The sequence below is a fragment of the Culex pipiens genome, chromosome 1 (assembly GCF_016801865.2).
Source record: "Culex pipiens pallens isolate TS chromosome 1, TS_CPP_V2, whole genome shotgun sequence".
Taxonomy (NCBI): Eukaryota; Metazoa; Arthropoda; class Insecta; order Diptera; family Culicidae; genus Culex; species Culex pipiens.
The window spans coordinates 84,995,487-85,139,665 of NC_068937.1; the positions used below are offsets into that span (position 1 = coordinate 84,995,487).

The 144,179-nt window shown below is 39.7% G+C and overlaps 8 protein-coding genes across 18 annotated transcripts; 5 read left to right on the forward strand and 3 right to left on the reverse strand.

Annotated features, from left to right (window-relative positions):
* Window positions 1-1,928: 1,928 nt before the first annotated feature.
* Window positions 1,929-3,051, forward strand: LOC120427462 (probable helicase with zinc finger domain; the record flags this gene model as incomplete). The annotated part of the gene is made up of 3 exons (XM_039592332.2): window positions 1,929-2,303; window positions 2,360-2,628; window positions 2,687-3,051. Coding segments are annotated over 3 exons (753 nt in total), but the record flags the coding sequence as incomplete, so codon positions are not given.
* Window positions 3,052-16,954: 13,903 nt separating this feature from the next.
* On the reverse strand, window positions 16,955-20,532 carry LOC120427450 (isocitrate dehydrogenase [NADP], mitochondrial-like). The gene is made up of 4 exons (XM_039592318.2): window positions 20,215-20,532; window positions 17,731-18,427; window positions 17,421-17,672; window positions 16,955-17,345 (listed from the first exon to the last, which is right to left on the reverse strand). Exons 1-4 carry the CDS (start codon window positions 20,312-20,314, stop codon window positions 17,060-17,062), a joined length of 1,335 nt encoding a protein of 444 aa, XP_039448252.1. The 5' UTR covers window positions 20,315-20,532; the 3' UTR covers window positions 16,955-17,059.
* A 9,337-nt stretch (window positions 20,533-29,869) lies between these two features.
* LOC120427446 (NAD(P) transhydrogenase, mitochondrial-like) lies at window positions 29,870-37,583 on the forward strand. Its single transcript, XM_039592314.2, has 8 exons — window positions 29,870-30,070; window positions 32,512-32,691; window positions 32,760-32,871; window positions 34,225-34,379; window positions 34,439-34,579; window positions 34,642-35,095; window positions 35,158-37,258; window positions 37,317-37,583. The coding sequence occupies exons 2-8, from the start codon at window positions 32,601-32,603 to the stop codon at window positions 37,458-37,460; spliced, it is 3,198 nt and encodes a 1,065-aa protein (XP_039448248.1). The 5' UTR covers window positions 29,870-30,070; window positions 32,512-32,600; the 3' UTR covers window positions 37,461-37,583.
* Window positions 37,525-45,250, reverse strand: LOC120427445 (cilia- and flagella-associated protein 43). Its single transcript, XM_039592313.2, has 12 exons — window positions 45,130-45,250; window positions 44,798-45,066; window positions 44,360-44,733; window positions 42,826-44,012; window positions 42,387-42,768; window positions 42,204-42,328; window positions 41,363-42,143; window positions 40,432-40,934; window positions 40,134-40,377; window positions 38,515-38,643; window positions 38,040-38,455; window positions 37,525-37,981 (listed from the first exon to the last, which is right to left on the reverse strand). The coding sequence occupies exons 1-12, from the start codon at window positions 45,162-45,164 to the stop codon at window positions 37,651-37,653; spliced, it is 4,776 nt and encodes a 1,591-aa protein (XP_039448247.1). The 5' UTR covers window positions 45,165-45,250; the 3' UTR covers window positions 37,525-37,650.
* A 2,404-nt stretch (window positions 45,251-47,654) lies between these two features.
* Window positions 47,655-93,023, forward strand: LOC120427444 (protein unc-13 homolog 4B). Of its 11 annotated transcripts, XM_039592305.2 has the most exons (13): window positions 47,655-47,809; window positions 49,539-50,010; window positions 53,871-54,564; window positions 57,926-58,590; window positions 79,698-79,959; window positions 86,580-86,917; window positions 87,000-87,207; window positions 87,267-88,084; window positions 88,140-88,638; window positions 91,364-91,897; window positions 91,958-92,400; window positions 92,469-92,662; window positions 92,726-93,023. In XM_039592305.2, the coding sequence occupies exons 2-13, from the start codon at window positions 49,676-49,678 to the stop codon at window positions 92,815-92,817; spliced, it is 5,082 nt and encodes a 1,693-aa protein (XP_039448239.1). In that variant the 5' UTR covers window positions 47,655-47,809; window positions 49,539-49,675; the 3' UTR covers window positions 92,818-93,023. The 11 variants fall into 11 exon arrangements, with proteins under 11 accessions (XP_039448239.1, XP_052562190.1, XP_039448240.1 ...); XM_052706230.1 differs by lacking the exons at window positions 47,655-47,809; window positions 49,539-50,010; window positions 53,871-54,564; window positions 57,926-58,590 and adding exons at window positions 62,333-62,584; window positions 69,446-69,669; XM_039592306.2 differs by lacking the exons at window positions 47,655-47,809; window positions 49,539-50,010; window positions 53,871-54,564; window positions 57,926-58,590 and adding exons at window positions 62,333-62,584; window positions 69,460-69,669.
* On the forward strand, window positions 71,150-74,115 carry LOC120427447 (glutarate-semialdehyde dehydrogenase). Its single transcript, XM_039592315.2, has 3 exons — window positions 71,150-71,455; window positions 71,514-71,835; window positions 72,573-74,115. Exons 2-3 carry the CDS (start codon window positions 71,536-71,538, stop codon window positions 73,806-73,808), a joined length of 1,536 nt encoding a protein of 511 aa, XP_039448249.1. The 5' UTR covers window positions 71,150-71,455; window positions 71,514-71,535; the 3' UTR covers window positions 73,809-74,115.
* Window positions 93,024-98,624: 5,601 nt separating the features above from the next.
* On the forward strand, window positions 98,625-130,612 carry LOC120427448 (protein unc-13 homolog 4B-like). The gene is made up of 10 exons (XM_039592316.2): window positions 98,625-99,326; window positions 107,628-107,889; window positions 113,351-113,688; window positions 113,760-113,931; window positions 114,150-114,742; window positions 117,152-117,878; window positions 128,878-129,372; window positions 129,432-129,877; window positions 129,953-130,152; window positions 130,217-130,612. Exons 1-10 carry the CDS (start codon window positions 99,229-99,231, stop codon window positions 130,339-130,341), a joined length of 3,456 nt encoding a protein of 1,151 aa, XP_039448250.1. The 5' UTR covers window positions 98,625-99,228; the 3' UTR covers window positions 130,342-130,612.
* On the reverse strand, window positions 130,364-136,919 carry LOC120427449 (uncharacterized). The gene is made up of 4 exons (XM_039592317.2): window positions 136,495-136,919; window positions 133,418-133,852; window positions 133,166-133,316; window positions 130,364-130,987 (listed from the first exon to the last, which is right to left on the reverse strand). The coding sequence occupies exons 1-4, from the start codon at window positions 136,646-136,648 to the stop codon at window positions 130,819-130,821; spliced, it is 909 nt and encodes a 302-aa protein (XP_039448251.1). The 5' UTR covers window positions 136,649-136,919; the 3' UTR covers window positions 130,364-130,818.
* Window positions 136,920-144,179: the final 7,260 nt, after the last annotated feature.

The following is a 144,179-nucleotide window of genomic DNA, read 5'->3' on the forward strand; positions in this document are numbered from 1 at the left end:
TCTTGGACCAACGTATGGTTGCGTCCGAGCTTCAGCGAAGGACCTTGGCCATGGTCCTTCATCATGGCCGACTCGTTGGTCTATCGCAATCCAACAGTTTTCTGTAGCTGCTCTGCCACAAAAAGCCCATCTCACGAGATGCACGATCTTGGTCCATGTAAGATCATCACTTAATCAACCTCAAGTTTTAATTATAAACCATTCTTCCATCTTCCAGTTGACGTCACAATCAACAATGTCAAGGAGTAATGCAACTTGACGATCAACTTCTGCCTGCAGGAGGGCATTGGCAAGCAGCTGACCGCGTTCCACTGCAGCTTATGTGAGGTGTCCTCGCTGAACAAGCTGGCGGCGTTTCCTCCAGAGGAGATCCGGAACATGCTGTGCGGCGATCTATTTCGCCGATTCCGGTCCTGTCACGCTAAAGCATCCGGCAGCCCACTTTGCGTCCGGAACGACAGCCCCTAAGGTCGCGAATACCGTCACCAGCGAAGATAGGGAAAAGGGCACCCGGCACCAAGTACGCCCAGTAAGATCTCTACATTTTTTTTTTTTAGTAAACTGTTCTAATCCTTTCCTGCTTGCAGATATCAACGCCAAAAACGTTCTGGAAGTGTTAGAGAAGGTCATGGGTCTCGGTCACATTTCCGTACCTGCAAGCAAACCGGGCAAAGAAGCAAGAACGGAAGCCACAGTGGTTCGGGTCGTTCGGGTAGAGAAGCGGTCCAATTAACTCCGCCGGGCCATCCCAATCGTTACATGTAAGTTTAAGTGGAGTTGAAAGCGATGTTGAAAGAATAGACAATTTTTAACCAGTTTCTTTTCCAGTATTCTGATGGAGCACCGAATCGGGCTTATTGCAGATTTTTTCATGCGAACCGATTGTATGGCAGCGCGCCGTCACTCTGAGTGTCGTGAACGGCGTATTGAAGAAAAGGAACCGGAACAGCAGAAGCAAGAACAACACCGCAAGAGAAGAGAAACAAGTGAGCGACGACAATGGTCAAGAACATGGCCGGGATCGTTCTGGAAGTCACTGGTCGTGTTCTAGAAGCCGCATCTGATCGGACAGTCGTGTGAGTTCAGTAAGCCCCATCAAAAAGTTTAGAAATCAACCTCTCATCTTTATATCGGGAAATTAAAAGTGCAGCATGGAGTTAAACTTTCTGTCAAGCTTCTGTGAAGTTTTCCATGACAGCTGGAAAAGTTTCACTCCATGTTACCGGCTCGCATATCTCTTTTTAATTTCTCAATTGTTCATAGCGCCGCAGCAGTTCCGTAAATCGCTCACGTTCCGTCACGAGTGTTTCTGTGTCCCCGTCATTTTCATCCGATCAATTTGAACAACCGGCAGCTTCCGATCCGGGGAAAAGAAAGTCCGGCTACAGTACGCCCACGTCCGGCGGAGCGACTTCAAAGTTTATTAGCAGTCGCGAGCCAATCCTCATCCCATGGGCGACCAACCCAAGCTCAGCAATCGAACAACGACAAGGCGACAGCTCGCAGAAGCCACGCTGGTATCAGATTCCCCCAAGAGACACGTGGCTCTACGAAGTCAGCATGGTATTATCGGCACTCCTCGGGTGGAGTACAAATCGAAAAGGAGGTGAGATTACCTGAGTTAAGATGCTGAAAGATTTTTTTAGTATTTGCGTTTACTTCCAGCTATTTTTCAATCTCTCTCCGTCCTCTGGACTTGGATACGTGCTGCCAGACCGACCTGTAACCTTGCAAATCTTCCGGTCGTCACCGGAATAGGTAAGAACCCGCTTCCCCCAAACCGGATCTTGAAATCTTGATTGTTCTGGGGGAAAAAAGAATTCTACCGTCCGGCGAGAACACTTTCAAATCTGCCGGATACGCCCCAAAACAGGAGTTGCTCCTTCCTGCGGGATTTTCAGACCTACAACTAACCTTAAATTATCTTTCTTTTTTCATATTGCGCGATCGAGAAAATCGCCGACTTCCGGATTCCGTGGACTCCGCAGCGCCGATGGGACGGGTCACTCGATCCAAAGCTCAACTCGAAACAAAAGGATGCGGTCGTCGCCATCACGACGCCAATTTCGGTCACGCTGTCTCCGATCCTGCTGGTTGGGCCCTTTGGCACCGGGAAGACGTACACGCTGGCGCAGGCCATCAAAAAGCTGCTGCTGCAGCCGGAGTCGAATTCGGCCGCCGATTTGTATATCAAGGACTACCTGCACCCGTGGGTCGAGGAGGGTGGTGGGGAGGAGGCCAAACCATTGCGCGTTTACTATTACAAGCGCTGGGTCGCCACCGTCAACAGCATCGTCCAGAAGGTAGGGGGTTTTGAGTTGTTTGTTTGTTACGATATTAACTGAACTTTATCTCTTAGTACTGTCTGATCGACCTGAACATCAACGTGCGCATCTTTCGGCGGCCAACCGTCGAAAACATTCTCAAGTATCGCATCGTGGTGGTATCGCTGAACATTTCGATGGAGCTGGCCTGGTCGATCTGCCCAAGGGACACTTTACACACATCTTCCTGGACTAAGCGGCCCAGGCCATGGAGTGCGAGGCGATCATGTCGTTGGTGCTGGCGACGCAGAAGATACGCATCGTGCTGGCCAGTGACCACATGTAAATGTCCCGGAGGCGAAAGGTTGGTTTGAAATGGTTATTTTCGTATTTTTTTCCAAACTCAATCTTGCCTCTTCCAGAATCCGCCAGCAGATTCGTCCCCAGACAGCACAGCACCTGACGGCCAGCGGCCGACCGTTGATTCCACCGCCGATGAGGAGTCCGGTCCAGCAGCAGCAGCAACAGTGACAACAACAGCAGCTGTCTGCGCCGCAAATGCCTTGTCTCCAGCAGCCGAAGCCAGCCCTTCCGAACTACGGCCCATTCCCAGCCCCAACATCCACGCCATCAGCAACACCAGAACCACATTCGCCCGGTGATGGGCGGCGGCGGTGGCGGAGGCGGTCCCATCAGCCCAAGTTCGTATCGTTCGGACTGTCTATCGACTTGATGGCATCGATTACGGCCTTGCCGCTTCGCAAATGCAAATGCCCCCTCAGCAGCAACAGCACCCAGTTAACTCAATCCGAATTCTGAAACGGAATCTAATTAGAATCGTATACAAATTCCGTTTCAAACGCAACAACCGGTTCGAACACGGAACCGGTTGTTGCGTTTTAAACGGAATTTGTATACGATTCTAATTAGATTCCGTTTCAGAATTCGTATTGATTTGACTGGGCAGCAGCAGAGTTGTAGCGGCGTTGATGACGGACGGCAGCAGCACGGTGGGCTCTTCGACAAGCCAGGTCAGGCCGCAGCATGTGCACCATTCCAACCCGGCCGAGTTCCAGTATCAGTGGTTCATCAAGCTCGGATATTTTGCGCCACACCCGCATCAACGGCAGCAGCCGCAACTATCGTGTAACGAGAGGCGTCGCCCTGACCGGTGTCCGCGAGGACTTTAGCAGTGGAGAAGAAGGTCGTGCGAGGTGTTCCCGCTGAACAAGCTGGCGGCGTTTCCGCGGGAGGAGATCCGGAGCATGCTGTGCGGCGAGCAGATCCCCGAGTGGACCCGGGAGAACATGGCCTACACGTAATCGAAGCAATGGCCTCGAAGCACTCCACTTTATTGTAATTATTTTCATATTGTGAAAGCAGTCTTTTTCATTAATATTGTACAGAATTTCAATAAATAAACACGTTCAATCTAATACTTTAATTTAATTTTAATATCCCTTAATAAGAATCCCAAAGAAAATCCAAAAACGCCCAAATGTAGGCAATGTGCAATTTTCACCCGGTGAAACATTTCAATTTCGATTTTACACGAAATCCAGTTCGACCCCTGTTACACGAAAGTATGTAATCGTACCTGAACTGAATTTCGTGTAATCGAACTCGATTTCGTGTAATGCCGATCCTCCGTGCACGGGTTTTGGGAATGGGACATTCATATCCTACACTGTAACTGAAAATCGCACTTTGCTGAGTTCGTCTTCACCCTTTTTTCATACGATTTTTTCAATTCGACTACGATTTAAAAAAAAAAGTGTAGTCGTAGTTGAACTGAAAAAAATCGTATGGGGCGGTGCGAAAACAAACTCAGCAAAGTGCGATTTTCAGTTACAGTGTACGCTAAATCTGGTGAGATGGAATTTAAAGTAATTGAGTGAATTTAGAAAATTTAGCTATTATTTCAATCTTTTTTAGGGGCAAGCGTGACTAAATGGTTCTGCTGTTGCTTTGTAAGCGGATGCTCATGTGTTCGATTCCCATCTGCTCCTGCCTTCCTTCAATTTTGGTGGGTATTCTAGTATTCTAGAATGGGGATTTAAAAGTAAGCAAAAAAATTGATATATTTTTTTTTGAGGATTTTTTTAAATGTTGAGTGTCAATATTTTGTAAAAGTCAAACATCTCGTATATTTGAAGTCAAAATATTTTTTGCCACAAAACCATCCCGGACCTTCTTTGAACGCATATTTGTAGCGTAAGATATTAAACTAAGTTTAAAATATGAAAAACCACAAAAAGTAATGGACTTCATTCATAAAGTACGTGACGCAAAAATTTCCCAAACATCGCGTCGAATTTTTCAGACACCCTTCAATGTTTCTAAAATTGGATTTTTACTTTGATTATTTATTTTATTTTGTTTCTTAAAACATGATGTTGGTGGCTATTAGCGGCAATTTGTTTCAAATAAAAAATACCCCATTTTTTTTTAATTTTTTAAATAATCACAAAAACATGGGAAGCCCAAATACTAAAAATCGATGTAGAAACAAATTAATCGACTACACAAAAATAATCCTTCAACAGTAGTTGCTAAATTATTAAGAGGTAATTAGACATAGCACGGGAAAATAAAAGAAAATATCTAGAGTTTTTTTAAAGGTCCTATACATTTTTTTTTTTGGTTTTTGGGTGTTCTTAGAACCGCCTTGGATCAGAAGTATTCAAACACACCTAAAAAGCAAAAAAAAAAGAGATCAAAATTTTGTTTTCGGACCTTTTAAGAAAAAAAAAACTGAACGCTCCATTGTTCCCGGTTCGAGTGGTAGAGAGGACAGTTCTCCCATAAGGACTACATTATAGAAAAAAGCAAAATCTGCTCGAATGGAAATGCTCCATTTGGTTCTAACATTGGCATCAAAGAAATGGACAAATACCCGAACAATGGAGCACCCGATTCGAGTGGTAGAAAAGACAGTTCCCACAAGAACTGCTCGAATGGAAATATTCCATTCTACAAAATATAAATATTTGTTACCCGTTTCCATTTTCTACGCTTTTTGTTTTGAATTGTTAATAGTGGGTGAAATTTGCCAATTTGAACAATTTAAACAACTAATTTTGCAAAACTTTTGATAGAAACTTGCTTGCTCACTTCTTATTAAACACTCGATTTCAGTTGAAAAAGCTGTAATTGAATGTCAAAGTGCTGATATGGCAACGTTAGAGGCACGCTGGAATTAGAGGCTGTTCCCCTGCTTAATGGCGATTTGCGTACGCACTTTCCCATTCAACTCAATCGGAATTCAATTCGAATCGTTTACGAATTCCGTTTCAGAATTCCGATAGAGTCGACTGGGATTTGTTTTGGATACGATAGTGTTATCGCAGCTGAACATTAATTAAATTCACCACTAAAAGTATCATGTCAAACTGACGTTTAACCGAAGAAAAAAAAAAGCTCAGCATAAACAAATAACATCACTTCGAAAATTTAAAAATTTCGCCTTGTGATGAAGAAAAGTGAATTGTATGAACAAAACAGAACGAAATTCAATCAAGCGCTTTTGCAATTTCATAGGTACGGAAATCAATTTTGTCAATGGAACAGCACAAGCAAATGGTAAGAATTTCATTTGAAAAGGCCCTGTAAACATAAGGAATCTCATGGCTTATAGGACTTTAAAAAACTCTAGATATTTACAAAAAATCAAAAATTAAAACAATGACTGGTAATCCTTGCTAACGTTTTACACTAAAATAAGTGTAGCTGTGTGCAAAGTGCATTGCTTTTTTTTAGAATACCGACATCAGGGGTGACTTTGCGTCTGGGGGGTAAGATCGGGACGTACAAAAATGCCGAAATTTGTATGAATCTCTTGACTTGACTTGACTTGATTTTTTATTCGTTTTAGATTCTCAACCAAACCAAAAACAGCATTATACTGGATTGGTCAACAATCGTCGCGGAGGCTGTGAATGGGGTATGGCAAGGGGAAAACCACTCTGATCATTGCCCTGAGCAGGCTGTGCCCTGAAGTTGCCCAAAGGGTGCCCGAACTTGCCCGAATGTGCCCTGTAGCAAAACAAATAATTTTGTACGATGCTAAGCAACCCTGTTACTTTATTTTCATTTTTTTGGAGAGCTGTCGGTTTGTGTTATGAATTTTTCCCGGAGGTACACAGCCGCTCGAGGAATCATACCTTTTGGAAGCGCCACCTCCCAAGCGAAGGAAGGGACCACCGAAAGCGCTATAAGTCGCGGCGTCGTGTCCACCCGCGATCCTGAGATCATCGCAACCTTCCCACATTAGGAATCACGCGCGTTAAAGCCTGTCGGCGGTGCCGATCCCAATGGACCGCTGGTGAGGTTGTAACAACAGCACGAATGTAATCAAAAATTGAATTTAAATGAATTCAATTATTTAAATGACTTTTGCTTAATTTTAGGGCATGTCAACTACGTGTCGGTACCGGAGCAGCAGGTTTTCCGAAGAGCCAAAGCCGGCTGGTCTTCAAGTTTGAGTTTCGCGATCAGCACATTGGCATCATGGGCGCATGTTGTATCCGGCTTAAGTTCCAACACTACCCGGACAGGCCCAGATTTTTGCCTCGGGAAGTTCAACAGGACCTGGAGGAAGTTTTTCACAGCCACCACTCAGTTCGAGACAGTCCCGGCCTCTACGCAGGTTGCGGTACGAAGACAAGAAGCCGTTTGTCAAATGCAGCACAATTTGTACTTTCAAGACATATTCATCAAGCCAGTTTTATTGTTATACAAAACAAAATTTATTTATATTTCTTTTTAAATACAATAAAGAACCCGTGACCAGAAAAAAATATTTTACTGGAAACAATTTTGAAAAACCCGATGATGAATTCTATAATTTTCACTAATCTGATAAAGAACCCGGAGCAATCAACAGGATTACATATATTTCAATAACCACATTCAAAACTTTCGAAAATCGACGTTATCCAAGTTAAAACATTTAATTCGACACGTGCCCAAACCCTAAATATTGAAACGATTTACAGCGACAAAACTAATTTCTAGACCATAAACCTCGTTCTGTTGTTTTGTTTTCAAAAAAAAAAAAAAATGGTACGCCAGAAGCATATAGCAACTCGTAAAACACTGCTTTTATTTCTGTATATTGCATTTTTTTTTTTCAAATTTTAAAAATAGTCTCTTCCAAGCCGAATTTGAAAATCTTGAAATTCATCTTCAATTGATTTATCCTAAGGAACGAGTTTTTTCGTGCATCTAGAAAAGAAAAACGGGTTAAATTTTTATGAAGTCCTTATTTGAAAATTACTTTCCTTCCTTAATCAATGTCACCAAAGGATTTCACGACAAAATACAATTGTTTAGCTAACAAGTTATTTAAATTGAAAAAAAATGCACTTGCAACAAGAAACAGTACTTCTGACAACTTAAAATGTTTGGGATAGAACTCTGATTACTTTGATTTTCCAATTGTCAAAGTCAGAATGAAAGGTTCCCGAGCATGTGCCTGAAAGAGCCTGAAGGTGCCTGAAAGTGCCTGAAGGTGCCTGAGAACGTGCCCGATGGTGCCCAGGGCTCTTTGATGAGAGTGGTTTTCCCCTTGGGGTATGGTGTGACCTTATAAGACCAATGATAGGAATTAATTCAACTAAAGCAATACGGGCCAACATTCCAGCCAAAGATGCCCTCCAAATCCCAATGTCGGTTTTCACCACGCCCGGTGAGGTGGACCAGGAAGAAACCCCAACGCAGTCCAAGGTCTGTGACATCACGTCAGCTGATGACAGCATTACATGAATTAATAATCAAGTAAGTTAAGCTTCTCCTCATAAAGATATTTATATAAAAATATCTGTAAAGCCAGGAAAATATGTTTGTTAACTTGTTTACAGCTAAGTATTATAACTCAATCTAATTGTGAATTTAATCAATACTTTTTTTTAATGTAGCGAAGCAAGCTTTGAGAAAGCTGAGGTGCGATCGACAGGCCAGCTTCTAGTTCATTAAGTCTTGAACACTCAAGCGAGCAAGACGTGCCAATAAAGATTCCTTACGAAAAACCCCAAACCGAGTCAAGAATTCTTTTAGGTTATGGGCACTACGAAGGAAGGAATCCCGCTGCTGACCAGCGAAAACTTCGAGAACTGGAGCTACCGCGTGAAGCTACATTTTGAAGGCGCGGAGTTAGCTGATGTTTTCACGGCGGAAGTACCTGCCGGAAATGAAGATCGCGTGAAGTTCTTGAAGCTGGATCGCAAGGCCAAGACGCAGCTGGTTGGATTCATTTCCGAGGACTGCCTTGGGATTGTCAAGGGTAAGGAGACGACGAAGCTGATGTGGCAAGCGTTGGAAGGCCACTTCTTGAAGAAGTCCGTGGCTAGTCAGACCATCATCCGGATGCAGCTGGCCAGATTGCGGATGAAAGAAGGGACCGGGATGCGGAGACACTTCCAGAGCTTCGATGACCTCGTTCGGCAGCTCAAGTCCGTTGGAGCAAAGTTGGAGGAGGGTGACCTAATTGCCCAGTTATTCCTGTCACTGCCGGAGAGTTTCGACCCTCTGGTAACTGCGTTGGAGAACCTGGACGAGAAGGAAATCTCCCTGGATTTGTGTAAACAACGGTTGCTTGCTGAGGAGGCCAAGCGGATCAACCGTATGGAAGAGTCGCCGGAAGTCACGACTGCGGCGTTTGTTGGACAGAAGAGGAAGTTCAACGGTAAGTGCCATCGGTGCGGCACGAAGGGCCATATGGTCAAGGACTGCCGGGTGAAGTTGCCTGAAGGCGAAGCGAACGCGGTTATCAATGGGACACCTGTGTCGTTCGTTGCAAACCATGCCAAATCGGGAGCAGACTCAACCAAGGTGGTGTTCTACGTGGATTCCGGGTGCAGTGACCACCTGGTGAACAACCTGGTCTGTTTGAAGGCCGTCCACAAGTTGAAGCAGCCGTTTGTTGTGGAAGTCGCCAAGGACGGCGTCTCGTTGACCGGATCTTACGAAGGTGTGCTGGAGGGCGTCACTATGGCGGGAGTTCCTGTGGAGATGAAACACGTCGTTTTCCTGCCGGAGCTACGTGGGAACCTGCTGTCTGTGAAGAAGCTGTCGAAGGCTGGCGTTGACGTTCTGTTTACCGGCAGCCATGGACGTGAGAAAGCGGTCATGAAGTTCAACGGTGTTGTGATTGCAGAGGCATATCTACGAAACAACCTCTACGAACTGGAGCTCGAGGTAAATATGTTGGGAGGTACAGCGAACCTGTGTACTGCCGTGATGAGCAAGCAAACCCGTGAGTCGTTCAAGGGCCGACCTGAACCTGTTGTTCGGCTAGAGGAACGCGTGCACCCGCATGTGGATGGGTTGCTTGAGCTGTCAGTCTGGGACAGATCAAGTCAGCAGAGGAAGCAGCTGGACCTTAAAAGCCAAGAATCATCGATGACCGGGAATATCCTCAAAAAGCATGGAGACGCCCAATCCGAACCCCCGTTGTTGGTGAAAGCTCACTACGGTGAGCCAGAGGGGGATCAGTACGAAGCAGATGATGTTCCGGTGAGTCTGGATGCGGCTGAGGTTGAAATACCTCCGATCGAGGACAGCACGGATGGAGATGGACTCTGTGACGTAGGACCTGTGGATGGCGACGCGGACGACGTCGGCCAGTTGGGTGCGGAACAGGACAATCCTGTGGCGCTCCCATCGCAACAAAGAGGTGACGGCTGTTTAGAGTCAAACACTAGGCGCAGCGATAGGGAGCGCAGACTCCCAGGTAAGTTCCTGGATGTTTCGACCTTTGGAGCACACTGCGCTGTTCAGAAATTCTACCTTGCAGATCCACCTGGTAGCGATAACGAAACTCGTAACGCTACAGAAACGGACGAACTCAACTTCCTTGGTGCCAATGTTGTCTGGAAGCTGAAGAAGAGTCTGGTTCGTGTCAAGCCAAAGAAGTCGAAATGGGTAGTCCGAGTTGATGAGTACGAAGGCGGTGCTCCTGTACGCTGCAAGGCAAAGCTCGTTGTGGAACAATTCCAGCGGGAGACCGGCCTGGACTATCGCGAGACGGTCAAACGGGTAGCGAAGCTGGACTTTTTTCGGACGAAGCTGGCTGTTGGCGGTCAACAGAGTGGCTTGCGCGGGAAGCTGCACCAGACTATTTTCGAGGTCGTTCCGGACGGCGTGCAAGCAGAACGATGGATAGCATGTCAACTTCTTAAGTCGTTGTACGAGTTCAAGCTGTCTTCAAGGCACTGGAAAGATGATCGGTTCAACGAGAGGGGGAATGATGCTGTCCTTGTGCTGTACGTTGATGATCTGCTGATTATAGGTGACCAGGAAACGATGATCCACACATTGAAGTTGGCAGGTTGCGGTGGAGTCCATTCCTACCTGGACATGAAGATCAATAAACGTTGGCAGCGAAGAAAGGTGATGCTGACCCTCGGAACCGGGTTGTCCACATCTACCTGCGAAGCCGAGGCACTCTGGCTGACTGTTCGTCGAGGAGATCTTGGAGAGCGTTTACATATCCGGGACCATGTGGCTGACGGGAAGCTTGCTGGATCCTGGACGAACGTGGAGACCTTCACGGACAATTAGGGTTGCACGATCGAGAGGGGGTGTAGCGAAGCAAGCTTTGAGAAAGCTGAGGTGCGATCGACAGGCCAGCTTCTAGTTCATTAAGTCTTGAACACTCAAGCGAGCAAGACGTGCCAATAAAGATTCCTTACGAAAAACCCCAAACCGAGTCAAGAAATCTTTTATTTAATATATCTCCGTTGTATCTAGATTTTGGTGTAAATTTTAACACTTTTTCTGCTTTTAATGACTTGCTTTTAATTTGTTTTTCGGTCAGATTTGATTTTCAACCATATTAGTGTCGAAACACACAAATTTGATCAAAAAGCATTTTAAGAGCATATCGTTCTAAGCAATGGCCTACGAAAACATTAAAATTTACATCGGATTCTAGATTCAACGGAGTAAAAAATTTTTTCCGCTTTGGTAAATTTACGTGAGTTTCATCGGAAATTTACACGACTTCGAAGCAAAATTTGTTCGGTAAGTTTACGTTGGATGGCACGTAAATTTCAAATGAAGTTCATGTAAATTCGCATCATTAATGACGTGCACTTTTGGTACATCATAAATGATGTAAATTTACCGAAATTTTTTTTTCTGTGTACTTGACCGAAATGTCAAGCTCATATATACGTTTATCCTCTCCATTTTACATCGGTCTAATGGCCGAGCGGGCTAAGGCGCCAGTCCTCACTGATGGTACTGGGTTTGAATCCCGTCGGTTGCAACTTTTTTTTGTGTTTGCAAAAATTGTACATGCAGTGTGTAATATTCAGTGTTTATTTTGACGAAGGTGATGTGCATGCTTTTGCATGCGATTTTACCATCGGATTTTTTGCTGTGTGGGCTTCGGCCTGAAGATAGAAAAGTGCGCCGTAAAGTGTGTTTGTGAAGTGTGCCTGAAGGGGAAAATAAGTCGTGACAGTTTTCCGAAGCAGTCGCAGAGCAAATCCAGCGCCGTTGGGGATCTGATTCACACCGATGTGGGTGGCCCCATGGAGGAGGCCACGCCAAGTGGCAACAGGTTCTACGTGTGCTGTGCCTGTTGAAGAAGAAGTCGGAAGTGGAAGCGAAGATCCGGGAGTACTGCAGCCTGATGAAAAATCAGTTCGGGTACTACTCAAAAGTGATCCGTTCGGACGGCGGAGGGGAATATTCAAGTGCAACGCTGAAGAAGTACCTGGCCGAGAATGGTGTTGTGCTGCAACAGACGGCGCCGTATTCGCCGCAACAGAACGGCAAGGTGGAGCGAAAGAACCGCTACGTGGTGGAGATGGCGCGCTGTCTGCTGGTGGAGTCGAACTTGGGGAAGAAGTACTGGGGCGAGGCGATCAGCACTGCCAACTACCTGCAGAATCGCTTGCCTACTTCGACCATAGAGAGAACACCTTACGAGCTGTGGCACGGAAAGAAGCCATCCTACACCCATCTGCGTGTGTTCGGTTCGGAAGCCTACGTCCACGTACCCAAGGAGAAACGTCGTAAACTGGACGCCAAGGTCGTGAAGATGACTTTCGTCGGCTACGCGGAGGGGCGTAAAGCCTACCTTTTTCTTGCATCCGGATGCCGACTGGATAGTCATTAGCCGCGATGCCAAGTTTCTGGAAAGCACCGGTGAGGAGGCAGTACAAGACAGCGGCGACCTGTTCACGGACGAGACAGAGCCTGATGCGGCCAAGAAACCGGAAACGTTTGACGTGCCGATCAGCGGCGGAGAGCAGCGCAATCGCGAACCCGCGGTTGCTGGCCCAAGTGCAGAAACGACCGAAGACGACGTGGAGCAACTAGAGCCAGACGTGGAGCAGATAGAGCTGGATGGGAACACGACCGACGAAATAGGAAGTTCGGAACTGGAGACGTCCGTGTACGAAAACGCGTCGGAGGGAGATTTGTCTTTCCACGGGTTCCCTCTCGACGAGATTGCGCGGCGCTCGCTGCGGTCGACAAAGGGTGTGCCACCAGTCCGTTTTGACGAAGCTTTCGTGGTTGCTGCGTCTCCCGCGAACGACGAAGCGGAACCAACCAGTCTGCGGGAGGCGTTGCGGTGTGACCAAAGTGTTGAGTGGAAAAGTTCCATGGAAGAAGAGCTGCAGTCACACGCCGAAAACGGAACCTGGGAGCTGGTGCCGCTGCCGCCTGGCCGCAAACCCGTCGGCTGTCGCTGGGTGTACAAGATCAAGAGGAACGCCGCGGGCGAGGCCATCAAGTACAAAGCTCGTCTGGTAGCCAGTGGTGTCACGGTTCGCTTATGAGCGTATAATAACCACTCAATCGACGAACCTATCGGGTGAGCGCTTATCGAACGCTCAGAGCGGCGGGTTTGGACGGTTCGCGAACCAAAATTTCGATCATCATTTCTCTGCTCGCTTGCCGCTCCGCTCTGAACGGAGTAAAGAGAGCGTTCTGCGAACGGTTCGCCAACGGAGAATGTAGGCACTGATAGAAAAAATTATTTGTTTTTATTCTTCACTCCCACAAAATTGTTCAAATTTGTTAACGATAAAGTTATCAAGGGACCATCCATAAACTACGTGGACACCTTAGGGTGAGGGGGGGGGCTATGGCGATTAACCACGTTCCATAGAAAAAATATTTAATTTGAATGGAAATTGTCCACGATGGGGGGGGAGGGAGGTTGAGATTTCCACAAAAGTGTCCACGTTTGTGGATGGTCCCCAAGGAACCAGGGAGTCCTCTGTTGACCCAGGACATAACAACATAATATAAAAAAGTCTACCATACTCACTGGAGCTATGCGGGTATGATCTGCAGTCATAAACCGCAGACCTCTTGCTTGTTACGGCGGTGGACCCACCGATAATAAATCCAGGGAGTCATTGGAAGACCCAGGACATCCCAATGAGTTGTTGCAGCCATGCTCTGTAGCCCTCCATAGTCACTTAAGCCGTCTGCCTTAGCCTTCTGTTGTCAAAATCATGAAATGTTTTTCTCTGAGTGCTGTTTTTTAGCTCTTCTTGCGAACCGCTCATTGATGGTCCCTCTCACTCTCATTCGCGATGAGAGAGCAAGGGTTCAGCGAACCACGGCAGGCGTTCGGATCGTGGTTCGCTCGTGCTTGGTTCGCAATCATGAGCGAACCATACTTGAGCGTCATGACGTATCGTTTGAACCACGATTCGAGTGAGCGAACCGTGACACCACTGCTGGTAGCCCAGGGCTACTGCCAAAAGTTCGGACAGGACTACGATGAAGTGTTTGCGCCAGTTATCAAGCAAACAACGCTGCGGATGCTACTGGCCGTCGCGAGCAAACACAACTTGCAGCTGCGACACTTCGACGTCAAGACGGCGTACTTAAACGGAGTGCTGCAAGAGAAACTGTACATGAGGCAGCCTGCCGGATTCGAAGAGCAAGGCAAGGAGGACCTGGTGTCAACTTGAGAACAGCACGGAGTACCGGAGTCTCGTCGGCGCGCTCCTCTATGTGGCGGTTTGTGCCAGACCGGACATAGCAGTCAGTGCCTCGATACTCGGACGGAGTGTCACGGCGCCCACACAGGCGGACATGGCGGCGGCCAAGCGAGTGGTCCGCTACCTCAAAGCCACGAAATCCTGGCAGCTCCGCTACGACGATCCAGACGGAGAATTGGTCGGCTACTCCGACGCGGATTGGGCCGGCGATTTGAAGACCAGAAAATCTACGACCGGATCCGTCTTTCTCTACTCCGGAGGAGCTGTTTCCTGGGCGAGCCGTCTTTAGCAGTGCGTGACTCTGTCGTCCATGGAATCGGAGTTCGTCGCTCTTTGCGACACATCCCAAGAAGCAGTCTGGCTGCTGACCCTGATGGAAGACTTCGGCGAACCGGAGCAGAAACCGTTGACCATCAAGGAGGACAACCAAAGTTGCATCAAATTTGTTGCAGCAGAAAGAACAACGCGGCGTTCTAAGCACGTAGACACCAAACACTGCTACGTAAAGGAACTCTGTGAACGGAAGGTGCTACAGCTGGAGTACTGTCCGACCGAGGACATGATTGCGGACGTGCTCACCAAACCCGTAGGAGCCGTGAAGCACCGGAAGCTGTGTTCGCTGCTTGGACTTGCAGCGCACGGCAGTGGTCGTTGAGGAAGAGTATTAGAGTGTAAACAACGACTGTCCTATCCCTCGACCGTTGTCGCCACTTTGACAGTTGTGCTTCCTTTCTTGCTTGCGAGCAACAACGCCTTCTGCGTTTTGCCACTTCCGTTTCTCACACGGAAATAAATTGCATGATAGAATCTGTATGCAAACTGCATATAAACGATTTTTAAATTTGCATTATAATATCCATGGCATAGCCTCTTAAACCTCATATGCCAACATATAATTATTAACAAAAATCTCAATACATTTTATATGCGTATTGCTTATAACCATGCTTGCCTTCTGCTTGATAAAAAGCATTGTGCTCGCCAGTACACTTTGTGAGCATTGCATATAAACTGTATGTGCATGATATGATAGATATTTGCAGAATGCTTTTTCACATGGAATTTATATGCAAGCTTCACAACATTTATGATTGTGTCCCGAAATGTGTTTGTTAATCGTTTGCGCGTGTGAAACAGAAACAGAAGCGCTTCATTTTCAAAACGTGCTTAACTGTGAGCAGATCGTTCCGACACGAAGGTGGCCTCGGGTGCTGATTGAGATGATCGCAAACGGGACGATGGTTCCGGGAAAATCGACGGACCGTGCAGATTGCCGCATCGCCGGAAGTTCTGAACCAGGTTTGTATTGGAGAAGTGTTTGGTGTGGTGAGAAAGATGCCAATTTTTTTCCATTCACAGATCGCAAACTGGACCAGAACAATATTCCGGTGTCTCCGCCGCTGAAGGTCAACTTCGAACATTGACGCAAAATAGCTCGAGGAGTCACGTCGCACTTTGCTCGTGCTGGACGTCAAGACGGAGTTCAAGTCGTCAAGTCGGAGTTGTGCTTGGAGGATCAAAGAAAAAATTCCTTCGTACTGTGACTGCTGCGACTGCTTGAGGTGGAGTGAACGAGGCTGCGGGATTTGCTACGCGAACGTCGCCGCGATTACGATTACGGCGGTCACTCGAACGGGAGCGATTCCTTAAGTGGGAACTCGTGCAATGAACGTGGGAATGTGAACGGGACTTAAAACGGGAGCGGCTTCATTTGTTTCGCTTCGATTGCAACCATTTCCGTGAGGAGTGACTCCACGAGCGGCTGCGTGACTTCCTACATGATCTGCTTGGAGAGGATCGAAATCTTGATGATGTTTAGAAGACGTTCCTTCGACAAATAAAACAAAAAGTTTAATAAAAGTAAACAAGGATATTTTTTTTATTATCTAGAATGAAAATTAAACCACAGTTCAAGTCGTCGGTTCAACATAAGAAGTAATGCATAATAAAAAAAAAACATAGCTCTTAAAAAACAATTGAAAATTCATTAAAAATCATGAGTGTTTCACTTACATGCTATATGCGAGTGCATATCCCCAAATAATTCAATCTGTGAGCATTGCATATACTTTTCATGTGCTGTGAGCATTAATTATATGTGCGGTAGCATATTTCTATTCCTTATCCATTTATATGCAGTGCTCACACAACTTATGTGCAGCGCATATACCGGTCAAATGTAGAGGCATTCTGCAAAAATCCATATGCGAAACTTATAGCAGCAATCATGATATTTATTTCAGTGCACTCTCAAAGTTGATCTCGAACTGTAAACCTCGCGCTCGAATCGAAATACATTAATTCGTTTGTAAAACTCATTTCTCGCGTTTGTTTCCGTTGAACTGTGCAACCCGAATACAGGTTACACCGTTTTTAGTGCGGGCACTTTTTGCAGTTCGCATTTTACACTTTTTCCAGTTCGAGGGTTGAAACTAGTCGGCGGTGTAAAATCGAACTGCAAAAAGTGTAATGCTGATTCTCCGTGCGTGATGGAAACAAGGTCGTCTAAGCGAAGTAGCGAAGTGTTCAAATACCCGCTACAAATTTCCAGCGCTTGGGGAGGGAAGAAGGATACCATGTTGTTGTATGCGCCGGTAATTGTAGCATTTGAAATTTTATGCACGGGGGTGTACAGATTACGGAGTAATAAATGATCAAACTGTTCACCTAGCCTTCATCCTGGAGTTCAGTGATAGAAATCAAGAAACGAATTACTATACGGCAGTTTCTGTTTATTTTACCAATCTATCTAGCTTAACAATTAAGTATCTGTCGAAAGTATCCCCAAGCCAATGCATCTTGCATCCCCCATTCCTTCATCTACTTCTTCCACGATCGCTCCAGCTGTTCCGAAATGGCTTCCAAAAAGTCTTGCGTGTTCAGGTACATTCCCTCCTTGGTGTTTTTCGCGCCATGGATGCAGATCGCGAGATCCTTCGTCATCTTGCCCGACTCGATACAGTCGACACAGGCCTTTTCCAGGGCAGCAGCGAACCGGCCCAAATCTGGCGTGTTGTCTAGCTTGGCACGATGCTCCAGTCCCCGCGTCCAGGCGAAGATCGATGCCACCGGGTTGGTGGACGTTGGTCGACCCTTCTGGTGTTCTCTGGAAGAAGAAAAAAAAGGGTGTTTGGTTAAGTGCTGAGACTCGTTGATGAATTGGGTTTTGGTTGCGCGTTACCTGTAATGGCGGGTGACGGTTCCGTGGGCAGCCTCCGATTCGATAGTTTTGCCATCTGGACAAATCAGGACGGAAGTCATGAGGCCGAGCGAACCGTAGCCTTGCGCAACAATGTCCGACTGCACGTCACCGTCGTAGTTTTTGCATGACCAAACGAACGCACCATCAGATTTGAGTGCTTGGGCGACCATGTCGTCAATGAGACGGTGCTCATACCAGATCTTGGCCTCTTCGAACTGAGACTTGTAGTTCCTGAAAACGATCCAAGTATTAGTTTATAGTTAGTCAAAACTCGATATGTTTCAAATACTTTTCGTAAATCTCCTGGAAAATGTCCTTGAAGCGACCATCGTAACGCTTGAGGATGGTGTTCTTGGTGGACAGATACAGCGGCCACTTTTTGTTCAAGGCGATCTGGAACGACGAGTGGGCAAAGGCTGCGATCGATTCATCAGTGTTGTACATTCCCATGGCCACACCGCCACCGTTGTACTTGAACAGCTGGTACTCCTGTGTAGTTCCGTCGTCAGCAGTGTAAACCATTTTCACCGTTCCGGGTTTTGTAACGACAAAGTCCTGTGCCTTGTACTGATCCCCGTGGGCATGGCGACCAATGATGATGGGCCGGGTCCAGCCGGGCACCAGACGCGGAATGTTGCTGCAAAGGATCGGCTCGCGGAAGACTGTTCCCCCGAGAATGTTACGGATGGTTCCGTTCGGGCTGAGCCACATCTTCTTCAACTTGAACTCCTCCACTCGCTGCTCATCGGGCGTGATAGTGGCGCACTTGATACCCACATTGTGCTTGAGGATCGCGTGCGCAGCATCCACCGTTACCTGGTCATTTGTCTGGTCCCGGTAGGGAAGACCCAAGTCGTAGTACAGACATTCAACTTTGACGTATGGGAAAATCAGCTTTTCCTTAATGAATTGCCAGATGATTCTGGTCATCTCATCTCCGTCCATCTCCACGACGGGCTTGACAGCTTGAATACGCGCATCAGAGCCTGCAAAACAAAGTATTGTTTTGAATATGTGTCAGGGAGATAGTTAGAAGCTAGATATAAAAAAATGTCCTGGTTCGAACCATGATTTAAAAATAGAGGGTTATTGGTTCAATTACATTTTCTAGAAAGAGTAATCTTACTTCCTAGCAAAGTCGCCCAAGAATTTTTGGCGAACCAAAGTCTACAATAATCGCAAAAATAATTAACCTTCCAGAAATGGTGTCATGAGTGAATTTGTTTTGCTTAGATCATGTGCCGGCCCCAGAACTGCGCTTTCATCTAGCAAGTTGAAATTTTCCAGATTGAATGTTCAAAGTACAAACCTCTGACGAGTAATATCAAAACACCGTTATCAACTTATCAGCGACCAGCTTGGGCGATGAAAATGTTTTAGAGAGTATTAAAAATGGATGCAGCAATCGGCGGTTACACACATTATATGACAGTTTAATGGATACACTAATTTAATATTAGAAACATTTTTTTTAACTATGTTGCTTCCTAAAAACTAATCCAAACTGATTTTAGCCAAGTTGATTTTAATTAATCTGCATGGTAAACTGTCCGCTTTGTAAGTGGATGATCATGAGTTCGATTCCCATCTGCTCCAACCTTCCATCGGATGGGGAAGTAAAACGTTGTTGATAGGCCGTTAAGTCATCCCAGGTCGTCTCGCTTGTATAAATACATACCACACACCAAACCTGCTCCGGTGGCATCTCTGGCGGCGGTTGGACTCGTAATCCAAAGGTCGCCAGTTCGAACACAGGGTGGAAAGGTTCCTTGGAGTAGAAAGAGGTTCTCCTTAGGGACCTACATAGGGAAATGAAATGTTCTGGGAGAAATTTCGAACACTCAAAGTCATTCAAATATAAGGTTGTAAAACTTGTAGTTTTTCTTTGGTGCTGGCACTTTTCTTGTACCGAACAAGCACAAACATAACAAAAACTACCAGATTATTATCAACGACAGTTTTACAATACTTGTGATTGCTATAAGTCTCGTTTTTCTGCCAAAATTATTTCAAATTGATTCCAACCTTGTTCTTGCATGATCTTGTTGCTCGATTGGAACCCCGATTTGACAGTTCGATTGGAACCCTGAGAGTGACATTTCGCCTCTCCATATAGGCTCTCTAGTTCTCCTAGGTTCGAACAGAAACTTGATTAACACAAGTTACCCCACATTGTCAAGCATACGAACGACGACACAAAGCGAGGAACAAAAGAGGCTGCGCTTCCCCACTTCGAGACGGATGCGTGCGTGATTGAGTGAGTGATTGTGAAATACGGGAATGTTCCGGACCCTAGGAGTAAATAATGCTCAATATTCGGCATTAGAGGAATTGAACATTTTTAACACCCCCCCCCCCAATAAAACTAATTATAGCTTTGAAGTACCATGCGTCTCCACTTAGTCTCCACACACGTCTTCACACCTTACCATATGAGTACACTAAACACCCGGTAGTTTGTCACTTTTAACATTGCACCTCGTTGGAAAGCACATTATCAAAGCAAACGCGTGTCGTTTAAAAACTTGAAAAGGACCCTGTTAATTTGACAACAATCGGTAACAAACCATCGGCGTTTTATTCATCAAGACAAACACTCTCAGATGAATGTAAATAAACAATTAAAACTTCAGTATTGTAGCATGATATGTTTAAACTTTTACTGTTTGATAAATTTTATCGTATTATGTATTTAATGCAATCGGGAATGGAAACAAAATAATTTTGGCAACACTGGTGTATGTAACATACGTGAAACAAGAAAGATACTCACTCCTGTTCCTCACGGAGATTGATGGAACCGCGGCGACAGCAGCCGGAAGGTTGTTGTTGGGGCCAAGGAACTTTCCCAGTCTCATCAGCGAGCGAGCCATCCTGTTAAATGCTGTTTCTTCACTTAAATGCAAACAATTGTTACAAAACACCAGCGAAAAGCTGACAATGTTAAATGCACTCTAATTTCAGCTGATAAGACGCACAGGTTCGGAGAGATACGAAGTGGTTTCAGCACCGGTTCCACCACCACAGAGAATGAGCAAGAGAGAACGAAGCGGAGAAGTGACCCAATGCAGCGTCGGAAAGAGACTAAACCTGTGGCTTCAGTGGTGACTCGGAGCTCCCCTTTTTAGCTGAATCAAGCCTCCATTTCAAATGTGTTCGTGATATCGCGTATTAGGGTGGTTTTAGGATTTAATGTGTTGCTATGACAAAATATTACATTTAAAACACTTATTTTGACTTTTAGATGGGGAAGCATGGTGGTGTTTTTCTATTCAAGTTGGGAACTCTTAGCGTTAAATTATCAAACCATTTTAGAAATATGACACACCCTAATATTGCACACATGGCTGCGGCAATGTGCAAGTGTGCCGGCTTTTCTCGCCGGAGAGAAACAACACAACATTAAAATGCAGAAAAGCCGGTGTGTGTTTTGTATAAACTTATAAGGATCCTCATGAGGGAGGTATAAAAATATTGCCAGCAAGCAAATGTGTGGGCCGCCGGGTCGAGCTTATTTACCTTCGTGTGCTGTTATCGTTTGTGTAGCAAATTTGATGGATTATTGACGGGGGAGTAATTCGAGCTGGGAGCGATTAAAAGGCAAACCATATTCAGCAATATGCAAAACGTTGCAGTTTAATAAACTGACTCGTTGTTTTGTGAGAGCAACGATTTGCATATAATGTGGTTTCCAATTATACTCAACACACCTAGGTACATGTAGGGACAGCAGGGTTTTACATCTCTTTCCGTTCTTTATCTTGTCGCAGTTTTTTTTTTATATTGGAGGATAGCATCACCACGTTGAACTTGAGTATAGTGCCTCCCGGTTGACGCGCATATTTATAATCTCTTATTCTCGTCTGGCTTTTAATTTTTGCACCCTCGCGAATATATTTACTCGCTCATTTATAATACTCTACTTTGAGCATTGCAGACGAAAACAGAAATATGTTGCAAATTTGAACGTTTAGCCTAGCTCCAAAACATTAACTATTCCACTAATTTTAAATATATGATGAAAAAAATCCACAATTTCACAATTGTTTTTTGCGCTTGACGATGACTTTTTGCAACTAAAATTAGTTTCATAATGAACTATGTTTGGGCAATTCAAAATAGGCAGTTTCGTTACCTCTAGAGGACAGGAAAAGTAAGTAGTCCTTAAAATAATTGTCACAATTCGACCCATGCGTTTTGATCACCAACAAATTGAATAATCAAGCGTCTCCATTCCTTTCAAATAAATGGACTAGCGATGAAAAATGTATGCTGCACAGTGTGCAACTCTAAAGAACAGTGCTTTGTGTGAAAGTAACAAAATAGCCATACTTTTCCCATTCCTTTTTTTTAAAAACCCTCGTTTTGCGTTATGAATGAGCTGCATCGGCCATTGAACTTTACGCGACACAAGGTTAAGTTCAACCATCGTATACGTTTGCGCAGCATCGATCATAACTATTCTATCCAGCGCAGAGTCCCCACTTGTTGAACGCCACGTGACAGACATGTTGAGCGTCAGGATGCGCATCAGAGCACGTTTTCGATTAAAATCATGCAACGTGTTGCATTCGCGCTTGCCACAGTCACCGCGACGCAGAATTTTTGTGACTTTCTTTGCTTCCTGAGAACTCGTTTGGTGGGTTGAGTCGCAGCAAGCATTGGATGGATTTTGTCTGTACAAAATGTGGTGCTTTCGCATCTGGTTTATTTTTAACCCAAAACCGGCTTGCCGCGATCGCATCCCGTGGCGGAGCGAGGGAATGATGAACGGCGGCCAATAACGGCGTCACCGCCTCCTTGGGTCATGGAACCATACGCATAATTTTCGCGGATAACAACCCTCTTGAGCGCTGGGCGTGTGGACTGGAAGACGTTTCGATGCCTCTGTGCTCTCTTATGCTAACTAGATTGGAATCCCAGCTAGCTTAGTAAAAGAGAGCACAAAGGCATCAGTTTCTACCCTGACTTTTCTGTAAAAACGTTGTTTTTGTTTGTAGTTTGAATGAATTGAATTTTGCTTTCACAAATGGGATGATGAATAAACTCTAGAGTTTTTTTAATAGGTCCTATAAACATATGAAGACAATAGCTTTTAGAGCCATCTCGAAAAAAAAAACCTGGAACTGCAAACATAAAAGAATCATCGCCAAAAACTGTACGAAATGTTGGTATGGGACGATAAGCTACGAAATACTTGAAAGAAGCCATATCAAAGATCGTAATTAGTTTTAGTTTCACAGTATATAGCTCGTACAATCAGTAATTAAACGTCATGATGATCATCGTATTACTGAGTTCAGACATATAATAAGCATGCATAAATATGTTGGTTACAAACGAGGTTACAAATATAGGGCAATGATTTTGTTTTTTACAAACTTTAGTTTGTATTCGAAAGATGTTTTATTTATTCAGTGTGTTGCAAGGGAGACTTAGGTAAGTTAAACCCAGCAATTTTTTTTTTTTCAAGAGGATCTAAACATGTTCGCAACGTTGCCAGATTATTTTATGGGAAATCTGTATTTTCTCTTTAAAAAATCTGTATTTTATCTGTATCATGCCCAATTCGAAGCCATAGAAGATTTTTTTAGATTTTCACAACAGATTTAAGCTTTTTAATCATATCAAAGCATAATTCAATTACTAAATTATTGAAATTTTCAAATTAAATCATTTTTAAAAAATCTGTATATACAGATTTTTGTGATTTTTGGGATCAAAAAATCTGTATAATACAGATTTATCTGTATATCTGGCATGGCTGCATGTTCGTCTATTATAAAAAACAGATTGTAATCTCGGGTCATGTGCTGTTTGTGCGGGTTTTTTTGAAACCCATATTTACGTTTTGGGTGCTGTTTTGGTCAACACAATGGCCAAAGTGATAAAGCCATGAACCATTACGTAACGCCTCAAGTCGGGTCATTACGGAATGCGCTTGTCGCCCATATCTCTTACTTTCTTTATCACCGTCAAAGCACTCGGAAAGTGCGCCGAAAAAAATGCTATCTACCTCTTTTTATTGGTCTTTCTTATCAATCGTCACTGTAATAACCTGCAGTTCACAACAAGTTCATGTTCAATGTTGTTATTAGTTCGCTAGATTCAAGTTCTTTCCTTTCTCAAAATAAGCTCCTGTTTATTTTTCTAATTTAACAATATTTTTTGCGAAACAATATAATTTTCTTTAATAATCGATCTACGTCTGATAATGTTTTGATAAGACAACATAAATCGAATTTTGATAAAGTGCTATAGAAAAAAATTGTGTTGTCTTTTAAGTCAATATACAAAATACAATATCCTCAATTATTTTAACTCGAAACTGAGCATTTACCCTTCAAAAATCTTTGACCAAATTATAATCTGCAAATCGTTTGCTCCAAAATCCACGGGGGTTCAGCTAGCGTTATCTAAAGAATAATTAATTGCAATAAAAGTCCCATAAATCAATTTCAGACTTTTCGTGAAGCTGATAAGATATCTCGTAGAAATAAAAATAGAAAGATTTTCCCGGCTCAATTCCAGACCAAAACAAAACAATGCATTTTGATATCAGTCTGCACCAAGCTTGACTTAATTGTTTGTATACAGTATACTGCTATCAACTGTGTTTAAAAAAAGATTAGTGGACATCAAGCAGGTCTCTATGACAAGTTGAGAGCTATAGCTATAGTACTAGACATTGTGTCAATCAAGATGCAATGGGAATAATTTACCTTTAAAATTTTTCTTCTCGGGAAAAAGATATTCCATCGCTTAAAAGTTTATAAAATCAATTCTTGAACCAATGCTTCAATGCTCAAAAATAAATGAAAATTTCTTATATAGACATGACCAAAACAGCTGGTTAACGTATGGACAGCCAGTGATGACATGTCATTGAGCGATGGATGTGTTATCTAACAAGCATTTTCAAATTTGGACTTGTTGTTTTCCCAAAAGTATGTGCGTCAACGTGTGCGGGTCAACAGAAGAAAGTATAATGCGTCAGTTGCAGTGAGTTGGTCTTATTTTTACTGTCTCTTTAGATTTTGTTTGGGAAAGTTGTTATGTAAACATATAAGTCCCATTTTTATGAAACACATTTGAAGAAAGTCATTGACCTTTAACTTTTAACAATATTTTCATCATATTTAATTATAACATCTTTATTTTAGGAAGAAAAATACTATGTAGAATTGTTTCGGTTGAGACTTAAACAAAAAAAAACAGTTGATTTTGTCTTCTTTTCGTTCATACACATATTTGTAAACAAACGCCGCCTGATACGCAATTGCGTGCTGCGTAATTTACGCAATATTTCGCGACTAGGTTATTTCTCAAGGTTGTTGGAAGAAAACGACCGGCGTTTGCACTGGGAGGTGTGTTCAGGAACATTCAGCGTGTTTGATTTTATTTTTAGCAAAATGGGTGTTTTTGATGCTTTCTTCGCCGGCGTTTTTTTTCGGCGCGTTTTTGCTTTATTTTGAAAATATTCACGACTTGTGCGTCATACAGTTTCACTTTTGATTCGGCGTTGTTTACGGTTTGCCAAATACACTGCATCTTTTTTATACACTGTTACACCGACGACGTTCCTATTATAACTTAGTTTGAGATGCGTTAAAATGAAGGGAATTCTCATATGTTTAGAAGGTTACGGATTCGGTTCTACTTCCATCCAACTTGCAGATTTTCAAAATTCAAACTTTTTTTCGCAAGCTTCTGATAGAAACAAGCTTACTTACTTCGTAATGAGCTACTTATTACTCGATTTTAGTTGAAAACGATTTATAGAAGCTTCAATTCAACACAAACAAGCAAGGGGTCTTATTCGCCCCAGATGTTGAAACTTTCAATGAATGTTTGGAACAATCTGGACTTAAATTCATTGGGGAAAAACACAAGTAATACATGTTTTGCTATCGAAGAAACTAACAAAAAAATGACTTTTGCACTTGAGAAATAATCTTTTTTTATTGTTTCTCTCCTTATGTTTGTCATTCTTTTTATAAATTTGCTTTGTTTAAATATATGGTGGAAATGCATTGTGGAAAAGTATAAAACAAAAATATAGCTTGAATCTGCACTTATTTGCAAGTTTTTATTACACTGAGCAGTAATTTTGAACATTTTCGACCGACCGACCGACGTTACGCTTTCGAAGTGTAAAATTGATCTGAGGATTTTGCCTTAGACTGAATGTAGTCTTCATTCTCGTTCTGGCAAATAAAAAAAAAACAAACTTTAGCAATCTTATCACATGGTTTCGGCATGTGTAGGAATTGCATACATGGACGTTGTGTATGCCTCCTAATTTTTTTCAATATGCAGTTTTTTGTTTCTTAATTATACACTAAAAAATGATCCTGTTATAAAAACAAAAAAATACATTGTATGATATGAGCGTACCTATAAATGAATGAAATTTACTCCATAGAATCTAAAAAGATTCTTTTAAATCATCCAATAGTAATAGTAGCGGAGATACAGAAGAGCCCCAGCATATCCCTAAATTGAGCATACTTTAATCCTAAATATAATCCCAATCGATCATTCTTTGTCGATGTGCCAGTTCCCGAGATCAAAATTAAATTATTCGCTCTACAGCATTGCCTTGGCGATCTCGATTGCGAGATTCCTACTCGAAACTAGGTGTCCGAAGGCCAGTGGTGTCACGGTTCGCTTTTGAGCGTATCATAACCACTCAATCGACGAACCTATCGGGTGAGCGCTTATCGAACGCTCAGAGCGGCGGGTTTGAACGGTTCGCGAACCAAGATTTCGATCATCATTTCTCTGCTCGCTTGCCGCTCCGCTCTGAACGGAATAAAGAGAGCGTTCAGCGAACGGTTCGCCAACGGAGAATGTAGGCACTGATAGAAAAACTTATTTGTTTTTATTTTTTACTCCCACAACATTGTTCAAATTTGTTAACGATAAAGTTATCAAGGGACCATCCATAAACTACGTGGACACCTTAGGGTGAGGGGGGGGGGGGGGGCTATGGCGATTAACCACGTTCCATTGAAAAAATATTTAATTTGAATGGAAATTGTCCACGATGGGGGGGGAGGGAGGTTGAGATTTCCACAAAAGTGTCCACGTTTGTGGATGGTCCCCAAGGAACCAGGGAGTCCTCTGTTGACCCAGGACATAACAACATAATATAAAAAAGTCTACCATACTCACTGGAGCTATGCGGGTATGATCTGCAGTCATAAACCGCAGACCTCTTGCTTGTTACGGCGGTGGACCCACCGATAATAAATCCAGGGAGTCATTGGAAGACCCAGGACATCCCAATGAGTTGTTGCAGCCATGCTCTGTAGCCCTCCATAGTCACTTAAGCCGTCTGCCTTAGCCTTCTGTTGTCAAAATCATGAAATGTTTTTCTCTGAGTGCTGTTTTTTAGCTCTTCTTGCGAACCGCTCATTGATGGTCCCTCTCACTCTCATTCGCGATGAGAGAGCAAGGGTTCAGCGAACCACGGCAGGCGTTCGGATCGTGGTTCGCTCGTGCTTGGTTCGCAATCATGAGCGAACCACACTTGAGCGTCATGACGTATCGTTTGAACCACGATTCGAGTGAGCGAACCGTGACACCACTGCCGAAGGCTTGATTGTTGAGGCAATTGCAAACCTCTTTTTACACCTTAGCTTCCATCCGAGCCGGGATTCGAACTGACGACCTTTGGATTGTTAGTCCAACTGCCTACCAGCGACTCCACCGAGACAGGACCCAGGGAGACGACTCCTACACCTGGACTGAGCTAACGACCTAACCTTTTTTTTTTAGGTTAGTCCGGGCCAACATTTACTTCCCTTCCGACGGAAGGCGTGATCAGGCAAATCTCGTCTCGAAAAATGCCACCGGGACCGTCTGGGATCGAACCCAGGCCGACTGGGTGAGAGGCAATCACGCTTACCCCTACACCACGGTCCCGGCACTTCCCGAGATAAGAGTACCAGTTTATTAATCAGTAGTCTCACAGCAAAAGGCTGTCTCGGGCACAATTTCAGTCCTCCCGATTAATGGCATGCACGGGAAACTGGTTATCAAGAGTTCTTGCTGCCACTAGAAAGGTCAAAAATCGAGGCCAACAACCAAGTAATATCCGCCAAGGTCCGGTTAGTGATGCATGCATGATTGATGCGTTTTTCGATCAATTTCTGTAAAATAATAAAAATGCATTTCTGGAGTTTTTTTTAATAGGTTCAAGGAACAGAATTTTATTTTAATGAAGTTTGGAAGTTTTGGCATACTTCTTACTAAAGGTTGATTCAAAAACGTAAAAAAAATAAGGAGGCAAAAAAAGTCGATAACCGAACTGCTCATGTTCGCATAAATGCCCCATGTGCAAAAACAGCAAGCTGAGCGAAGCTGAGAAAAACGCATTTGAAGTTTGTCCCTCACATAAGGCTACGTGTTAAGTTTTCGCGTAAAAAATCCCTTTCCCTCTGATTTCTAGCACAAATTACTGGATGTTGTAGGCTTTTCTGAAAGATCACACGATTTGGACCAAACTGCATTAACGAGTCAAAAGCGATGAATATGCATATGGGACATTTATGCGATCAGGGGCAGCGAAATTTCAGCGAAATCAATTTTTTATTCTAGTCCTCAATAGTCAATCAGATCCATTTTTTATTCTAGTCCTCAATTTTCAATCAGAGTAAGCGTAGGAATTTCCAAAAAATGTCTATGTAGTTTGTGGATTGCATTTGAGCCTAATTTATAAACAGAAACCCCCTTACAAAAATTGTATTTTAAATTTTTCAAAGTTCAATCATGAACTTGTTGCAAAAAGAACCCTGCATATTCTACATTTAAATGGGCATTAATAAACCACATAGATACTTTTTTTTAATTGAAGACTCCCCTCCCCTGTGCCACCTCTGGACGACAATTTTTTTACATTTTTTTGTTTAGAGTGTGGAAACATATATTTTTGTTTATTCCAATTATTTTTTAAACATTTGCACTACAATTTTTTTCTGTGAATTTAAGAGTGAATCGCGAGTAAGAATTTTATTACCGTAAACTAAGGTGACTTTGATAGCCCGGGGTGACATTGATAGAAATTTGATACATCCAATGTAACAGTCACATGTTTGCATATATGTTCGATAATAAGCTATCTCTTAAAGCTTACATACTCAAAAATGTTTAGATATTAATTTAATGGGCATTTGAAAAACCTATCAAAGTCACCCTGGGCTATCAAAGTCACCCCAGTTTACGGTACTTCTCAATTGGTTTTTGTGTTTTTGTGGCAAACCTCAAAATGGGAATATCTGCTTATTTTTTTTGTAGAACCTGTTGAATTGAGTCACAAAACTTTTTTTTCTTTAAAAACAAAGTTTAACCCAATCAAGAGTATTCAACATTTAACAGAAAGTAATTTCCTTAGGATCAATCTCATCCTGTGATCAACTTATGATTAGTGAGACCAACATTAAGAGAAAATACTCGTTCACAATGGTTTTATATTACATTCTTAAAACTAGTTTACCGTATCTTTGAATTTAAAAAAAATGTTAAAAAATGTCTAGTCAACTTATCATGTTTACTTTTTTCTAATCATCTATTTTTTTCGATTGCTTAACAGATAAACAGACCATGCAACTCCATTAGAGTTGCTCTCAAACAACCGTGCGTCTACATTGAAATTTTGTTTTAACAAATTTTGTCAATAAACAGAATTCTTCGGGCGATTAGCTCTAAGTGTTTACGGAAGAAGAATCACCCTTAAAACAGTCCAAATTACATTTGCAAATATTATTCTTCCAGACGTCCAGATTCCTTTCCGAATTGCGCATTAGTGCCCAGCTCTCCACTTGAGTTTGGGTTCACCAATCCACCTTATATAGAAGATGTGCGGTGTTTGATACATGCTATGTACTTTCGATGCGTTTGTATTTTACTCAGAAAGACTCGTCAAAAAACAGAAAGATGTGTTTAGAAAAGACTCGCCGGTAAACATTCCGGACGTATTGGTGAAGCCAAAGCCGGGAAGGTTATCATGCACTCGGCGCGACAAACTCCCGCGGGAGCGAACCAAACCGCCGCGGCGCGAGAATCCTCCAAAGTTTGTTGGGTTGATGAGTGGGATATTCGAAAATGGTGTAGTTTTTGTTTAAGAGTTGAATTTATTTTCTGCTAAGCTTCAGATGTTTTTTTATTTAGGATTTTATTGTATTCGAGCTAGGCACACAGATACTGCTCGAGCAAAAAACTTCCGAATGTTGCTACGTTGCTGCCGATCATGAAAATTATTGATTGTAATTTTGGTATTCTATTAAATTTTGTCAATAAGACATTAAATCACGTTATTTTCGTAGATCCCGCAGATGCACAAACACTTTCGCAGCAGCGTCGCGGTTACACACATCAGGCGGAGCTCGAGCGCTTGTCGCGTTCGAATCTTTCTATTTTCCTCATGCTGCTCAGTCGAGTACAGTGACTCCGAGGAGACACTTGCGCCGGTTGCATTTATTTGGCACACTCTGGTACAGAGAATCGCGCTTGGTTGCATATTTTTTTGCTTTTTTTGTTAATCGTCTAGTTTCCGTTTTTTGAGTTGAGTCCAAGAAATAAAGAGCAACGAAACGCATTTTACGGCCGTTTTGCATTATTCGAAGGTATGCATTTTTTATTTCCTCAGGTATGGACAATTACTATCTAAGATTATTGCTCGTACAGAAGACGGATTATGCGCCGGTTTAATGTGAATTCAGAATAAGTGAGACATTACTGATGCGTTAGGCGATAAAAATAACTTTTTCTTGTATCGAAGTTTAAAACGATGTGATGGTGTGATTTCTGAGAAAAAAATTGATGTTGATTTTTGTTTAGGTTTTAAATGTTTCGATAAGACGAGTTTAAATGAGCAGTTGGCAATTAAACAGTTTCAAAAGTAATGCAAACATTACAATATTTGTGTTGTTATTGCCATTCAAGATTGTGATAACGCAACAAACATATTGTCATAACACATGCATTATCATCAGTTTATGCATTAGAGCAATTCCAGCTCAAATCAGGAATTTTTCTGGTACTTTTGTACCCGACCCTCTCCGATTTCAATGAAACTTTTTAGACATGTTATCCTAAGCCTATATAAGCCATTTTTGTGTATATGGAGCCAATAGTACTCGAAAATAACATTTGAGAAGGGCGTAAGGTATTTAAATATTTTTGTATTTTACAATTTAAAAATTACTGTATCTCGATGCCATTGCGTCGTATCAAAAAGTGGTCAAAGACAAACTTGTAGGAAATTGGACGGGCTTTCTGAAAAAAATACACTGAAACAAAAATACACGCCACATCTATGAGATTTTTTGATTTTTAAGTCTAAAACTTAAATTTAAAGGTGTTGTCACGATTTTTTTTCGTTCAAAATTTTAGAGGAAATAGCCTAAGATGTTACCAAAAGACTGACGAAAAATGCAGGATGGTATGTCTCTCCTAAAAAAATAGAAAAATCATTTACTAAAACTGTTTTTTTGAAAAGTGGTCTAAACGTCAAAATTTTGAAAAACCCATAGTGGGAATCGATTTCCCAGACAATTTTACATAAAAGTCTTCATATTGACTATTGTCCTATGTCCAATCCTTGGGAAGATACAGCGGTTTTAAAAATAAAAATGATGAAAAAATGGGTTTTTTGTGGTTTTTGGCAATTTCTATATGACAGACTTGGTTTTTCAGTCTCGTAAATATTTTTACCGGAAAGCTCGTCCAATTTCCCATAAGTTTGCCTTTGACAGCATTTCAATTGGATGTAAGGGCTTACAGTTATAAGCTTAAATACATTGTTAATAACTGAAAAGGGAATATTTTTTTCAGTGTGGTAGAAACCTGGATAGTAAATTAGCTTACGTAAATATCAAAACGAGTCAAATCAAAAAGCTGTCAAAGGCAAACTTATGAGAAATTGGACGAGCTTTCCGGTAAAAATATTTACGAGACTGAAAAACCAAGTCTGTCATATAGAAATTGCCAAAAACCACCAAAAAACCCATTTTTTCATCATTTTTATTTTTAAAACCGCTGTATCTTCCCAAGGATTGGACATAGGACAATGGTCAATATAAAGACTTTTATGTAAAATTGTCTGGGGAATCGATTCCCACTATGGGTTTTTCAAAATTTTGACGTTTAGACCACTTTTCAAAAAAACAGTTTTAGTAAATGATTTTTCTATTTTTTTAGGAGAGACATACCATCCTGCATTTTTCGTCAGTCTTTTGGTAACATCTTAGGCTATTTCCTCAAAAATTTTGAACGAAAAAAAATCGTGACAACACCTTTAAATTTAAGTTTTAGACTTAAAAATCAATAAATCTCATAGATGTGGCGTGTATTTTTGTTTCAGTGTATTTTTTTCAGAAAGCCCGTCCAATTTCCTACAAGTTTGTCTTTGACCACTTTTTGATACGACGCAATGGCATCGAGATACAGTAATTTTTAAATTGTAAAATACAAAAATATTTAAATACCTTACACCCTTCTCAAATGTTATTTTCGAGTACTATTGGCTCCATATACACAAAAATGGCTTATATAGGCTTAGGATAACATGTCTAAAAAGTTTCATTGAAATCGGAGAGGGTCGGGTACAAAAGTACCAGAAAAATTCCTGATTTGAGCTGGAATTGCTCATTAGCTAGTTCAACAATATAACACATTTTTGCTGGTACCTCTGTAGAAAATAACATTTATACGCAGAGAACAATTTAACTCGTTTTTGGTATTTAAAAATTATAGATTTTTTTTACTGAATTACCTTTTCCAGAACATGAAAAATTATTCAGTTATATAACAACCAAGCTTCAAAAGACCTCAAATGAATAGATCTTGAGTTTTTTTTGATAAGGTCCTATAAACAAATGTAAACATTGAGTGTATCCCGCTTACTCCGATGGACTTTGACATAAGGTGTGAAAGGGATACACTCACTGTTTACATTTGTTTACAGGACCTTATCAAAAAAAAGTCAAGAGATGAACTCAGGGAATTCATTCTTTTATCAGCCATATGGTGGCTTTAACAAATATGTATTCTTCTTTTCTTGCAGACTTCGTAGTCACCTTTAATCGGTTCTCTCATTCATTCGCTTTTTGTGCATCAAGCAAACGTTGATAACAAACCAGCTGATTGGAAGAAATGCCGCGTGGCATGCTGCGTCTGTGTGCCTATGGAGGTGACGTTATCCTGCAGATCCCCAAGCCGTACCATCCGCTGCGTCTGTTTTCAGGTACGAATGGCAATGAATTTCTACTGTAAATTTAATAAATCTTTGTTTATATTGAATACATTTTACAGGCAGCGTTAAACTACTGCAAAAAGATGGAAAACCGGCAACAGCCGTTACGGGTATCCCGTATAAAAATTTGGTGATTGGCGTTCCCAAGGAAAGATGGGTTAATGAGCGACGGTATGTATTGTCTGATTGTTGTTAGTAGAGGCCATCCATAAATTACTTGGACCTTTTTTGGAGAATCTAGACTCCATCACCATGTGTACAATTGCCATACAAAAAAAAAATCCCCTCCCTCCTAAAGTGACCACATGGCTTCTGAAAGGTCCCGAGTGCAAACCAGCTATTTCGGGCAGTAGCGTATCCAGGCTCTGACAGACGGATTTTTTTAATTACGGAGTTTATCAACAGGTTATGCAAGCAAATTCCTGTAGGGGCAGAAGGGCGTATTTAATGCACGATTTTGTAAGGTTTTTAGATTTTTTACCTAAGGTGACCCATTCTGAATTAGAAATCTAATGTTTACATTTCGACCCTTTTGTTCGTCGATTTCCGAACTCGTGTTTTCGTGCTTTTGACAGCTGTCAGTGGTTCCAATAAGCGAATTCAGAATCGCTAATTCGAATGCAGTTTTAATCGAATTAACGAATCCGCGCTGTACTTGCAGACATCATCAATGTTCTGTTCTCGAGGAACACCTAAGTTGCATTGCTAAACTTACAATTTTAGTGGATTTCTGAAAATATTTCATCAAGTTTAATGACACATGTCAGGCTGAAACCGAGTCACGTAGCCCAGTGGTAACGCTTCCGCCTCGTAAGCGGTAGATCGGGGTTCAAATCCCAGCTCGGACCAACACAACTGGTGATCGTTTCTCTTCTGGATTCGATTGCTTAGTTAAGGGAAGGTAGTGCATCGTCACAAGCTGCACCTTACCAACGATACCTTAGGAAGGCGACCTATGGAATGTTAACATCAACCTTAAAATGTTAACATTAGTTGAGTTAAAAACTTCCACTGAATCCGCTTTGTAAATGAGGCCCCGATACTTTTCCAGGGTGTTCCCTTCAGGAACAGTGAAAATGTCAGGCTGAAGCTTGGCGATGAAGTGTCAATCCTCGCCAAACTTTTTACCGACATGACACGAAAAACCTTACCGATGAAACTCTTAAAAAAAATCCACCAACATTGTAGGTTTAACAACACGGCTCTAGTCTGTTTTGAATTCACAATGCTTTTTATGGAATGACAAACGAAATACCATGCGTCTCCTTTAAGTTAAAAAAGAAACAAAATGGACATAAGGCTAGTTTAAAATTTTGTATCTCTTTAAAAAAAATCTAGATTTATGTTAAACTATCTAAAATAATACTGTTATTATTTTGGTGAATTTAGTTAAACTTGTTTAAAAAAAGTCAATATTCACTAACTTAAAAATTAGGACAAAATCTGAAAACTGAAAGCTGATCTGAAAATCTGAAATTTGGCGTTCTAGGGCATCCTATTGATTTTTTATTGCATCGATTCCAGTGTTGCTGTCACGCCTGCCGTTACGGCCACTCTGGTTAAAAAAGGCTTCAAGGTGAACGTTGAAGCCGGTGCCGGAATGGAGGCCAAGTTCCGCGATTCCGAGTATGTTGCTTCCGGTGCTAACATTGTCGACAAAACACAAGCATTCCAATCTGGTCAGTGCTTTAAGTTTCAAAAAAATCTCCTGGCAGTGTGCTAATGTAATCTCTTTCAGATATTGTACTTAAAGTTAGACAGCCAACGGATAATGAGATCGCAGGGATTAGGGAGAACTCAACGCTCATCTCCTTTCTCTACCCAACCCAGAACAAGGAGCTGATCGATAAGCTGGCCCAAAAGAAGTTGACTGCATTTGGTAAGGATAGCTTTAACGAGTTCCATAGAGAAGAATTAATGTACGATTTTTCTTCTCAACAGCCATGGATTCCATTCCACGTATTTCCCGCGCTCAGGTCTTCGATGCGCTTTCGTCGATGGCCAACATCTCAGGCTATCGAGCGGTCATTGAGGCTGCCAATCATTTCCCGCGTTTCTTTACGGGACAAATTACAGCTGCTGGTAAGGTGCCCCCGGCAAAGATTCTTGTTATTGGCGGTGGTGTGGCTGGACTGGCGGCCATCGGTCAGGCTCGTGGAATGGGTGCCATTGTAAGGGCGTTCGATACCCGTCCTGTAGTGAAAGAGCAGGTCGAGAGCATGGGCGCGGAGTTCTTGACTATCAACATTGAGGAGGATGGCTCCACTGCTGGTGGATACAGTAAGGAAATGAGCAAAGAGTTCATTGAAGCAGAAATGACACTGTTTGCGAAGCAGTGCAAGGAGGTTGATGTGATCATTACCACTGCATTGATTCCGGGAAGGAAGGCTCCCACGTAAGTTTGATCGGGGTTATGAGTTTTAACACTGAGTTACAATACAAGTTATTCTCTTACAGGTTGATTACCGAAGAGATGGTAAAGTCCATGAAACCTGGCAGCGTGATTGTAGATCTGGCAGCTGAAGCGGGTGGAAATGTTGCAACGACTGTTCCTGGAGAAATCAAAGTTGTGCATGATGTTGTCCATGTTGGTTTGACCGATTTCCCAAGTCGCTTACCAACGCAAAGCTCGACCTTGTATGCAAACAACATCTCTAAATTTTTGCTATCTATAGGCGAGAAAGATCACTTTGAAGTTAAACTCGAAGATGAAGTGGTACGCGGTAGCATTGTTCTGCAAGACGGTACCTTGATGTGGCCACCACCAGTGATTTCGGTGTCGGCCAAACCTCCACCATCCGTTGCTGCTGCACCGGCTGTAAAAGCGGAAGTTATTCCACCGAATCCATTCAATGAAACATTGAAAAGCAGTATGATTTACACTTCCGGATTGGGAGGATTGTTGGGTTTGGGAGCTATTTCACCAAATCCGGCGTTCACTACCATGATGACAACTTTTGCAATGTCCGGAATCGTTGGTTATCATACCGTGTGGGGAGTGACTCCAGCTCTCCACTCGCCGCTGATGTCTGTGACTAATGCCATTTCCGGAATCACAGCCGTAGGAGGTCTCCTCATGATGGGTGGTGGTGTTACCCCAACCAATGCGATTGAAACCCTTGCGGCGAGTGCAGCACTGATTTCGTTCATCAACATTTTCGGAGGATTCCTCGTCACCCAGCGAATGCTGGATATGTTCAAGAGACCAACTGACCCTCCAGAGCACAACTACCTGTACGGTATTCCGGCGGCAGTGTTCCTCGGAGGTTACGGTCTGGCTGCCCTCCAACAAATGCCCGAAATTCATCAAATGGCTTATCTCGCCTCAAGCTTGTGCTGCATTGGAGCTTTGGTTGGTCTTTCCTCGCAGAAGACTTCTCGACTGGGCAATTCGCTCGGTATTATGGGTGTTACTGGAGGAATCGCTGCCACCTTGGGTCACATGGCTCCGAGTACGGAAGTTCTTATGCAGATGGGTGGGGTAGCTGGTATTGGGGGTCTTATCGGTTCCATTATCGCTAAGAGGATTCAGATCACGGATCTTCCTCAGCTTGTTGCTGCGTTCCACAGTTTGGTCGGTGCTGCTGCCGTACTTACGTGCGTTGCCACTTACATGCACGACTTCCCCACGTTGGCAACTGATCCTGCGGCGAATGTCCTTAGGACCGCTCTGTTTTTGGGCACCTATATCGGTGGAGTTACCTTCAGTGGATCACTGGTTGCGTACGGTAAGCTGCAAGGAATCTTAAGCTCAGCGCCATTGCTGCTCCCCGGTCGTCATATGATTAATGCAGGTCTTTTGGCCGGAAACATTGGTGCAATGGGTATGTTCTACATGGAACCAACGATGGCTGGTGGATTGGGTTTGCTGGGAACGACGGCTGCTTTGTCGACTGCGATGGGGGTCACATTAACGGCAGCTATTGGCGGTGCTGACATGCCAGTGGTCATCACTGTACTGAACTCCTACTCTGGATGGGCACTGTGTGCCGAAGGGTTCATGTTGAACAACAATCTCATGACTATTGTTGGTGCTTTGATTGGTTCTTCCGGTGCCATTCTGTCCTATATCATGTGCAAAGCCATGAACCGCTCCCTGCCGAATGTAATTCTGGGTGGATACGGAACCACGTCGACTGGAGGTGGCAAACCGGCTGAAATTGTTGGAACTCACACCGAAGTAAACGTCGAAGGTTGCGTAGACCTGATTAAGAACTCGAAGAACATCATCATCACCCCCGGCTACGGATTGTGTGTAGCTAAAGCGCAGTACCCAATTGCAGAAATGGTCAACATTCTAAAGTCCAAGGGTAAGAATGTCCGGTTTGGAATTCATCCAGTTGCAGGCCGCATGCCCGGACAGCTGAATGTGCTGCTTGCGGAAGCTGGAGTTCCGTACGACGATGTGCTCGAAATGGAGGAAATTAACGACGACTTCAAGGAAACTGATTTGGTGCTGGTTATTGGTGCTAACGATACAGTGAACAGTGCTGCGGAAGACGACCCCAACTCGATCATTGCCGGTATGCCGGTGTTGAAAGTTTGGAAGGCTGATCAGGTAACATGAACCCAACACTAAAAGATAAAATTTATACTGACAGAACGTTAAATTTCAGGTCGTTGTGATGAAACGTTCCCTCGGTGTGGGTTACGCTGCCGTGGATAATCCAATCTTCTACAAACCAAACACTTCCATGCTGTTGGGTGATGCCAAGAAAACGTGCGATGCTTTGCTGGCCAAGATCAAGGAAGACGTTTAAACAATTCGATATATGCATGTGTTCAGAAGCTAAGGGTTTTGTTTCTAAGAGTACAATTGTCCAATTCTATGTGAGATGTGCCATCGAGGTTGATTGAATGTGTAAATATATGAAAGAACTGTGGATGGTTAAGTTTATTTCACCCGAAATTGTTCATGAAGAAACCACAAATCAAAAAGCGATAGTAAATCTACGTCTTTGCATGGCGTGCATTAATCTCAACGAGCACGGGTGGAGCAGTGAGGGTTGGGTATGTTTTAAGACGTTGCAATTCCAGCATGGTTCCCAACTCCAAAATTTGCGAGTGTTGAGTCTGAACTAGCCGAACTAGCCTAGCCCGGTCAACGATTGCGCCCATTCTAATCTCCGCGTCCTTTTTATCCGATTCTTCCAGTTCGGTATCCTTTTGCAGATGTTGCTCCGTGACATCAACGTTCAGTTCTTGAGTTTGCTTGTCCAACGTTTTGTTTTCTTTTCTCTTGTTGGCAATCCTCGATTCTAGATCTTCGACAGATTTTTTGCTGAAATAGAAATAAACTTGTAAGAATGTCATGCATATTAATTAAACCAAACACAAACATTTCAATTAGCATCTTCTCCTCGGTGTAAATGGTATTTTCAATTTCTCTTTCAAGGGCCAACTGTCCTAGATCTTCCATCGTTCCCATGGACTTGCGCTTCAACCAGTCTTGGACTTCCTTCGTGATCTTGCACTTCTCGATCATCTTTATCTGATCCCTCAGGTCGCGTATTTTTAGTCGCAGCGCTTTGTGGTCCCACTCCTGGGCGATAATCTTCCGCCGAAACTGGGCAGCGTTGACCATGGCTTTGAGCTTTTTGGCGCCAGCGCGCTTTATGATCACGTTGATATCGTCCACATCGGTCCGGTGGATCAGAATGCAACTGTCGAAGTCGACCGTTTTGCCGGACATGGGAACCTCAATCAAGCCGCGTTTCATTATGATCTGCACAGTACGGTTGGTGGAGTCGTTGAACTGAGAAAGGCAAAGAAGTTGTAAGTGAGTTGAAACCCGGTGGAAACAATAAAGAATACCTTTTCATTTAGCAGATCTTGCAGTTTGTTCTCGAGCGCAGAAAGCGAATTTTTCTTCAATGAAACTTCCTTCTGGAAAGCGTTCAAAGCGGCTTCCGAATCAGCCAACTGTATTTCGCAGCTTTTTAACTGAGGGGTTAAACAATAATGGATTTTTGTAATTTTGGTTCGAAATTACAACAAAAAAAAAAATAATAAAAAAATTATGTACGCAAAGACACTTAACGAATCATGCATCTCCATTATGAACAATACATACAAAGATGATTTTTAAACTCAGTTGATTCTCATTGAAACACATGTTTTTTTCCGTGGCAAAAATAATATGTACAGTATTATTTTTGCCTTCCTCAATGAGGAAAGGCTATGAAATCACTCGAAAAATGAACTTCACGGATACCTATCGACTCAGAATCAAATTCTGAACAAATGTCTGTGCGTGTGTATGTCTGTAAGTCCGTGCACCGAAAAATATGCACCCGATTATCTCCGGACTGGCTGAACCGATTTGGACCGTTTTGGTCTCATTCTATCCGTCTTGGGGTCCCACAAGACCCTAGTTAATATTATGATGTTTAGAAAAGTACTTCAAAAGTTATGCTAAAAATACGATTTTAACAAAAGTCCGGAAGATTGTAAAAGGGTGGTTTTTGTAAGAAACCACCATGTCATACATTTTTAGAAAGGTATTCAAAATACCTTTCTAACGAGTTCAAAAGATTGAAAATCTGACAACCCTATCAAAAGCTATTTGCACTTAAGTGTTATTTATACACTTTTTAGAGGCCGCATCTCAGATATTTTGATGAAAACATTGTCCGGATCTATCGTGTGACCCTTAATTAGATTGGTAATCAAAACACATTTCCAAAGAGTCTAAAATATTGAAAAGTTATGAGCACTTAAGTGTTGTTTATTCACTCTTTTGAAGCTGGATCTCAGATATTTCGATGGAAACGATGTCCGGATTAGTCATGCGACCTATCGTTGGATGCGTAATCTAAATACCTATCCAACGAGCCTAAAAGATTAAAGATCTGACAACCCTATCTAGTAATAAGTATATGAAGCTTTATTTAGAGAACATTTGTAGGTAGACATTTTTATTTAACCAGAAAAAAAAAACTATACTATTGTGAGGGAGACATCAATCACCTTACGGTGGATTAAGCAACGTTTTTATTAAATAGAGATCTAAAATCTGAAACATGTGAACAATTATTTGATACTGTTGAACTTTTGCTTCATAAGCAAGTTGTGAAATTAGATAAGAAAACAGTAAATCGTAAAAAATATTGATAAATATATTATCCTTGGCAAGATATTTTAACATTCTGCGGTTCTAGAGAGCGTCAGTCAACGTAAAATGCGCAACGCATTTTACGACCACGTGTCACTTGAAGGTACCAAAAACCAGCATGGCACCCGAGCATGCTTTGCCTTTTTCAGATTTTTTGCAGCCACGTGACTTATTCAGATATGAAATCAAGCATGTTGATCGAGCATGTCAACAATTGAGCCTACTAAGGGACCTCTGCGATTTCCGCAACGGCGGGATACGATCGCAGCGGAATGATAATTAATCCTGATACCCGCAATACTATGTATGCTTAATTTACCCTGAATTCGCTCTCCAGCTTAATGCGCCGCATTTTGCACAGCGTTTGCCACATGTTGTTGTCCATGCCGGCGGGACAGTTGGACATTTGATCCAAACCATCACAGGAGGCCAGAAATTCGTTACATTCCGGTGGCAGCAGAATGTTACTCTGCTGATTCATTTTCTTGGCGGTGATACGTTTTGCCAGATCCTGAAAGATCGAAACAGTGACCACGGCCCTCAGTTGGGCTTTCGGGCGTCGCCTGTAAATAAAATTTGATAACTTTTTGTAAATGAACCTTTTTGTTAACGCTTACTTGAAAATTTTATACGCGTGGTCCACGATTGCAGATTGTGCTGTATCGGAAAAGTTGATCTTAAATTGCTTATCAAGCAGCTTGTCTTTTGTATTCAGTGTCTCGTAATTGTTCTTGTAATCGTTCACTTTATCCTGCAGTTCACTGGTAATTTCTGTTAGCTCATCAATACACTTATTAACTTCATTGATAGAATCCCTCAAGAGTTTCGCATCGTTGTCGTAAATCAATCGCTGGTGATTGTAAAAAGTGTTCCTTATAATACGGATCTCTTCCTCGCGAATGGCACTCTCTATGCGTATTTTATCCAGCAAACACTGTCCAACGGTCGTGTTAAACTTTTGAATTTGATCTTCCAAGTTTTCGGCGATTTCAAGCCTTTCCGATTCAAGCATCTTCTTGTAGCGTGTTCGTTCATTATGGAGAAGTTCAATCTGCTCTTCGTAGTCTTTTACCTCACGAATGTCGGTTTCATTGAAATATTGTGGATCCTTTCCGGTTTCCTAAAAACAATATCACTGTTTGTAAAAGGAATCCCAATTATGAGCTCAATTGGACGAAAATTCAAGCATAATAATAATTAATTGTGGTTTGGTTGAGCGTTATATCAGAATGCATTATTATATCTTTTCCCATACAACATACTGTGGAGATTTTATATTAATGTCTTTTTTTGTGCATACAAGCTTTTTTGAGATTCTTTTTGACGTCATAAGCGCTTAGGCCAAACTCTTTCGATAAGTTGGTTTTAAATGGCTATTTTCATCTTCAATCATCTGTACCAGGCCACCAGAAATCAATTTTAAAAAGTTAACATTATTACAATAAAATGGCCTGCTTGACATTAACAAAAAAAACGCCAAATGTGCTCAACAATCGAAATAACTGAAAAAAATATTTTCTCGGTTACAATTTTACAAAATAGTCTTACCAAGCAGTGCGGAATGGGAGGAGTTTTCTTGATTTCATCCTCCCATCGATGCTCCAAAACTCCATCCATCATCATCATGAGAGCGCGATCCTTGAAGTCATCTGCCATCAGCTCCCGTTGCCGTTGTTCTCTCTCGGCCTTTTGCTGGGCCAACAAGTTTTCCATGCTGGGCGTTAAGTACGGTGTAACGGATATTTCATGGTTTTCGGTTTTGAGCGTAGATTCGGGATGTTCATCAGGTTTGAGGCATGGGTCCGAAATTAATTCCTTTTCAAAATCACGAGTTCCAAGCAACTTCGATATTATCGACAGTTCACTTTGTATAACTCGTAGTCTGTTGTTTCGCTTCAGAACAACGGCCATTTCTGCGTCTTTCATCGCTTTTAAAGCGTCAAACTTTTTATTGAACAAATCACGTAACCTCATCATTTCCACATTTCCGTAAACTTGTTCGAAATACAGTTGCTGAAAAGTTACAACCTCTAGTTGTTCGAAACGTAACGAAATGGGCTCCATGTAAAGATGCGTTGTAGTTCCGTTGAGCGTGTAATACTTTTTCGTTGCAGCACGAGATAGGACATCGATCACGTTACCATAGTCCGGATCACGATTTAAAATTGATTCCAGTTGGTAAGTAGGCGTTGGCTTCCACGGCAGTAAAGCGTCGTGGCTGGCCATGAGTTCGGTTTCGCGATAAACGGTCATTCTCTGCATAAACTGATCATCTCGTTCGTTTGGAAGGGAAGCGTAGTTTTCCACCGCCAACTTCGTGAAGAATGATCTGTTGGATTTTTGTTTTAAGTATGAAGTGTAAATTAATTACCATTTTGGGCAATATTACCTGACTTTTAAAGGTTTACGATCCATGGTGTTCCAGCAGTATTGAATGATTTTTTCATTGATAGCCTCCTGCATGACTATGTAATCAAGAAGTCGTTGATGTTCAGCTTCACGATCTTGTTTCGCCTGTAAAACATAACATATTGTAAGATTATAATTTTAGTTTGCATAAAAATCGATAAACCATTTCTTTAAGATGTTCCGTAACTGTGGCATTTAGGTTGAAAGCTTGAATGGGCAACTGTTCCTCCTCGGTTGCAATCTCGTTAGCATCCAGCAGATCCCTCAGCATGGTCCGTACCACTTTGAAGTCTTTGGTGATCTCCAGTTTGACGGGTTCACAGTCCAACTTTTCACTCTCGAGCCGGCTGATCTTCTCCATATCTATCCACCGGGTGAAGGTAAACCCTTTCGGAGTGAAGCCTTTTGTGGGATTCATGAAAATTGATGCCACGTCATCCGTCTCTAGACTGAGCTTGAGTTCAGTGTAACGTTGAGCGTTGGTGGAACTCCGATGCATTTTGAAGCAAACCAAGGAATTATTGTGTCCCAGTGAGAAGATGTACCTTAAAATTATGTGATTTATTAAAATCTGCTAAATTACTATAGAGTTGATTACTTACTGATGCATCAGATCACATCGCATGAGTTTGGCGCCCATTTTGTTGCGATCGTGCGCGATAAAGTACGCCAACAGTTTATCAGACCTTGTTTCGTAGATGGTCACGAGGCCGTCGATGCTCCACGTGGTCATATGGAACTGATCTACGCTGATTTTAAAGTTGTGCACCTGGTGTTTCACTTTGATTGTCGAGCAAATCTTTGCAGTTAGTTTATTGTCACTGCCATTGTTCAGTTCTAGAACATCAATTTCACTCGACAGCTTTCTGATGGCATAAAACTTTGAATGGCATGAAGGTTTCTTTTCTAGTTGTGTGTATTGATGAAGAGATATGCATGAATTAACTTGGCGGCTACCATCGGCCAATGAAATGGTCAACTGCATGATTGTTTTTTGAACAATATTTGATTGATCTTCTTGAACGAGGCTTACGATCTGCATGTACTCTTCACACACGTGGAATAATGGTGATATGAGATTTGCTGTTGTTTCAAAATGGTGAATTATGTCCATTGAGCTTCCAGGAAGTCCTTTAATAAAGAAAATGTTCCCATCGACGTCGAAAACAGCCATGTATCCACCATCTTCCGAAAATTGTATGTTTGAGATTGATGCGTGACTTAGATGAAACTCGGTTAAGGGTTTTAATTCCGTTGGATTGTACACGGACAACAAATGAACAATTCCAGTATGCGTTCCAACAGCGACGAAAGGAAGTGCAGTATTTTCTTTAATACAACTCATCTGGTCAACGGAGTGCGAGACTAGTCTTGCTCCAGTCTTAACTTCAATCACCATCAATTCATCGAAGAAATTCATTGCCACAAGATACTCTACCAAAGGATTTACCGGAACGAAATTTGTCAGCTGGCAATCGAGGGCTTTAATCGTGACAAATTCAACATTTCGAGCATCATTATCAACCACAGTTCGTACAAGCCGGCCTTCGACAGTCGTTCCATACAAACCATCACTGGCAGAGTAATACAATAGCAGGGAGAATGTTTCCGGTGCCCGCATGTTCCACAGCTGATTCCAGACGCCCTTCTGGCGTTTATGGAAGCTAATACTGCCATCCGTGTCGCTGAGGAACAGCCCACCTTTGCAGTAGAATAGCCGCGGAAGAAACGGGCCTGGTTCGTCGGCTGGTTTAATAATCTGATTGGCTTGGCCGGATGTAGCTGAAAACTACGCAGAAAATAGGATAGAACGAAAACATTGCTGACTTTTTAGGAACTAGTGATTGATGCAATCTGAATCATGATTTTAATGTTTTTCTAAAACAAACATGGCCGAAAAATGATTTTGAAATTTGTTGTACAAATTTTGCAACCTCAGCCTGTAAATAAGCTCTAGCACTCTTCTTAATACTACTAGAACTTCATAGAGAAGCACCTTATAAACATAAAGATACAGAATATTGAAAATTTATAAATATGTGTATGGATAATCAATAGAAAACCAAAAATATTACAATTTTAGTTTAAAAAAATGGTTTTAAAAATACTTGGTGAAACAATTGCGTATATACTTACACTATACACACTTCCGAGACGGTTAATGACCATTAATGTGCCATCAATTAGAAATGTTCCGTCCAAGGGTGTTTCCTCCTTCGCGAAGCGAAGTTTCAACGGCTTTTCAATCAATCGGCACAAACGCACATTACCGTGCACTTCCCACAGTGTTATCTGGGCTTGACTGTAGGCTAGCTGACAAACCGTCAGCATAGATGCTGGACTGCACAAGATTGACTGTTTATCGGTTTGCATTTCCGTTTTGCGTCTTATTAGCAATTCCTTGTTTCTCCAAACGTACACTTCGATGCAGTAATCCGGTAAACCGGTCAGCGCCACGAGGTACTCACTCTCCGAAAAGCATAGCGAGATATAGCTGAGCGTTTTATCATCTTAAATATAATTTTCAAGGTTGAGAATTGAGCTTCATTCATGCTTTAAAAACGTGAATTTTACCTCCTTCCAAAACAAACAGCACCGAGTTGTCCGGATAGGCCACGATGAATATCCTCGGCTGGGGACAACTTTCGGCGAATGCGTAAATGTTGAAACTCTTGTGTCCATTCAAGCAGGACACGCCCTCACCGCTAGCCCGATCGGTCGCACGATAAAAGCTTTCCACCTGGGTATTGACGTTGACCAGCAGGATGTGGCAGCCGGTTCCGATAGCGATCGCTTCCTTCCCCACGAAACAGGCCGTGTGGACATCGTGGACTTTGATCCAACTATAATAATGAATCAGAGTATAGTTTATGAACTGTTAAATTGATTTAGAACAAATTTTATACTTGGTTTTAACGTTTGTAATATGTTTCAACGACATTGTTCCAGGTTCTTCATATCTTCAATTGAAGTTTACGATTTACCAATCAACAAGAAAACGTTACCATGGTGTGCTTGATTTTGAAATACAAGCATATCTAACATCGAACAACATGCTGTAACGTGTGCCTTATCCAGATAAACATTCCAGATCCAGGTCGAGATAAACACTCTGAACTTTAAAAAAATAATATTTCATTGAATGTTGATGAATATTTCGAAAAAACGGAGAGCATAAATAAGGAGTGGCAAACGTCCGATCAGAATTACCATTGTATTATTTTCTATAGATTAGTTAATTGATAGAAATTATTTACTAGAATTATTTTACATAATTCGTACCAAAATTCCATGTAACATGAAGATTTAATGATTTTTGCAAAAAAAACAACCATAAAGCATTTTTAAAGTTGTTGATGGTTTCAAAAGACTGTAATTTTATCAGAAAACTTTCTAGACACCTCAATTGATGAAATTAAAAAGGTTCTTTGACCCACTTGACTAGAATGCTGTACATGATTTCACAAGAAGTGCAATATTTCTCTCCTTGCTGATTAATTATATGCCCATTATTATTCCTACGAGGTCGCGCAACAACGCCTAATAACACACCGTGAACCGTCACCCTGTCACGCGTGATTTTGGCTTCTAACTAACGGCAAAACGGTTGTTTCCGCGTGACTGTCGGAGGGGTCTCTCTTTATTTTTTTCCGCGTCTCTTACCCTCGTATAACAATTTCAACGATGTGAAAATGCCTTTTTACACCAGGTGGCTTACCAGCGGATACCATTCTTTACGATAAAAAGACAAGTTCATTTGCCCCACCCAACTTAACCATAAGTAGCCATAAGACAACGTGGAAAATAAATAAGTCTGAAGCGAGGTCTGAAGGTTGACATTGAAAATTTCTTGAGTGGGTGGTTGAGTGATGTAATGGATTGATGGAAAACTTTTTTATATTGTTGCACTTTTTGTAGATCTAAACAACTTACTGTCAGTTTCCAACTTGCGTTCCACCAGCATTGCCAGAGTAATGAGTCACCTGCAACGAACTGGCGGGCGGCTAGCGGGATTTCGAGCAACACGTGAAAATAAAAATTTGCATAAACGTGGTAGTATTAGTTGGCCGCGCATTGGTTGCATGTGTGCACGTTCTAGCAAGTGCGGCACCAAGGGACAATCTATTATTTGTTGTTTAGGAGCATTTCTATGGTGACCACGGAACCATAACGTCACGGCTGGCTGATACAACGAAGATGTTAGAATGTCGGGTTCACTCAACCGTGCACTCCCCATCGTACGGACGGACCGTAAGTAGGGGTGATTCCTTCTAGAGTTGCATACACCCTATCAAAAGTTATGAGCACGAGACCGAACCAGAATCGACTCGAGGCTTGAGCCCAGATTCTCACTTGGTATGAAGTTAAATTTAGAGACATCATATTTTAGATAAATTTAATTACATTATTGTTAGGAAGGCACCAAAAACTTTTAGGTGGATTGAATAACTTTTTTTACTGAGCCACATAGCTTAGTGGTCATGTTTGGGTAACGTTTCCCCCTAGTAAACGGTAGAGGGTTCTAATCCCGGCTCGGACCAACAAACTGGTGCTCGTTTCCCTTCTGGATTCGATTGCTTTGAGGGAAGGTACACTGAAATAAAAAAGTGCCAAATTCCTAAATGCTAGGAATTTTGCCTTCTTTTCTTATTTCCATGACACTCAATTATTAAATAAGGAAAGGTTGCAAAATTCCTAGAATTTAGGAATTTGGTACATTTTTTTTTTTATTTCAGTGTAATGTATCATCACAAGCTGGACCTTACCACGATACCTTTGGGGAGACAACCTATGGAATGTTAGCATTAACCTTAACATGTTAACATTTGGTGATCAAATAAATTGCCACTGAATCCGCTTTGTAAATGCGGCCCGTAGCTTTTTATAAGTTATCGGAAAACTGTACCTTAAAAAATGTTCGTAAATTAATTTCAGGAACCAACAAATCCCAAAAGAAAGATTATTATTTTGAATTTTGGGTAGGTTATAAGGAAATATCAATAAAAAACAAATACAGGTACAAAACGATTAAAAGAAACTTAAACTAACCTCTCTGCATGGTAACCGCGATGACCGACCGACGTCGACGATGCTCTACTCTTTGGGTCGCGTCACGCGTCGTCCAATAGTGTTATGGGCATTTTTCTCGTATGTTTACGCTATGCGGGTGCGCGGGACACCATTGTGTCCAGAAACGACCCCACGATCGTCCAACCAACACTGGCACGACGCTCCCCCCGAAACAATCGCATAAGGCATTCACTGTTGGGTCCCCTTCGGTGAAATGGAAAAAGTAAATTAACATTATTCCAACTAGAGCAGCGATCCCACCAAATACAAGTACGCGCGCGCTTTGACCGCGGTTATTCCGATGAGGTTACGACGACGACGACGACGGCTATGTCGGAGACCGGAGAAGGCAGTTCTATTCGGGCATAGAACGCGCTAGTCCAGTGGAACAGGTGCCTCAAAACGATGGGTTGTTGCGCGTCAAGAATAGTGGATTATAAAGTGATTGTGTGCATCTAGGTTGTGTGTATGTTTAATTTTCGTAATCAGGAGATGATAAGACTGATCTGTGTGCAGGTAGTGTGTACGAAAGAGTGATCTCGGTCACGGCAGTGGTGTCATTTTGCACTGAATTAGTTGGGTTAGCTTCATTCTTGTGTCAATCAACATTCAACAAATAAATTCTCAGTCCGTGGAAAGATGAGCAACGTTTTAGTATATTTTTTAATTGAGCAATTGAAAGTGGCAAAGTGACAGTGTCGAGTTGTGATACATATCTGGATCTCAATTAAGGAAATGAAAATTTTGAAATTTCACGCAGACAACGGAAATTTGAGCAAAGTGTCTAGAATATAAAAATGTGTTGAATATTGAATAGTATTGGTTTAATTATGAAAATTCAAAAAATAAGTGCTTTGCATGATTATTGAACAAATGAATAAAATATTTATTTAGCATTTTACAAAACAGAATTGTGATTATGATTTCAAAGAGACAGAAATATTATCATTTTAATCAATCATATCACCTCATAAAAATGCACAATTGTAAAGATGTGGAATTTCCATTGTAAGGCTTAATTGTAAGCCTGAAGTCTAAGTATGAGCTCGACTGGACGAAAACTCGAGTAGCCTAAGTCAACTACATTTTGTATGTAATTTTGTATAGGGGTAATTCTCCGCCAACTCACACAGCAGTTTCCCCGACCCCTCTTCGATTTGCGTGAAACTTTGTCCTAATGAGTAACTTTTGTCTCTGATCACGAATCCGAGGTCCGTTTTTTTTGTATCTCGTGACGGAGAGATGGTACGACCCCTTCCATTTTTGAACATGCGAAAAAATAGGTGTTTTTCAATAATTTACAGCCTAAAACGGTGATGAGATAGAAAATTGGTGTCAAAGAGACTTTTGTGTAAAATTAGGCGCCCGATTTGATGGCGTACTCATAATTCCGGAAAAACGTATTTTTCATCGAAAAAACACTAAAAAAGTTTTAAAAACTCTGCCATTTTCCGTTACTCGACTGTAAAAAAATTGGAATATGTCATTTTAAGAGAAATTTAATGTACTTTTCGTATCTACATTGACCCAGAAGGGTATTTTTTTCATTTAGAAGAAATTTTTTCATTTCAACATTTCGTGTTTTTTTCTAACTTTGCAGGGTTTATTTTTTAGAGTGTAATAATGTTCTAATATTGTACAAAATTACAATTACAAAAAAATGATATATACACAAAAGAAAAAGGTTTGCTTATAAACGTCACGAGTTATCGCGATTTTAAGAAAAATAGTTTTAACCTCTTTTATAATTTGATCTGAATAGACTTGATTTTTTTTTTATAAATTCGACAACATACAGCAATATAAAACAAAAAGCACAAAGAACCTCCTTCCACATACCTGTGTTGTTGCTAATTGCAATTGAAATAGGGGAAATTTAATTCGTCAACACTTCCGCCATTCAAAACAACCGATGTAGTAGATTATATTTACTTTTAGATCTTATCACTTGAATGTGTATGATTCAAAGGTCATAAGCCTTATCGATTGACTTGTCTTTTCGCGAACTATTTCAGCAGAGGGGTTTGAATTTTTTAAATGTATGAACTTGTGCCATCATCGTTTTGTCTGACTGACTGTATATCTTCCCAGTGAGTCAGACACGTTATATAGCTATAGGGATAGATCTATATAGATTTTCCAATTTCTTCATGCTCTTGACTATGCACCATGTTGCTTCCTCCTTTACATGGTAGAAGAATTTCACTCTGATAGGACGTATTTTTCTTGCTGGCTTTCATTTCAGGTGCGTGATGAAAGGTGGTAAATAAACGAAAGAAAAGATTATTGATTAAACTAACTATAGTAATGGTTCGTGAAAATAATGAAGAAAGTTTGAAAATGTGTGACGGAAGAAGGCAGAAGTGAGATTATAGGATAATTATGAAAAAGTTCAATCACAGCAATAAGGATGAAAGTAGCGAGCATTGCAACGATGAGGCCAGCTCTGTGCTATCATCGGCGACATCGGTGGATTTGTCGGCTTTGGCCCGCGACACCAAACGCAGCAAATTTAAGGCTCGGCTGCCAATGATACAATGGGCAACGAAAAAAGGACTACGACGCAACGAAAAGACTAAGGGAAAGGATAAGAGTTCTATCGCCGTGCCACCTTGTTGTGGCTCAAGCACTGCCAATGATAAAGATATTCAGACGGAAAAGCAATTTTCCGACAAATCTGTGCAATGTGATGATGCTGCTTTTGATTATTTTTATAGGTGAGTATGTTTCAAATATTATTTTATAAAATTATGTATAGCAAAGAATAATTTATATAAAAAACGATACCGTCAGTAGGCTTGACATTGGGTCTGGGGGTGAGATTGGGTCAATTTTCAAACGATTGGCATTTAAGAGCAAGTTTTTCACCAATGTGTAACAGGTCGTATCGAGGTGCTCCGATTTGGATGAAACTTTCAGCGTTTGTTTGTCTATACATGAGATGAACTCATGCCAAATATGGGCCCTCTAATTCCAACTCTCTTAGATGCATTCGAAAGGTCTTGTGAAGCACTTCAAAATGAGCCATAGACATCCAGGATTGGTTCAACTTTTTCTCATAGCTTTTGCAAATTACTGTTAAAAATGGATTTTTTAAAACCTTAATAACTTTTTGCAACAGCCTCCAACACCCATACTCCCATAGGTCAAAAGATAGGTAATTACATGGACTATAAGCCTACGGTATTAACTTTTTGGCCAATCGCAGATTTTCTCATAGTTTTTCGATTTTTCTAGAACAAACATTTTACAACGTTAGTTTTTTCCCTGTGGGCCGCCATAGCGGCACTTTTTGGTCTCAATTTTGTCATATTCGGAATCCTCGGAAAATTTCACGTAAGTTAGAAGTATTGGAGTTGTAAATTTGATTGGAAAAAATGCCATTTAGAATGAATTAAAATATTTTTTAACAATTTGTTGGATTAGGGGTAAAACAGGTTTTCGCCTACTTGATACAGCATTTCTAGATTAAATTTTCAAAACAACCTATCCCTCATGGGTTTCCTATGCAGATAGGGCCTTTTGAAAATTTAATCGAGATTTGACGTTTTGATAATAGGGTAAATAAGATCTATTTCTTTTTTCAAAAATGTTTTATTTAATTATTTTTTAAATGAAATTTACAACTAGAATACTTCTAACTTACGTGAAATTTTCCAAGGATTCCGAATATGAAAAAATTGAGACCAAAAAGTGCCGCTATGGAAGGTTACATAAGCATAAGCATAAGCATAAGCATAGGTGCCCACCCGCAGTTGCTACTCCGTTATTGACCAGGACCTCCAGAAGTTACATCCACGAGCCGTGGAAGATGAGTGGGTGCTATCTTTCCTCGCTTCGCAACTTCTCAAAGGCCCCTATCATGCTGATCAATACCGGCGCCGGCCACGACCAGTGGTAGAGTCACGGGGAAGTGGATGGGAATGTTAGTCCGATACTTGAGTGATAGAGACCGCCCAATCGACTGCTTCTCCGACAAAGTATCACATGAGTTTTGAGGGGGTTAGTAGATGGGTATGAGGTCAGGATTCACGAGTGGCAGTGATGTGACCTTGAGCATTTTGTTTATCGGTTCAAATTTTTTAAATCTTAGGCAGCCGGCTGCGGAAAGATAGATAATTGATTATTTAAAATGGTTTATTTTTATCGAACGCGTGCCAGCCGAGCAGTAGTGCTATGGGCTGGACTTATCAGTATAATTTTACTGTTTTTACAATTTAGATAACGCGAGCAAATTTCAAAAATAGTAAAAAAATGACGCATTACTCTTCATAAAATCGATGGTTTGATGAGTTAATACTAAAACTGAAAGTTGGAATAAATTTTTACGATCATTTACGACGAAAATTATCGCGAAAAAACAGGACTGCGCGTCCCCAGAAGCACTGCACTTATGAAGGCATTATTCAATTATAATGACCAATCACCCCATGCACACAAATAGCGACACAAAAGAGACGAAAATTATCGAGAAAAAAACAGGACTGCGCGTCCCCAGAAGCACTGCACTTATGAAGGCATTATTCAATTATTATGACCAATCACCCCATGCACACAAATAGCGACAAAAAAGAGACGAAAATTATCGCGAAAAAAACACTGCGCGTCCCCAGAAGCACTGCACTTATGAAGGCATTATTCAATTATTATGACCAATCACCCCATGCACACAAATAGCGACACAAAAGAGACGAAAATTATCGAGAAAAAAACAGGACTGCGCGTCCCCAGAAGCACTGCACTTATGAAGGCATTATTCAATTATTATGACCAATCACCCCATGCACACAAATAGCGACAAAAAAGAGACGAAAATTATCGAGAAAAAACAGGACTGCGCGTCCCCAGAAGCACTGCACTTATGAAGGCATTATTCAATTATTATGACCAATCACCCCATGCACACAAATAGCGACACAAAAGAGACGAAAATTATCGAGAAAAAAACAGGACTGCGCGTCTCCAGAAGCACTGCACTTATCAGTGCCGCTATGGAAGGTTACAAGGCAAAAACTAACGTTGTAAAATGTTTGTTGTAGAAAAATTGAAAAACTATGAGAAAAATTGCGATTGGCCAAAAAGTTATTACCGTAGGCTTATAGTCCATGAAATTCCCTAAATTTTGACCTATAGGAGTATGGGTGTTGGATGCTGTTGGAAAAAGTTATTAAGGTTTTAAAAAAGTCAATTTTTAACAGTAATTTGCAAAAGCTATGAGAAAAAGTTGAACCAATCCTGGATGTCTATGGCTCATTTTGAAGTGCTTCAAAAGACCTTTCGAATGCATCTAAGAGAGTTGGAATTGATGAAGTTTTACTGAAATGCGAGATTTTTTATGTTTTTTGGACCTCAAACTTCAATGCCCGTTTTACCCCACTTCCCTTTGTCGTAGAAGGCCCATATTTGGCATGAGTTCATCTCATGTATAGACAAACAAACACTGAAAGTTTCATCCAAATCGGAGCACCTCGATACGACCTCTAGAACAAACCGAGCAATATTTACAAAAACTGCCTCTTAAGTAGAGTTTTGGTAGAGTTCACCAAATTCCACCATATTTTGGGAAAATATTAGTAAACTATCTAAGAACAATTCTACGTTAAAAGATTTCCGATGTTATTATCGCGGGCGTTAATAATTAGAGTTCACGCGCGGTGATACGACCGCAAGATAATGGTCGCATGACAACTGCAGAACAAATTTGTGGCTGTTGTCAAAGGTTGCCTTGAGTTTTCAGCTGACTTTTTGGAAAATATTCAAAACAATCCAAGTTGACAGCCAAATCAACGCAGAATTTCAGTTCAACTTGCTAATTTTTACACTGCGGTAGTTAGGCGGCAATAATCTCCTGTCACTCCCAGCGATAGAGAAACGTGATTTTATCTCGCAATAAGCAATATTTAATTTGTTTTTGTTATTAGGAAATTACGAGAAGTGTAGTCACCCCCACTGACGGTAAGGTAAAAATGTGTGCCACGTTTAATGTTTTCCTGTCAGCCTGAGATCTTAATTACACACCGGTTTATGGTTTGTTATGTTAAGTTAAGGTAGTGCAAAACTTTTTCAAACTGATGCAATATATCTCGTTGCATTACATGTTAAATTCTGGAATACCACGTCGCTTTGCAGAACATTCATACCACACCTGATTTTAACTACGTCCTTAGCTAACGAATGACTGATAACACCGCCAAGACGGAAGTTCAAATGCTTTATGGCAATTAAGCAGCCATTTTCAAAGAACACGCCAACTTCAACGACTGAACTTGGTGGTATTGTAGTCTGTACCACCCACCGCCAATTGTTCTGGCACTTCTCGAGCAGTTGTGGTTGAAACGTGCCCGAAGTGAATGCCTCTATTCATTGTAAATGTGCAAACTTTTCGCGATTTTTAAGCAAATTGTGCAAAATTGTTTGAACGATGCCGCAACTTTAGTTTCCCTTTGGTTTGATACAAAAATAGCTAAGGTGCGGTCTAAAACACATGGAATAGCTCAAACTGACGATATATTGCTAGTACAGTTTAAAAATTCAAACGGAGCACATGTTTCTAACCTCTCTGATTAATTCTTTCCAGATCTCATCCCTCATCGTCTCATCGAGGGACAACAATCGCATCCATTAATGAACGACTGGACATAATTAATACAGGTCACCATCTTGTGCATGAGGGTCTCGGATGCAGCTGCTGCTGTGTCCACCATTACGGATTGCCGACAATGTCAAGTGTCGATACTCAACCCTGGCCACGGACGCCACTACACGACGCCCGGCGAAGGAGTCTTGAGCAAAGCAATGTGGTTAGTGTTTTTCCGTACGGTGATGAATTTTCATGTGAACCGGTACGGTTATTCCGGAAGAATAATCTGAATTCCCGCTCTAGTGATAGTGGTCGGGGATCGTGGAGGGAAGATCGGCACAATCAAATCATGTGCAATAAGGTAGTGCTAAGATCGGAAAATCGTTTCGGATCATCTCCAATTTTGAATAGTGTTCCAGAAAAGTCTGAAGATCGGACGAAGACGAATGCGTATCGGAAAATTGGCCGCGTAACTCCATTTATAGCACACAAAGAAGAAAAAGAAGTTGAAAATGGCCTTGATGGTGGGAAGGAAAATCGAAAATTTCAAGTGGAAAATGGACTGTCTGCCGAACTTGAGCAGCAAGCTTATTTAGTGTTGGGTTTACACAATCAAACTAAGATACCATTTCGAAGAAAAATCTGCACACCTTTCAATAAACGGATAACGTTACCTCCTGAGCACTTTAAGGTAAGTTAGATTTGCAACTGAATAAATTATTACAGTTAAAGAACAATAAAAAATAATGCAAAAATAGGAAATGTTCATTGAAAACTTGTACAATTGATTGTAGACTAATAAGGAGATATTGAACAACATTTATTTTACAAATAGGGGAAATCTACCCTTTCCAATCAAACACCTATCTTCGTCATATGGAGAGTTTGATGCTCGATTAAAGCTCCAAAAATACTATTTGGGCTATAAACTTACCAGCAACAGCACCGCCTTGAGTAAGCACGCAAATGTATGCCACTTACTGGCCAAAAAGATCACATTTAATGCACTTTTGATCATAATTTGTATTTTGCGAGACCACTGCTCATCATTTTGTTGGCACACACAGTGACACACACGAGAATCCCTCAAACGCTTAATGAATATCGCCAAAATTACCTTTTCACTTTCGCTTACTTTTTCACGGCGCTTAAGATATGAAATTGCTTCCAACTACCGGCAACATGTTCTTTTGATCATTAGTAAGGCACTCACTTGAAGAATAATCCCGAAAAATGTAATAAATTAGCAAGCGCCATCAAAAAAACAAACGCGTCAAGTCGTTTGACGTTTCAATTTTCACTTTGCATTCAAATCGAAGGCTGAAGAAAACCGAGCGAGAGACGAAGGCAAAAAAAGAACAAAGGCTGGCCGTCAACACCACCAGCAGCACTGCCAGCGATGCCAGGAAACTTTCCCTATAAATGCCACTTTTCGTGAGTGTTCGTTTGAACTGTCAGCGCAAATGGCAACACTCGACAGAGTGTTGGAAGAAAAAAGAACTAAGCCGATATTAGAAAAATGGGCGTGGCCCAATGCATTCGCCTCGATTAGAATACCCTTGGGAATTTTTTTTGTTAAATGCTTGGTAAAGAAATAGAATAACTTTTAGTGAAAGTGAAAATAAACAGAAATGTTCACAAAAACTTGCTCTACTCGTTGGTGTACTTGGTTTTAGTAAAATTCAAGGGAGACTCTAGATTATCCAGCATCATTCAAACACGACCGCTTATTAGGATTAAAATGGGTAGATTTCCCCTACACAAAAACAAACAAAAAATATTTTTCTTTTTTTATTTTCTTGTTTTGAACATCAAATTCGAGTTCTGCGACCTCTTTTTAGTCAAATTTGAGTTGAGGCCTTTTAACATACCAAATACATTTTTTCATTATTTCAACACTGCTGTTTTGGCCGCCATCTCGGATTTAAAACTTCTAAATCACTTCAGAGCAGGGCTAGGGTAATTTCCTAGCTCAAGAATATTTTTTTCGTGATTCGAATATCTGAAGTAAAAATTTTTCGAGGACTTCGGATAATCGAGTCTGGACTGTAGCACAGTCAAAAAATAGACGCAACACTTTAAGAAAAACAATCTTTTGAAGATTTTGTTGACATTTTGTTTTTTTACTGTGTATGACTTTTACAATGTATAAAGCATTGTGTGGCTCTTTTTATTAAAAAAATAGCTTAAAAATTTGTAATTTTATCTTTTTTTGAACTCCCCTCCCATCGACTTCAACCAGAGCCGAGTGATATCACACACACATACAAAGATTCGATTAGTTCAAGGGAATTTTTGAACTTCTGAGAACTTGATTCGTAACGTTTTGATGATTTTTTTTTCGAAAAGTTTTTAATTCTTTACTTTTTACCTTCCTCACTTTACTGTGGAAAGGCTATAAAATCACTCGAAAAACGAACTTCTTAATGTGACCTCCTAGACCCACCTTCACGTATACATATCGACTCAGAATCAAATTCTGAGCAAATGTCTCTGTGTGTGTGTGTGTAGGGATGTGGGTCTGTGCACCAAAAAATATGCACTCGATTATCTCGGCGCTGGCTGAACCGATTTGGACCGTTTTGGTCTCATTCGATCCGTCTTGGGGTCCCATAAGTCGCTATTGAGAATTATAAAGTTTAGTTAAGTACTTCAAAAGTTATGCTAAAAAAACGATTTTGACAAAAGTCCGGAAGATTGTAAAAAGGGTGGTTTTTGTTAAAAAAAAAACCCGCCATGCTATACATTTTTAGAAAGGTAATAAAGAGACCTTTCCAACGCGTCAAAAACATCTAAGATCTGACAACCCTATCAAAAGTTATAAGCACTTAAGTGTTATTGATGCACTTTTTGGACGCCGGATCTCAGATATTTTGATAAAACGTTGTCCGGATCTCTCATGCGACCTATCGTTGGATAGGTAATCAAAAGACCTTTCCAACGCGTTCAAGACATTGAAGATCTGACAACCCTATCAAAAGTTATAAGCATTTAAGTGTTATTTATGAACCTTTTATAGGCCGGATCTCATATATTTTGATGAAGCGTTGTCCGGATCTACCATGCGACTGGTCGTTGGATAGGTAATCGAAAGACCTTTCCAACGAGTTCAATAGATTGCAGATCTGACAACCCTATCAAAAGTTATAGGCACTTAAGTGTTATTTATGATTTTTTAAGAGGCCGGATCTCAGATATTTTGATGAAAACGTTGTCCGGATTTATCATGCGACTTGTCGTTGGATAGGTAATCAAAAGACCTTTTCAATGAGTTCAATAGATTGCAGATCTGACAACCCTATCAAAAGTTATAAGCACATAAGAGCCCTGAATTATGATGATCTTACTACCCAATCTGATGGTATGAATCAAGTTGATAGAACACTGAAAGGTCCGTCCTTTTGTATCTATTTTGGATAGCATTACTCTCTAAATGTGAGGAAGGCACCAACCACCTAAGGGTGGATTAAGTAACGTTTTGAATAATAAATTGAAAGTTGTTATACTTGAAAATAATTTGCAACGTGTATAAATAAAATTCAGAATGTGACTGTTGATTTCTGAACTTTTTTAAGGTGAAGCCGTTGATCATTTTCGAGGAAAATTGATCATCACTATAAAATATTCTGTATTAAATTCAATTTAACGAATTTCCATGTGCCGGTTGTTGCCTTCTTGAAGACACTGAAGGAATATTTGATCCAAGTCAATTGTGCTCCAAAATTTATAAAATTTTGTGGTACAATCATTGACATCCTAGTTGACAATAATTGATTAATGGCGATTTCCATAGCTTTACAAGGAATGGAATAATCGTTACCAAAAGGAATCAGCATGTGTAGGGCACTATTCTAAACAACTTGTTGAAAGAATTTTGTCAAAATATTGAAAGTGACGCAAAATTTATATCTTTGAACGAAAAATCATGACAATGATGGAAGTCTTCACGGTACTTTAACTTTTTGTTTTTTTGGGTAGTTTCGATAACACCCAGTTTTGTTTACAGCAGTTTTCTAATCCGCATCTTTTGCTCTCTATTTGCTTCTCTTCAGCAAATTCAGCCTTTGGAATCTAAATTCGAGGGCAATAACGACAGCTATCGTCACAGTTTGCCGAGCAATGATGCAAACCGGTTCGATGGATCCCAATCAACGGCCGCCGCGTTACATCCGGTGTCATCGCACACATATCCAATTTCGAGCGCAGTTGATAGCAATTCGATTATGTTTCGCAGCAACGCGGATGATCTTCACGAGCTAGGTCGATTAGCAAATTACAGTTTTAGCAGTTCAAATGCCGCTGAATCGGGTGTGAATCGCGATTCAGATCGACTTCGGGCTACGCCGAGTCTGTATAGCAGACTGAGCGGCAGCATCCAGAACTTGTTTGTCGGCGGTCGCGGTCAGTCTGGTGTGACAGTAGGCGGCGCGCGGTCAGATTTCAGCAAGAGTGAGAACAACCTCAGCGAACTCAGCAGGCGACGGGGACCGGCAGCAGCAGGGCCACGCAAGGATCGGCTGTTTTTCTTTGGATCACGCGGAAAAGAGCGCCAACGAAGGTCGAACAATTTCAACACCAGCGGAGGCGGAAGTTTCTTCACGTACAACTACGACGACGAGGAGGAAAGTCGATGGAAGAAGTACTTAAACTTTAAAATGAACCTGCTGCGGAAACACAACAAAGGCAAGGTGGACAGCGGCAGCGAAGCTTCCAAAAGGTAGGTTCGAATGAATGTTGTTGCTATTTTGGGCTTTGTTTATGGGTTCTTAAAATGTTGATAGTCTACAATCAGAACGTCTTTCGTTGAGGTTGTTGACCATTTGCCATTCTGGAAAGAAGGAAGATTTAAGCCAGATTTAATTTTTTAAGGGGTTTTTTATGTAGGCAATTTATTCTAAATGAGAGATTCTTAGCGAAGTTACATAAAATTTTCACTTCTTCAATTTTAAGTGTGATTTTCTTAATGAATAATTCAATAATTTAAATATTATTTGAATGCGTTTTCTAACCTTAATTCGCTAACATTTCGGAAATCGAAATAAACATAGCATTTTCACCAATGTGTGCACTGTGCACCTCAAGAAGCACAAGGTTCGGTTTTCAATTCATGATAATGTGTAGAAGAGCCTTTAAATTTGACATTATTTAATGGCAAAATTTAATGGCAACTATCGATTTCAATAAAAATATAAGAGTAGCCAATCTAACAGCGTTTGAAATTGGAAAGAAAATGGAAAAAATGTGTTATTATCTTTGATTTCCTTTACACAGTCCAGACTCGATTATCCGAAGGCCTTAAAAAAATCACTTCTGATAATCGAAACACAAATAAATTGTTTCTACGCTAAAGTGATCAAGATGACAGGTAAAATGGTGGCGATGAAATAATGAAAAAAATGCCTTTGGTAATTCAATATGCAATCAACTATTCAAATTTGACCAGAATGGGGTCACAGAACTCGAATTTGATGTTAAAAATAAGAAAATCAAAAAATACGATTTTTTTTGTTCATGATTCTATTATCCGAAGTCCCATACGAACCTTCGGATAATCGAAACTTCAGATAATCGAGGCTTCGGATAATCAAGTTTGGAGTGCATTTCTTTAAATTTTAACACACATATCGTCGCCGTCGTGCTAACTTGTCGCACGTGCATTTTGGGCCAAATTGAGTTAAGAACGCCATTTTGTGCAGCTAACAATGCCTCACCTTATGACCTTCACAGATCCCCAAAATTCGACTTCAATCCTGAGATAATCAATAAAAACTGAAAAAACTCCGTGCATTTTTGTCTCTTTTCATATGAAAGAAGTTTCAATCTTGTCACAGCCTGTTGATTGATGTAAGGGCCACAATTGGCTAAAGGAATTTCAGGTCAGAACGCGTTTGACGCACGTATAAGTTAGACTACCGTAAACTAGTGTAATTATAACTCGGGACTTCAACCAACTTCAACCAAACTTCGGGACAATGCATAGAATGGTCAGCCAAACAAAACATGTTTGTAAATTTCGCCACTTTTATGGCCCTGTTGTGTTGCATTTAGTTTTCGAAAAGTCCTAAGCACCAGATCATGATTAATTTACAAATTATCAAATTCAAAAATGCTTTGAATTGTTCATCTACACGTATTTCAAGTGCTCTATCCTGAAATACAGTGAAATTCAGTGACATCGCCGAGGTCATGATGGCTACTACGATGTATTACAAACCAGAGTATTTAACAATCAAGATATGAAAAAGGAGCACCTTTGGCGTCATCCATAAAGTATGTCACGCTAAAATCGGCCAAAATTAACCCCCCTCCCCCCTATGTCACACTTTGTCACGCTGGCTTTGAATCCCCCTCGAAAAGTACGTCACGTTTTGTCGGACCCCCCCTCCACTATCTTGTTTTTTTTGTACAATTTTAGCATGATTTCGAATCGAGAAAGTTTTAAATTTTTACAGGTTGCGTTTGGATTTTTTTATTTTGTTCAATGTTGTAGTGGTAGAAATCACCATCACCATCACAGTTTTTTGAAGCATATTAAATCTATCATCAATAACTCTGTTTCTTAAAGCCTTGAATAGTGTTTGATTTATGAGTAAAGTTTATCAAACATTAAACTTTTTAAGCTATATTTAAAGAATGAATTTTCAGTATTAATGAAATAGTCTAGCGTGACGTCACAGTCTCACGTACCCCCCCTCTCCCCCTTGTCACACTTTGTCACACTTGCGACAACCCCCCCTTCCCCCCTAGAGCGTGACGTACTTTATGGATGACGCCTTTACCATGATTTATCGTGAACCGTATTCGATGAACCAACCTCGAATGCGCCTACCAGTATACTGAGTTGCCATCGCGATTGCGTGCTAAGCCAGCCATTTACGATTGATTGTTCAGAAATTCTAAGCCGCATGTGCATTATGCGTAATCGCATTGCAACGCGGTCAGAGTCAATCGTTAATGCACTTCCACACTGCCTTTAGAGAAATGCGCTACGTGTTTGGAATATGTTTTGCATTATGTTGAAGGGACTTATTTTGACACGATTTCTTAATCATTCCAATGGTACCGTTGCATTCGAATTATGTTTCAATTAGGAGAAAGGGCGTTTAACACTTTTGACTTGAATAAGTGGTTTGAAAGCTAGTTGATTAGCATACTAATTACGTTTATAATAAACTTACTGAGCATATTTACACAGATTCAATTGTGGCACATAGATTTTTTGACATATTTCAGATTTACTCACAATAACTATATAATCTTTAAAAAGAATTACTTAATTTCATTCATTCCTATCCATTCTCCTTATTTCGCACAAATGGTTTACCTTTCCGAACATGCATAAATTAGCTCCGCTTGGAATCCCCCAAAACATTTTGCGTAAAGCCGCTCGATGACCTTGCTTCAACAGTCAGTGAGTCAAGCAGCCACTACAGGTTTATTGTATACACCTCTATTTGCCTCTCGGGAGATTGATGGTGTGACGCGGCAGATTTGAATCACCACTACACCAGCGATCCCTCCGCCAGTAATAGTTGTGAGATGTGAGATCAAGTCTCCCCACCCTGGTGAATAATCTATGAACACGCTTCTCTGTGATCATATGTTCAGCGCATTACTTCCCTCTTATTCATTTGTATTCTGCTGAATTAAGTTGATCGCACACTTATCTGAGTTATTATTCCTACCTGTAGCAAAACAACCTTTCAGCTGGAGCTAGTGTGGTAATACACCGGCATCCCGTCTACGGTAACAGGGGCTATAATGGGCTCAGTTCTGGAAAAAAGTGAATTATTCATTGGAAGAAATAATAAAGTTCCAAAGCTTACTAAGCATCGTTTTTCCCACCGACGTGCTAAATAAGTTTTAGTTAAGTCAACAATACACATCGACACCCTACTACACCCAAACGAGAGATCGCATAATCATCTGACAAGATTATAAAGCAACTCTGATAGGTATTGGATGACAGAAGCCAACGATTTTGTAACTTCGAGTTCTACGAGCCTATTTTATTTAAATGTGATTGGTTGATTGCCTGTAACATTACCAAATTAATTTCCTCAACGTTTCCGCTATTTTGGGACTGTGAAGTCTAAGATGGCGGCGAATATGGCTGTAGTTGAATATTTTAAATCCAACATGGCATTCAAAATATTCAATTACAGCCATATTTGCCGACATCTTGGACATCACAGTCACAGATCACTTTGAATGATATTTTTCATGATTCAAATATCCGATGATTTTTATATTGCAAATGAAATTGATCTGCTCGCTATTCAATTAATCGGGACTGGAACGTAAAATTTTTGATAGATTTTTTTTCTAGCCTAACGAATGTCAACGCACTTTCCTTTGGGTGTACCGGACCACGCTCGAATGACCGAAACGGGGAAGGGGCACCACCACGCAGCCAACAGCAGAGAAAAGTTGTTGCACTACTAACGATTTTGGATTTTTACTCAGTCAGTGTACAGCGACGTTCTACTCGGCATCGGTATCCGGCAGAGTTCGGGGTATTGTGTTGTTGTTATTTAGTGCCGCCAGCAAGTCCCGTCACCGGCCAAGACTCGATAATTTTTTTGGACATTGTGTCAGTTGTGGATTAGCCAAACTTTGGTCGAGACGTCTTCGTGATTGTTTACGCGGTTTTTGGTATAATCTTCGAAGTGAATTGAAATTTCAATTAAAAACGTGAGAGCAAAGTAACGGTTTGTCCCCCAAATGTGCTGTCATCACTCGTGATTCTGGAAATAATTGCTGACATCTACAAGTGCTGAGTCGTTCCAAGTGAATAGAATTGGTCTCGTGCTAAAGTGTGACTAACGTCAGTCGCACCTTTGTTCAAACTTCCCGTTTAGCTGCGGAAATTTTTTAAAACTCTGCCACAAAGCACCCAATAAGAAAGTCTTTTTCAACCAGCAAACATGACGTCATTCGTTAAAAGATCGGATACACTTTCTCTCGCAAACTCAGACTTTTATTTGCACATCCGAGTGATCTTTACTGCTAAAGAGCCAAGTAAACATGCATTCGTGTCTTGATTCGGTTCATCCGTAAGAGATGACTCAAAACGAAAACGCGTGTAAACCAAATAGTAGAACCAACAGCAGAGGAGAGGGTCAAGGTTGCAAAAATAACAACAACAAAAAAGTGAACGCCTGCGCTTTTGCCATGCTTCGAGCGTTGGAACCGGCATAGAGAATTAATTGAGAGCAGTTAGGGTAATCCGATCGGTAATCGCCCCCCTTCAAAAGCGGTCCCAACAAACCTGGGGGCAAAACTAATATTTTATCTATAAATATACATATTTTTGATGAAATTAGTAGTTCAATGAACTGAACGCAACCTAAAATACATTTTTCTTCGATGATAACCCAACCCAAGTAACCACAAGCACTAAATTGAAGTATTTATTCAGTACTAAATCAGCACTCGAATGCTTTGAAGTAGTAAATAAGCTTTGCGAATGCCTCAAAGTACCAAAACTTTGCAGCATTACAACTGGCATTAAATCACCATTTACGACCTTGAAAATGTGCTTCAAAGCATTTGATGTTTATCAACAAAGTAACCCATCCATACGGGAAACATTTCAGCCAGTCACGCTGTTATTGACTTTTATCCTTCTCCCGTTATACTGTTCCAATAAGCGTGCGGGCTAAGGCGCATTTCCCCCAGTGTGCAACAGTTTTATTTTTGCGTGAACTGGGTTCAATTCCCGCTGACTGAAGTGTTTTTTTTTTGTTTTTTTTTTTGTGGAAAACTGCAGCCTGTAATTAAGCCAAATTTTTCAAAACATATGCCCATAGCACAAAGGACATTATCAAAAGTTCTCTGGTAAATTGAATGACTTTTCTCGCAAGCAAAAAGCTGCTTTCCGGAAGTCTGATACACTTTGTGAAATTTTGCCAACCGTGGACCAAGCACTCCTCGGAAAAACAGTTTAGGTTAGCCGTTAGCCATTACTTGTCCCTATTAACCCCAAGCCTTCCGTAATTGATTGTACTGTACTTGACTGGATGGCCGCAATTTGCTGAGTGACTCGTCAATAATTTTCGTCCAACAAAATGACAACGGGTTTTTCTCATGAACCAGAAACTCGAAACAGCAGAAAGAAAGTCTTCCTTAATGTTCGATGCATCAACCACATCGATTAAAACTTTCAAAACAAACACTCATTTCAGAATACATCAGTTGGCTGGCGCGCATCCTGGAGATCGACGAGAAAAATGCAAGAATAACATCAAAGTGTCACACTCACACATGAAACGCAACAGGAGAAAAAAAACAAAGGAGGCCCACCACCAAGTGTGTGGAGCAGCTAGCTGTCCTTTTTTTTCCCCCAGCCTTGACGTCGATAAAGCAGTTTTTTTTTGTTCGAGCTTTCGGTGAGGCATTAAATCGGCATCACTGTGCGCCACTTGAAATATTTCTCAAGGGAAAAGTGCTGATTTAATGTTTTGAAGCATTATTTGCTGGTATTAAATGCCAATATAATGCTGATTTAATGCCGCTATTTAGTGCCTCGCGGTTACTTGGGAAGTAACCGCGAGGCACTAAATAGCGGCATTAAATCAGCATTATATTGGCATTTAATACCAGCAAATAATGCTTCAAAACATTAAATCAGCACTTTTCCCTTGAGAAATATTTCAAGTGGCGCACAGTGATGCCGATTTAATGCCTCACCGAAAGCTCGAACAAAAAAAACTGCTTTATCGACGTCAAGTCTGGGGGAAAAAAAAGGACAGCTAGCTGCTGCTCCACACACTTGGTGCTGGGCCTCCTTTGTTTTTTTTCTCCTGTTGCGTTTCATGTGTGAGTGTGACACTTTAATGTTATTCTTGCATTTTTCTCGTCGATCTCTAGGATGCGCGCCAGCCAACTGATGTATTCTGAAATGAGTGTTTGTTTTGAAAGTTTTAATCGATGTGGTTGATGCATCGAACATTAAGGAAGACTTTCTTTCTGCTGTTTCGAGTTTCTGGTTCATGAGAAAAACCCGTTGTCATTTTTTGGACGAAAATTATTGACGAGTCACTCAGCCATCCAGTCAAGTACAGTACAATCAATTACGGAAGGCTTGGGGTTAATAGGGACAAGTAATGGCTAACGGCTAACGTAAACTGTTTTTCCGAGGAGTGCTTGGTCCACGGTTGGCAAAATTTCACAAAGTGTATCAGACTTCCGGAAAGCAGCTTTTTGCTTGCGAGAAAAGTCATTCAATTTACCAGAGAACTTTTGATAGTGTCTTTTGTCATATGTTTTGAAAAATTTGGCTTAATTACAGGCTGCAGTTTTCCACAAAAAAAAAATAAACAAAAAAAAACACTTCAGTCAGTGGGAATTGAACCCAGTTCACGCAAAAATAAAACTGATGCACACTGGGGGAAATGCGCCTTAGCCCGCACGCTTATTGGAACTGTATAATGGGAGAAGGATAAAAGTCAATTGAGAGATTCGACAGAAACGTGCACGCATCCTGGTGGCGAGTAGAAGCACTACGCAACGATGTTCGGAATGACAGCGTGCTTGGAAATGTTATTTTTTTTGCAGTTTTTGATTTTTATTTCCTTAAAATATTTTTTAACGTCGATGAAAGTTATTGTAAAGTGTGGCAATCGCATAAACGAATCGAATGATGTATAAATCATAGGGGCTGAGTTAATTTTTCATGTTTTTTCCTCAAATTTACCAAAAAGATCTTTTGAAAAATTGATTTAAATATGATTTATTTGATTGATAATGCTCCTTATGTGTGTATTATTGATAGAACAAACTATTAGAGTCATATTACAGCATAATTACAATAATTTTCTCAAAAAATTGCCAGTTATTCGATTTTTTACAAAAAATTCCAAAAAATAACCAAAATGCATTTTTAAGGTCAATATTTTGGTCAAAGGGGAAGAAAAGTAAAGTTTAAACACTTTTACATAACATTTCATCATTACTTTTTACTTTTGCAACATTTAACTCAAGTTATCCAAAATATCGATCATCTTTTTAGAAAAATCGTTTAAATAAAATACCAGTCACAATTAATCACTACAAATCACCACGCATTATGATCGTTAGCGAAATTGCCACACTTTGCAATACCCCACTTTTCTGAAAATGCTTGATTTTTCATCATAAACGCGATTTTTTCCTAAAAACTGCTCAAACTGTATGGGGGCTGTCATTCCGAACACCGCTGGAACAACAGCGAACCTAGCGGAAAAAACGTCGTCGAATTCTTCAATAAGAGCGTGACTGGCTGAAATGTTTCCCGTATGGATGGGTTACTTTGTTGATAAACATCAAATGCTTTGAAGCACATTTTCAAGGTCGTAAATGATGATTTAATGCCAGTTGTAATGCTGCAAAGTTTTGGTACTTTGAGGCATTCGCAAAGCTTATTTACTACTTCAAAGCATTCGAGTGCTGATTTAGTACTGAATAAATACTTCAATTTAGTGCTTGTGGTTACTTGGGAAGGCTGGTACAAATTTTAATTAAAGTTTTTGCCCCAAACCCCCATCAATAATGGCCCAAAACAAATTACAATATTCCAAAACAAAACAATGTTTTTTTCAAAACACTTTAAAACTTCAACGGGAATTTAAGTGCAATCAGCTGAAATTAATTTAAAATGCATTCACCTGCGTTTAGAATCGTATTAAGCATGTTGGAATGATTTAAAAATCTTTAGAATTTAAAAAAAAATGTTGATGTTTATTATCGCAAAAAGTTTTTTTTTCAGTGAAATTTTTGTTTTCGTCAAATCTTATAATTTTTGAAAACTAATGATTGCAAAACAACTGTACTAGTTTAAAATGCGTTTTAAAACACTATTTCCATGCAAATATTGAAACTATGGCTTGTAATTTCAATATTTATTTTTTGCACATTTTGTTGGTCTGAATCTGGTCTACCCGAAACCATTCAAAAATATCAAAACATTAGGCTGCAACATTGCTAAAACAGCTGTCCCAATTCGCCCCAGATGACGGTACCGCAAAAAAAAAAAAAAAAAATGATTGAGATCAAAGAAATGTGAATTGAGCTAAAATAAAATTGTATTTTTTTTAGTCACGTTAAATAGTATAACTCTAAAACTATCTTAATGTAGTTGTTGCCATGCGAGGTATAAAACGAATTTGAAACAAACCCAAGTATTTTCTTATCGTTATAATTGGCAATGCCAACGTTGGCCTGTGCTAAACAAAATCGAGAGGAAATTATTTAAAATCCCTGCTATTTTTCACAATTGACGTGCTATTATGTTATGGCAGCCTCATTTCAAACATGTTTAATGGAACCAGTTGTTCTATTATGTTGAACTATTTTTTTTACAACCAAGACCCCTGCACAATCCCCCTTCCCTTCCCTACTAACCCCGAGTAGGCCGCGGGTAATCGGCTCCCCTCCCACTAACATTTACACACAAGATCCTCTGTAATTATTAAGTCAAATGTAATTACAAAAGCCTACTTAGTGACGGTTGTAACTTGCCATCCAAAATCGAGTGATAGCCATGGCGCACGTCACTCAATCGATATCTTGCGTACACCATCTTCAAGGTAAAGAACGACGAATTCTCTTTCGTCGAGCTAGCTATCATGCAATCTTCAAATTTTGTGTGATTTCCTTGAAATATAACAGTGACTCACTTGAGAAGTTTAAAGTTCCCAGCAAATGCACTTGAATTGCAATGGGGGAAAACATGCTTTATTCATGATGGCTGTAACACATTCCAAATGATGCAATCATTATATCTTTAAAACACTCGATGATTTCCTTTTCGGAAGGGCTGTGCGAGCAACACCACTACTATATGGAATCAATTTCCTAGTTAATGATACATGCTTAGTCCATAAAAATTACAAGTTCGTTATTGAAATCTTATGTTTATTTATGAAAGTGATAATATTTGATATATAGTTGTAGACTTCTTCACAAGTCAACTTCTCGTTTATATATCAATATCAGGAAAGTAGTTCAAACACGATTGTCAAATTTCCTCGAACAATTAAGTTTAGATAAATAATTAAACTAAGAATGTTTGTTTTCAGTGTTTTTGTTGAAAAATGGTAAAAGGGATTTAGGATTACATGGTCAACTATGGCGGCTAATATTTTATTGCACCGTCATCTGGGGCGATTGGGGACAGCGGGTTTAGCCATGTTATAGCGTAATATTTTGATATTTTTGATAGATTTCGGTTAGAAAAGACTCAGGACAACAAAATGAGTACATCGGTTTCCAAATTTAAAGATTTTATGTGCACTTAAAAACTCTTGTCCCTAATTATTTATCTGATGATCGAACACAATAAAATAAATATTGTTTTTCATGATTCGATTATTAAAAGTTTCTTTGATAACCTTCAATTAATCGAACTTCGGGTAATTGATATTTCTGATATTCGAGGCTTCGGATAATCGAGTCTTCACTGTAGTTGTCCCAGCTGATAAAAAAAGGTAACTCTTAAGATGATTGTTTCAATGTTTATGATTTTGTCACCTATACCATTTCGTTACAACTACTGTATAAGAAAATTTCATAGTGGAAAGGTGAAAATAAATAAAAACTCTGGATTCCAAGTTTGATCATTTTTATTTTATTACCATTGTTTAGAAGCTAACCATCCTACAAATCGTAACTTTCTTATTCATGTTTTAACTAACAAAAAGTCACCATCGATGTGGCTCCCCAAAGAGCAGAGTAAAGTAAAAATAAATTATTTGCTCATTTTACGCCAATCAGTGGCCTTCACCGTGGCACAGAACTGCAATATAATCTCAACTGCATTACTCATTTGCACACTACTCGATGGTGGTTGGAGACTGAATGCAAATCGGAGTTGAGAAATTTAAGCGCGATGCTTCCCGTGCAGCAAACTTGTTGCACTGCAGTTGCATAGCAACTATTGTGTAACCTTTTTTAATTAGGTAACAGAGTTGCCAGGGTGCCAGATAAAATAAGAAAATAATTTCAGATTTTATTAGTTTTGACCACAGGTAGAAGTTCTTGAAATTTCACCGCTTAACAAAAACAATATCGATGAAGTTTTATTGAATCCTTTGATATTAAATAGTTTTTCATCGAAATATTTTTCCCTGTGCATTGCATGCAACAAATTCGTTACTCATTGTTCGAAGGCAACTGTTTTTGTGGTATCTCTATATGGGTATGGCTTATGGAACGGAATGCCTAATGTTTCCGACTGCCAAGTAGACGATATCTGGAACGTTGATAGGGGATTTTTCTGCAATTCAAATATTGCGAGAACATTTGGCCAACTTTTTCAGTAACAATTCTTAACTTGGACTGGGTTGACCACTCTGTTCTTCGATCCTTAACTCTCTTCCTGCAAAACGATGGATTCCAACTGGTCTTCAGAATGGGAACTGATCGATTGCAACGACGAGTGGGTGTTTATGGATATGTATTTGGAAGATCTGCAGGAATATTTGAAATTTCACATAGAGTAAGTATTTGGGCGACTCAAGCATTTTTGATAAAGTATATATCAGCAATTAGTTCCAAGTCTCGAATCGGCAAAGTTTGAAACTCTTCAACAGTCCCAATATTTTAGTGATCAATAATAATACCAGGCAATAAAGTGTGATTCGAAGTATTAATTGATCAGTGCTAAAAAGTGTAACGGTGAATATTTAATTATCGTTAATTTTGCCGTCCGAAAACAAACATCAGCACCAATCATGGATGAGGAAGCAATGTGGAAAGGAATGTACGAGAAGATCCAGGAGCAGAAAAATCAACCGGCTTCAGAGCATCAGTCAATGTAGGTCAACCGTCAATTACAGTATATGCAGTTGTGGAAATAATCCGTTTGAGTTTACAAATGCGTTGTTTTGTTTATTTGTAATAAATTCATTTCGATTTCGCCCTGTACACAAGTCAACAAAACTAAAATAAAGTTAGTCTACATTTTTAATTTATTGTGAAGCACAAGCTAAAGAGTCCCCAGAATCACGCACAATATTTCCAAAAAGTCCAGCTAGAATGTTTGTGTGGTTTTGAATCCGAAACCGAAAAAAAGCCCAAATAGTTGAGAATGTTTAGAACAGTTTTTGGTTAATGCTGTGGTTTAATTTTATACTTAAAAATTGTAATAAAAAGTAATTTTGAACAATCAAAACCATTGGTCTAAACTAATGTTTAAACTGTGAAGAAAAAACTATATACTTGACTGAGATGGAATTGGTCTCTCCACCTTGGTGTACGTTTGTTGCACGGTAGCGTGACGGTATCGCTAATGACAATGCTGAAAAGGGCATTTTGTAGTTGCTACAAATGACACATACGCTGGTTATATAGGTAAATTTACATGACATAGCTAACAAAAAGTTGGCGCATTTTGTGACTGGAATGATTGTAACATGCATGAATTGCATTGATTATTCCTAAATTGATCAAAAATTACTTGTGGTTCTGGTGCTCTTTTGAAAATTAATCCAAGATTTGCATAATTTAAATCTTTGGTCGGTAAACATCATTCTTGCACAGAGATGGATGTTACGTCCCATATGTAAAAACAGCATTCTGAGAAAAAACGCAATTTGTCCCGCCTATAATGTTACGTGTTAGGATTTCAAGAAAAAGTGGGATTCACTATGGTTTTCTGGAATAAAGTGCTAATTTGTGTTTTGTCCGCAAGGGGGGTTTTGGTTTTTTGGTTATTAACCAAAACACAAAATATGGAATAATGTGCATATTTTGTGTTTTGGTTAATAAGTAAATCGAAATGAAACAGACGCATGGTAGATTAAACCAAATGGAGGTGCAAGGTAGTTTTAATATTGAGCTCTAAAATGATTGATTTTTTTTTATTTTGTAGGATGATTCCAAACATTGAAATGATATCATTGTTAAAAAGCTAACCAATAAAGATCCCTTAGCGTAGTACGCCACTTAATTATAAGCACGATCGAATGCGATAAAAATGTGTATAATTTCAATTTCGCGATCACAACGCGTGCTCTACCGATTAAGGTAACCGCTCTAACAATGTGGCCACCTGAGAGAGAATATAAAAACAGCAGGCAGAGAGTCACACCATCACCACCAGCAGACATCAGATTTTGCGCCAGTACGCTCACATGCTTACTGCGATGGAAGACCGGGCCTGCGCAGTGATGCCTTTTTCTTGCGTAACTTTTGGGAACGGGTTATTGATGAAATGAAATGTTATTTCATATTTAAAAAAATAGTTTTCGTAATTTCACTTAACTTTGTTTAAAATTCAGTAATATTATAATATAAGTCGTAAAGGTTTGATATCAATGGTGCTTTCTCTCACACATAGTTAGAGCCACGTTGTTTCGGTTGTTTTCGCTTTTCTCTGGCACTGGTCGTCTCGTTCCAACCCAAGGCGTTGAATTTGTTTGAATGAAATAAAACACAGTCAGACAAAAATTGATACGACCTTGTCGCACATGATTCTGACAATTCGGTATTAGTTGGAAAAATCTGCGGCCTGTGAAAGAACATTGTTTTTCGCGTTCCGGCTGGTGGTTCTTTTCGAATAATTTATAAGTTTGTCTTAGCTGCTGCTTTAAAGCCTTCCGGTGAGTATTTACACAGCTAGTATTTATATCACTTGACTTAAGGTGTTTCATTCTCTAGATAACAAAACCGCCTCCGCACAATGTCAATGTTGCTATCGAGGACGATTCTTCCGCTGCACCGTACGGTGAGGAGTATCCAGGGACAGATTTTGCGAACCATGCATTTGCAGCAAAGCCAAGCCTTCGTCAATGGGCGCTGGGTGGGCGCCCGTGGTGGACAAACATTTGACGTGACCAATCCGGCCAATGAACGCGTGATTGGAACCGTCCCCGATATGGACGTAAGCGATGCTAATGAAGCAATTGACGCTGCTTACAGCGCGTTCTACGACAAACAGTGGCACAATAGTACGGCCAAGGAACGAGCTGCACTGCTGAAGGTAAGGGATGGGTGCAACATGGTGGGAGGGTGCAATTCAGCAATTGTGCGATGTGTGAGAGTTTGGAGCGGTCAGATGATTGGAGTCTGTGTTGATATCAGTGTTGGAATTTATATTTGAAATTGTTTTGCTGGCTTCGTCAACACAGAGATATGCTAAATAACTTCAGTTGTCAAAATACTATACAATTTTCAAATGTTGGTCTAGAATTTCATTTTAAGTACCATGCGCCTCCACGTGTACCACTTGATCTAGATATGAAACCCAGTAAAATCAGATCATTGACTGTTTGATTTTTTCAAAACAAGAAGCTACAAAAGCGTTTGTTCCAATACCTAAAATTCAATTCTAAACATTCTAAAATAGAAAAAATAAAAAATACATGACGATCAGAGCCGGGTCCGGTGGCGCAGTGGTTAGCGTGGTAGCCTCTCACCCCAGTATGGCCTGGGTTCAATCCCAGACGGACCCGGTGGCATTTTTCGAGACGAGATTTGCCTGATCACGCCTTCTATCGGATGGGGAAGTAAAACGTCGGTCCATTTGCGTTAAAGAGGTTTTGGGTGACTCACCACATTAAACCTTCGGACGCCTAGAAATGAGCAGAAACTTGCAACAGAGACCACAAAAGACCCGGGGGTCGTTAAAGTGGATTGCTTTGCTTTTTTTTATGACGACCAACACAATCACATCGCGCTTACTATTGAATCAAGCTAACATTTCACCAAATTCTACAGAAATGGTTCCAGTTGATGGAGGCAAACCGCTCGGAAATCGCCCAAATAATGACGGCCGAGTCGGGCAAACCCATTCCGGAATCGATGGGCGAAATCACCTATGGAAACTCGTTCGTCGAGTGGTTCGCCGAGGAAGCGCGCCGCATCTACGGTGAGATTGTTCCCGCCCCGCAGGCCAACCGGCAAATTATGCTCACCAAGCAGCCGGTCGGAGTGGCGGCCCTCATCACCCCGTGGAACTTTCCTCATGCCATGATTACGCGGAAGGCGGCCGCAGCCATCGCTGCCGGATGTACGGTTGTGATCAAACCGGCCGAGGACACGCCGCTGACCGCACTAGCCCTGACCAAGCTGGCCGAAGAGGCTGGTTTCCCGAAGGGAGTGGTCAATGTGGTAACTAGCAGCCGAAAGAATGCTGCCAGCATTGGAGAGTTGTTGTGCACGAGCGATAAGGTGGCGGCCATTTCTTTCACCGGTTCTACGGAAGTAGGCAAGCTGTTGTACAGGCAGTGCGCCAATGGGATCAAACGAATCGGGCTGGAATTGGGAGGAAACGCTCCATTTATTGTTTTCAAGTCAGCTGATTTGGACAAGGCCGTTACGGGAGCCATGAACTCCAAGTTCCGCAACTGTGGACAGACGTGCATTTCAGCAAACCGATTCCTAGTTCAAGACGAAATACATGATGAATTCATCGCCAAACTTACTGAGAAGCTAAAAGCGCTAAAGATTGGCGATGGCAGCCAAGATGGTGTGCAAATTGGCCCACTAATCAACCATGCCCAAATCAAAAAGGTTTGCCATTTCGTGGAAGATGCACAGCAGAAAGGAGCTAAAATCATTTACGGTGGCAAGCCACTTACCAACCACGGATCCTTATTCTTTGAGCCAACGATCGTGACCCACCTGCGAGATGACATGCTTCTCTACAATGAAGAAGTCTTTGGTCCGGTGGTTTCCGTCATCCGGTTCAAGACCGAAGAGGAAGCACTCAAGATTGCCAACGGAACGCAGCGGGGACTGGCAGGTTATTTTTACAGCAACGATTTGAACCAGGTCTTTCGGGTGTCAAGATTGCTGGAAACTGGCATGATTGGAGTCAATGAAGGACTAATTTCCACCACTGAAGCAGCCTTCGGCGGTATCAAAGAGTCGGGCATTGGGCGGGAGGGCTCAAAGTACGGCATCGACGAGTATGTCTACATCAAGTATCTGTGCTACGGAAATCTCGACTGAATGCATTAAGCGAAAAAAATCGCACTCTTGGAATGTGGACGCAGATTATAAATGCACACTGTTGTTCCAGACTGACGTAGCGTTTCGTTTGTAGACTGGAAAATGTTTCCATTTGCACTACACCACTCGAGCAGCACTTGCTTTCCAGGCTACAAAGTTAAATAAATTATATGATTCAACGGCAAAAAAGAATACCAATAAGCACAGCGCTGAACTTAGTCTTCCATATGTAGCAAAAATATAAAACTACAAATCAGTGTATGTATATAAATGTTACTAGTAATGTCAATAAAGTCATCATAAACTATGTGTTTCCAGTTTCTTTTTTTTTCTAAAGACCAGTATTACATAAACAGTCTTATGGGTAATTCTCCGCCAACTCACACAGCAGTTGCCCCGACCCCTCTTCGATTTGCGTGAAACTTTGTCCTAAGGGGTAACTTTTGTCCCTGATCACGAATCCGAGGTCCGTTTTTTGATATCTCGTGACGGAGGGGCGGTACGACCCCTTCCATTTTTGAACATGCGAAAAAAGAGGTGTTTTTCAATAATTTGCAGCCTGAAACGGTGATGAGATAGAAATTTGGTGTCAAAGGGACATTTATGTAAAATTAGACGCTCGATTTGATGGCGTACTCAGAATTCCGAAAGAATGTATTTTTTATCGAAAAAAACACTGAAAAAGTTTTAAAAATTCCCCCATTTTCCGTTACTCGACTGTAAAAAATTTTGGAACATGTCATTTTATGGGAAATTTAATGTACTTTTCGAATCTACATTGTCCCAGAAGGGTCATTTTTTCATTTAGAACAAAATTTTTCATTTTAAAAATTTGGGTTTTTTCTAACTTTGCAGGGTTATTTTTTAGAGTGTAACAATGTTCTACAAAGTTGTAGAGCAGACAATTACAAAAATTTTTATATATAGACATAAGGGGTTTGCTTATAAACATCACGAGTTATTGCGATTTTACGAAAAAAAGTTTTGAAAATGTTGGTCGTCGTTGATCATGGCCATTCATGGTCACCCGCGACAGACACGGACGACGAAACAAAGAGAAACGCAAAAAGTAACTTTTTCAAAACTTTTTTTCGTAAAATCGCGATAACTCGTGATGTTTATAAGCAAACCCCTTATGTCTATATATCATTTTTTTTGTAATTATCTGCTCTACAACTTTGTAGAACATTGTAACACTCTAAAAAATAACCCTGCAAAGTTAGAAAAAACACAAAATTTTAAAATGAAAAATTTTGTTCTAAATGAAAAAATGACCCTTCTGGGACAATGTAGATTCGAAAAGTACATTAAATTTCCCATAAAATGACATGTTCCAAAATTTTTTACAGTCGAGTAACGGAAAATGGGGGAATTTTTAAGATTTTTTCAGTGTTTTTTGCGATGAAAAATACGTTTTTTCGGAATTCTGAGTACGCCATCAAATCGGGCGCCTAATTTTACATAAAAGTCCCTTTGACACCAAATTTCTATCTCATCACCGTTTCAGGCTGCAAATTATTGAAAAACACCTCTTTTTTTGCATGTTCAAAAATGGAAGGGGTCGTACCCCCCCTCCGTCACGAGATATCAAAAAACGGACCTCGGATTCGTGATCAGGGACAAAAGTTACCCCTTAGGACAAAGTTTCACGCAAATCGAAGAGGGGTCGGGGCAACTTTTCCCGATTTCGTGTGAGTTGGTAGAGAATTACCCTTATTGATTTTGGATATGGGTCATTCCACCTGAAGCGGAACACCATTTGAAAATTACCATCTCCGATTCTGCTCAGATTTGGCAAAGCTGTTAAGATTATCAAAACATGCAAAAATCCCGAATTTCATCCAATTCGGACCACCCCCTCCATTTTTGTACCCTCCCAAAAAATCGACTTTTTGGCGATTTTTGAGCGAAACCCCTGTCTTCAAACGACGATAACTCAGGAACCACAAATCTTAGAGGGTCGGTCTTAGACTCAATTTTGAAGGAAATTGGACGTAGAATCCATTTCCGTGATCAAAATTTAGTTTAAAATATGTTTTCTACCTGTATTGCGCAATTGAAAACTTTAAATGGCCGTATCTCAAAACAGCCCTATTTATTTTTTAAATTTGACCTCACCATCGTATTCCCCGCCCGATTTTACATAAGAATCACTTATCGACAGAAAGGAATATTTTTCGTTCCAGAGATATCGAATTTTAAAGTTTTAAGTATTTGAAATTACCTATAATATCTACACTCGCCGCATCTGCCAGAAGCACTCAGTCGTGCTGATCAATAATAACTACCTGGTGTTTTGTAAGATGAATTATTTTTTCAATTTTATACGATTTTGAGATAATCAATACCTTGAACAATCTATTTTTTGTTTAAGGAATATTTATTGGGTAATTTTTAATGCACAATTTTTCCTGATCTCAGTGTCATTGAACCATAATAAGTAAAATTTGAACTTTTAATATTTATTTGCAAATGCTACAGAGTTTTTACAATACAATTTTCGAAAATTTATCATTATTCTATTATTTTCATATTTTTTCTAATTCCACATTTCTTCCCACTTTCTCAAATTATTTCTTTAATTTCTTCTTTTATTTGAAACGAGAACAAATGTAGAGCTGGCTGTAGTAGATGAAATAATTCTCATGGGTTCTAGAGCTTTTGCCATGTGCGGTAGCGAAATAGTGCCATTCAGCAAAAACCCCAAATTCTGCCTTAGGGTTTGAAAGATTGGTCATATTAAACCGATTTTTATAATGTGTTTCATCAGAATAATTGATGATTTTTTTTTTTCAATTCTGGTACATTTGATTTCAAAAGCAATACTATATACTTCTGATACATGTGGATAGCAGCTGTATCGTCTTCCAAGATTTCGAAATGATTGACAAACAAAAAAAAAAAGATTATTGTTCGGACGGTGTCGAAATGAACACAACTGAATAATAACACAACTAGATAATAAATCAGATTAATCGTTGTGATTTTCTTACCTTTTTCCAGTTTTATACTTTCCAGAAATCCCCCTCCTTAATCATGCTTCACGAGAGTTTTATTCATATTAATTCATAATTTTTAACACGATAATGTATCGTACACTTTTTCTTAATTTACAAGATCAATTACAATTTCCTGCTAGCTCTGCGGGAATTCCATTCTGCCCTGTATTGCGTGTCGTTCTTGCTTTGTACTGCGGGCTAGCACACAAATTCACCGTATACAGCAGTTTCCTACAGTGGTGTACATTACATTTTTGCCTTATTTGCTAATGATTATTTGGGATGAAATCTTAATTCAATAAATAACCAGGTAGCAGCTATTGAGCAGCGCTTCTGAGTGCTTCTAGCATATGCGGCGAATGAAGCTAATGTAGGTAATCTCAAAAACTAAAAACTTTAAAATTCGATATCTCTGGAACGAAAAATATTCCTTTCTGTCGATAAGTGATTCTTATGTAAAATCGGACGGGGAATACGATGGTGAGGTCAAATTTAAAAAATAAATAGGGCTGTTTTGAGATACGGCCATTTAAAGTTTTCAATTGCGCAATACAGGTAGAAAACATATTTTAATCTAAATTTTGATCGCGGAAATGGATTCTACGTCCAATTTCCTTCAAAATTGAGTCTAAGACCGACCCTCTAAGATTTGTGGTTCCTGAGTTATCGTCGTTTGGAGATAGGGGTTTCGCTCAAAAATCGCCAAAAAGTCGATTTTTTGGGAGGGTACAAAAATGGAGGGGGTGGTCCGAATTGGATGAAATTCGGGATTTTTGCATGTTTTGATAGTCTCAACAGCTCTGCCAAAGTTGAGCAGAATCGGAGATGGTAATTTTCAAATTTGCATTTTTTCTTGCACACTTCAGGTGGAATGACCCATATATGTTAAAAAAGCCCGATGTCTTGAAAATCTTTTCCCTCAAAATTATGTAAAAAGCCATTAAAAGTAACATAATTTAAACCTCAGGTGTTCTAAATCATGTGAACTACAGAAAAAAAACCGTAGAAAATCAAATTTGATCATCGATGAGACATCCTTTTTTCCACAAATACCTAGGAACTCTAGGGTGACAAGAAAAATTGAAAATTTTAGAAAATCTTAAGAGATACCCCTTGGCTTGTTTCTATAGGTAACAATACGTAACTGTGCCATTTTTTAGCCAAATCGGTTTAGGTTTAAGAGTCGCTCTTGATCGTTGAAATTTGTATAGGAAAATTCGCAAAAAATGTATGGGGAAACAATTTTGTCGAAGACCACAAAACGATCCGAGTTAACCCGAACGAGTTAGGCTGGTACAAATATTTTTAAAAGTTTTTGTCACCCCCCCCCCCCCCCCCCCTTCAAAATTGGCCCGAAAAATCAGGGGGCAAAAAAAATATTTTTACAATAAACTTCAAAATTTCAATGAAAATTCAAGTGCAACCAGCTGAAATCAAATTAAAATACATTCTCCTGCGTTTAAAATCATTTTTAGCATGTTTGGGTTTATTAAAAAATCTTAAGGTTTTTTGAAAATTTTCGATGCAAAATCTTTTTTTTCGATATTTTTTTTTGTTTTTGTCAGATCTTAGATTTTTTGAAAACTAATGATTGCAAAACAACTGAACTAGTGTAAAATGCATTTTAAAACACTTTTTTCATTTAAATGTGAAGACTATGGCTTGTTATATAAATTTTTATATTTTTTTTTATTTTTTGCCCCCCCCTTGACCTCGGCCAGGGCCGAGGGACAAAAACTTTTTTAAATATTTGCATCGGCCTTATTAGCGATTTAAAGAAGACGTTTTTGCATGAAAAGTTTATTTTCTCCAACTTTAACTATCTATAGCACCCCTTAAACCATAATCGATTTGGCTCAACATTGGCACAGTTAATTATTGCGCAAGGAATCGAGTCGGGGGGTATCTCTGATGTGGGTTTTTATTATTGTCACCCTGCTGGACGCTTTCTAAACTTCATCATCGAATCGAATGAGAATCGAACTCACGACCTCTGGATTGGAAACAAAGTACGGCAACAAAGTGGTCGAAACCCATTCCCTACCGCTCAGTGTTCGCAGTGGGCAGTATTACTCTTTCAAGGGATCTGACTTTGCCGAGCCAGACAGGAATCGAACCCATCACCTTTCGCTTGCAAGGCGAAATCCGTAACTTCACGGCCTGGGTACACAGTAGGGCCAGTTGTGACAAAATAAATAATTTGTGTAGTGTTAGTATTCTTCTACTTTTTTCTAATTCTATTTCAAAATTCCAAGCTACTAGTAACATAAAAAATCAATTTCAGCAATTGAAAATGATAATAAAAAAGTGATTGATGAACCACCCTAATGTATTTTTTAATTCAGCTGCCCAAAATTCCTCTAATATTACATATTTGGTAGGAGAGGCTGTTCGGAGAGGCTCCACTATGCGGTAGTTCGACACCTTTTGCCGTGGTTATAGCGCCACAACTCGATCGATTCAAAATTAAAGAATATTTCAGAGGGAAACGAAGAATCTAGCATTAAACAAATAGTAATTTTTATTTTTTTGGTATGGCGATTGTCCACGCTCCATACAAAAAAGATTTTATTTGTATAGAAATTGTCCACTACGGAGCGGGGGGGGGGAACGGGGGGGGAGGAGTTATTTATATATTTAATAATATTTGTTTGAAGTATAATAGTTAATAACTTTTGAAACTACATTGCCTTCCATTTTTATGTAAGGGGCTTCCGAAACTTGCTCTGAACGGATATAAGTAATAAATACTTGCTTCGAATTTATTTGGATGTCTTAAATATGTCTACATAAAATATTAAGTTATTTAAAGGGAGTAATTTGAACAAAGCTTCATTTTGGAACATAATACAACAATAACTTTATTTCCAAAACCTTTACATGCTTCCAGAATCCAAGACCTGGACGGTGGTTTCTTCGAGAAGTTTGGCTCAATCTTGCGTCAAAAGTCAATCAACCATGACGAGAGCATCGCGGGCCGGTTGGAACCGTTTCCGGAGGAGGAGGGCGTCGAGAGTGCGTACGCTGCGGCGCACGAAGCAATGATCGCCGAGCCGGCCGACGACAGCGGAAACGAAACACTGCCCGACAGCGATTCCGAGGAGCAGCAGGAAAAGCAGAACGAGTTCATCGGGGATGCCTTTGGGTGGAATGTGAGTAACGTGTGTTTTTTTAGTATTGAGCAATTTCGTGGAATAACAACAAGGTAAAAACAGTGATCCATCAAATAAATTTAAAGTACCATGCAACTCCACCAAACTTGTAACAAGTCACCGGTTTTGTGGAGACGCATGATGGTTTAAGTTCTTTTCATGTACTCATCAGAAAAATGTACTGTAAATGGATTATTATTATGATTTCGATTATGCTGTTGTTATGTGAATTGCTGTATTATATGTGAATCTAGAAACTAAAGAACGTCATTGCCTGCTGTTAATGCATCACTTTTCAGTAAATGTAGATTTATAAAAAATGAAATCAATTGCCATAACATCTACTATCTGAAATAAATATATAAAGGAAAATTCGACTTAGTTAACGACGTTTAAGACCTAGTTGACCATCTCAAAACCATATGCTTGCACCTGTACGATATTCTGGTCTGCTGTGAAAACGGGTAATTGGCTGTTAAACTATCTTGTTTACATGCAGTTGTGTATTTGTGCAGAGAAAACCCATTTTAGCTTGTCGATAGATCCATTGACTTCTAGTCGTCCATTAAATCGCCATCAAGGCATATCTGTTTGTATGTTCAATTGTATCGATGTAAACAATTTTGGTAACGAGTAGTTACTCAGGAAAATTGTCATCACAAAATGAAATTTTGAGTAATCTGTTTTTTTTTTGGGTTATGGCTACTTTGTGGTTTATAATCGTGATTCAACACGGTGTGTTTCCCGAGAGCATTCAGATAAAAAATCGGCAAGTTTGATATTTGGCACCATTAAAGAATAAGCTCTTTCCCAACACTTTGCGGGGTCCATCGAAATAGTTCGTCGGGGGGTCAAGGTAACAAATATCAGACCAGCATTTTTTTTTTATTTTAGGTTTGTTCTTCGAAACACACCGTGTTTTCAATTTTTCAATAAAAAATCACTCAATTTCTCACTTCTACGAAAATCTAAAAGCAAAAACGCGTCTTAGGGCAGCAAAATCAGTGCACTTTTGGTGATTTTGTAAAAAATAATCCTCGACTTAGGATCTATAAATAAACAAATGTAAAATTGGGTGTAACCCTCCCGATTGGAGTAAGCGGGTTACTCTCAATGTTTACATTTGTTTATTTGGAACTAGTCAAAAATGTCTAGAGTTGAAAATCACAAAAAAATTATCACCAATTTCACGCAGTCACCCTTCAAACGCCTAGTTCGATTAAAAATTGAAAATAAAATTTAAAACCCTCAGCTTAGCAGCCAATTTAGTTTTGCAATTAATTATATGCTAAGCTCTTCAAACTTTCAAATGAAATAGTCAAATTCACAATGTCTTAAATTCTTATGTTATTTTCTATAGACTTTTTTTATTAAAATTTGAATAACAGAAGATTTACGTTGACCTAGACGTTGACCCTTTCTTCGATTTGTTGTCAGTTATGTCGTTAACAATACCTCTAGAGAGGTAAGGCTTCTTATTCAATAGCCTAAAATCATGTTTATTTCTTGATTCAGTCTGCATGCGTGCTTTCTAATGTCATGGTGGAGGTGACGCATGGTGTTTCGATTTTCTTTTTCAATATGAGATTTTTTTTTCTATTTTTTTTTGTCTTTCTATACGAGTTCCGATTTCGATGTGTTAGGGCCTGGCATACGACATGACCTACCACAAATAATCGATAACACAACACAAACAAGACAAACTAATTATCCAAAACGATGTGCTACATCCTACAACTCGATCACGATGCTCGAAATACGTAAACAATACTAAGAAACTAAATCCTACATTGCACGTATTCCAAATTGGCAACCAATCACAGCCAAATCTGTGACGAACGATTCAATTTTCCCATTCTGGGAGGGATCCAAAGACAGCTAGTGAGAGTGAAAGATCGATGGAATAGTGGGTTCGAATCCGGTGGTGGTGGTAGGCTGACGACCGACATCCGGACGGAAAATTATTTATAGACTTCGTTAATGTTTTTCGCCAATTTTCTCACCGTATCGCCGCGCTAAAAGAGAGTTTTCCACCGTCGTCCAAACGGATCGGCAGGATCGTCGTTGCGTGTTCCCCCTTAAAAGTGCGTAAATAAAAACACCGTTTTCTTTTCTTAATCGGGTCCACACTTAGTTGAAACAACATTATCTCGTCCACGCAGTATGATCTAATCTATCGGGGGTGTGAATGACATGCTGGTCGTAAATTATCGCGGAATTAATTCAAAATACTCGAGTGCCCGAGTGAGCTCCGAGCACAACATTCTGGCGCGCCAAGAGCGCGAAAATGAGCAAAGAGGGAAAATCGGAGAGTTTTCCCGAGCCGCGTTGAACTTGAAAAGTGTGTAAAGTTTTGAGGGTAAAAGTGTGTGAAAGAACAGAGCAAAAAAATAAAAATAATAAAGTGTACACTCTCAATGAGCGGGCAGGTCCGTGGGAAAATTGTCTGCCAGTATTGAATTAAAAATAAAAATGTACGTTTTTAGTCCAAGTGCGACGGGTGGACCTTTTCGATCGGTTAGTTTGGCTTTTTGCTCCGGATTTTCCGGTGTATGAAAAACCCGCAGTAGGTCTAACAAACGTTCCAAAACTATCCATTTCGTGTAGATCTCAAGGTGGACGGTGAAGAAAACCCATAGTGAAATTCATTCAGTTAAATTCGATTGAGCGCTGGGAAATTTATTGCCCAGTTGGCACAGTAGAGCATTTGAAACAAAGCGAATTCATCATTCTTGTCGATGGGAAGTCCAGCAGAGTCATCAAAAGTGCATTTGGCAAAATTTTCAAGCTGCATGGGTTCTAACAACTGTGATGTCAGTAAATCTTCAAGACCAATGCCAAATGGAAACAAGGCATTAGGTGTGCAGATAAACTATAAATAGCCGTTGAAGAGCAGTTGAATGGTGGTGACGCGTGGGATGATAAGTTATTTGATTGGTGTTATTAATTGGAAGAACTTGCATTGTTTGCAAATTACAAACATATTTTCCAAAACCAATATGAATGTGATAACTTAAATTGTTTTCTATTTTTTTTAATAAAAGCCAATCTCAAACATCCTATTTTTATTTTTCGAATGATTGTTCAGTAGCGATGGCAGCTTGAACCCCATCAAAAATGTTCCAACAAATCAGAAAGCAAATGGAATTGTTTCGGCTAAGATTGCAATAGGGCTAGAAGTCATCATCTCAACTAATAACTTGTGTTTTTCTTCAAAACAGTTTTTAGTTGATAGTTTTTGGAAGCTGTGTAGATTAACAAGATTTATTATTTTGAATACGATTTGAATGCATTTTCTTAACTCAATTGCCAAACACATTTACCAAGTAAGGCTTGTTAGCGATTATTTTTATGTGCTTTTCAAAAGTCCAGTTTTTCGGTGTTGTCTCGCCACGCCACATTTTCATTTTGCGTGGCAATATTGTTGAATCTTCAAGAGATTTCAATAGTACCGTAATCTGGGGTGAATCGGGACTACAGGCTGAATAGGAACAGCAGTTTCTAGAGCACTTGAAGCTTTTAAATTTGGAAATGGATGTACACATTTTGTTGGCCTGAGTATGTTCTAACCGAAACCAACCAGAAAAATCAAAATATTGTGCTCCAACATGGCTACTGCTGTCCCAATTCGCCCCATGTGTCCCGATTGACCCCAGTTTACGGTAAAATAAAAAAAAAGCTTTTTAAGTTCAATGAAAGTGGAAGAGATTTCAAAAATTGTAAATTCATCTGCCTGCGTTGTGTTCGTTTCAAATACTGTTAAGTTTATTCCAAAAAATAGGAAATTATTTTGTACAGTACCGTCAGTGGGGGTGACTATGGGTCAAAAAACGATACACCTCTCGTAATTACTTAATAACAAAAACAATTTAAATAACCAACGTAGATTTGTTCTTAGATAGTTTACTAACATTTTCCCAAAATATGGTGGATTTTGATGAACACTACCTTAAATGCCAATAGTTTGAAAATTGACCCAATGTCACCCCTTAGAGGGGGTGACATTGGGTCAAATGAAACTAAAATGATGCTCAAATACAACGATATAGTAAAAACAAGTCATCCAACAGTGTTGCTTGTTCGAGGGAATCGTATTGACATGCTACAATGTTTGAAGTGGAGATTTTCAAACATTTGGGTAGTTTTTGAACAATCCCAACAAAAATTTTAGAAAAATGATTTTTCAAGAGGTCATTTTTGGCCAAAAACGTACCTCAACTTAAGACAGCTGTCAAAATAACAGGATTTGCTCTAGGAACGAGATTTTTTCAGCGAAGTCATCTTAAGATGTCCCCTACACAACCCTTTTAACAGAATTCAGTTAAATTGAGAAGAATCTGAGAAATGGTGAAATCCGTAAAAAATCACTTTGACCCAATCTCACCCCCACTGACGGTACCTCAAGAAAAAACGAATCTCCTTTTTTCTGCTGGTCTTTAAAGATTTTTATCGATACGATTTTTAGGTTTGTATCGACAAAAAAAAGATGAATTAGTTTCAAGTCACACTAGAATTAAGAAAATATACTTTATTTCAAATTTCCATGCGAGTTACGAAAAATGGTTGTGAAAAAGATACAGAATAAATTCAAATTAAAGTAAAAAAAAGTAAATCTTTCCCAGTTCCTGAGGGGAACACCCGTGAAGAGTATCGGGGCCGGCATTTACAAAGCGGATTCAGTGGCAGTTTTTCACTCAACTAATGTTAACATGTTTAGGTTAATGTTAACATTCCATAGGTCGCCTCCCTAAGGTGTCGTGATAAGGTCCACTTTGTAAAAAGTACACACTACAAGTTATCGTATCCAATAAAGCAACAAATTACAATTACAAATTAGTTTGTGACGATACACTACCTTCCCTTTACTTAGAAATCGATTCCAGAAGGGAAAAGATCACCAGTTGTGTTGGTCCGAGCCGGGATTTGAACCCCGATCTACCGCTTACGAGGCGGAAGCGTTACCACTAGGCTACGTGGCTCGGTCTCGGTTCAAATTAAAACAGTATTAAAATGCTAGCAGAAAAAGTCTTTCGATTGTCCTTGAAAACATTTTGAAAGACTCTAACTGATAGCATATTTATTTAACCTTGGCTTCACAAAATAAAACACATAGAATTAGCTCTTCTCACCCTTTATGCAACATATTTTGAAAAGATGCATTTAGTTTCCTTACCTTTCATTATCTTCGTAGCAGCACGGATGGTCGATGCAAATTATTATAATCAAAATGACCCATGGGAAAATATAAACGAAGAAAGTGCCTGAGCCTTCCTGATTAAGAATATATGCGACTTAAAAAAATCCATCCAATAAAAAATAGGAAAATGTATTTTTCCCAATTTTAACGTAGACGCCTGGTACTTTGTAAAAATCACAAAAAAATTTCAGTTTATATAAATATAAAGTAAAAGAAATGCATAACATTTTGAAATACGACATATAAAAAGGCTTATTCACCAACAGGCAAAATTAACTTGAGCCACCAAGCGCCTCCACGCAAAAAAAAATGGAATGTAATCCACTTTAACGACCCCTGGGTCTTTTGTGGTCTCTGTTGCAAGTTTCTGCTCATTTCTGGGCATCCGAGGGTTATGTGTGGTGAGTCACCCAAAACCTCTTTTACGCAAATGGACCGACGTTTTACTTCCCCATCCGATAGAAGGCGTGGTCAGGCAAATCTCGTCTAAAAAAATGCCACCGGGTCCGTCTGGGATTAAACCCAGGCCATACTGGGGTGAGAGGCTACCACGCTAACCACTGCGCCACCGGAGCGCCTCCACGCATGGTTCTTTGAAAAGGCAGAAAAATAAAAAAAAAACAACAATAACAATTTTGATTGTTTTTTTTTGATAATTTAAGAATTTAAGCATAAATCTACCAATAAAATGACAAGTTTTTGCTGGGATTTCAAATATCCTTAGGTGCCTCGTAGTTGCATTAAAGCTGACTGCTTTCTAATTAAAATAAAATGTGATTGATAATGTGATTCTTCGGTTCTTCAATGTTGATGACTTTCATCGAAATGTGGTCTTTCGACACCTGGTTCTCGAATGATTTTCACTATTTCTTTACCGTTTTAAATGTAACTGTTTCTTAAACTTACCTTAATTTATATCCCAGAATCTCTACGATCGCCATGCAACATATACCCAAACTGATAAGACTTTAAAATAACGACAAAACACGATAAAATACAACCACACACACACACACACAACCGAGCCATGAGTACGTACTCCCTGCCGCGGCTCCTCGGCGGAGGTGGTCTCAGTGGAAACCACAAGTTTAACATGAAGTTTGGCACGCTCCGACTGTCGAAATCGTTCCGTTCCGACAAACGGTCCAAGTCGGTAGCGCGTGTCGAGAACGTGTACGCGTCCCAAAAGAGGGAACATGACCACCGGCCGAACGATCTGTACAATATGCTGCCGATTCCGGTCGTGAGTCGACGCGGTACCCTCGTCCGGAATCAGTTCCGGGGGGTGCGCAGGGAGGTCATGGACCAGCAGGCCAGCATGGTGGTGCACTCGATGACTGTAGGCAATGATTGTTTGTTTTCTGAGATGGGGTTTTTGTATGGTTTTAGCTAATGGAGATTTGGCTTGATTCTATTTGGCTAGATTGAGGAGCTGTACGAGGAGATCCTGTTTGAAATCATCAACAACATTGGATTGGATGAGGAGTTGACGGAGGATAGCCTGATACATTACGTACAGGATGCATTTAAAATTGCCAACGAAAAGCATGAAGATATCATTCGAGTGGCGCGTAACAAGGAGCCGCCGGAGATTTGTCTCAATGTGGAGGTTATCGAGGCCAAGGAGCTTGAGCCGAAAGATTCCAATGGTCTGTCCGATCCCTTCGTCACAATGTACATCGCGTCCAATCCAACCCATCGCTACAACACCTCGGTCAAATCGGCCACGCTGGATCCCGTGTGGGAGGAGCATTTTTCGCTGTAAGTCAGAGTTACGGTAACGATCCTATTTGGTGGAATAAAACACATTTTATTTTCTTCTCTTCGTTCTGAAAATGTGCAGGCCAATCGACGAGAATGCGAATGATGCCAACCTCATCGTGGAGGTGTGGGACTTTGACCCGGCCGAAACGGTCAAGGAGAAGATGAACAAGGTGTTTGACGTGAAGGGCGTCCGGGGCCTACGAAAGCTGATGAAGGAGATCGCCGTAACGGCGTCAACCGGGAAGCACGACAACGAGCTCATCGGACGCGCCAGCATACCGCTAAAGGTAAGTTGATCGATCCTAAACTAATTTACAACTTGTTCAACCACATCTCTCACCCACAGTCGATTCCGGCATCCGGTTTGCTGATGTGGTACAATCTGGACAAGAAAAACAAACTGAAACGCCAGGGAACGATAAGAATAAGACTGAATTTTAGCTCGCAAAAGAACAATCAGGTAGCCGCCCAGGAACATCGCCACTTGCTGCGGATACTGCTCCTGCACGAGCTGGAGTCGTCCAAGGTGGCCCAGTACTGGTGGTCGGGTAAATTCACCATCCAGGGCGAAGCTGTACTGACGCAGCACTCAGCGCAAAGTAGCCTGTCAACTACCGCCGTAGCCTTCATCCAATGGTCCGTGTACACCGCGATCCACCTCGATCACCCTCTAGCTTTCAACCTGTTTGATTCGCTACTCGATAAACTAGTCCGCCCGATCCAAACCCGGTCGGTTTCCGACGAGGAGCTGAAAATGTTTTGGGAAGCCACGCGGAAGCTGCTTCCGTCCTGCTTCGCGGTTATCCGAAAGATTCGCAAGAAGACTGCCGGCGACAAGCTGGCCATCAAGATGCTAACGGATGTGTTGCAAATTCTTTCCAAGATTTCAATGCTGGAACCTCCCGAGGGAACTGATTTGTTTCCCACCAGTCAGTACAGCTGGATCAGACGATCCAACGAAGGCGAATCCGGTTGGGATATTCGCGAAGCGCTAGCCAGTGCGGTGGTTTCCGGTGCAGAGAATTGGTTCAACAGCATCAAAGAGGGACAGTTTATCCAGTCAGGATTGGACGAAGATCGGCTGCAGAACTTGATCAAAATCATCCAACTGGTACGATCGGACATTCAACGGTCGATTGAGTACTACGATAAGTTCTTCCAAGAGTAAGTATTGAAGTTGTTGAGCACAGCCCGACACTAACAGAGTTTCTTCTTACAGAATTGTCCACTTCCAATATACCAAAGAGTTGTACATCACTTACGAGCTTAAGCTAGCCGAGGTGATCAAGCCGTGCGTGGAGGACATCTGCCGTGGCCTGCGGCGTATCGCCATCCCCGAATCAAACAATGCCGTCATTAAAGAGTACGAAGACATCAACATGGGAACAACGCTGTTCGAGCTGTATCTGGTGCTGAAACGATTCTCCACCCTGGGGCCAGCGCTCAGTCCGGGTGAGTCTAACTTTGCGATTGACGAGTATCATCGGTGGTTCACCACGGGCGTTACGCACTGGTTGGACATTTCCGTGTACAAGGCGTTGATGAGAATTCACCGGGCGATCGAGCTGGACAAACTGCAGCCGGTGGACGAAACGGTCAAGTACTCCTCGTCGGCCGTCGACACGTTGGCCATTTTCTACCAGATCAAGATTTTCTGGCAGCAGCTGGCGTGGCCCGACGTTGAGGGCGCGTACATCTTTGTGGCGAAGATTGTTGATGTAAGTATTTGTTTGATTATCCATTCTTTCTGAACCTTTTTTTGAACATAGAAAAGCATTGAAAATTAAAAAAATAAGATTTTTGGATCAGGTTTTTGGTTTGACCTTGTTTCATCTGTACTTACAAATGATTTGAAGTCTGCCCACCATTGGTCCGGTCCGGGTCCGGTGGTTCAGTGGTTAGCGTGGTAGCCTCTAAACCCCAGTATGGCCTGGGTTCAATCCCAGACGGACCCGGTGGCATTTTTCGAGACGAGATTTGCCTGACCACGCCTTCTATCGGATGGGGAAGTAAAACGTCGGTCCATTAGCGTAAAAGAGGTTTTGAGTGACTCACCACACGTAACCTTCGGACGCCTAGAAATGAGCAGAAACTTGCAACAGAGACCACAAAAGACCCGGGGGTCGTTAAAGTGGATTACTTTGTTTTTTTTTGAAAAAAAAAAAAAAACAGCGAATATCCACTTTTGGCAAAATTGAGTTATTAGCACCAGGTGGTAGAGGATATTCCATCGCATATTCTGAAACTTGAATTTCACTAAAGTAGTGTTTAGATTTGGCTGCCGATGCGAAAAACCAAACGGCTAATATGCCAATCTTATGGAAAATTGCCTTGACGGAGATTTGGTGGCAAACACTAAAACGCATTTTTCTCGGAATAACTACTTGATTTGATTTATTAGCCGAATTTTCACTTAAGGGCAGAAATATAGAACATGGTTTGATTGGGACAAATTGATTTCTTTTTAAACGGTGTGCTCCAATCAGACCCGAGGAGACGGAAATATCATGGGAATAAATAACATCTTTTGACATTTAATGATTACCTTGGAAGGCCAGTCCTTGTTATTGAAAGATCATCAAGTCGTCTGTTGTGTGTTATCTTATGACAACGACCATTTTGGTCGAAAATGAGTTAGTGATGACGGTTTGTTTAACTTAACAAACCCTACTTGATGCTTTAAACCGATTTTGGATAATCGAATAACTTAAAATGTTATTACAAAAATCAAATCAAACCATCCACATTAACGACCCCCGGGTCTTTTGTGGTCTCTATTGCAAGTTTCTGCTCGAACCTAGAAGTCCGAAGGCTTGAATGGGGAGAGCATCCAAACCTCTTTCTACTCAAAGGAACCTTCCACCCCAGTGTTTGAACTGACGACCTTTGGATTACGAGTCCAACCGCCGCAAGTGATTCCACCGGAGTAGGCTTGGTTATGTCTGCCTGTGTGGATCAATCGGACCGCGCACTGGACTCACAATCCAGAGGTCGCCGGTTCGAATCCCGAGGCAGACACAAAAAATTCTAAGTGTTAATATAGGTATTCGGTGCCCTCACCCCGTGCCATACCTTCACACTTAGGAGACCCGGGAGGCGGAGTCTTGTCGCAAAAAGAACGATACACGCCTGTGGATCCGTTGACGAAACCGCAAGGTTTAAGAGGGCCACATTATAAGGTGTTACGTCGATTGGTTTGGTGTGTTGTTTGTACTTTTGGCATGGAGACGACTCCTACACCTGGAATGAATTAACGGCCTAACAACAACCAAGGCCGGGACCGACATTTTACTTCCTCATCCGATGGAAGGTTGGAGCAGATGGGAATCGAACCCAGAATCATCCGCTTACAAAGCGGACAGCGTAACCATTCGGCCACGCAATGTTATTACAATACCAATCCAATAACAACAAAATCATAACCAACGAATAACATAAAATGTAATTGGCCCAGTTTTGAAAATTTTGATTATAAGAAGATCCAAGTTGTATTGTTAATTTGATTTGGTTAACCGCGGTGGATTTTCTTGAAATAATTCGAACTGTCAAAAATGCACCAAAGCATCTACCACATTGATCATGCAAAATACTGTGGTTTAAAAGTATCCTTTGGTGGATTTTTGACAGTTTGAATTATTTTAAGAAAATCCACCGCGGTTAATCAAATCAAATTAACAATGTAACTCTAATGGCATGAATTTTGTTATTACCGTCTTTTCAACATATGGATATCTGTAGAATTACGGGGAAATACTGCCCATTATCCCATAAATGTCCCATATGCATTTTCATCACTTTTGAGTTATTGATGCAGTTTGATTCAAAATCGTGTGCCCTTTCAGAAAAGCCTACAACATCCAGTACTTTGTTCTAGAAATCTGGAGGAAATCCAATCCAGTGTAGGAGTCGTCTTCCTGTGTCTTGCCTCGGTAGAGTCGCTGGTAGGCAGTTGGACTCACAATCCAAAGGTCGTCAGTTTGAATCCTGGTGTGGATGGAAGCTTAGGTGTAAAAAGAGGTTTGCAATTTCCTCAACAATCAAGCCTTCGAACACCTAGTTTCGAGTAGGAATCTCGCAATCGAGAACGCCAAGGCAATGCTGCAGAGCGAATATGATTTGATTTTTGATACACGACACCTATATTGAAAGCAATCGAATTTATAGCCAAAAAATCTTTCTTTTTGAAAAAGGAAACGCCATCTCATGTTACCTCCAATCAAGCTTATATTTAGGCAAAACATGCTTCCTTTGCAAAAAAAAATATAAAAGTTTATAATATTTGGTTTATCATTGTTTTGGATCTTGATCGAAAATAAACAGTAATAAATTTCAATAGCTGTTTTTAAAAGAATTATTGCTGCACAAAAAATATTTCTAACATTGTTATGACATTGCACGACGGATAACAATGAGAAATTGCTAACATTTTTTTTATATTTACAGGACATTTGCCGGTGCTGCGTGTTCTACGCCGATCGTATGTCGGCCAGGGTCGAGAACTTGGGCGTCGTTGAAAACGTTTACGAGCGAAAGTTCCAAGTGACCCAGGAATGGTGCCTGGCCATCAATAACATTGATTACATTCGCCAGAGTTTGAAACCGTTCGCATCCGAGTTGGGCGTTGATGATATCATCGCCAAAATGGGGGACATCCAAAGCCCGATAGAAGCGGACCGTTGTGCCGAAACGTTGCGCGCTGTTCTAGAGAACGCGATCGATACGGAGCGCAACAAGATTTTGGACTTGGTGGAAAAGTTGGCAAAGAAGATGGCTCCGGCCATGAGACGTTTCTTGGTCGAGGGTGCCGAACTGTTGCAACAGGACTCCAACTCAATGGAAAGGCTGATGATGTATATGGAAGAGTCGCTGTCTATGCTGAACAGCGAGCTGAACGAGACCAACTTTGAACGCGTGCTGGACGCAATCTGGGGCGAGTTGACCACTATCTTGTACGAATTGATCCAGAGTAATCTCGATGTAAGTACAGTGGGACCCTTTTCATTATTTCTTGTACTCAAGCTGTTACTAACTTTTCAGAAAAGACGTCCTCCGGCATTCTTTGCCAATTTGCGCGACACACTGCACGTCATGATGGCGAGCTTCAAGAGCAAGCAAAACCTTGAGTCGGAAAACGCCTCGGACAAGGAAACGTTGGACCACATCGAACGGCTGCTTCAGCTGCACGGCTACGAGACGACCGATCTCATTCATCAGTATTATCTGGATCGGCTGAAGGAGCAGGACATGCACGAAGGTGACGGCTTTGGTATTTTAACGGTTCAGTGCTTTTTCCGGGAGAACGTACTCGAGCTGGAGATCATGAACGCACGCAATCTGAAACCGATGGACACGAACGGGTCATGCGATTCGTTCGTGCGGGTGCATTTCATGCCGGAAGAACGGTTCGTTGGAATTGCCAAACCACGCACCAAGGAACGCTCGAAAACGCTCTTTCCGCTGTACGACGAAAAGTTTGTCATGTGAGATCTCAATCGACATCCCTTTCCAACAAAAAAAAAAAAAAACTAAGTTTGGTTTCTGTTTGCAGAACATTCACCCCTGATCAGCGTAATGTGAAGGACGCAATCATACTGTTCAGCGTCAAAGACAAGGATCTGTTTGGAATGTCCAATCAGTACTTGGCTGAGTGTTACTTAAGTTTTAACGATATTGCCGACATCACCGGCGAGAGTGGCAAAATCGAGCAGAAGCATTTGATACTTACCCGTCCATATCGCCTTGGTAAGATTGATTGTTAGAACCCAACATCGTTAGATATTTCAACGTTTTACCCCTTTTTCTCAGATACTGACTGTGTTCGAGCGTTGGAGTACCGCCAGGGCGATAAACAGGCGAAAGATTTCCTCAAGAAACTGCGACAGAAAATGGGACAGTGAATGTTAGTTACTCTATAGCTTTTAGGGCCGTCAAATTTGAAAGGAGTTCAACTGGGGGTGAAATGCTCGACTGATATCGAATCCCTAATTGGCACCTTCACAATTTGAAAGCTGTTAAACGTGCCTAAATAATTCGAATATGCAACGCAACGTTTTTATTTTATATGCCATTTTCTGAAAATAGATTGTTCTTTATTATGACAAAATTTAATTACTATTTTTCTGTTTATCACATATCCAAGAGGCAATTATGCGTAGAACGGCAGTACAGGTCGTCGCTTTAATTTTTAAGTTATCTAAGTTTAAGTAAAAACATATGATGTTTCCTTTTTCGCTACTTTCTCCTCCCAGCGTGCGGCGCATCAACAAATCCTCTTTGGCTCCGAGACCTCCAAAACAGCATTTCAATTTTTCATTCGACCTTTTCCAAAAATATTAGGCTACATTTTTAAAACTTTGAACTATTTTCTTTTTCTGTGATCTAGTGTTAAGCTTTCTCTTTATCTATCCTTTCCTCATTGCACTTCTGTAAGTTTTTTGAAAACTTTTTCTTACTCTTGTCTATTCAATAGTTATAAGTATAATAATGCCTTCGATTGAACTACGATGTAACACACAGCTGAAAGGAACTCCAAAACCCTGTTATGTACCTAAATGATTTCATTGTATTTTGATTACTCACAAATAAACCAGAATTGAATTGCCGATCCCTAAGTTGCTATGGGCGCGGGTTCGATTTCCGCCTTATCCTCCTGGCCTTCTATTGGATGGGGAAGCAAAACGTCGGTCCATTTGCGTAAAAGAGGTTTTGGGTGACTCACCACACATAACCTTCGGACACCTAGAAATGAGCAGAAACTTGCAACAGAGACCACATAAGACCCGGGGTCGTTAAAGTGGATTGCTTTGCTTTTTTGAAATATTTTCTTTAAAAGCCTAACTTATCCGCATTTGCGTCGAAAAGACCTGAAATCTGCTTTTTTTTGAAAAATTTGTTTCATTCGGAAACTATGCAATGGAATTGGAATTTAATTGAATTCTTTTAATTCAAAACCATCCAAATCTTGAAATAATGACAGATTAGAATCAAGATTTACTTTTGAAAATAAGGGAAATATAATTTTAAGTAAGATGAACTTTTTAAGTTTTATTTGACACATCAGTCATTCGGTGACGTTACAATGCTTTAATGTGATATAATGGATACATTATCCAAGATCGATTTCCATCTGCTCCAGCCTTCCATCAGATGGGGTAGTAAAACGTCGGTCTCGGCCTTAGTTGTTGTTAAGTCATACATCCAGGTGTAGGAGTCGTCTCCCCCGTATAAGTACAAACAACACAACAAACCAAGCATGTTCGGTGGAGACCACAAAAGACCTGTGGTTTGTCAAAAGGAATGGTTTGTATTTTGAGAGACCACAAAAGACCTGTGGCTCGCTAAAGTGGATGGTTTGTATTTTGTGTTATCCAAAATGGTGAGTGTTAGATTAGATTAGATTATTTTTGTGTTATGCAAAATGGTGATTTGTTCATACATTAATCCATATTTAACCATAACTTTCTTCTTTGAAGGCCTCATGGCGCTGTGGTTAGCGGCTTCGGCTGCCGATCCCTAAGCCCGAGCATGGGTAAATAACAAGGGAAATGCGTAATAATACCTTTCCCTGGTATCAATACCAAATTTTGGTATTCATGGACCCTTTAAACTTTGTCTTAAAGTTTACGCAAGAGCAAAATGTGGTATCATACCAATTAAAGGTATTGTTTTGATATTGCAAAATTGCAGAATTTGTCAATGGTCGAACATCACATTTTGGTATTCTTTTGGTATTAAAGTGTTTTATCAAATGAGCATAGCATAGCATTGGTGTCGGAATTTTAGTCCGATACTTGAGTGATGAAGACCGCTAAATCAGCTGCGTCTTCGACAAAGTATCACGTGAGGTTTGAGGGTGTTAGTAAGATGGGTGTGAAGCCAGGATTCACCGTGGTAAGTGATGCGGCCGGTCAAATCTATTTATAGTCCTTAATTCTTCGTATGTTCTTGGATTCATTTTTGGAAGCTTTCCAATTCGGTTCACCAAGCTTTTTTTGTGGTGAATTCTGGTCGTGTTGAAAGTTCAATATTCGCCTAACAATTATGCAACCAGTGTCCTTGAATTCAACTTGCATTCAATATTGCATTTTCCTGTTCTTAGGTTCACACAGATTCCAATCAAGTTTCTTGGATTCTTATAGCATTCTTAATCCTTCTAGTCAACTAAGCCTCGATGGTCTGGTGGTTAGCATTTTTGTCTGCTGACCCAAAGGACGGGGGATCGAACCCCGCCGCGAGCTAATGAATTTTTCGTTCATATTCAAGTGTTCAGAATTATTCCTTTTTTCCATAATTTCTCGATAGGAGCAGATGGGATTCGAACCCAGAACCTTCCGCTTACAAAGCGAACAGCGTAACCATTCAGCCACGCCTACCCCTGTATTAAAGTGTTTTATCAAATTCCTCTGAAACTATGGGCAAATTTTGACCAATTATGACAAAATAATTAATTTTGCGCTAAAATGATGTCTCAAAGCGAATGCTTTCATTGAAAACGGGAAATTTCAAACTTGATTTTAAACATTTTTGATTTGCCACCTTAAAAAAAATGACTTGAAATTGTGGAAAAATTTCTAAGTCAGGATGCCACATTTTGGTATTATTTTGGTATTGAAAGGTTTCATCAAATTCCTCTGAAACTATGGGATTTTTTTAAATAAATTTTGATGAGATTATAAATTTTGCGCTAAAATGACTTGAAACCCAAAAATGTTAAAGCTTATTTTAATTTTTTTTCTAATATACCCACTAAGATTTTTTTTTTAAAAACGTTAAAATTTCTCTTAGTTGGGATAACCAAATACTTTGAAAAACGAGTTAATCGACATATTATTGAATTTTGGTGAATTTCAATCCAGTTTTCAATTTAATAACACTTATTTTTCAATCTTGTTATTTTTTAGAATCTTCAAGAACTTCAAGCACAGGCCGTTCATCAATGACAAATGCATTCGATTTTTTTTATTAATATTTATTCAGATTTTCTCTTCCATGTACATTTATTCAGTTAAAATAATATTGAGTGTCCAATCACAATCGATGACTTTTCACCTCAATTTTAAATACTAGCAACTTTCATTTATTCATGAAATATTGTAGCTTTCGCTATTGAGTGATTTCAAATGTAGGAGGGCCTACATGTACAAAAGGGAAAAGGGATACCTTAAAACTAACTTATAAACTATATAAAGAACGGATCAATGCAGCTGAAGACTGCAATGATTTTTGTCGAAATGCATCAATTATCTTATTGGACATAACATCCAAAGTGTCAACTTCGGCTAATTGATGAAGTTAACTGGTGCTGAACCAGGGAGGAAGTTTCAGAATCATTTTCAGATGCATTCGATGTGGTGAAGAATATCACTAAGAACAACATGGAATCATCAGGTGAGTAGATTTGGCTGTTGCATATGGATCATTTCCGTTTTTTCACTAACTGCAAATGTTGCACTAAAAATGGTATGAAAATACCAAATTTTGGTATTTCTTGGGCAAATACCAGCGACCAACATGTGCTCTTGGTTGCCCAGTAATAGATGGTGAAATACCATGAAATCATACCAAAATCATGTATGTGGAAGACCACAGAAATACCAAAATATGATTATCCAAGTGCGCGGGAATACCTGAAAATTTAACCATGGCAATACCAAGTTTTAGTATTCAAGCAATGTTCAAAAATCCAGAAGAATTTTAGTAAAAATAAAAAAAAGGTGGTTGTGATTAGGGACCAAAAGAACTCCCTAGTGCAAAGTTTCACGCAAATCAATGTGAATAGGCAGAGAAAGACTAATAAGCTTTTGAATATTTCATATATTTTTTTTTTTTTTCGCAATTCGCAATTTTCAGTGTAAGAACGGGCCTTGACCGATCTTATGCACCAGGTTCCCGACGAACACGCACTGCCCTTACACCTACATCTCACCCTTGCTCTGAGTCAGTACGAGCAGCACGCTAGAACACGCTTTGAGTGTTCGTGCCAGGCATGCACACCTTCTTTTCCGGTTACGCATTTTAACTCGGCCGGGGGTGGTACATTACGTAGGGTTTGATGTAAGTATAAGCGCCTAACCATTTATAGTGTGCCTATCAATTTTCATTAAAGCAAGTACTGTTTTATTTTTAGTTTGAATTCAAAAACTTATTGTTATTTACTGTGTATTGTTTTCTCCTGAAATCTTCCCTATTGTTGAGTCGTGTTTATCTGTTGCTATTTCTTTTGTCGCGGTGTTTTGTTACAATTTTTGGTCCTAAGCATGTTATAAAAGTTTCCCAAAATACAATAGTAATATTTGTGTTAATCCTTTAACCATTCCATAAATTGAGTAAGGGCTCAAACCTCACTTGTTTGAAAAAAAGGGTGAAGATTGAAAACAATAGACAGTAAAAGAGAATTTATTTTATAAAAATCAGATGTAAAATTAGACAATAGTTAATAAATAGAGATACAAAACAAGCTTAGATTATAGTAATGATAATTTATAGGACAGATAAAGAATTATTCAAATAAATAAATTCGCAATAAAATCAAAAAAGATTAGGCGAATTATAAATAGACTTGATATTACTAGTACATTAAGGAAAAGTATATTTTTAAGGAAAAAAAAACAAAACAAAGTTTGTTACAGCAGTATCAATTGATAGAAAAGAGTGGAAAAGCTTTGAGAGATAAGAGAATCAAAAGTTAGTAAAATTAAAATCAAATGTTGGATATTAAATAGCAGAATCAGTGAAGAATTGGGAATCAGAAGAGCAAAATAAAAATAGGAGATAGGTGGTAGCTGAGAATGAAGAGAAGAGAAACCCCGTTCTGCGATGCTCAGGTACATCCACAGCAGTTGACTCAACATAACAGAACTACGGATGTAGTTAGTTACGCTCCTTCCAGGATGCTCCTTACGTGGACGTCAACCGAAGAGCACGCAACAAGGTCAGTGCCATTGCATGCTCTTAGGTATCAATCCTTGGCCTGCTATTTCATATTTTTATTATTTTTTTCCATACAAATCCCCATTCAGCTGCTCCGCTAACCTTTCTCAAATGCACTGAGCGTGAAACAAGAAATGAGAAAAAAGGAGAGATAAACAATGACGTATGTGTAGTGTACACTACATGAGAGAAAACCACCCGTACTGTCCAGCCCACTCTTCCCATCATAGAGGGAAATCCCCGTTATGTGCGCAACACCAATGACATAGTAGTTTTAGAGCAAATGTGGTTTATGTTGTGAGGTATGAAGGTAAAAGCAAACTTTTTATTTTCATATCGTTGTTTGATAGAAAAATCATGCTCGTTTTTTCAGTTGGAGGTAAGAATCATAGATTCAATTTATAATATGCTTATAAATGAGATTTCTTAAATCCCTTTAAAGCATTACTTAGGCCATTGCGAATATTTTTCAAAGTATATGTATAAACCACTACAAACTTTTTCATTAAGACAAAACTGCTACTTAAATATAAGCTTTAAATATACTTTGGAATTGGACTGTATTTTAACGTATTGTAAACCAAATCTGAGACATTGACATTTGTATTTTGTTTACGTAAGTGAGCAATTTTTGTCTGCAAAAAAAAGTTGAATAAGCCACTCTCGTTGTGAGTGGTCAGAAATCAACAGAGCCAACAAAAAAGCCCCAGCGGCAGCAGGTACCTCATCCACTACAACAACGCGCGACGCGATCCTCTCGCGACGACCGGCTAAACTCAGCTCAGCTCGCGTGGATGTGGTTCAGCTCAGAACTCTTTGAACCGTCAGCGAGCTTGAGTCGCGTACGTACGTTCGTTGTTCTGTACGGGAGCGCTTGCACTTTTTTCTTCGGTCTGTTGGTCGTCATGGAGTGATTGTGGGTGAATCTGCTCGGGCGGTTTTTTCCCCTTAGAAGACAAAAGATCGCGAAAAAAAGGGTGAAAAGTGAGCACTTGTGTGTGCGAGTTTCAAAAAAGAAAAGTTACGACCGAAGGGTTAGTCACTTTAAAAGTGTTCGAAGAGTGCGAAAAGTGAAGTTTGCAAAAATCTACTATTAGCTAAACAGATCGAGCGCATCGCGGGAACTTTCACTGTGGCGCGCAAAAATAGCAGAGCTCTGGTCCATCCTGGCGGAAAGAAGCAAAATAAAAATCGCGGCAGTGTGATTGGCTCAGTGAAATATACCGAATTTGATGATTACGTGACTAAACGGCCGGTGACCGTCAGGCTCGGAGAAGACGATTCGAGGAATTATTGCATAAACCGCTTTTGTGTGCATAGAGACTGTCGACCCAAAAACCACGTTGACATTTGAGGGGAAACACATCATCTCAATCATCATGAACCATAATCCAAACCTGAGCCATTATATCTCCAACAAATTCGAAACACTGCAGTCAATGTTGGGTGGAAAGCCAAAACCGGACACGAGAAGCAGGTAAGCAAGCAGAATTTCCAATTTAAATACCTTCCAGCTTCAGTTGAACCAGAAATAAACATGGAAGAAATAAAAGTGCTGCTATTGGCATTTTAGGACCTTTAAAAATGTCCAATTTAAATAGCGCTACAACACACAGTTTCAAATGCTTATTTTTTCATTTCATAATGAAATAGAAGAAAAAATGTTTTTAGGTAACTATTTATTTCAAACTAATTTTAAGTAGCAGTTGCTTATGCAACAAGTTGCAAAAAGAACAGTCGTTCATTTATCCAACAAGGTTTACCGAAAAAAAAAACAAGTTTAGTGAGTTAAATACAACTTGTTTTGATACAAGTGCTGAAAAGTAGAACTTATTGACTCCACATTTGACGCAAGTAACTGCAATAAACCGAAATATCATGTTTTCAAGAACCTCCATACAATCCGCAAAAATCACTTTTCACCCTTTTTTCACTTTTAGAGATAACAGTACTTAACGTTAAGAAATGTAACTTCGGGTATAATGCTTTGGAATCATTTTAAAAACCAAGAGAATCTCTCTTTCATAATATATTGAATCCCTGCTTGGTTTCTTAGAATGATTGAATTGCAAATATATCGGAAATTTAGCCCAATGATTTTTTGACAGAAAATGAACTAATATTTGATTCTGTGGATTGAAACAACATGGTGGAAATCAATTGGTGCATTTGTAAACAAATGACAAGATGATAATCCTTCTTGTATTTGAAATATAAATAAACTGTGTCGGTTGGTATGTTTTTAAATAGTAAAAATTGTATTTTTTTTTTTCAAAGTCGTTGTGAAACTTTTCGTGATGAAACGGACTACTTTTCATCGTCAAAAATAACAGTACTGGAAATTATTTTTTAGCGGTAAATCACGTTATATGAATGTAGGACTTGTGTACGCCACTTCTCTAAAGTTATTTTTTTATTATTGTTATGGATTTTCAGTTACAAATTTGCACATTTCTCATTTGTAGAAGCTTTGAAACAAAATCTGAAATGCTCAAATAAATTCAACCAACAAAGTCCAGCAAAGCGACAAACAGGTAGGTTTGAGGTGACTACCAGCAGGAAATCGTCGGTCCCTCTAAACCGGTTAGCGCAAAGACTAATTAGTGGCCGTCGTTTCGCATCATAAACAACTTTGTGGAACAGCACTGCGGTACACAACTGAGAATGAGGGAATATATGAAGAGTACGGTAACTGGTGTCGTCGCTTCAGGTGATTTAACTAAAGCTCGGGGTATTTTCCAATTTTCGTGTGAAATTCGAGAGTATTTTTCATTACTGATGCAGTATGTTTCGGCTTTACACGTGAATCAAACTAACACTAAATAACGGTAGTTCTACTTAATGATTAATGTTTGTAGATTGGTCGCTCTCGCTGGGTTGACCTATTGGACTCGAAAGCGAAGAATACACAAACGATTTTTTAAACATCCATTCGAATCTAAAATTGAATAAATAAGCTTGTTAGATTTATCATGCAGAGACGCGTTCAAATTTGTCTAAAAGTATACAAATGCGAAGACGGAACTTGTCGCTAGCCTTGTGATCAATGTTATGAAATTTGGGATGTGAAAATTTATTTCTCAAACACTTCTAACAAGTGATGCTGGGCACATTCGGGAATAATATGTACGAAAAATAAGTTAGCAGTTTTTATTCTTTTGAGAATAAATAAGAACTTGAATTTGTATTTTCAGTTGCAATAAAAAGAAGAAATAATAATTGATAACAACGGACCAAATGTTAAAGCTTCTAGCAGAAACTTTTGACTTAAATTTATATGTTGCATTTCCAGCCGTTCATCAAGAATACTTATTTGTTTTGGTAATTGCATAATCGAAAGCTATTTCGTAATCCTTCATTTTACTCTGTTGGAAATATGAGCTGTCCTGCTTGAAACCATAAAAAATATGAATTCTAACCTTCGCGGAATTTCCAAGCAAATGTTAATGAATTCTATCTGACGCTGGCGCATCTTCCAAGTTTCCCAAGTACTCGTACATCTCGCGTACGCGTATGCCAAGACTCCCGCGAAAATGGCAAAGCCAACGATGTGCTCATTTGGTGAGACACCATTGTTTATCCATGAATTAAAAGCGCCAGCGCCAGCCGGTGCTGAGTGGGAAACGATGGAATCCAGATGACACACTCGTCCGTAATCGGCGCAATGCTGAGCTTCCAGTTAGAGTTCAAACACAGATTACGCTATCGTAACTGCTGCTGTGATTTTTGAACTGCTTATCATTGTTTTAAATTAATTAGTGACTCATGACGCGGATTCTTATTACATGCAAATATGGTTTTGAAAAGTGCATAATATTTACAAATCCTAAAGCCGATGCAAATATTTTTAAACTGTATGACTCTGACAAAAGTCAGGGGGGGGGGGGGGGAGGAGGGAGAAAATCAATAAATTTCTAGTAAAACGTCATGTTTTTGTATTGTTCAGTTGCAGGCTACTTGCCTTAATTATTTCAAAGCAATTCTACCAACTTGAAGCATTAATTAACAAAAGTTATATTAAAAAGTATTTAAATTTTGTAAAATCCATATATCCATATATCCATATACCAAATAACTTTATTTTTTTGTTAAATGGAGTTAACCCTCAATAAATATGCCAAAAATCACTTTCAATTCATGTTTCATGTTTTTTAATTCTTTCAAAGATGTTGATTGATTTTGAATAGTGATATAAAAATGGTTTTACTTTGCCAACAAACACCCACATTTTACAAGTACCATCATCAAATAAAATTATTCGCTCTACAGCATTGCCTTGGCGTTCTCGATTGCGAGATTCCTACTCGAAACTAGGTGTTCGAAATGTGTTGAGGAAATTGCAAACCTCTTTTTACACCTTAGCTTCCATCCACCCCGGGATTCGAACTGATGACCTTTGGATTGTTAGTCCAACTGCCTACCAGCGACTCCACCGAGGCAGGACCCAGGGAGACGACTCCTATACCTGGACTGAGCTAACGACCTAACCACTAGGTTAGTCCGGGGCCAACATTTACTTCCCTTCCGACGGAAGGCATGATCAGACAAATCTCGTCTCGAAAAATGCCACCGGGACCGTCTGGGATCGATCATCAGGGGTGACATTGGGTCTGGGGGGTGATTGGGTCAATCTCTTTCCCCAGACCCAATATCACCCCTGCTGACGGTATTGTTTTATTTTCTTTTTCATGTTTGTCATGTAGTTCGAAATAAATGTAAAGGGAGGGACAGTGAATTTTTACGGAAGGCTTAAATCCATAAAATTTAGTTATTTGATTCGTGAAAATTTACATTTACCGTACATTAACACGTTTATAAGGCGATATGAAGTAGCCGACTGATGAAATGCAATCCAAATCCAAAATAAATAACCACCTGCTCTCTTGTGACAACGACCATCTTTGTCGAAAATGAGTTAATGATGACGTTTTGTTAAACTCAACAAACCCTACAAGATGCTTTAAACCAATTTGGGAAATTCGCTACCTTTCCCGGATATCGGAATATACACTTCTGACATAGACCAATTTCCCATCTTATTGATCGTGCTATTTCTTGTGACACGGCATACAAATTTTCGGGAAATGCGAACAATTTCTCTTATTTTTCACAATTATTTTGAAATCAATCTTTTAAAGGTAATGCCATCTTTTGTTTTTTGAAAATATTAAAATATTGATTCAGGCATATTTTAGTTTGTATTGAATTCCTGTTCACAATATGCAAAAGATAAAATGCAGTCTTCAGCTGCATTGAAAAGATCACAACACAACTATAGATAAGTTTCATTTCAGTAAATGCTTCATATTCGTTAAGGTACACCCAAACGAAAAATATATCTCAAAATCTGCAACAGTGGATTTGCTGCAAAAAATGTTATATTTTATTACATTTTTTGCAGCAAACCCATCGATCATTTTTGCCCGCGTGTAAACACGTCAGCGATCTGCAGTTCTCACCAACACATAGAATGCTGGCGCGTCCCCGAGCAACACTCTAGAGAGAACATTATGTTCGCGCTCTGTCCCTCACCATTCATCAAGCATCCATGGCGCGGTGGTAGCGTGTCGGATCAGCAACCTAGAAGTTGATGGTTCAATCCTCGTTCTGTTAAGATTTTTTTTCTACAATACAATCAATCTGCCGTCGGTAATGTCGATAATTGTCGGTAACGGGCAAAAATGTCATACCCCCATATCGCAAAAAATGCATGAGGACAGTTTTCATGCAGATTCTGATATACTTTCATGCCGCCATGTATCACAATCATGCGACCGCCGGTTGGGTGTATGATAGGTTTGGACTCATTTGGGCCAATAAATAAATTCATCTTAAGGTGAAGCCGTTGATCATTTTGGAAGAAAATTGATCATCACTCTAAAAAGCTCTGTATTGGATTCAATTTAACGGATTTCTGCACCAAAATAAATCAGCATGTGCCGGTTGTTGCCTTCTTGAAGCCAATAAAGGAATGTTTGATCTAAATCAATTGTGCTTCATAATTTATATAATTTTGTGGCACAGTCATAGACGTCCTAGTTGGCAATCATTGATTAATGACGATTTCCACAACTTCGCAAGGAATGTGATAATCGTTACCAAAAAGAATCACTGCCCCTGATCGCATAAATGTCCCATATGCATTTTCATCGATTTCGAGTTATAAATGCAGTTTGGTTCAAAATTGTGTGCTCTTTCCAAAGAGCCTATAACATCCAGTACTTTGTTCTAGAAATCAGGAGGAAATCCAGTTTTTTCGCGAAAACTTAACACGTAGCCTTACACCCAACCGGCGGTCGCATGATTGTGATACATGGCGGCATGAAAGTATATCAGAATCTGCATGAAAACTGTCCTCATGCATTTTTTGCGATATGGGGGTATGACATTTTTGCCCGTTACCGACAATTATCGACATTACCGACGGCAGATTGATTGTATTGTAGAAAAAAAATCTTAACAGAACGAGGATTGAACCATCAACTTCTAGGTTGCTGATCCGACACGCTACCACCGCGCCATGGATGCTTGATGAATGGTGAGGGACAGAGCGCGAACATAATGTTCTCTCTAGAGTGTTGCTCGGGGACGCGCCAGCATTCTATGTGTTGGTGAGAACTGCAGATCGCTGACGTGTTTACACGCGGGCAAAAATGATCGATGGGTTTGCTGCAAAAAATGTAATAAAATATAACATTTTTTGCAGCAAATCCACTGTTGCAGATTTTGAGATATATTTTTCGTTTGGGTGTACAGTATGTAAAAAAAGTATTTACACCCCTTGGGCACTATGCACATTTTGTGATGAAACATGTAAAAAATTTAAAGTTTGACAGGAACCTAGTACTACGTTTTGTTCAAAAACTCATGCCAAACATTTTGCTACAAAAATCTCATGAAAAGATGATTTCTATAAAAAGTTATATAACAAATACTATTACGAAAATAAAAAAGGTGCAAAAAAAGTATGTACACCTTTCGAAAAATTAACATAAATAATGTTATTTGTTGACAAATCACCATAAATCCAGTCTCCCAACTCCAAATAGGCATCCTTGACTGATTAAAAAAAGAATTTGGATTGAATATAAAGTTTACTAACTACTTAGTATAAAAGTTTATATAACTCTGGAAATTCTATATAAAACTTATCTAAACTTAATTTTGCAAACTTTTAATTCAACTAAATGTCAATATATTACCATATAATTGCTAAATAAACATTTTGGAGTGGGTATAACACCGTTTTGGGGGTATTTGTATCGATAGAATAGATTTTTTGTTGGAATTTCGTACCAACCCGGAATTACGTCGTAGGAAAATCCGCCGGCATCCGAACCGGTCCACGATTCACAAATCAACCTATGTGGAATCGGAAAGGGCATAAAATTTCCGATCTTTTGATACCCAAACATCTAGGTTTTCTTTAAAACCTACGTTTTTAAATACCTGGGCAAAAAGTAAGTTTGATCCACGAAAACAAAAATTACGAAATTCCATACATTTTTGGCAGGTTGCTCAAACGAAACCATAACAACGTTTTTGCTTAGGTATTTAAAAACGTAGGTTTTAAAGAAAACCTAGATGTTTGGGTATCAAAAGATCGGAAATTTTATGCCCTTTCCGATTCCACATAGGTTGACTTGTGAATCGTGGACGGGTTCGGATGCCGGCGGATTTTCCTACGACGTAATTCCGGGTTGGTACGAAATTCCAACGAAAAATCTATTCTATCGATACAAATACCCCCAAAACGGTGTTATACCCACTCCAAAATGTTTATTTAGCAATTATATGGTAATATATTGACATTTAGTTGAATTAAAAGTTTGCAAAATTATGTTTAGATAAGTTTTATATAGAATTTCCAGAGTTATATAAACTTTTATACTAAGTAGTTAGTTAACTTTATATTCAATCCAAATTATTTTTTTAATCAGTCAAGGATGCCTATTTGGAGTTGGGGGACTGGATTTATGGTGATTTGTCAACAAATAACATTATTTATGTTAATTTTTCGAAAGGTGTACAAACTTTTTTTGCACCTTTTTTATTTTCGTAATAGTATTTGTTATATAACTTTTTATAGAAATCATCTTTTCATGAGCTTTTTGTAGCAAAATGTTTGGCATGAGTTTCTGAACAAAACGTAGTACTAGGTTCCTGTCAAACTTTAAATTTTTTACATGTTTCATCACAAAATGTGCATAGTGCCCAAGGGGTGTAAATACTTTTTTTACATACTGTATGTATGGGACAAACTTCAAATGCGTTTTTCTCAGCTTGCTGTTTTTGCATATGGGACATTTATGCCAAAATGGGCAGATCAGCAGGTGTAGGACACTATTCTAAACAACTTGTAGAAGGAATTTTGTCAAAATATTGATAGCTACGCAATATTTTTATCTTTGAACGAAAAATCATGGCAATGATGGAAGTCTTCACGTTAAGCAACCATGCGCACTCACGGTTATCTGTAAAAAAATAAAAATAGGTAAATCTTTCCCTGTTCCTAAGGGGAACAGGTAAGAGGGGAAGAGTATCGGGGCCGGCATTTACAAAGCGGATTCAGTGACAGTTTATTAATCAACTTAATGTTAACATGTTAAGGTTAATGTTTATAGGTTTTCTTCCTAAGGTGCCAGTTTGTGACGATTTAAATTTACAATTTAATTTATTGGCAGGGAATTCACTAAAATTCAATTCTATCGATTGTAGTGTGTTCAGGGAGCCAAAATAGAATAAAATAATAGCGTTTACTGACATCAACTTCAAAATCTGTGATTTGTGTAATTTATTATTGCTATTTTTAAACTTTAATATATTATGTTTGTGTGTATTTTTATTATTTTACATGTCCTAATAAATATTCTATTAGGCCGATGCAAATATTTTTTGAAGTTTATGTCCCTTGACTCTGAGCAAAGTCGAGGGGGGGGGGCAAAAAAATAAAAAAAAAGTATAAAAATTTAAATTACGAGCCATGGTTTCCACATTTTAATGAAAAATGGGTTTTAAAATGCATTATACACCTGTCCAGTTGTTTTACCATCATTAGTTTCCAAAATATCTAAGTATTGACAAAAAAATTATTTTTTGCGAAAAATAAAATTTTTGCTGTGCGGTGCATTGGAATTTCATGAAAATTCAAAACGTGTTTAAACAAGCCCAAACATGCAAAATATGATTATCAATGCAAAAAAATGCATTTTAGATTGTTTTCAGTTGGTTAGACTTCTATTTTCATGGACATTTTCAAGTTTTTTGGAAAAATATGTTTTTGCCCCCTGATTTTTAAGACCAATTTTGAATGGGGACGACATAAACTTTAAAAAATATTTGCAACGGCCTTATAAATTAATATTTAAATTTCATAGTATAAATTTTAAATAACTTATGCATTAAATATACGCCAAGTGAAGAAAGCTAAATTCTATAGTACTTTTTTTAGAAACGTCGTCTAGCCAAAATCCAACGCAAACAATAAATCAGTCTGGACATCTCTGAGAAATATTTTGGCATTAATTTAACTGTCAGTCTAGAGAACAGAACATCTAGCGATCCAGCACAGCCTCTAATAAATTTAAACATGTGCTCGATTGCGTGTTGCTTACAGCCAAATCGGTAATCGAAGTCTGTAAATTAAATTCGTAAACTGGAATTTATTTGCCATTTGATTGATCTTTGAAACCAACCGACCGGTCGATACTAAACAGCCATTTAACGCTTACGACTGACTACTGGTGCAATAAATTTTCCCATTTGTCTTCTATTTTAGGGCATTGCAGAGGGAGGCATTTTTCGAAAAGTTCGGCACCCGACTGAGGCAACGATCGCGTCACTTGGAGCTGCAAACGAAACGCGAGGTCACTCCCCAGGATGATACAGCGGAAACGCAGGAACTGTTTGGGGGAACAACACCCGCCCAGGTTAATCCGTCATCTGCCAACGGCAGCGCGGCTACTGTTGCCAATCGTCATCAAGATGTTCCCACAGCTGAAGCCAACACGACGATGCTGGGCACGATGGAGGCGGACGCGGTAAGCTAATTGAAAGCAATTCTCTGAGGATTGATACATTCTTGAGCTTTTGCAATTAATCACTCCAAAATTGATCATTCGAGTTGAGGTTCCGGACATAGGTTCAAGAAATCAATATTTAGTTGATATCATACCAAAAGTGAAATTTGCATAATTAAGATAATTTGGTAAAGCGATTACAGCTATCTATATATAGATATAAAAAATTTCGACGGTTTTGTTCGAACGCGAATCAGTTCAATACGGAGCGTCGGATCGAGGTGCTTTTTGTTGTGTTGGGTTCGTATAAGCCCAAGGAAGGTTCTTACGCTAGCTAATTGACAATTTGGCCACTCTGGAACCAATTCCGGAGCATCGGCAAATTGTATGCAGAAAGTTACGTATAATCATATTTTGATCACAGGAGGCTGAATAAGCAAAAAACGTCAACAAGCGAAAAATGGCAGAACGAAGTTTGTCGGGTAAGGCTTGGTTTCTATAAAATGTATTTTCCCAACGTATTAAACAAAACTTATGAATTAAACTTACTTACTCATTAACTCTGCCTATGTTTAAAGAAATATTTTTTTTCAATCGCTAGATTTTTTTTTCAACTTTTATTGAAAAAAAAAATTGTTACAACTCAATGCTTATTATTAAATATTACATAAAAAACAAAACTCAAAAAAATCTTATATTTCTGGGATTGAATTAATTATATCGGGGATAATAATTGTAAATATCTTGGAAATTAAAGGGACCTTAAAAATATAAAAAATACGGTTTTCAAAATAGTGACCATGTCCGATTATTATTATTCCTTTTAAAATAAATTGAAAGCCAAAAAATCGAAAATGATTAAACAAATCATTTCTAGAGAATTCCTCATTACTTATTCACTTTTGCTCTTAATGATCCTCATTGTTATTACAAGAGTGCTCCCTTGCGCGAAAAGCCAGATTCGATCGATTAATCACCAACACCCCGCGAGCGGAGTCCGGTTTAGAACCTATCCCAAACAAAAACCGGGTTGAGTACGAGATTGTTGTTGGATAACATTATTTATAGCTTTTGCGAGTAGAACACACACGTAACAAAACGCGAGGATCATCATTCCATGGTGGTAGGGAGATGTTTTAAAAATAAATCAAATCTGCACACTCAAATGGTTGTTCTATATATTGACGAATCGATGGACTAAAAAATGCGAGGAAATTCAACGCAAAACATATGTTTGCTTGCCTCCATTCTGTCTGTCGAAGCAAAGGCCGGGTGAAAGTAATGCTAATGATTTATGAATTGAACTCTCGGGATGATTTACATGTTTAGACAGAGGCATCCGATTAGCGTGCTCAAACATTGGCACGTAAACGTCGTCTAACAATGCATTTATTCGAAAAAAAAAAACTCATTTATTCACTCGTTCCAAAACTCAGGGTGATAGAATCTTTATAGAACTTAAACTCGTGAGAAATTCTTATTACTTGCAATTGCATTCTTATGTCAGTATTACATGTGATAAGTAAGGTATGTAAATTGCTTATTTTTATGACAGCATCAATAAAAGTGTTTCAAGTGGTGTTTGATTAATAGCTACTGTATATTGGGAAGCACTACAGAATCAAACATCCTTGCCAGTAGTAAACACCACCATATAGAGTAATCTACGTACGTATGTATTGCGTGTACGTACACGAAAATAAAGTGAGGTTAAATTTTGTCTGCCAGCAAAATCAAATGGTGCGCTAGTGTGCGTACGCGAAACGTCATAAAGCTCTATTCAAAATGTGACAGCAGTAAATTTCAAGAGTATGATGTTGAATGATTAATCATTGCTATCATATTTTTCAAGATCAGAATAGGAAAGTTGCGCTGTCAAGATATAGATAGTCCTGCTCTAACAAAGTGAGCATGAAAATAGGACAAATACAGAAACAATGTAGGGGAGAGTGGGGAGACTTGATCCCCGGGGAGACTTGATCCCAAGCCTGTATCTCGTCAGCATGTGGGTAAAACAATTAGCTTTGTTCTAGAAAGTTGTGCGAAATTGACTAAAACTCATTGTAGAAAACAAAGAAAAAAAATAAAAAATGTTTAGATTGAGTTACACACATTTTTCGAAGAAGTGCTGCAAAAAACTTCCAAGAGATCTTTTTTCTTTGTTTTGATAAGTGTAGAAAACACTCAAAAATTATTCAAAAAAAATATTTTTTATACATGAATTGTTTGATAAACATATCAACTCCAAAACCCTTACGCATTTGACGTTAAATTTATCGTCATACTATTTTTACAATCAATTGTTTAAAAAAGTGCGTTTAGGGAGACTTGATCCCTGCATTTTTACAGTCACTGGAATCAGCCTCAAGATTAAATAATTTGGCTGGGTTTTCGTACATAGTTTCCTTCAGTATAGTTGTACATAACTAACTGTAGTTTGAACCATTTTTCAAAAGTTTTGTAAACAAAAATGACCAGCTTTTGTAAACATGCTCAATTTTGGTCTAAAAAAGAAAATTTTAAGTTTTTAAATATTTTACATGCTAAACTTGTTATATTTTGAACACAAACGTACAGGTTTAATGTGAAATAGCTGTATCTTATAGAAAATAAAAAGTTTGGATTAATAAGAAACATTTTGCTTAAGATTTCTTCAAAATTTTGAAAGGGGGATCAAATTACCCCCAACATTTTGAAAATGCCGGTTTAAAATATTTTTTTAAAACGCTTGGCATTTTTCTAAGAGTTTATCCGATGAAATACCCTTATCAGCCAAACATAGTTGAATGTTTAAGCTTTCAATTCATGCAAAAAGATCATAGTTTTGTGAGAAATTGACAGAGTTATGTGCGATACAAAAAAAGGGGATCAAGTCTCCCCGCTCTCCCCTAAGCGTACTTTTTTCTGAAATGTCTTTTCTGTCCCGCCCGTGTGGATCAATCGGACCGCGCACTGGACTCACAATCCAGAGGTCGCCGGTTCGAATCCCGCGGCGGGCGCTCTAAAATTCTTTGTGTAAATATGGGTTATCGGGCCCTGTTGCTCCGTGCCATACTTCCATACACTTAGGAGCCCAGGGCGGCGATGTCCTTGTGGATAAAAAGGAAGACACTAGTGGTTGGTACTAGCAATGGTGGCGGACAGCTGTAACGTCAACTTCGTTTTTCGCCTTTTCTGTCTAGGGATCTCAGAGCATAGTAAATTGAGTTATTGAACTACATACCATGGTTCTACATTGAAATTGAGTGATTTACTTGTAATCGAACACACAGAAAAAAAGGTAAAATTCATCGCGGAATGGTGACAGATTTTGTGTAAAAAATGTGTAATATTGCATCGGGAACATCCATAAACCACGTGGACACTTTTTTGGAAAGCTCAGCCCCCCCCCCAACTTCCCTCGTGGATGGAGCGTGGACAATCATCAACCCTCCCCCCCCCCACTCCCTTAAAAGTGTCCCATCAGGAACTGGTGAATATTTATCAGTTTATGGTAAATTTTCATCTGGTTCACATTTTTACACATATTTTAGAAAACAAGCAGTAATATTCAACCAACCAAATTATCAACGTTTCAAAATTTGAACTTTTTTAAAATAATCAAATATTTCTTTCTAGATTGCCAGAACAATTCGTCAAAATGGTTGGAGTTTTTTGTGGTGTTGAATGAAACACACAGTAAAAAGGAATATTTTCTTTAAATAGTGATTGAGTAACATACTCCATCAGCTTTGGTAAACATGATAAATATCAATATTTTTAAACATTTTTTTCATTTCTTCCATTATCAACTTTAACTTAATTATCAATTTTTATCAATTTTTATGTAAAATTTTATGGAATCAGGGCACAAAATAATCAGGTAATAACAAGAGCAGTCTTCCCGAAACGCGCGCACGCCGTACACGCCGTACAAGTTTTCAGTGCAGATGAACCTCAAACACACCAGGCTACCATGTTCGAGTTCTCCCCGCACGGCGCACTCAAGTTTACACGCGGTGTAAACTCGGGGTGCACACCTCGGGTACAACGCCGTGCGAGCGAAGAGCGTATAAAGAGACGAAAAAATGACTGCTTCTCACTCTCTCTATGGCAAACACTGTAGCGTGACTGCAGCGGAGAATGAAACACCACTTTACAGCAGAGGGAGCGTGAGGGAAATATTGTTGTCTCTTTTTTGCGTCATCGGCCTGCACGGGGTTTGTACCCGAGGTGCAAGGTTCGGTTTAAACTTGAGGTTCGTGTACGGGTACAGCCTGTACACGGCAGAGTTTAGGTTTGCTTGTACGCGTGCACACACGGTGCTGGTGTTTGATCGAGTACAGAAAACAGAGAACGCGGTTGAACGCGGTGCACGGGGATCACTGAACAAGAGTAATAGAAATATTTTGTTCAAGACGAATATTGAAACGGAATCATACCCTATACCTACCAGCGATTACCAACGGGGGTACCGTGCCTACTTGATTTACATGGCAGGGAGTACCAGTCTAGAAGAAGGTTGAGAATCGCTGCCCTTTACCCTGTCATTTAGAAAATGCCGTTTTTAAATATTTTTCAGGGTGCTTTTTATCACTCATAGAATTGTTTTATTCAGAAATCTATACCAACTGAATATAGATCAAATGATCCAACTCCTGCAAAATGCTTGAAGAGTTGTAATACATTTAGAGAGTGAGGGCTGTGTGACACATTTACCCAAAAAAAGTTGAACTTTAGAAGGTAGAAAACTTGCTTAGTGTCATCGGCCTATTTTTGCACATAGAACCGACCACTAAATGTTCAGATCGATCCGTGAAACTTTTTGCAAAACTGATCACGCTACAATGGGATGCATTAATATACCGTAATCTGGGGTGAATCGGTACTACAGTCTGAATAGGGACAGCAGTGTTTAGAGCACTTGAAGCTTTTAAATTTGGAAATGGATACATATACACATTTTGTGGCCCTGAGTCTGTTCTAACCGAAACCATCCAGAAAAATCAAAATATTGTGCTCCTACATGGTTAAAACTGCTGTCGCAATTCGCCCCATGTGTCCCGATTGACCCCAGTTTACGGTATTAATAAACCTTAGGAATGTCAGCGACGTATCGTCGCTTGTGTGCTATCTTGTGCCATGTCTTATATATATTTTTTGCATATAGAATCGACCACTAAATAAGTTAGTAAAATTTGATGTTCCATGCATCTTTTTTCTTAGAAATAACACAACAACAAAATTTGATTATTCAACAAACATTTTGTTTCATACAATTGAACAAATTATTTGCAAACGTTTGATCTGAAGTTGCTTTCTTCGACTGAGCTATTTATAACTCGATTTCAGATGAACAAGCCTTTTTGATGGTGTAATTGAGCGTCAAAGTTTTGATAGGCCAACATTATGTGCACAATGGAATTATATGCGCTTAGTTTTCGTGTCGTGTTTGGCCAATTTTGTCCTAACTCCTCTAAATTATTTAATCTGATTATTTCAGGTCGAGGACCTGTACGAGAAGGTCCTGATGGAAATTGTTCACGGAAACATCAATCGCAGTGATGTCTCGGAGAAGGCTCTCTTCTCCTACGCCCAGGACGTGTTCAACATGAACGAGAAAGCACACGAGGAGATTTTGAAGAAAGCCCGCGTCAAACCAGCTTCTGAGGTGCATCTCCGGGTGGAACTGGTCGAGGCCAAACTCACCGAACGAGCGACCGTCACCGGTGCTTTGAATGCGTTTGTGATAATGTACCTGCAAACCGGCTTACCGGACGTGGTGCGCAGTACAATTCAGGAAAACACCAACAATCCCAAGTGGAAGGAGTGCTTCACGCTGTAAGTTGAGCTAATTGGTAGGGTGGACGGATGAAAATATTGTTTTTTTTTTCTTCTTTTCTTCTCAATAGACCAACCAGTGAAAACAGTAACGAGAATCTTATTTTGGAAGTATTCCATCATGACTGTAACATGACAAAGGTTACCAAGACAGTTAGGGTATGCCAGAAGTATGCATTGAGCTGCGTCAAGCCGAGATCTTCATATCAGAAGTTGATTGGGCGGACCAGTATACCAGTTGAGGTAAGATTAATCAACAATAAATGCATGGAAATGCATACTTCAATAGATCATATTCGAGATTAAACTGTTAAGAATTGAAATAATGCTTTCGTTTGCTCGATTTGCTTGAGCACAGTTTGAATACCACTATCCAGAAAAGCATAGCTAACAAGTTTTTAATACACTAGATGCTTATTAAATTGAAACAAGCCGATATCCCAATTATTTATCTTTTTCAGTCGATTAGCTCATCGGGGCTTGTAATGTGGTACTCGCTGAACAAAACCAAGCGCACCGATCCGCAAGGTACAATCAAGCTGAAATTTCACTTTAGCTCTGCTCAAAACAAGGAACAAGCCATCGAACAGCATGAAATGCTCACCAAACTGTTTCTGGAGTACGAACTAAACAGTTCCAGCGTGGCCCGGTACTGGTGGTCGGGCAAGTTCACCGCAGCAGGAGAGGCCATCCTCAACCAGCACGCCATTTGTGCCGATTTGACCGCGACAGAAAAGGTGCTCATCTACTGGAATGCATACACCACGATCCATGTTACGTACCGAGTGGCGTTCGGTCTCTTTCAAGGAATGCTCGAGAAGATTTGCCCCCTCGTGCGGAGCAACTCGATCTCACCGGGCGACCTGAACAAGTTCTGGAACGGTGTTCAGCTGCTGCTGCCTTCCTGTTTGGCTGTGATAATGAAACTCCGCAAGCGAATCGCTGGCGACAATGACATCGTAAAGACTGTAACCTCGGTGCTGCACATTTTGGACAAGGTGGACAGCATAAGGGAAACGTGCAACATCCCACTGTTTCTACCAGAAAAGTTTGAGTAAGTAATGATTTGAGATCATCTTCTTCTCATTCAACTTATTTAAAACAAGGGGTTTCCAGCATCAAGGATTACTGACCAGTCTAAATGAAATTACCAGGATTACTGGCAATATTGATTTCCCAGAATTACTTGGGATTTCCAGAAACCACGCAGAATTGCTCAAATTTATAAAAATAACTTGGAATTACTGCCTAGCTTCCAGCATATTGAGAATTGGATCGAATGACAGCTGTCAAATGCACAAAACCACGTGCTTGGCAATAGTACGTCCATCCCGGGAATTTCCGGCACAAAATTCCCGGGATTTTTATATGTTGTACGGGGAATTTCCGAAATTAAACAAAAATCATAATTTGGCCTGGAAATTACATTAGTATTACAATTAATATGTTTAAACTTTTCTAAAATTTTACATAAATTGGTACCATTTTATTTGTTGTCATTTTTGTTTTTAGACATCTTAAACCAATTTTCAAGCTTCAAAAATAAATATTTATAAGATACTTATTTAATTTGAATTAGAAATGTGGTGCATATAAAATTCAAAGCACAACAGAGAACAGCAAAAAATTGTTTAACACTGGAACGCCCAACGCATGTCCAACTTACACAGACGCCCAAGCCTCCCAAAAAAGGAGGAACAGTAACTTCAACTCACTGGTTCTCGGGCATTACTCAACCAATCGGGACGATTCTTGTTTCCAGTGATTTGTAAGAATGTCTAGATGATCCTAAAATTGTGCAGAACTTAATTCGATCAAATCTGTAATTTTTGCGATCAAAAACATCGTTCTACCTTTTTTAAAACGACTGCCGCCGCGGAATTTTTTGCGATTTTTTTTTACATGCGAAAAAAAAAGTTGGAACGATGTTTTTGATCGCAAAAATTACAGATTTGATCGAATTAGGTTCTGCACAATTTTAGGATCATCTAGACATTCTTACAAATCACTGGAAAGAAGAATCATCTTGATTGGTTGAGTTATGCCCGAGAACCAGTGAGTTGAAGTTACCGTTCCAACTTTTTGGAGCCTTGGGCGTTGGAATGTTAAGCTATCTAAAAACTGCTATCCTTGTTTAGATTGATATTAATAGTATTGAGCTAATTCTATAAATTTAATGCTTGAAAAACATAACAAATATAAAGAAAACATAGATTTTATTACTTTTTCAAAAACTAAAAACTTCCCGGGAATAAATAAATATTTATCCCGTTTTCCGGGAAACTCAAAACCTGGGAAAATTAGACGTCCTGCTTGGAAATCCTCGAACAAGTGGGTAAATATCAACATCATTTTGAAAACTGATTTTGGTGTGCTATCCCTGTTTAGATTAATTTTAATAGTATTGAGCTAGTAGTTTGATTTTAAAAAACATAACTAATATAAAGAAAACATAGATTTTACGACGTTTTCAAAAATTTCCCGGAATAAAAAATATATTTTTTCCGTTTTCCGGTAAACTCAAAACCCGGGAAAATTGGACGCCCTACTTGGAAATCATCGAATAATGTGGTAAAAACATCAACGTCAGTTTGACAACTGATTTTGACGTTTGAGTGTTTTTCATCCGAATACATTTGAATTAGAAAGCATCCAAATTGGCGGACATTTCGAATCCGCGTTGTACTTCTTACAACCATAAAAAGCATCAAGGAAAAGCAAAATGCATTCTGCCGATTTACCTTTAAAGAATTACTAGTACACTCAACCCCCGGTGGTTGGTCACTTTTTGGTTTGACACTTTTTTAGTTTGTACCCCGTTGGTTGGTCAAAGTCAAACTAAAAAGTGACGAACTGTCACTTTTTACACGGCGCTCACGCACACTATCAAAACAAACGTTTGATAGTGAGTGTGAACTCCGTGTAAAAGGGGTGTCAAACTAAAAAGTGACCCCGTTCGTTTGACAACAGTTGGTGTCAAACCACCGGGGTTTGAGTGTAGTTACTTGAGTTAATGGGAAATACACGAATTACTGAGTAACTATGGAATTACTCGAATTACTACGGAATTACTAGGTAATTCCAGAATTATAGGAATTACTGCAGAATTGCGGAATAATTCTGGAATTACTGAATTACTTACTCAAAATCCGAATGATCCCGTACTAGCTGTAACTTTGGTTTCATACATGAAAATTTATAGGCAATAAGGAATTATAAAAGGTTTATCGAAATTATCTTTTTAACAGTTATTTTTTATTATTTTCTGAAGTTTGTTTTCACAAACAAGAATCATGGAATTACCAGGATTACTGGGATTATTAGGAATTACCAGGATTACTCTGGAATTACTCAGTAAATCCGGAATTACAGAATTACTTGCTCAAATTCCAAGTAATTCCGGATTAGTGACCAGTCTGACACGATGCTGGAAACCCCTTGATTTAAAATTTAACTTTTTTAGGCACTTTAAACACAAGCTCGAACAAAATCCCAACATTTCCATCCATGACGTGGTGCTGCAAGCAGTACGAATAGGTGCTAAAAAATGGTTCGACGAGGCCGTTTCCAACACCATGAAGGCCACTTTTTCCGACGAGGAAAAGCTCACAGGCTCCATAAATCTGATCCAATTGCTTCAGAGTGATATAATTCGAGCAACTTCTTACTACAACAGTCCGTTCAAAAGCATTCTAGACATCGAGTACACACGTGAGCTGTGCAAGCAACACGAGGCAAGTGTCGTAGCTCATCTCAAACCAATCGTGGAGAAAATGTGCAAAGGGTTCAAGAAGCTCACGATTCGACTGGATCAGCACAACCGCGTCGGAGAAATGGACCAGCTAGATATGAGCACGACGTTGTTCGAGCTGTACATCGTGCTGCGGCTTTTCATCGTGGAAACCGACAAAGAACTAAGCTTTGCTCACAACCCAGATATTATCAACTACCATGTTTGGTTCAGCAAAGGCATTTCGCACTGGAGTGACGTATTTGCCATGAAAGCGCTCGCCAGACTGAGTCACGCGATCGATTGTGACACGCTGGAAGTGGTTCCCGGTGCTCAGCCAAGGCAGTCCGTCTCGGCGGCAGAATTTCTGTCGATCGTACGCCAAATGCGAGCTTTCTGGGAAGAGCTGGCGTGGCCCGACCCACAGGAGCTTAATCGGTTTCTCAAGAGGAGCATCGGGGTAAGTGATATAAATCTCATCTAAAACATTCTAGCCTAAACTTTGATAAATCATTGTGACGGAACAAAACATTTTTATTTTATTTTTTTGAAAATCCGCCACACGAACTCTCGCACATCCTTCACTTATCGCGTTCGTCAAATGACTGTCGTTCTCGAGCAAGCAGCTGTCAAAACCCAAAACCATGCACGCTGAAAAGCGACAACTCATTCAAAAGTTCAATGCAACCCTTATGAAACGCAACTCATTCTTCTAGGTATTCTACTCAAAATTGAGTTAATAAAGTTCAACAAATCTTGAAAGTCGAGCTTGATTTAATTATTTAACATTTTTCATTTTCTTATTATTTTCGGTATCTTTTATTTTATATCAGCGCTGCTTATTCCCTACAATCTCCCTTGCCACTACTCTTTTTAGTTTCTTTATTGTGTTTTTTTTTGTTTGGTTGTACATTGAAACGCTCACATAAGATCAAAAAAAGTGTTATCATTTCAAATCAGATATTTATCATAAATTGTATGGAAATTCATTGTTTCTCCCATTGTTACATTTTTTTACGGAACGGAATCGACGTAACACCTTATAATGTGGCCCTCTTAAACCTTGCGGTTTCGTCAACGGATCCACAGGCGTGTATCGTTCTTTTTGCGACAAGACTCCGCCTCCCGGGTCTCCTAAGTGTGAAGGTATGGGCACGGGGAGAGGGCACCGAATACCTCTATATTTACACTTAGAATTTTTTGCGTCCGCCTCGGGATTCGAACCGGCGACCTCTGGATTGTGAGTCCAGTGCGCGGTCCGATTGATCCACACAGGCAGACATTTTTTTTACACTTTGATTTAGTTCCACTTTTTTCAGGTTTTTTTTTATATCCTTGCACACTTATACTTAATTTACATATGTCTCCATCAGATTCCCAAGAAAATCAATCATAAGCTCAAATATGAGGCAATACGGTAGCAAGCCAATTACATCTCAACTCATTGCTCTTGGAATAGACTGAAATTTCTTCAAAAATCCCAATTCTTCAACTACTTGTACTAAATCTGCGCATTCCTCCAAATTCCCAAGAAACTCAATCATAAACACGAATATGAGGCAATACGGTAGCAAGCCAATTACATCTCAACGCATTGCTCTTGGAATAGACTGAAATTTCTTCGAAAATCCCAATTCTTCAACTACTTGTACTAAATTTACACATTTCTGCAGATTCCCAAGAAACTCAATCCTAAGCACGAATATGAGGCAATACAGTAGCAAGCCAATTACATCTCAACTCATTGCTCTTGGAATAGACTGAAATTTCTTCAAAAATCCCAATTCTTCAACTACTTGTACTAAATCTACACATTCCTCCAAATTCCCATGAAACTCAATCATAAGCACGAATATGAGGCAATACGGTAGCAAGCTCGGTAGCAAGCCAATTACATCTCAACTCATTGCTCTTGGAATAGACTGAAATTTCCTAAAAATTCCCATTCTTGCACAACTTGTTCTAAATTTACACATTTCTGCAAAATCCTAAGAAACTCAGTCATGTACGAATATCTTATCTTTTTTTACGCTTCTTTGCCTTTTTTTTTATCACTTATTATTTCTAGAGTCATCAAACCCATAGCGCATAGTTGTTTTTGAAAATTCACTCTAGATTTACTCTTTTCTCTGCCTGAGTCCATCGCTCTTTTTTTCTGGTTTTCTTTGTAATAACTTTGTTCTTTATTCAATAACTTCTTTGATTGCTCTTTCTTTTCTGGCTAATTTTTGTTTTTCGACACCATCGCCCTTTCTTTTTTGGCTTGTTTTTCTTCAGTAAATCGCCGTTTCTTTTTTGGCTTGTTTGTCTTGAGTAAATCGCCTTTTTTTTTTGGCTTGTTTTTCTTCAGTAAATCGCCGTTTCTTTTTTGGCTTGTTTTTCTTGAGTCCATCGCCCATTCTTTTTTGGCTTGTTTTTCTTGAATCCATCGCCCTTTCTTTTTTGGCGTGTTTGTCCTTGTAGAAACTATCACTGCTGCGCCATGGATTTATTGCCCTTTTTTAAATAAATTATTCTATGGTTTTCCCTATCTCTTTCTTTCTTTAACCAAATCATATGAGTCACCGGCTTGATTACTTCAGCTCACAAAACAAACCAGTGAAATTCAAACGAGAACACTTTTTATCAAATCACAATGCAACCTGTCCATCAAATAAAAACACACTAACACCTCACCCGCTCGACTGTCATCCAAAGAATTATCTTCCTTCTGAGACCCACACACACTATCAAAATTGATTTTCCTTGAGCTAGACACCGTGTGTACAAGTAAAGTTAAAGTTTGCATCGAACATCTCAGGACTCCCTCGACTCAGATCAATTCTTTACTTTTTTTTGATAAGGTCCTATAAACAAATGTAAACATTGAGTGTATCCCTTTCACACCTTATGTCAAAGTCCATCGGAGTAAGCGGGATACACTCAATGTTTACATTTGTTTATAGGACCTTATCAAAAAAAAGTCAAGAATTCAACTCCTCGCGCTCAAACCGGAACAGAACTCTCTTGACTTTAATTGTTTTGTACAGACTTTTGTATCTAATCCATACAGACTATGGAATATCTTCTGGCAACTCTAATGCTTGTTTTTTTTTTTTTTTGAAGCTACAACCAGTAGTTTTCTAAGCCCGCACACACGAACACTAGCACACCATTTGTTTTGCTGACCGGTTCAAAATTTAACCTCAATCTTTTCCATGTACGTACACGCAATACATACACACGTAGATAACTCTGTTGGCCGTCGTGTCTCTTACCTTCTCTGCTGCAATCAATCAGACACACACACATACACATGAATACCACCTGCTAGATTTCCGTCTTTGTGATGAAATCGCAATTTCTATTATTTCTTCCTATAAAACTACACTAAACCTGCCGAACTGCGCCATGTGGTAACGGAACAAAACATTTTTATTTATTTTTTTTTGAAAATCCGCCACACGAACTCTCGCACATCCTTCACTTATCGCGTTCGTCAAATGACTGTCGTTCTCGAACAAGCAGCTGTCAAAACCCAAAACCATGCACGCTGAAAAGCGACAACTCATTCAAAAGTTCAATGCAACCCTTATGAAACGCAACTCATTCTTCTAGGTAAAAAAAAACGAATTCTTCTAGGTATTCTACTCAAAATTGAGTTAAAAAAGTTCAACAAATCTTGAAAGTCGAGCTTGATTTAATTATTTAACATTTTTCATTTTCTTATTATTTTCGGTATCTTTTATTTTATATCAGCGCTGCTCATTCCCTACAACCTGTTCGAACGCGTTTGTTCGAGTTAAAAAAAAAAAAGTTTTCGCCGCGAGTTTTCGGAAGTTTCGCGATCGAAATGTCCACGGGCGGGGACGGAGCTGATGCTCCCGGGCGCGCTGCCACAAAGCAAACCCTGTCGAATCTGCCGCCGATGGAGCTCCTGATGGGCCGTAAAAACTGGCCGGACTGGAAGTTCGCTGTGCAGACGATGTTGGAGGTTGAAGGCCTTTGGGACGCAGTTGAACCGGCAGCAGGCGCTGTGGTCGACCCGGTGATGGACAAGTTGGCCAAGGGGCGGATCATCCTCATGGTCCACAATTCGAACTTCCACCACCTTAGGGGGGGTGCAAACGGCGAAGGAAGCTTGGACGAAGCTCGAAAATGTCTTCGAGGATTCCGGATTGACTCGACGGATGGCGCTAATCAACAAACTGACGTCGACGAGGCTGGACAACAGCGAGTCGATGCAAGCGTTTGTGTCCGACATACTGGAGGCCGCACAACAGTTGCGCGGAATCGGCTTTGACGTGACGGACGAGTGGGTCGGATCGTTCCTGCTCAACGGATTGCCAGCATCGTATCGTCCAATGATTATGGCCTTGGAAAATTGCGGCCAAGCAATCACAGGGGATCTAATCAAGACGAAGCTGCTGCAGGAGGTGTCTGTTCCGTCGGAGGGGGCCGCGTTCGCAAGCAACAAGGCGCACAAGAAGTCGACGAAAAGCCACCAGAGCAATCCACCCAGCAGTCACCCGAGCACATCCAAAGGACCGAAATGTCGGCGCTGCCACAACTACGGTCACATCGCTCGTGATTGTAAGATGAAGGAGCCGAAGAAGGACGGAAGTGCTTGGTGCACCGTGTTGTCGGCACTCAACGAGGAGGATGACAACTGGTACTTTGACTCCGCCGCATCGAACCATTTTCGAAGTCGGAAGCGATGCTGGAGGATCTTCAGCAGTATGGAGGCACCGTGGTTGCAGCCAACAGAGGGGCGATGAAGGTCGTGGCGAAGGGGCGGATGCAGCTCACCCCGAAAAGTTGCCCGAATTCCCCGATTGTCGTGAAGGACGTGCAAGTCATCCCGGAGCTGTCATCGAACCTGCTGTCAGTCAACCAGATCGTGAAGCGAGGCTGCACGGTAATCTTCAACTCCGCTGGAGTGAAGGTGCTGAACTCGGACGGTGACGTCATGGCAACTGGAACTCGTTACCGGGAACTATTCAAGCTCGATCTGCGATCGCAGGATACGAAGAGCGCACTCGCTTGCTCGTCTGCGGTTGGTCTCGAGGTCTGGCACCAGCGCCTGGGACACCTGAATTTGCCGAGCGTTCGAAAGCTAGCCAGTGGACTCGCCAACGGGATCAAGATCGTCGGTGCCGACAAGGAGGACTGCAAGGTGTGCCCGATGGGGAAGCACACACGACAGTCGTTCAACAAGAAGGGTTCGCGCGCTACCGGGATGCTGGATGTGGTTCACACCGACATCTGCGGACCGTTCGAAGTGCCATCGATGGCCGGAAGCAGATACTACATCCTGTTCGTGGACGACCGTTCCCGGAAGATGTGGGTGTTCTTCCTGAAGACGAAGTCGGAGGAGGAAGTCTTGAGAACCTTCAAGGAGTTCCATCTGATGGTCGAACGCCAGTCTGAGCGCAAGCTGAAGGTGCTGCGAAGTGACAACGGGAAGGAGTACGTGAACAACGGTATGAGAAGCTACCTGAAACAGCACGGCATCGTGCACCAGACGACGAACCCCTACACCCCAGAACAAAACGGCATGTCTGAGCGCGGAAACCGCTCAATTGTTGAGCGCGCTCGATGACTACTGTTCGGAGCTGGACTTGAGAAGAAGTTCTGGGCGGAAGCCGTGGGCACAGCTGCTTACTTGCTCAACCGGTCTCCCACGCAAGGTCACGAATCGACGCCGGAAGAGGTTTGGACACGCAAGAAGCCGGATTTGTCGCATCTGAGAATCTTCGGCACCAAAGCGATGGTCCAAATCCCCAAACAGAAGCGACGGAAGCTGGACCCGAAGTCGCACGAGTGCATTTTTGTCGGCTACGACGAACACGTGAAAGGGTATCGGTTCTACGACCCGCAGTCACGGAAAGTCTTCAGCAGCCGCGAGGTCCGCTTCATCAACGAAGGCGTACTGGAGAAGCAGGAGGATCGACGTCAAGAGCAAGTGGTGCGGCTGGACATCGAACCGTACGTGCCGCCGACAGTAAGTGGTTCGCCGAATCGCTTTGTGGAAATCGACGACGCCGCCGAGAACGAGCTGGAGAATCCCGACACGGACCGTGTCCCGGATGTCGACAACAGCGAAGACGAGTTTCTCGGGTTAGAGGAAACAGCTGGCTCAGTGACCGACGTGACCTCCGTGCTCCCACCGCAATCATCTTCAAATCCTCCGTTGTCACCGGAGTTGAGGCGCAGCGGTCGGGAGCACAAACTTCCAGGCAAGGTCGATGATTTCCATGTTTCGATCAGAGGTTTGCCGCGTCCCAATCCCTTACAGGAGGTCGAACCACCCGATACCAGCGACGACGACGCCCGCGAGGACAACTCGTCGGAGGAATCCGATGACCCGGTTCCGCCGAGTCGCGACGCGAGCTGCGTGGTGGCCACAGCCAGGAGTCTGGCAGTCGACGGCGATCCCTTGTCCCACAAGGATGCGCTGTCTCGAGAGGACTCTGCAAGCTGGAAAAAGGCCATGTTCGACGAGTACGAGGCGCTGATGGCGAACGACACCTGGACGCTGACGGAACTACCGAAGGGCAGAAAGGCCATCAAGTGTCGGTGGGTCTTCAAGACCAAGCACGACGCGAGTGGCATTGTAGATCGGCACAAGGCGCGGTTGGTTGTGAAAGGATTTTCGCAGCGAAAGGGGGAAGACTATGACGAAACCTACTCGCCAGTCGTACGTCACAGTTCCCTGCGATATCTGTTCGCGCTCTCCGCCAGATATGACTTGTCGATGGACCAGATGGACGCCACAACCGCCTTCCTGCAGAGCGAGTTGGAAGAGGAAATTTTCATGGAGCAGCCACCCTGTTACGAGGACCCGACCAGACGCAACCTGGTCTGCCGCTTGAACAAAGCGCTCTACGGATTGAAGCAGTCAAGTCGAGTGTGGAACGGAAAGTTGGACGCCGCACTGAAACGTTTTGGTCTGCATTCCTCGAAGTACGACCCGTGCCTGTACAACCGGATCGCCGACTGTAAGATACTTTTCGTCGCAATTTACGTCGACGACGTCGTGATCGTTTCCAATGACGAAGGGATGAAGAACGAGATCAAGGCCAAGCTGAGCAGCACATTCCGGATGAAGGACTTGGCACGTGTCAGCAGCTGCCTGGGCATCCGCGTCACCCGCGGACAAGGCTGTGTCGCGCTAGACCAGCAAGCATACATTGAATCGATGCTCACCCGGTTCAACATGCAGAACGCTAAGCCCGTGTCGATACCATCGAGCCCGTGCGTGAAGCTGATCAAGGAGATGGCGCCGAAAACGGCGGACGAGGCGGAGAAGATGAAACGAGTTCCCTACCCCGAAGCCGTAGGAAGTCTGATGTACCTGGCCACCTGTACCCGGCCGGACATCATGCACGCAGTGAACCAACTGAGTCGTTTCAACGCAAATCCTGGGCCGAAGCACTGGGAAGCAGTCAAACACCTGTTCCGGTACCTACGAGGCACGTGCGGGTTGAAGCTGCGTTACAGGAAGCACGGCCACAGAGCTAGTCGGGTACGCCGACGCAAGCTGGGCATCGGATTTGGACGACCGGAAGTCAACAAGTGACTACATCTTCATGCTGCAAGGAGGTGCAGTTGCTTGGAGCTGCAAGCGACAGCCGACTGTCGCGCTGTCAACCTGTGAAGCCGAGTATATGGCTTTGGCTGCCACTGTTCAGGAAGCTTCGTGGTGGCACGGATTGTTGGCTCAACTGGGACGAAAGCAACCGATCGAGCTACGCTGCGATAACCAGAGCGCCATCTGCATCGCCAAGAATGGAGGTTACACGCCGCGTACCAAGCATATCGACATTCGTCACCATTATATCTATGACGCCCTCGACAAGAAGATCGTGAAGCTGACCTACGTCAGCACGGACGAGCAGACGGCGGACGGCCTGACAAAGTCTCTGGAACGGATCAAGCTGGAGCGCAACCGATCAGCGATGAGGATCAGTGGATCAGCTTAAGGAGGTGTGTTGGAGACTTAAGCTGTCCACTTGTCTGTGGTAGATTAGTAAACAAGAAGAAATGAGTAAACGCCCTTTAGCGTGTAGCTCAACTCCTGCCAGATATTTTCACTCTGCTGTTACCACTCTCGAATTAAACTTTGACAAACGTACACGCGGTTTTTATTTCTACTGCCGCTCCACCTTTTACAGATATAAATCTCATCTAAAACATTCTAGCCTAAACTTTGATAAATCATTGTTTTAGTTTAGCATCACTATTTCTATTTCAAACAACTAAAAACATAAAAACCTATCAGATGATTTTATACAAAAGTTTTACAATGTTTGTAAATTTAAGTTGACTCTGACCTTACTCTCTAGTATTGGGTGGTATGATGCCCATATTGAAGAACTAAAAAACGCGTTTTGTGATAAAATAACTATAGGGTTAGCGAATTTTCACGATTTCACAGCACTCGTGATAATTCGTGACATTTAAACTTTTTTCTGTACACACTAAACTCGTAAAAAATTTCATATGTTTGTAATTGTAAGCTCGATCTGCAAAAATAAATAAATAAATAAAATAAAGAGATTTGCAAAATGATGATGTATGATCCGCACAACCTCACTGCCAGGCAGGCAGGCAGGCAAGCGGAGCACGCAGGTGAATTTAAAAATAATTGTTTCTTAGAGCCGTTTGCGCAAAAATTGTCATTTTCAGAAGCTAATAACTTTTCAGCAAAAAATCCTAAAATTATGGTCTCTTCGGGAAAGTTGTTCTAAATTTAATGAATGTTATTCATCTGAGAATTGATAAAGATTGGATGACTATTGCGCCCTCCGCAAGTGAAAACTGAAACAAATGATTTTCTCCATACATTTCGACGATTTTTCCCATGAGCAACTCTCTACGAAATCGGCCGATTTCGACCATTTTTATTGTTTGTATTTTTTTATTTCACTCAAACGTTGTGGGGGCCTTCCCTATGACCAAATAAGCTATTTTGCGTCATTGGTTCACCCATAGAAGTCTCCATACAATTTTGGCTGCTGTCCATACAAAAATGGTATGTAAATATTCAAACAGCTGAAACTTTTGAGTGAATTTTCTGATCAATTTGGTGTCTTTGGCAAAGTTGTAGGTATTGTTGAGGACCTGTGAGAAAAAATAGGTACACGGAAAAAAAAATTGCAGATTTTTTAATCAACTTTTTTTTCACTAAAACTCAATTTCCCGAAATACGTATTTTTTGATTTTCGAGATTTTTTGATATGTTTTTGGGGACAAAAATCCGCAACTTTTGAGCCATAGAGAAACATGGTCAAAAAATCTGCCGCCGAGTTATGATTTTTTGAAAAAATAGTGATTTTTGGAAAAATCGTTTGACATTATTTTTTAATGCAAAATTGAATTTGCAATCGAAAAGTACTCTACAGATTTTTTGATAAAGGGCTCCGTTTTCAAGATATAGTCACCGAAAGTTTGATTTAAGCGAAATATTTGCAGTTTTTCAATTTTTAAAAATAGTGACCATGAGTGACCATTTCTAAAAATATTTTTTTTTAAAGTTCAGAAAATTTGTTATAAAATTGTCTAAGAGACATTGGGCGTAATATTCAATGTTTGGCCCTTTGAAAATGTCAGTCTTGATTTAAAAAAAATCAAAATATTTTTTCGAAAAGATCGTAAAATTTCACGAATGTTTCATGTATTATCATTGAAAATCGGACCATTAGTTGCTGAGATATCGTCATTAGAAAATTGTGTGTTTTTTTGGTGATATTAAGAAAACTTCAATTTTCGTGTTTCTTTTTCTTAAAGCGGCTCTATCTCAGCAACCCGAGGTCCAATCTTCAATGTCTCTTAGACAATTTTATAACAAATTTTCTGAACTTTTCAAAAAAAATATTTTTAGAAATGGTCACTCATGTTCACTATTTTTAAAAATTGAAAAACTGCAAATATTTCGCTAAAATCAAACTTTCGGTGACTATATCTTGAAAACGGAGCCCTTTATCAAAAAATCTGTAAAGTACTTTTCGATTGCAAATTCAATTTTGCATTAAAAAATAATGTCAAACTTATTTTTGCATGAAACTTTGATTTTTTTCAAAAAATCACTATTTTTTCAAAAAATCATAACTCGGCGGCAGATTTTTTGACCATGTTTCTCTATGGCTCAAAAGTTGCGGATTTTTGTCCCCTAAAACATATCAAAAAATCTCGAAAATCAAAAAATACGTATTTTGGTAAATTGAGTTTTAGGGAAAAAAAATTGATTAAAAAATCTGCATTTTTTTCCGTGTACCTATTTTTTCTCAAAAGTCCTCAACATTACCTACAACTTTGCCCAAGACAACAAATTGATCAGAAAATTCACTCAAAAGTTACAGCTGTTTGAATATTTACATACCATTTTTGTATGGACAGCTGCCAAAATTGTATGGAGACTTCTATGGGTGAACCAATGACACAAAATAGCTTATTTGGTCATAGGGAAGGCCCCCACAAAGTTTGAGCCAAATCAAAAAATACAAATAAAATCCATTTCCGGTTTTGGTAGAGAATTGCTCCCATACAAACTTCAAGCGATTAAAGGTTCCCGTGGTCAGAATGAGCTCAACTTTTGAATTTAGCTTAGCCTAGTGATGGGTAATTTTTTTATTTCATGGGGTAGCCCCGAGAAAGCCCGGATTTGGACCACCCCAATAAGCAACCACGCGCACCCTCTTATTTTTACTATAGTACTTGTTCGGAAACGGGGCTGACAGAAAAATGACGAGGGGTCTATCAATGGAGACAATTTTTTATGAGAAAAAAATTAAAGAATATCGATAAAAGTTCCAGAGCATACCCTTTTGATTTCTTTGAATATGACTTGAAATGCCATGATACCTTAAGGTGAAGCCGTTGATAATTTTTGATGAAAATTGATCATCACTATAAAATATATTGTATTAAATTCAATTTAACGAAATTCAGCACCAAAAGGAATCAGCATGTGCCGGGTGTTGTGTTCTTCAAGCTACTGAAAGAATTTTCGATCTAAATCAAATGTGTTTAAAAATTTATATGATTTTGTAGTACAATCATTGACGTCTATAGAGCAATCATAGAGCTATCTACGTGCGCTTGTATTGCGTGTACGTACACGAAAAGAAAGTGAGGTTAAATTTTGTCCAGACAGCAAAATCAAATGGTGCGCCAACGTCATAAAGCTCTATTGATTAATGACGATTTCCGTAACTTTACATGGAAAGGGATAATCGTTACCAACAGGAATCAGCATGTGTAGGGAACTATTCTAAACAACTTGTTGAAGGAATTTTGTCAAAATATTGAAAGCGACGCAAAATTTATATTTTTGAACAAAAAATCATGACAATCATGGAAGTCTTCACGTTAAAAATGATTTTTTATTTGATGATCATCATTTTTGCATCCACTCAGTTGTGATAAAAAATAGATGATAAATTCAAACAAGATATTTATGCATTACTATTTTACAGGACATTTGCAGCTGCTGTGTTTACTATGCGGATCGTATTTCTACGAAGCTTCGACCGCCACTGGATACAAAATCCGTTGATGCGTCTTCTTCCCTAGAAATGGCACAGAAGTGCAACTTGGTCAACTCTAATCTCTCCATCCTGATTGAGGTGATGACCAGCCTTCCCGATGATGTGGGCTACTGCCAGGTCGATATCAACGCTAATAACGAACAACAGCAGCTTGAGCAAACACTTCCGATTAATGGACTGAGTAGTTGGAAAACGAAAACTCTCAAGCTGCTGGTTGACCGTTGTATGGCTTTCCTTAAAGTGAAAATGGAAGATTCGTTGAACAACTTTGAACGCGTGAAAGGAGAAACAGAGAACTTTACCAATAAAACATCGACGATGATTAAAAGAGATCTGCAAGATTCTGACTTGCGCTTGGTTGAGGACGAGTTGTGGAAAGGAATTACCACCGAAATAAGTGCCATCATTAAACGCTCAATTGATGTGAGTACAAAATGAATTGGTTTTTTTATAAAATGAATAACACGTTGGTATATTTACAGAAAAAAGCATCAATTTCATCGTTCGGTAATCTAAAAGATTTTTACGCAATAATTGCTCAAGCGTACCTTCCCGAGCTGCAGGATCTTCAAGATGATAAAATACTCAGTGAAAGACTGTTTACAATCGAGAAACAACTGTACCTGTACAGTAGCAGCACACGTGACCTTATCCACCAGTACTATCTGGCTTGCCTGGATGCACAAAACCGACTCGACGAACCAGATCGGGGTGTGCTGACGGTGCGGTGTGCCTTCCGGAATGACACCCTGGAAATCCAAATGATTGGAGCGGAAGACATTAAACTGCCGCTCGATTTCAAGGGATCTTGTGATTCGTACGTAAAGCTCAACCTGGTTCCTGGGTACAAATTTTCGAGCGTCACAATGCCTAAAACGCGGACCAAGTCCAAGAACCACTCGCCGACGTACAACGAAAAATTCGCACTGTAAGTATATCGAGATTTTTTTTTATGCCTGAAATGTTCAAAATGTCTATCTAATTTCCCCTTATTTTGTTTCAGCAAACTATCGGAGGAACAGCGCAACATCCCGGGAGCACTGCTAGCGTTCAACGTGAAAGTGTCCGAAATGTTGGGCCTCTCACAGAGACATGTTGGCGAGTGCTTCATCCGGTTGGACAGCATTCCTACGCTGGAATCCGATCGCGACATCAACAGCATTGACATCCAGCAACTGTTCCTCACCATGCCTGAGAATATTGGTAACATTTTCTCAATTTCTATCAAATAGAAGTCATTGATAATCAATTAATTCCTTTTTTGTAGAGTCCGATTGCATTCCCGTGCTCGAATACCGACAAAATGACAAAGAAGCCGTTCAATTCTTCAAGAAACTTAAGCAAAAGCTAGGCAAAGCAGTCTACACTGGTAGTGTGATCAGCATCTTTTAAGTTTATCAACCGTTCTGACAGAGAAAAGAAAGCGCATTTATTAAATATGACTAACGTTACTACCATAGATATTTGATTGTTCGTTCATTTGAACTGAAAACGTTTTATTTGTTTAATTTTCTTCGTGCCGAAGTACATTATCTAACCTTCCTTCGCAGAAATCCAACGAAAGCCATCGTCGACATTTATGGTCAGTACGTGTTTATTGCTTAAAATATAATTAAATTTAGTCCATAAATAAATAAATAAAACAAGCACTTTTTCAACAATGGCCGAACCAAATTGGACATCCGAAATTAGCACTTTCTCGTATTTGAATTTTCAAATCACGTGTGCGCGCAAATTCCACTCCTTATCGCGCCATCATAAATCTATCGAAAGTGTGCAGACCACGTACAACAAGCAAACGCGCACGCGCGTCGACCCTTTTTGATGTCTTCAGTTCAGTTCCGCATTGATTTCTCCTCGTAAATTGGCTCAATCGTCCCTTTCGACGCCTTCGTTGCTGCTGGCCGCGGCGGATGACGTCTGATCTATACTGTTGCCGTTGTGGTCATCGTCGTCGTTAACGTGGTCCTCCTTTTTTGCCTGCATCCGGAATGCGGTTTGCACGGATTTTGAGTAGGGGACAAACATCCGGAGAACCCTGATGGAACAGAGAGAGAAAGTGTTTCAATTGACTAACTCATTTGTTTTAATAGTTTCGAGTAGTCTCGAGAGTTTTGTTGAGATTGGTCATTATTTGTCTCAAATTTCATATAATTTTACATTTTTAATTTTCGCGATTTGGCATTTTGTTACTTAGGAAAATTCTTCATGATCTGGCAAATCATCTCTGATAGCATTTTTTCGTGACTGGTGCAATTCTCTAGAATTCAGCAAATCGACTTTTCATTGTATTTTATATTTGTATGGAGCTTTGTCCACCGTTTCCTTATGTGGCAATCACGGCCACATGCTAAGATCACATTGAGAATTGGAGAAAGAGAGACGAAAAAGGAACGATGAGGTCCTTATTTGAGTCTCGTTTTTATTACTCTCGTCCTCTTTCGTCTTGTCTTAGCAATAAACAGTGCTTGGTTCGAAGCAGGTAAAGAACCAACGCGCTTGGAATAGTTTTAGTAAAATAAAAGCAGATAGTTCTGAGCATCGAGAGAGTTCACATCATTCAATATCACCACCCTCATCAAGGGCTGGCCAGTATGGCTGGCCCTAAATTCCCACACTTATGTGCAAATAAGCCATTTTGCATGATTAGTTTCTTCATACAAGAATAATATTAAAAACGTTTCTTAATTTAAGTGCTCATAACTTTTGACAGGATTATCAGATCTTCAATGATTTAGGCTCAAGGTCTTTCAATTATCTAACTGACGACGTATAGTATGATGGACCCGGACATCATTTTTATCAAATTATTTGAGACCCGGCTTTCAGAAAATGTGCACGCTAATAACTTTTGATAGGGTTGTCAGATTTTCGATATTTTGGGCTCATTGAAAAGGTCTTTCAAAAACCTTTCTAAAAATATATAACAAGCCCGTCTCACAAAAACTACCCTTTTCACAAGCTTTTCGAAATTTAGTTGAAATTGTTTTTTTTCGCACAACTTTTGAAGTATTTTTCTAAACTTCATAACATTAACTACGGTCTTATGTGACCCCAAGACGGATCGAATGTGAGGCCAAAACGGATAAACCGGTTCAGCCAGTTCGGAGATAATAGAGTGCATTTTTTAGCACATACTTACAGACATACACACACACGGACATTTGCCCAGAATTTGATTCTGAGTCGATAGGTATACGTGAAGGTGAGTCTACGAGGTCGAATTAAGAAGTTCATTTTTCGAGTGATTTTACCTTTTCTCAGAAGGTGTGGAAGGCAACACGTTACTTAATCCACCTTAAGGTTGTTGGTGTCTTTCTCACGTTAGTCTCGTGAACATAGTTTCTTTTTTCCAAAATAATCATGATCGACCTACAAATGTCTCTAAGTTTTACTTCATATACTCATAACTTTTGATAGGATTGTCAGATTTTCAATATTGGAGAGGTCTTTAAAATACCTTTCTAAAAATGTATAGCAAACAAAAACCACCCTTTTTCACTATCTTCCGGACTTCAGTCGAAATCGTTTTTTCAGCATAACTTTTGAAGTACTTTACGAAACATTATAATTTTCTATAGCGACTTATGGGACCCCAAGACGGATCGAATGAGCCCAAATGGATAAAATCGGTTCAGCCAGTGCCGAGATAATCGAGTGACAATTTTTTGACCAACATCCCACCACACAGAGAGAGAGAGAGAGAGAGAGAGAGAGAGAGAGAGATTTGCTCAGAAAATGATTCTGAGTCGATATGTCTAAATGAATTACGAAGTTCAATTTTCGAGTGATTTTATAGCCATTCCTTAATGAGGCGAAGAAGGCAAAAATGGGGGCTGTCCATAGAAAAGTGCTATGAAATCATTCGATAATCTGCATCTCGAAATATGATTATCTGATCGATTTGATATGATGAGATGTCTATCCTACAGATCTGATTTGCAATGTTAAAAAGCGACGTTTATTTTTTTTTTCAACTTTCTGAAAAAAAAATGTTTTTAGATTTTTGAAACCACGACTTACATTTCAAATAAAGGCAGGGCCAAATAATTCAATTAAACATATGATTCAAGCCCTTTTTTTCAAATATGAACAAGGATGAATACTATTTGAAACATTAATACAATTCTATTGAATAATGTAACCTTTAATTGGCTGGCTTAAATCATTTTAAAATTAAAAACAAGACTCAAATTTTCATCAAGGTAACACTTACGATTGCAACGGATACTCCTCGTCTATCACGTCGAACATTCGTTTGGCTCGACAGCTGAGCAGATTTTCCTCCGGACAGTTATCGATGGTGAAAGCTTCCATGGCTTTCAGTGCAAATCGGGTCACCTCCTTAAGCCGGTGGTCGTAGTCATCTGTAACAAAGTCAACGGAGTCAGTTTTGGGTGGTGATTTGCAGAAGCCAGCGCGCGCCGTTCAATCACGTTCCGCCGAATCGATAACGAATTCAACTCACATTTTAGGTCGTAGCTGCGGCGTCGGTAATCGTCCCCTCGTTCTCCCTCGCCACTGTCACTGTCGCTTTCACTTGGCTTCAGTGTGGGAATGAAAAACAAGAGACACAGCAGAGCGATGAATTTGACAATTTTCTTGAATATCACAATCTTGAGCAATATCTTGGCAAGGGTGAACCAATTCAGCTTGAACTTGAGTTTGCTCAGAAGCCACCCCTCGGGACTCAGGAAGGGCATTCCATGGGACGGTGCAGGGGCCGTTTGCGGAGGTGGGCCGTACACGGGAGCCGGTGGTCCGTACACTGGCTTAGGACTAGGCGGGCCGTACACGGGCTTCGAGGCTCCGTAACCGCTGGTCAAACTGTACTCATACGACGACGATGGAACGCTGCTGTAGTCCTCGCGAGCTATTCTTACGACGGCTGGGTGACGAAATTCTAATGAACAAAAAAATTGGAAAAAAAAGTCTGGTTAGTCTAACACAGTTCATAGCCAATTTGCTCTCATAATCAAATTTCGACTTGAACTGGTGGACAAGTGACGAACTTGTTTGTTTATTAGACCGATTCTTCGGCTCCTTTTCAAAAAAAACCCCAGGTTTTTTTCAGCGTTTTGGCTGTAGTGGTAAAATAAAAGTAGAAACCCCCTAATGTTATTACATATTTGGAAAGATAATTGAATTTCCTACAAAGAAATTTCATGCAGAATTAACCATATAGTACCTGTGCTTCCCCTGAAATGAAAATGTAGCGTGACGGGACAACATCGTAAAACTGGACTTTTAAATGGCACACTACAAAAATCGCTACAGTTTTGCCAGTTTGATTTTTAAAAATTTTGCTCTTCTACACATTATCACAAATTAATAAACGAATCTTTTGCACCTTGAACTGAACGAATTGGTTGGAATTTGAGTTTTTGCCAGCTATTTCTTTTCGTGACGGGACAACGAAAGGAGCAGATTTATGAAAAAACTCCTCTCCCATTCAATGGCTTGCAGACCATATTTGGTCAATATTTTTGGCTCTTGAGGTAAGAAAACGTATTTAAAGCACATTGCAAATATTGAATTATAATAAAAATGAAATCTTTCATATTAAAAATCACATTGAAAATTGAAAAAAGTTACATTTTGGTGAAGCTTCGCTAAGAATCGGTCATTAGCGTGTTTCACGGGTATATGAAAAAGACAAAAGTGTTTAATTTTGAGCGTATCAACAGGAATTTTCAAGCATTATGGTCCCAAAAGCTAGCCTGTAAATTTGAGATCATTTGATTAAGGTTTAGTGGTTCCACCATTGACTCGAAGATAGTTTGGAACTTCAATCAATCTACTATGGGGAATTTATACTTTTTACTTTCTCTTGGAAAAAAATCCCAAAACTCTTCTTATACATAGAATTTATAGGTTTTGATCCGCGGAACAACTTTATAGAACATCACAAAGCGCTAAGAATCGATCCCGAAAATATTAGGATGTTTTTGGAGTTTGTTTTTTTCCTGGAAAAACTTCCTAGCACGTTGCGTTCTCATTAAAATGAGAAAATTGCGTAGAATTAGAAAAACTTTCTCGAAAAAGAGTTACCCAGTCACGAAATATTCTAGCAGAGCTGGTTCTGCCAGAGTCCTGCTGAAAGGTGGAAAATTTCTGCTAGCATGCTGTACAAATTTCGAGGTCTGTTAGAAATCTGCTAGAATCCTGGTAGAAATTAAATTGATTGAACAATCATTCAAACTTCAAACGCTCAAAATTAAACACTTTTGTCTTTTTTAATATATAAGTTATAAAACGTCCATTATGAAAGGGTGGTTTCTTTTAATTAATTACTCCAAAGTGTTGAGTTTGACGGTCCAAAACATTCTGATTTTATTATGATCGAAAAGTCCCCCAGAGCCTCACACACGAGGTACTGAGGTTTTGCTTGCAAAGCATTAATCGAGCTACTTGCTTTAATCGCGGCGAGGTAAACGAAGTTTAGCTTTGTTCGCAGTTTGGGTTACTGTTGTCGGCTGTGCTGACGATGTTGGTGGCGTCGATCAATTATGCGGAAAGCAATTTCCGTAACTTATATATCCTTGAACCACATTATTGCTTATAAGACAGTTTAAACAAAAAGGACTCTATGTTCTAGAAAGTTGTGTGAAATTAACCCAAAATCACTGTAGATTTTAAAAGAATTTGATTGAAAAGCACACATTGTTAACAAAATGTGGTAATAAAAAGCTCCAAGAGATCCTTCTTCTACGCTAATGTTGGTGTATAAAATAGTCTTAATTGTTTTTACAATGCAATTTCATGAATTATTTGATAAACGATCTAGCCCCTACGGATTTGATGTTTAGAACATTTTCTTTAGGGAGACTTGATCCATGCATTTTTGTAGTCACGGAAAAACGACAACTTACGCACTAAAATCCACCGGTCCTTGGCAATATTTATTGCAGGATTATAGGTACCAACTCGGTTGTAAAGCAGATTTGCAGTTATTTTTCATTTCCTCTTAAATTAAAACGTCAAAAGCATTTGTCAAACTAAAGTTTTCGCCATCATTGTTTGACTATTTTCGAACACGTGGTTTCGTGCTTTTGGCTGTCAGTAAAAAAATGAAATAACTTGGAAAATTGTGGTAACGACAGCAATTTGAGGAATCAGTTTTTGCTAGGTTTAAGAATTGGTGATTGTTTCTGTGATCAAAACGCTCTGTTTTAGATAACTCATCCAAAAAAAACCTTACTCCACTCTATCGTATACGTGAAGTAGTCAGTCTGTTCACGGGATACATCACATTTTGTGGTCTCGATAGGGATTTAACCCTAGCCAACTGAGGTGAGAGGCAAACATGCTAACCACTACGCCATCGACCCGGTATGCCGTCGATTTATTTTTCGGTCATAGGCAAAAGCTTTTCAATAATACTTTATTTTCAAAAAATATTGAAAAATTTAACTTATTTCCCTTCACTGATCAATAACAATTGTATCCTTTAATTATGTTTAGTACTAAGCTTAAATTTATTTTAACCAACATTTTTTATATGTTGAACAAAACTTTACAAGAGATGAAAAAAGTATCACTAACCACTTCCTCGATTAACATTAATCTGGTGCGAGTTCTGTAGCGCCATCAGGTAGGAGTCCTTGGCATTTTTCGCCTCGTCCGCGGTGGCGACAATGCCTACTAGAGCAAGGCCTACCACAAGCGCCAACGTGTTATTCATTTTAAAAATGTTCATCACGAGAATTTTTCAGTAAATCAGCACACTATCCAACACAGACACCGCACACTTCACATCGAGCAGGGATATATTCCGGCCCTATCCGTTACGACCGAAGACACTCAAGGTACTGAACGTCGATCCGGCACTTGTTGCTAATTTTCTCCAATTTCGAACCTACAAATGCAAATGAAACCGCGTCGCGTGGTAGCTAAAAAATCACGCATTCCTGTGCCGAATCGGGGTTACCTTACATTTGCGCGCGCGACTCATATTGGCAGCATTGTCGGAGAAGTGGTGGCGGCTTTGGGACATCCAAATGTGTGATGTCTTTCTGATCCCACCCCCACAAACTCCAGCGAATCATTTGCAACGATTTTTTCTTATCGTGGAAAGGAGTTCCCGGTAGTTTATCGATTCAACTCGCGATCAAAACCGTACAGTGGTTAGCACATATGAGATGATCACTTTACACAATTAAAGACAGGTGAAAAAGAAATAAAAACAAACGAGGGTTTTTATAGTAAATTAAGTAACAATATTTGAATCAAATCAGTGATTTTTTGTGATGTTACGAAGACAGTTTATTAAAAATTATTACACACATTTATTTCAAATGCTAATTTATTTTAATGTGCCCACTACTGTACATTCTCCCCTCGATTTTGAATAAAATCCAAAAAGAAGAGAAATTTTTATTTTCAATAGTACACTGTGGTGCGATATGGAGAGTGAAAGCTACGTGCTCAGAATTCATAACCAAGTTAAGAGAATTTGATGCCGTTTTCAACAGATAATCTGATTCGACAACGCGAAATTGTTAGCTGAAAATGTATTCCGGTTAACAAGGGCTGTTATTAACCAGAATCATTTATCCATTAATTAATCCATTAGTCGGATTAGGCATCAATTAGTTTTGAATATACCTACTGCTTTCCTAAGCTATTCTCCAAGAAACCCGAAAATGGATTTCAGTTGTGTTTAGTCTATTGCAGGGGTGCCCAACCTTTTGGCCCTGCGGGCCAGATCTAATTTTTCTGAAGCAGTGGCGGGCCGGAACTAATATTTGATAAAAGTTGAAAAAGTAAACACATTTTTAAGCTTTTTTTTTTAAAAAAAAAACTTAATCAATAAAAAGTTGTTCTGGAAAAATACATTATTTTTACTTACTTATTTATGAAAAAAAAAAGAAAATAGAAAAAAAACTTCAATTTGAAGTAAACACAGTTAAAACTGAAATAAATAACATTTAGTCTCTTTTTGAAAATTTTAACACAACAATCCAAGTTTTTTCATAAATTTACAATTTTACGAAATGGATAATTTTGTTTTCCTGCACAATTTTTCAATTAAAAAATATCAACATAAAAATTATAAGTGTTAAATATGAAGACTATTCTTATTATATGTTAAAATTTGATCTCAAGCTTATTTTTTTTATTCATACAATAATTTTATTTATTTAATACTTCATGAACAGCCTTAAGGGCCGGTCATAAAACTATTTTGAAAAGCCATCGCGGGCCGGATGAAATAGCTTCACGGGCTGGATCCGGCCTGCGGGCCGGACGTTGGGCAGGCCTGGTCTATTGAGTCAATGATTGTCTATTGCTGATTTCTTTATGTCAAAGGCAAAGCAAATTCGCTCCTAAATATCCGCTTATTCGATTGCTCGCTGAGTCGACCGTATTCGAATTTTGGATTAGAACGTCAAAAGCAGTTGTTAAACTAATGTTTTCGCCCTCATTGTTTGACCATTTTCGAACACGTGGTTTGGTGCTTTTGGCTATCAGTAAAAAAGCATGAATTAGCATGAATGTTCAAACAATACAGCTCTGAATCTACAGAGAAGGAATGAACCCTCTAGGATGGGAAATTAAGGTGTACTATGGTTGTATGGAAAAAAAGTTGTGCCAATTTAGTGAGAACAGCTATTTCTCAGTTCAATAACTTCTAATTACTTCTGATAGGGTTATCTAATCTTTAATGTTTTGGGCTCATTGGAATGGTCTTTACCTTTCTACAAAAAAATATGACAGGACAGGTTTTCTTACAAAAACCATATTTTTTGCAACTTCCGGACTTAAGCCAAAATTGTGTTCTTAGCATAACTTTTGAAGTACTTTTCTAAACATCATAATATTACCTAGGGTCTGGTGGGATCCCATAAAGGATCAAAAATTACCAAAACGGTCCAAATAGGTTCAGCCAGGTTGCCTTGGCGTTCTCGATTGCGAGATTCCTACTCGAAATTAGGTGTTCCAAGGCTTGATTGTTGAGGCAATTGCAAACCTCTTTTTACACCTTAGCTTCCATCCACCCCGAGATTCGAACTGACGACCTTTGGATTGTTAGTCCAACTGCCTACCAGCGACTCCACCCCAGTCACGAAATATTCTAGCAGAGCTGGTTCTGTCAGAATCCTGCTAGAACGGTGGAACAATCCTGCTAGAATGCTGTAAGAATATCCAGCTCTGTAAGAACCCTGCTAGAATCCTGCCGACTGGGTTAAAGGCAATCACGCTTACCCCTACACCACGGAGGTGGGTCTAGGAGGTCGAATTTAGAAGTTCATTTTTCGAGTGATTTTATAGCCTTTCCTCAGTAAGGTGAAGAAGGCAAAAATCCACGTTTCACACTATATTGACCCTCTACAACCCAACCTCGCCTCTAGGCGGGCTAAAAAATCGCAAAAAAAAATCAATTTTTCTAACAATTTTGGATCATTAACAAGCTTTGGAAAGAATAACTCATAAAATTTAAGAAAATTTTGTGGTGGAAGTTTGTCAACTTTGGCTGTGTTTTTTACTAACAATTTCTATATTTTTTGTAGAATGCAGAATTTTTTTAATTGTCCCAGACTATGTCCAAAGCATGTTACTACAATTTCAATGATAATGGTATCATTCTAAAGTAGAAAATGTATAAAACAAGCAACAAATTAAGAAATTTGGTTGAAAAAACTAGAAAGGCAAAGGGTAACCCAAATACTAGCAGAAACAAACATAAACTAAACAAGACAACAGCAAATTAAAATACTAAAAATTTAACAAGAAAAAACATTAAACAAAAGAAGTAAAGTTTTTCGTAGAAAAAAATTTGCTGGAAATTCCCACCCGAACAAAAAAACCTCGGAAAAAATGGAGCGTTACCGGACTCATATTCGGTTGCTCTGGGAGGTTGGTGCTCGAAAACTTTCCTGAAAAGAGAATGGTGCTGACTTGTGTGTGTGTGTGTGTGTGTGTGTGTTAGCCCGGGTCAAGTTGCTCAAATCAAAAATTATATGAGATTGCCCGAAAGAGTACTCAAAATGGAGGCTCAGGCCAAAATTTCAGCCCATTTGGTTGAAAACTCGCTTGCCTTGAGCAGGAACAAGTTTAAATGGGAATTAACCCGTAAAACTGGAGCATTTAGGTAAATTGCTCTGTACAAGTCAGCCGTTAACAAATGACGACTTTTGCATACCATAGGGTCCTAGGGGATGGTCTGGGGAACAATTCCTCCGAAGGGTGCAAGACGATCCGAGGCCCCTGGTCTTGCCTTGAACCGGATTCATTCCAGCGTCGCAGAAATTCTCATGGTCCCAGCTAAATGTATAGGCAAAAATCAAAGCACACTAAGAAGGTTGCCTCGATCAGAGGACGCCACATGGCAATCAGCCACCACGTGGCAGGAAAATAGCTTCAAATTCGGCTTCAAAATTACGTTTAGCGTTGTTAAGGTGTTTTTGATCAAATATCTGGTTGAATAAAGTTTCCTAGGAATAACAAAACCACTTTTAAAGCAGAAAATGATGATACCTTCCTGCCACGTGGTGGCTGATTGCCATGTGGCGTCCTCTGATCGAGGCAGCCTTCTTAGTGTGCTTTGATTTTTGCCTATACATTTAGCTGGGACCATGAGAATTTCTGCGACGCTGGAATGAAGCCGGTTCAAGGCAAGACCAGGGGCCTCGGATCGTCTTGCACCCTTCGGAGGAGTTGTTCCCCAGACCATCCCCTAGGACCCTATGGTATGCAAAAGTCGTCATTTGTTAACGGCTGACTTGTACAGAGCAATTTACCTAAATGCTCCAGTTTTACGGGTTAATTCCCATTTAAACTTGTTCCTGCTCAAGGCAAGCGAGTTTTCAACCAAATGGGCTGAAATTTTGGCCTGAGCCTCCATTTTGAGTACTCTTTCGGGCAATCTCATATAATTTTTGATTTGAGCAACTTTAATTTTTTTGTCCCGGGCTAGTGTGTGTGTGTGTGTGTGGTCCAATCCAATACCCGCTAACCGGTAGCGATATTATGGGAAAGTATAGTTTGTATCAGACTTTGTATATGCCGAATGCTGATACAACTTATCTCAGTCCCGGGTCCTAGGTGGTGATAGCCCTCGCGCTGCTTCCAACAACCCGTTTCAGAATGACAGAGCTCCTTGCGGTCCAATTCCGAGGTCGCTGGGCATAGGGACGTGGCGTTACATCGTGCTGCCACCTGGTTTATTCAAGCGCAAGAGTGGAAATGTGCTGAGTCATCGTCTAAAAATAGACGGCGTCCTATCTCGCCCAGCAAAATGAAGTCGATAAAGTAGTCGGTTTCGATGAGAAAAAGTGGAAAACGTGGTCTAAAAATAGCGACGCCATTCCCCCTATTGTTTGGCCCGCCTAAACATAGAAGCAAGCATCTGAAGGAAACTAGATCTATATTTAGACTTCCAATCCCTTCAGCACATGGTTGGAACAGGGATCTGACAGGCATGCACTTTCCCGAAGTCACCGCGAGCGGCGCTGTCAATGTTGTTTACGTGGGGTTTTTGAAAAGGTAGTATGAAACAAATTAATTAATTATTATCTAAAAATTAATTAATTTTAAGTTTTAATCATCTTTTGTTTATATATTAAAGTAAATGGCAAGTATAACGTGCAGATTTCCTCATTTATTATTTATAAGACCGATAAACAAAGATGTACTAGAACAACACGTAACATTAAACTAAAAATTGAATATATTCAGTTTCCTTGAAACAAATTGAGCTTTGTAAGATTCTTCCTGACTGTTGGTTTAAATTCAATTACACTTGTAGAATACTCAGTTAATTAACATTTAAACATAATTCAACAACGAGTTTGAACAACATATTTCGATGATTATTCATTGCATCCTGTTCTAAAATGTGATTTGCTAGTAATTACACCAACAAAACCGCATTTATAGAAAAAAGAAAGCAAACTGAATAAATGTCAACAGTGACATTGACATAGTCAAACATACGTGTGCTAAATATTAAAGTTCAAATCTGAGATTAAATGTAAATCTTTTAAAAAAACTACAATTGCTACAAGTTATTTGAATATTAATTAAAGTTCAAATCTGAAATTAAATGTAAATCGCTTGAAAAAAAAACTTGGTGATTAAAAAAAAAGTTATTATTTTTTTGTAATTCATGTGCATACAACATTTTCAAAAACCTCGCTGCAAAAACTTGGTTCGATCTTGGTTCGATTTTGACTTCACTCGCTTTGTATGTGGATGACAGTCGTGACGTATCCGTGGGTTGGAACTCCATACACGCAAAGCCGACATTAGTCTTTTAAGACTTAAAATTAGGCTTTATCGAACCTAACCGTGTTAAGTCTTTTTAAGCCTAATGATGGGTTAGTCTTAAAAAGACTAGTTTCGTTTTAGTACGAAAAAGCCTAAATTTTAGGCTTAATGTTATCGTCAAAAAGCCTAAATTTTAGGCTTTTTGGAGAATGCGAGGGGATCAGAGCGGACAGAATCCAAGATGGCGGAACTTGATTAAGACTTATTTTTAGGCCTAAAAAGACTTATTTATAGGTTTAAAAGACTAATTTTTAGGCTTTTGCTGGAATTAGGAGCGGTCAAAGCGGACAGAATCCAAGATGGCGGAACTTGATTAAGACTTATTTTTAGGCCTAAAAAGACTTATTTATAGGTTTAAAAGACTAATTTTTAGGCTTTTGCAGGAATTGGGAGCGGTCAAAGCGGACAGAATCCAAGATGGCGGAACTTGATTAAGACTTATTTTTAGGCCTAAAAAGACTTATTTATAGGTTTAAAAGACTAATTTTTAGGATTTTGCTGGAATTGGGAGCGGTCAAAGCGGACACAATCCAAGATGGCGGAACTTGATTAAGACTTATTTTTAGGCCTAAAAAGACTTATTTATAGGTTTAAAAGACTAATTTTTAGGCTTTTGCAGGAATTGGGAGCGGTCAAAGCGGACACAATCCAAGATGGCGGAACTTGATTAAGACTTATTTTAAGGCCTAAAAAGACTTATTTATAGGTTTAAAAGACTAATTTTTAGGCTTTTGCAGGAATTGGAAGCGGTCAAAGCGGACACAATCCAAGATGGCGGAACTTGATTAGGACTTATGTTTAGGCTTGAAGCCTTATTTATTAGAGAGGATCAAAATGGCTGGATTGAAGGGAAGAAAATAAAATATTGTTATATATTATTTAAATATTTATAAATATGTTTTTATTTGGCAATTCGGAATTTTCGGAATACCACAGATCCACGGATGCGTTCAGCTTTAACCTGAAATAAAAAATAAAAATATTGAATATGAGTTGAAAGTTTGAAATTCAGGAATTCAAGAATTCAAGTATTCAAAAATTCAAGAATTCAAGAATTCAAGAATTCAAGAATTCAAGAATTCAAGAATTCAAGAATTCAAGAATTCAAGAATTCAAGAATTCAAGAATTCAAGAATTCAAGAATTCAAGAATTCAAGAATTCAAGAATTCAAGCATTCAAGAATTCAAAAATTCAAGAAATCAAGAATTTAAGAATTTAAGAATTTAAGAATTTAAGAATTTAAGAATTTAAGAATTTAAGAATTTAAGAATTTAAGAATTTAAGAATTTAAGAATTTAAGAATTTAAGAATTTAAGAATTTAAGAATTTAAGAATTTAAGAATTTAAGAATTTAAGAATTTAAGAATTTAAGAATTTAAGAATTTAAGAATTTAAGAATTTAAGAATTTAAGAATTTAAGAATTTAAGAATTTAAGAATTTAAGAATTTAAGAATTTAAGAATTTAAGAATTTAAGAATTTAAGAATTTAAGAATTTAAGAATTTAAGAATTTAAGAATTTAAGAATTTAAGAATTTAAGAATTTAAGAATTTAAGAATTTAAGAATTTAAGAATTTAAGAATTTAAGAATTTAAGAATTTAAGAATTTAAGAATTTAAGAATTTAAGAATTTAAGAATTTAAGAATTTAAGAATTTAAGAATTTAAGAATTTAAGAATTTAAGAATTTAAGAATTTAAGAATTTAAGAATTTAAGAATTTAAGAATTTAAGAATTTAAGAATTTAAGAATTTAAGAATTTAAGAATTTAAGAATTTAAGAATTTAAGAATTTAAGAATTTAAGAATTTAAGAATTTAAGAATTTAAGAATTTAAGAATTTAAGAATTTAAGAATTTAAGAATTTAAGAATTTAAGAATTTAAGAATTTAAGAATTTAAGAATTTAAGAATTTAAGAATTTAAGAATTTAAGAATTTAAGAATTTAAGAATTTAAGA

Coding starts and splice junctions, on each gene's coding strand:
- LOC120427450 (XM_039592318.2), bottom strand. CDS start 20,314: ATGGCTCGCTCGCTGATGAGACTGGGAAAGTTCCTTGGCCCCAACAAC. Junction 17,673..17,730: donor TTCCAGGAGATTTACGAAAA/GTATTTGAAACA, acceptor GATCGTTTTCAG/GAACTACAAGTCTCAGTTCG. Junction 17,346..17,420: donor ACCGTCACCCGCCATTACAG/GTAACGCGCAAC, acceptor TTCTTCTTCCAG/AGAACACCAGAAGGGTCGAC.
- LOC120427446 (XM_039592314.2), top strand. CDS start 32,601: ATGCCGCGTGGCATGCTGCGTCTGTGTGCCTATGGAGGTGACGTTATC. Junction 32,692..32,759: donor TCCGCTGCGTCTGTTTTCAG/GTACGAATGGCA, acceptor TACATTTTACAG/GCAGCGTTAAACTACTGCAA. Junction 34,580..34,641: donor AAAGAAGTTGACTGCATTTG/GTAAGGATAGCT, acceptor TCTTCTCAACAG/CCATGGATTCCATTCCACGT.
- LOC120427445 (XM_039592313.2), bottom strand. CDS start 45,164: ATGTCGTTGAAACATATTACAAACGTTAAAACCAA. Junction 44,734..44,797: donor GCTGTTTGTTTTGGAAGGAG/GTAAAATTCACG, acceptor ATTATATTTAAG/ATGATAAAACGCTCAGCTAT. Junction 42,329..42,386: donor CGGAACATCTTAAAGAAATG/GTTTATCGATTT, acceptor TATGTTTTACAG/GCGAAACAAGATCGTGAAGC.
- LOC120427444 (XM_039592305.2), top strand. CDS start 49,676: ATGAAAAAGTTCAATCACAGCAATAAGGATGAAAGTAGCGAGCATTGC. Junction 86,918..86,999: donor TGGGAGGAGCATTTTTCGCT/GTAAGTCAGAGT, acceptor GAAAATGTGCAG/GCCAATCGACGAGAATGCGA. Junction 87,208..87,266: donor GCGCCAGCATACCGCTAAAG/GTAAGTTGATCG, acceptor TCTCACCCACAG/TCGATTCCGGCATCCGGTTT.
- LOC120427447 (XM_039592315.2), top strand. CDS start 71,536: ATGTCAATGTTGCTATCGAGGACGATTCTTCCGCTGCACCGTACGGTG. Junction 71,836..72,572: donor AACGAGCTGCACTGCTGAAG/GTAAGGGATGGG, acceptor CAAATTCTACAG/AAATGGTTCCAGTTGATGGA.
- LOC120427448 (XM_039592316.2), top strand. CDS start 99,229: ATGAACCATAATCCAAACCTGAGCCATTATATCTCCAACAAATTCGAA. Junction 113,689..113,759: donor TGGAAGGAGTGCTTCACGCT/GTAAGTTGAGCT, acceptor TCTTCTCAATAG/ACCAACCAGTGAAAACAGTA. Junction 113,932..114,149: donor GGACCAGTATACCAGTTGAG/GTAAGATTAATC, acceptor TATCTTTTTCAG/TCGATTAGCTCATCGGGGCT.
- LOC120427449 (XM_039592317.2), bottom strand. CDS start 136,648: ATGAACATTTTTAAAATGAATAACACGTTGGCGCTTGTGGTAGGCCTT. Junction 133,853..136,494: donor TAATGTTAATCGAGGAAGTG/GTTAGTGATACT, acceptor TTTGTTCATTAG/AATTTCGTCACCCAGCCGTC. Junction 133,317..133,417: donor CCGCAGCTACGACCTAAAAT/GTGAGTTGAATT, acceptor ACTTTGTTACAG/ATGACTACGACCACCGGCTT.